Source organism: Podarcis cretensis (genome assembly GCF_951804945.1).
Source record: "Podarcis cretensis genome assembly, chromosome: 5".
NCBI classification, from domain to species: domain Eukaryota; kingdom Metazoa; phylum Chordata; class Lepidosauria; order Squamata; family Lacertidae; genus Podarcis; species Podarcis cretensis.
In genome coordinates this window covers 6,891,778-7,015,346 of record NC_137174.1, presented here as the reverse complement: position 1 = coordinate 7,015,346, position 123,569 = coordinate 6,891,778, and the positions used below count along the sequence as shown (strand labels likewise).

General features: G+C 45.9%; 2 protein-coding genes across 3 annotated transcripts; both read right to left on the bottom strand.

The window, feature by feature from the left end:
• Nucleotides 1-3,197: 3,197 nt before the first annotated feature.
• NOBOX (NOBOX oogenesis homeobox) lies at nucleotides 3,198-29,064 on the bottom strand (the record flags this gene model as incomplete). The annotated part of the gene is made up of 9 exons (XM_079976565.1): nucleotides 3,198-3,484; nucleotides 5,887-6,231; nucleotides 7,483-7,826; nucleotides 11,269-11,539; nucleotides 19,816-19,952; nucleotides 21,569-21,690; nucleotides 22,667-22,773; nucleotides 24,570-25,289; nucleotides 29,007-29,064. 9 exons carry the CDS (start codon nucleotides 29,062-29,064, stop codon nucleotides 3,459-3,461), a joined length of 2,130 nt encoding a protein of 709 aa, XP_079832691.1. The 3' UTR covers nucleotides 3,198-3,458.
• A 4,946-nt stretch (nucleotides 29,065-34,010) lies between these two features.
• On the bottom strand, nucleotides 34,011-110,636 carry LOC307215643 (uncharacterized protein). 2 transcript variants are annotated; one of them, XM_079975079.1, is made up of 15 exons: nucleotides 110,452-110,636; nucleotides 60,897-64,686; nucleotides 58,601-58,685; nucleotides 56,282-56,346; nucleotides 52,484-52,746; nucleotides 51,072-51,232; nucleotides 49,367-49,519; nucleotides 47,699-47,828; nucleotides 46,363-46,437; nucleotides 44,331-44,420; nucleotides 41,933-42,084; nucleotides 41,143-41,304; nucleotides 38,283-38,353; nucleotides 36,253-36,366; nucleotides 34,011-34,673 (listed from the first exon to the last, which is right to left on the bottom strand). In XM_079975079.1, exons 2-15 carry the CDS (start codon nucleotides 64,672-64,674, stop codon nucleotides 34,519-34,521), a joined length of 5,454 nt encoding a protein of 1,817 aa, XP_079831205.1. In that variant the 5' UTR covers nucleotides 64,675-64,686; nucleotides 110,452-110,636; the 3' UTR covers nucleotides 34,011-34,518. The 2 variants fall into 2 exon arrangements, with proteins under 2 accessions (XP_079831205.1, XP_079831204.1); XM_079975078.1 differs by lacking the exon at nucleotides 110,452-110,636 and adding an exon at nucleotides 79,781-80,309.
• Nucleotides 110,637-123,569: the final 12,933 nt, after the last annotated feature.

Here is a 123,569-nt window from a genome sequence, read left to right as displayed (position 1 = left end):
CACTGGATAACCCTGATGCTCCCTAGGTCCCCGGCTGGGGACTGGGGAGGGATAATACCCAGTGCCTGAGCCAAGGTCTACCCACACTTGAAATATAATAAAGTTGTGGCCAATTTAATCCCATAGCACGTTGTCTTGAGTCGTTATTCCACATGACGGGGGGGGGGGGCGTCCGGGATCTGGGGGACTCCGCCTGTCCACGCAATATATACTCCCCTGGGATTACAAGTGGGCACATCTGCCCTTTCCAGTTTCTCATTTTCCCACTCACAATTTCATTTTCCACATTTCCAAATGAGTTTATAATTTAAAACAAACAAAAAAAAAAGACACAAGGTATTCCTGAAAATTCCTCAGTATCTTAGTGCAAATTTCTCCTAATTTTGCCTAATATAGACATTTTGACAAAGCAACTGCTTTACTCATTTTAATGAAGATTTTTAAAGATATAATTAGGATCAGCTAAGGAGCAAGATAGAGGGATGCGGGTGGTGCTGTGGGTTAAACCACAGAGCCTAGGATTTGCCGATCAGAAAATCGGCGGTTTGAATCCCCGTGACGGGGTGAGCTCCCGTTGCTCGGTCCCTGCTCCTGCCAACCTAGCAGTTCGAAAGCACGTCAAAGTGCAAGTAGAGAAATAGGTACCGCTCCGGCAGGAAGGTAAATGGTGTTTCCATGCGCTGCTCTGGTTCACCAGAAGCGGCTTAATCATGCTGGCCGCATGACCCAGAAGCTGTACACCGGCTCCCTCGGCCAATAAAGGGAGATGAGTGCCACAACCCCAGAGTCGGCCACGACTGGACCTAATGGTCAGGGGTCCCTTTACCTTTACCTTAAGGAGCAAGATGGAAGATTTATCCCAATGGTCTGTCCTAAATCTATCATTTGTAGCATAACCCTTCTGCAGTTTCAGAAAAGACACAAAGGGTTGGCAGACAAAAATGAATCATTTTGTTTGAGAGAATAAACTCTGGAGACATGAGAAAGAAGGCAGAGTGGCAGTGCCAGATTTTCAATTATATCTGCATGCTGATTGGTTGATTTTTTTTTGAAAAGCCCTTGGCAACATAGCATGGACCAATAATTTATGTAATTTGAGAGAAATGGAAGTGGAGGGATTTCTAGGGGTTCGGCAAGCTGTGTTGATGCCCAATCGCAACAGGGCAAACAAGGGATGTAAATAGTTACAGGTAGGTGTTGGTCTGCCATAGTTGAAATAAAATAAAAATAAAAAATAAATATAAAAATTCCTTCCATTAGCACCTTAGAGACCAAGTAAGTTAGTTATTGGTATGAGCTTTCGTGTGCATGCACACTTTGTAAATGACATGGAGGTTTGGCAAAATGAAGGTCGGGGCAGAGAGAACAGAACCAGGGAAATTAGGTATAGAAAAAGTTTGAAATACAGATATTTAACTTTTCCCGAGAGGAGGAAATGCAACAGAGCTCATTCTCAGTGACTCGCAGTGAGCCAGAATTCCATCATGTAGACCAAATAACAGAGTAAGAGGGCTTTTCTCTCAAAATTTACAGGGATTTTACCATGCCTCTGTTAAAAAATGAAATAAAACCCTGCAGCTTGTTTTTATTCCAGTGCAGTTGATGATAGTTTCCATGGCTGGCTCAGGCATGGTAGCTCGGTCATGCTGTGTAACAGATAAGGTTACATGTGTGATTTGATGTTATGCACAGAAATATTTGTGTCTTAACATTTAGCACACCTGTGTCAGCAGGATGTGGAACTGGCAGGTCCTAGTCTGGACAGAGTCATACAAACACACCCTATATATTTTTAAGGATGAAATGCGACCCCTGTTGCTACTGTTCAAAACATCCGAGACTTACACCCCATGGAGGCCAGCTTTTGTAGTCATTTCATCCAATGGGGAATAAATCCTATCTAAATTGAAATTGAAAAAGAACAAGTAATTAAACATGTTCATTTAACTTTAGTTCACTGGCATATGACTCATTTGTAATAATAATGTTGCCACAGGATATATTAATCAACAGCAATATCCAACGGTCTCTGTCTGATAACATTTGACTGAGGAAATGTCCTTCCAGGAGATAACACCAAATCTGCTCTGTCTCTGCTTTTTAAACAGGAAGTTAACACAAGCAGCAAGCAAGCTGTTTCTGGTGCCATGAGCTGAAGTGAAAAATGGAACAATTGACGGTTAAGCCAAAAATATTGGCAAAGCTACTGCCCAGGAATTAAGGGCCCATCAGTCCAGAGCAGTACCTAATCCATTCTTCCTTATCCTCTTCTGGCCCCCAGGAATCCACCATGGAGGCTGGATTTAGGATTTCAGGAATGAGCAAGGTGCTAGCAGAGGATAGCAAAAGAGTACCAATGAAGTACTGAAGCCCTGGATTTTCTTAGAGGGCTGCCTGAAACATATTGACATTTATTAAGGACTGGAAACTTCTCATGGACTTTTTGCATGAAAAAGAAAACGAACTTGCAATATCTGGATCTGAAGATTGAAAAAACGTTAGCTTGTAGAAAACAGAATAGTTGGGTGTCGATTTGAGTGAATACTCTGAACAAGTTGCTGTGTTTGGCTGACAGAGAGTCAGAAGTCTTCGTTTTTCCCTTTACTTTTTCTTCTGTTTTTCTTCTTCATCTCCCTTTCCTTTCCTTTCCTCCTGTTTCTGTTTAGATGAGATTTTCTTTTCTTTTCTTCTGGCATATTGTCAAAAGATACTTTGTTTAGGGTATAAACTTTTGTATATCTTTAGCTGTATATCAATGAAAATAAAATGTTGAAGAAAAGAAAGCAAGGAGGTCAATTCCCCCTTCCTTGTGCTCTGTTTGGAACATAGGGGGGAGCAAGACTCAGAGCTGTCAGCAGTGGCATAGCGTGGGGGGTGCAGGGGGGGCCGGCCGCACCGGGCGCAACATCTGGGGGTTAGGGTTAGGGGGCGCAAATCCACGGGTTGGGGTGCGCAAATTACTTGCCTTGCCCCGGGTGCTGACAACCCACGCTACACCACTGGCTGTCAGAATGGGCAGTAAGCCATGAGCTCCAATGACTTAGTGGGGCAAAATTCCTGGTAGCAAAACTAATGAAGATGAACACACCAATCTCAGGGCTCCCTATAGCAGACTGACAATTGCAGGAATCCTACTCATCAGGGACGAAGACAAATTTGGATGTATCAAGAACAAAAAGTCACCTTCCATGCAAAACAAAGGGCTGAATTTGTTTTATTGAAAGATGTTTCACTGCTTCCTTCCTCAGCAGAGCAATAATAATAAATTAAATAATAACAATCGAGCCAATTGAGCCAATCCTGTTATTTCCTCTTTTTACTCTTTTGAGGTACTGAATTTCACAAAGTACATTCTTTTCTGTTTATCTCCAAGACAAGGTTTAAAAACAACAAAGTCATAATATTTTTTCTCTCGCAACCCCCTTGTTTTCCACGAGGAAGCCTGAGTCAGTTCTGAGTCAGTTCTTGCTGTCTTCGGGGAAATCTGGAAAGATAAAGATCAGAATAATCTTGTGGAGTCATTGTCTAGGAAAGGAGGTAGAGGTTAAAGAAAAAAATACCTTGCAAAAACCACTTTTGCTAGCCACCAGAGAGTTGTGTTTCTTATTTCCAAAATGTTGCCAGACATCAGAGTCTTCTTGTGGCATATACTAGCCTTCTTGAGTCTAGAGCCCTCCACCCGCGTTATTACCACCAGGCCAGAATGGTAAGGGGGTCGTCTGGAGCAGGAACTGGGTATCTAGAACAGCAGTTCCAGAAGGGGTAACAGTGACTCATTTCATCTCAGGTCATGGGAACCTTGTGGGGTCACCAGCATACAATAGAGTGACCCACAATGAGAAGATGGCTGTTTGGGAACTGGCCGCCAAAGGAAGCATTTGCTTATCAGCTCATTTCAGAGCTTCAGCTCTACTGTTTTCCCCCATGAGAAGAAGGGAAGTAGTTAAAGTAGAAAAGGTTCTCTTACAGCTACTAGGAGCATCATTTTTGTAGCCCTTTAAAAAGCCCTTTAGCACCATCCCTGGCTATATTTGATCATGTTTTAAAAAAGCACATAGCTTCAACCTAAATTATGCAATGACATTATCTGTAGTTGTAACTCCAACCGCAGAGAAAATGTTGCTGTGCCTCACCCATACTACAAAGGAAAATCCAAAAAAAGGCAACATTTACTTTTGGGAACTTTCAGTTAAACTTGGTCTATTACCTTGGTATTATCACTGACCCTAATATTAGTACAGTGGACGCTCGGGTTGCGAACATGATCCGTGTGGGATGCAGGTTCACAACCTGCAGCGTTCGCAACCCACAGCGGCATATCTGTGCATGCGCGGGTTGCAATTTGGCGCTTCTGCAAAGCGTGATCTAGTGCTTCTGTGCATGTGTGACTGCCAAAACCCAGAAGCAACCCGTTCCGGTACTTCTGGGTTTCAGCGGGTCTGTAACCCAAAAAAAACCACAACCTGAAGCACCTGTAACATGAGGTATGACTGTATTCCTCAGCTGACCATGGCTGCTTGCTGTCGCCAGTACACTTTTTCCATATAACTCACATTTTCAGAGCACATAAAGCAAGAACTGACAGAAGATTTTGGAGTGGGGTGGGTTGGAGCATCAACACAATCCCATTTGTGGATCGGAGGTGGTGGGAGCTCCGAGCAAGAATGCCCTATCAGCATGGATTTGAGGAATCACACTTAAAGGATTTCAGAGGGATGGCAGAGGGAGGAATATCTAGCTGACCAGGAGGTGAAACTTTCCGCCCAGAGCCTCAAGCCAACAAGAACATTTCAGCTCCTTCCTAGAAGGCCTTCTGTATGGGCAGCACAACCCTGGATGCCCAAGAAAATTGAGGACTAAATGCCATAAACCAGTGTTTCCCAACCTTGTGCCTCCAGCTCTTTTTGAACTACAACTCCCATCATCCCTGACTAGCAAGACCAGTGGCAAGGGATGATGGGAATTGTAGTCCAAAAACAGCTGGAGGCACAAGGTTGGGAAACACTGCCATAAACGAACAAATGCCTTCAATCCTTATGCATCTAAAATAGGATGGTCCACAGAGTGACAATTTGGGATTTCATTTGATGGAACTGTGGAGGATAAGGATCCTGGTCTTCCACTCCCAGTCCTCAACTTCTCCTTTGTGGGGCAGAAGGATAGCCCTCCTTGCCACTCAAAAGCTTTCCACCTGGGACTCCTTTTGCTTCCAGAAACCAACTTTGCTACTGTGGATGAGTAGGAACCCTCATGTTTTGTCTCAAAAACAGCTTGCAAAAAAGAGCTTGGGCTCTTCCCGGCACCCAAGAAAAATGCTAAAAACATTCTCACCTGCCCTTACAAGCTCATGCGAGGGAGGATCAAGGGGGACTGCAAGCCCCTGACCCTTGGTTGCAAGGTGGAAGGGAGTGACAGGCAGCAGAAGGTTCTCCCCTGAGGGTCCAGGAAAGGGGCTGCTGGGGGTTCAATACTCCAGCCTTTGAGGGAGGTATGGGGTCGCCCAAAGAGGGCGGCCTTTGGCCCCAACAGCAGTTAACCTTGCTACCTTCTAGTTTTCCTTTCACCTCCCATTTCCACAAGATGGGTTTTTATTTCACTCTTGGGACAACCGTGCAGCGGAGGTTGTGAGCATCATCAAGAACTCCTTGGGGTGTGCTATGTGCACCTCAGTTCTGCTCCCAACAACTCAAAAAACAAGTTCAAAACCATTTCCTATCCACCCTCCTCTTCTCCGACTACAGCCTAATTCTGAATGGCTCCACCACCCTTTTGCTTTTTAAATAAACCAACCAACCACAGCTCTCACACCATCACACCTAGTGTGGTGCATTCATTTTAATTCTTCATTCCAGACTACCTCGTGATGACCACATGACTAGGACTCACCAGAAATATTGTCTTCCTCTTTGGGGATTTTGTCCGTATCAGAGTCCTCCTCAAGTAGCGCCATGTGTTGCGTCTGTGACTGGTGATCCAGGTTTGAATTGAGATCTGCCATTTGCTCGGCAGGGAGCAAGAGAGCAGCATATTCTGGCCCTTCTGCTTTGGGCAGCTGCAGCAGGCAAGAACTGGGAGGCCCACTCTGGTTCTGAAGGTGCTGTGCCTGTTCAGCTGAAAAACATCCCCCTCCTGAGCCGGAAAACTGCATTTGTGAGCCAAGTTGATTGGAAAATGGAACTCCTTGCATATACAATTCATTCCAGGGCACAGTCTGAAATGCAGGGATATAGCCTGGGTGAAGGCAGAAGCGAAGAAAGGAGCAGAGAAAGGCAGAGGGGGAAGAAAAGAAAGAATTCCTTTATGCTGTTTCAGCCACTGTGGGATTTTTAAGTGTTTTTACCACGAGCAACAGGGACGCAGGTGGCGCTGTGGGTTAAACCACAGAGCCTAGGACTTGCTGATCAGAAGGTCGGCGGTTCAAATCCCCGTGATGGGGTGAGCTCCCATTGCTCGGTCCCTGCTCCTGCCAACCTAGCAGTTTGAATGCACATCAAAGTGCAAGTAGATAAATAGGTACCGCTCTGGTGGGAAGGTAAACGGCGTTTCCGTGCGCTGCTCCGGTTCGCCAGAAGTGGCTTAGTCATGCTGACCACATGACCCGGAAGCTGTACGCTGGCTCCCTCGGCCTATAGAGCGAGATGAGCGCTGCAACCCCAGAGTCGGTCACGACTGGACCTAATGGTCAGGGGTCTCTTTACCTTTACTACGAGCAACAGTTTAAGTCATGCTAATCCTTTCAATAAAAATTTGGGTGTGCTAGAAGAATGCCTGCACCGCTGCTGCAGTTTGCCACAGAAAGACCCTTTTTAAAAAGTTCTACATTTAAAATATATATCCACAAGAGTGACTGGATAAATAAACTAATTGAATTTATAGAATTGGCAGGATTAACTGCAGTAATAATCAAACCAAAAAATAAAGATACAATGGAAATGGTCTGAAGATTAGATGTCCAAGCACTGCTCAAAAACTAAGATGTTGATATGTTTGGATTAATGTTGGTAAAGCTGGTTAAAAACAAAATAAAATAAACAGTAAGTTAAAAGAGTTAAGAAATATAAATTTAGATAAAAATTGCAATGTGAAATATTATATTATAATATATAGGAGGGTGAGGGGCAGTGGAGGGAAGTCACAAGGATGTTTTAATGTCTGTAATTTAGGGTGGTAGGGTAATATGAATTTTGTTTTGTGTCTATGTGTTTGTTTGCTTGTTTGTAAATAAAATTTTCTAATAATAAATAAAATAAAATAAAATAAAATAAAATAAAGTTCCACGTTTAAAAAGCCTTTTGTAACTGCTGTGGGAAATGCTGGCAGTGGTGTAGCCACCTCACCCAGAATGCTGGCGAGGGCCCCTTCTGAGCCTTAGGACCTTCCGACAGTGTTCATTCTGGCCAACTGCTGACAGCGCCTCCAATGGCATCTCTCCCTTAATAAGGAATCAACTACGTTGGGCGGAATTCCATTCGAGGTACTCACCCGAGTTCCCGGCTGGTGGCTGTATTAGGAGCTGTCCTCCTGCGTGGTTCTGCAAGTACCCCTGGGAAGCTTCTGTTGTTCCATAGGTTACAAGTCCCCCATTGTTAGGCATGGGGAGAAAACCTGTGGTGGATTTACCAGGAATAGCTGGCGTGAGGCCGACACTGGAATATGCAGTGCCAGCAAGGTGAACTGGGCCATGGTGCAACTGGGGCACCTGGTGCTGAGGATACTGGCTGAACTGGTAAACCCCAGGCTGGCTATTTGGGTGGTAGTATGGGGTCTCTAGGTTAGCAGTAGGTTCCAGCTGTTCAGGATAACTGCAATGCACAGGAGTGTCGATGCTGAAGGGAAGAAACAGTTCACAAGTCATTGTTAAGAATTATAACCCACTCCACAAGATATGAGGACAAATAACTGGGGTTTGTTTGTGGGGGGGAAGCAACATGTTCTAATATACAGTCATAACTTGGAAGCCAAACACCTTGGCACTCGCACGTTTTGGCTCCCAAACGCTGCAAACCCAGAAATGAGTGTTCCGGTTTGCGAACGTTCTTAGTAAGCCGAACATCCGGCACAGCTTCCGATTGGGTGCAGGAGCTTCCTACAGCCAACTGGAAGCCCCACCTTGGTTTCCAAACATTTTGGAAGTTGAATGGACTTCCAGAAAGGATTCTGTTCAGCTCCCAAGGTACGACTGTATCGAAAATGCAAATACTCACAAAGCATCCATTTTTAAAACGTTTCTGGGGGAGGCGAACCCCCTCACACGCCCAAATACAAATATTTTACATTGCCTCCAAACGAAGTTCAAGATACAGTGGTACCTTGATTTATGAACTTAATCCGTCCCAGAAGTCCGTTCTTAAACTGAAACCATTCTTAAACCGAGGCACGCTTTCCCTAATGACGCCTCCCGCTACCGGTGCCCTTCCACCTTCAGATTCCGTTCTTAGACCGAGGTAAAGTTCACAAACTGGGACACTACTTCCAGTTTTGCAGAGTTCGTAAACCGAATCGTTCGTAAACAGAGTTGTCCGAGAATCCTCCGGAAAAATAATCTCTCAAAGGACCTGTTGATGGCATTTTACCATTGTACTGTTGAGAGTGTATGGTCTGTGTGTGTGGTTTGGGAGCTGCACAGTCAGGGAAAAAACAATGCTGTCCAGGGTTGTAAAGACTGCAGAGAGAATAATTGGGTGCACTATTCCCACCTTGGATCAAATCTACGCTTTCAGGTGTCATAAGAAAGCTGCAGAGATAGTGCAGGATAGTGTGAAATGATCTCTTTCAGCTTCTGCCTTCTGGAAGAAGGTACAGGGTTATAAAGACTAGGACTAGCCGCCTGAGAAACAGTTTCTATCCAAATGCGATTTTGGTTTTAAATGCAGTGTAAGGTAGTCTCTAAGGGATGCGGGTGGTGCTGTGGGTTATACCACAGAGCCTAGGGTTTGCCGATCAGAGGGTCGGCGGGTCCCTTTACCTTTTAAGGCAGTCTCTATGGGAGTATATTCTATTTAATTATGGGGTATCAGAGTTTTTAGGGGGCTAACCAGACTGGGATAGCAAGGATAGCAGGCTTGTTGATTTTTGAATGTCTGATGTAGATATTTTCAATTTCGTTGTTCTGGATGGGTCAATGACAATAAAGATTATCGTATCATATCTTAAACTGAAGTACCGCTGTATGGCAAAGCCCAAGTGAAGCGGAGTTCCAAAGCTGAAAAACAGCCAGTGAGAACACTCACATTCATGCCTTTGTCTGAATTTTGTCTGCCATGAAACAAGGGGCCACTTAGGGGTTTGACTAGAGCACCCTTGAGGTCCCTTGTGCCACACTTGACTTCAGAACACATGCAAAGTTTGCAGTGCACGCCTGGTGGATCTGCAGCTTCTTAAACCTTGTTGTTTAGTCGTTTAGTCGTGTCCGACTCTTCGTGACCCCATGGACCAGAGCACGCCAGACACCCCTGTCTTCCACTGCCTCCCACAGCTTGGTCAGACTCATGTTTGTTGCTTCAAGAACACCGTCCAACCATCTCGTCCTCTGTCATCCCCTTCTCCTTGTGCCCTCCATCTTTCCTGACATCAGGGTCTTTTCCAGGGAGTCTTCTCTTCTTATGAGGTGGCCAAAGTACTGGAGCCTCAGCTTCAGTGAGCACTCAGGGCTGATTTCCTTGAGAATGGAGAGGTTTGATCTTCTTGCAGTCCATGGGACTCTCAAGAGTCTCCTCCAGCACCATAATTAAAAAGCATCAATTCTTCGGCGATCAGCCTTCTTTATGGTCCAGCTCTCACTTCCATACATTACTACTGGGAAAACCATGGCTTTAACTTAAACCTTGCTCCCTTAGAACCATTCCAAACTAAGTTCTATCGCTGTCTGCTAGGGATCCCTTCTTGTGTGTCTAACATAGCTGTCTGCCTGGAGGTCAGGCAAATCCCTGTTAGAGCCCAGATATGTATTCTGAAGATCCATTATCGGTTAAAACTTATCTTTTTCCCTGTTGGGTTGGCACCCTTAACCCTACTGGATTCCTACCAATCCAAATGGAAAGCTATAGTGCATGAAAAGGTAAGAGGCTTGGGGTTTCCCCCACAGGTCCTGATAGCTGTAGGTTATGAGAAAGCTAGAGCAATAATTCGCTGACGAATTTGGGATGTGGAACTGCAATGCCACGTGAGCGCGATGAATAAACACCCAGCAATAAAAGATAATGGGAGAGGATTTACCCCAGCAAATTAGTTGTCAAAATTACAAATACCTAAATAACGACAGTCATTTACCCTCGCTAGATTCAACGTGCTGCCATCTGCCTTATTGCAAGGCAGATTCGAGGGTAAACCATACGCGGAACGAGTCTACCCGTGCGGCTTGATGGAGGTAGAAACTGTCTCTCATGCCTTGTTACACTGCTGTTTCTACGGGGATATACACTAGGTATTTATTACCCCTGCTATGCAAAAATCTCCAAATGAATCCAAACTTCAGTGTCTAAAAGCCCTGGTAGAGGACAAGGATCCTGAGATCACGTTAAGGGTAGCCAAATTCTGTGTGATTGCCATAAAACCTAGGGAACAAGCTGTGCTATCATAATTATTAAGGCCTTAAATGATCATTTTAGGTTATATGTTAGTGACTAAGTTTTAATTTATATATTTTTAAACTGTTGCTATATCTGTATTGTCCCTGTTATACCTAATTGCAAATTCAAATGTATCCCTATCGTGTTTGATGACTTCCTTGATATTGTATGTGGGCTGGAACTGGTCTGTGACCAAAATGATAAATTCAGATTCAATTGCCTGGTGGGTGGGGGTAAGAAAGTCCTGCAAAGTTAATCCGCTCATAGATGATGCACTCACAGCGGATGGTAAATATGGAATGCAAATACAGTGGTACCTCGGGTTAAGTACTTAATTCGTTCCGGAAGTCTGTTCTTAACCTGAAACTGTTCTTAACCTGAAGCACCACTTTAGCTAATGGGGCCTCCTGCTGCTGCTGCTGCACCGCCGCAGCACAATTTCTGTTCTCATCCTGAAGCAAAGTTCTTAACCCGAGGTACTATTTCTGGGTTAGCGGAGTCTGTAACCTGAAGCGTATGTAACCTAAAGCGTATGTAACCTGAGGTACCACTGTAAAGACAACCAATTTTGTGGGACAGGAAGAAAGCCAACAGCTATGGGAATACAACTTAGCCTTTTTATCTTGGGTGGCAAATTAATCTAGATGAACTCTGAGGCGAGGTGCCTTCATCTCGCTCCCACAAGGCTCACTTCTCCTACCTTTGCTTCTGGATGCTGTAGGCAAAGACCTCGCTGCTGCTACTTTCCTGGCTAGATGGACTATATTCACTGCTGGGGGTATCCAGCATCAGTGGAACAATGTGATTGTTTGGGTTAAACACCATGCTGAATGGGAGGCTGGCTCTACGAATGGGTGGAGGACTGGGAACGGCAGGAAAGATTTCTTTCTTGAAGGAACTGAACATGCCCTGGGAGATGTCTTTCGTCTGGACGGAGTCATATGTGGTTGTTCTGCCAGCAGCAGAGTCGACTGCAAAGGAAAAAGGAAGAACACGTTATATAAGAGAGGTTGACAGCAGGGCTGAGGGCCCCAAGTGGAAAGCAAACAGAAGATTCAGGGGTGAAAGGAAAGGAAAGGAAATTCAGGGGTGCAAGGAAAGAGAGTCAAAAGATGATGGAATCCGGAAAAAGGGTTTGCAGGTATGATACAATGCAGTTGCCGGCTTCCTGGGACAGTTGTTCTCAAGTTCACATTACATTTTCCAGGTTTGCACCCAAGCTCTTTAAAGCCTACTCCTCAATGTATGGATGTGACAAACAGGTCTTTTTGAGCATGTGTATCATGCAGGAATGACACACTTGTATCATGGTCTCTGCCATGGGAGCATATTCACCCAGTGCTTTTCCAGCTGCACTGGCTCCCGGTGGGGTACAGGGTCAGATTTAAGGTGCTGGTTTTTACCTTAAAAGCCCTTCACGGCGTAGGACCCTCGTACCTACGGGACCGCCTCTCCCGGTATGCCCCACGGAGGACCTTAAGGTCCATATATAGCAACACCCTAGAAGTCCCGGGCCCTAAGGAAGTTAGATTAGCCTCAACCAGAGCCAGGGCCTTCTCAACACTGGCTCCGGTCTGGTGGAACGCTCTGCCTCATGAGACCAGGGCCCTGCGGGATCTGATTTCTTTCCGCAGGGCCTGTAAGACAGATTTGTTCCACCTGGCCTTTGGCTTAGAATCAGTTTGATTCCCTCCCCCTCTTTCTTTTTCCTTTCTCCTCCTGTGAAAATGCTGCATCCTAATCTTTTAAATTGTATTTTAATCAACTTGTTTTTATTATTGGTTGTTAGCCGCCCTGAGCCCAGTCTTGGCTGGGGAGGGCGGGGTATAAATAAAAAATTATTATTATTATTATTAATTATTATTATTATTATTATCAACATCATCTGGGAGCCACTGTTGAATTCAGCTCCCTGTGGTGTGAACCCTCAGCAACAAATCTACATTTGCCTCTGCATAATGTGTGGTGTGACCCTCAGGCATCCTGGCTTGTTTCGCCTTCAGTTTAAGAACCACCTTTCCAGTTTGTTAATTGCATATGCTGATGCACAGCCTAGGAGATCGTGTCAAAACAAGTCAAAGGGAACATGAGTCACATCACACCCTTCTCCAAAAGAGCAAACGGAATTGTGGGAGAGTCCGGATTCCTCTCGAGTTGCTTATGTGGTTCCGCAATTACATCTGCCTGACGTCAGTGACACTTCACGTGTCACAGCACAGAAGAGGTTTCCCCGATACTGCGTGCAAGTTTCATCACGACAGGAAAGGGGAACAATGAGCCTGACAGAGACAGGGCATGGAGTAAATTCATAGTTGACACCTATGGGGATCCAGTTATCTTTCCTTCAACAGGTGCCATCCTGACAGCACCAACAAAAACACAAAACTTATGTGTCAGCCGTCTACAACACCACAGTCCAGGTGCTCCCTAACAATGATGAGGTGTAAATTACTGCATAGCTTTTCAAGGGCTCCCTCCTAAATCTCGTAAAAAAACAACAACCAGCTCTTACTGGTTTGGGTGTCAATACTGTCTCCATGGAAGTGAATGAGAAAACTGAAAAACTAAGAACATAAGGTAGCTCCTATAATAGTTCCTATCATACTGACAGACGCATAAACCACCTTTTCTCTTAAAAGAGCAGAGAGGGGAAAGGACCAATATTTTTACTATTACAATAATAGGCAAACTACTCATTTTTCTTAATATCATTACAAATAGTATTAGGGGGTCAAAAGTACTCCACAAGCACATGAAACTGCTTTACAAAAATTGTTAAACTCCCCCCCCCCCCGCCACCATTAGAACTTTCCTTATTCCCCTGCAAAACTGGTGTTCATCTATTTCAGCTTTTGGGAACCATTTCAGTTCCTATTGTGAGACTCTTTAATAGCCTTACAATTGATTAAAATGAGTTTCATTCAGTGGAAGGTGACAATGTTGTTCAAACCCACAGAATACAACATAATATTTTGTCCATATTGCAGTTCCAAGACACCATATTTTTAGGATGATGACGCGTATAAAAGAGTCCCACCCCTCAAAACCTAGGCTAGACAGTATTTGATAATCTAACAACACATTTAGAAGGTTCTAGATTAACTATGCAATTGATCGCTTTGTTCATCAGTGCACCGCTACCCAGATAATAAACTAAGAAAAACCTTGCTGTGGTTGCCACACTGAAACCAACAAACCATAAATTATCCCACTGTATCTTTTCCACATGTGTGTGATGTGTGAACAATAGAGTTTTGGGTTTTCAAAAAGATTTGGCACTTGCTGGTTATATGTACCAAAGGCAAGGATGATAATTCATCTCAGACAGTAAATCCAAGTCTGAAATACTTAATTGAAATAAGACTAAAGGTGCCCTGTCACCAGGTGGTTTTTCCCATACACTTCCAAACACATCCATTCATGAACATTTGTATTCCACCCCAAAACAGAAAGCTGTCTCAACAGCTTCCAATAAATACACAGTATATGCATTAAACGAGGGACGCAGGTGGCGCTGTGGGTTAAAGCCTCAGCGCATAGGGCTTGCCGATCGAAAGGTCGGCGGTTCGAATCCCTGCGGCGGGGTGCGCTCCCGCTGCTCGGTCCCAGTGCCTGCCAACCTAGCAGTTCGAAAGCACCTCCGGGTGCAAGTAGATAAATAGGGACCGCTTACCAGCGGGAAGGTAAACGGCGTTTCCGTGTGCGGCTCTGGCTCGCCAGAGCAGCGATGTCACGCTGGCCACGTGACCCGGAAGTGTCTCCGGACAGCGCTGGCCCCCGGCCTCTTAAGTGAGATGGGCGCACAACCCCAGAGTCTGTCAAGACTGGCCCGTACGGGCAGGGGTACCTTTACCTTTTACCTTTTAAGTATCATTATTGCTGGGACAGTCCCCAATGACATGAATATCTCAAAAGAAGTTTCTTGACCCAGCTCAAGAGTCAAGTGTTCCCTGGGATGAATCTAGGTACTGTATTTTTCGCTCTATAAGACACACTTTTTCCCTCCTAAAAAATAAGAGGAAATGTGTGTGTGTCTTATGGAGCAAATGCAGGCTGCGCAGCTATCCCTGAAGCCAGGAGAGCGAGAGGGATCGGTGCGCACTGATCCCTCTCGCTCTTCTGGCTTCAGGAATAGCCACGCAAAGCCTCTGGAGTGCAGCGGGACTGCTCCTCCTGCTGTGTTCTGTAGGCTTTCCATTGCTTTTGCTGAAGCCAGGAGAGCGAGAGGGATCGGTGCGCACCGATCCCTCTTGCTGTTCTGACTTCGCTTCGCTGGAGAGGCGCTGCACAGAGAGGGAGAGATTTTTTTTTCTTGTTCTCCTCCTCTAAAACTAGGTGCGTCTTATGGTTGGGTGTGTCTTATAGAGCGAAAAACACGGTACATAAAGAGCTTTGCTGGAGATGGAGAGAGGCAGCCTTAGAAGTGGTTGAGGCTGCTGCTACTGATACCAAGAAAATGCGGGGGGTGGGGGGGTCAGCTCTATGCATGGGTATTCAGTCTGGTGCCTCCCGTTCTCTTGGCCAGATGGCTACCTTGCACAAAGACAGTAGACCTGGGCCACAGAGGCCAGGTTTTGCTCTCCATCCCTTTATTTTTGAGGCAGAGCAGTGGCGTGTTTGGTCTGATGCTCATTTTATGTGTGCGTTGGGGTAGGGCTGTTTTCACTTTCTTGGCTGATTGACTTTTCCCTGGCCCTGAAATAACACCCTGCTTGGTCCTGAATGGGGTAACTGTGCCCCTGAAGGACCAGGTGCGCAGCCTGGGAGTCATTTTGGACTCGCAGCTGTCCATGGAGGCGCAGGTCAATTCTGTGTCCAGGGCAACTGTCTACCAGCTCCATCTGGTACACAGGCTGAGACCCTATCTGCCCGCGGACTGTCTCGCCAGTGGTGCATGCTCTGGTTATCTTTCACTTGGACTACTGCAATGCGCTCTATGTGGTGCAACCTTTGAAGGTGACCCGGAAAATACAACTAATCCAAAATGCAGCAGCTAGACTGGTGACTGGGAGTGGCCACCAAGACCATATAACACCAGTCTTGAAAGACCTACACTGGCTCCCAGTACGTTTCCGAGCACAATTCAAAGTGTTGGTGCTGACTTTTAAATCCCTAAACAGCCTCGGCCCAGTACACCTGAAGGAGCGTCTCCACCCCCATCACTGAGGTCCATCTCCAAGGGCCTTCTGGTGGTTCCCTCACTGCGAGAAGTGAGGTTACAGGGAACCAGGCAGAGGGCCTTCTCTGTGGTGGCGCCCGCCCTGTGGAACGCCCTCCCATCAGATGTCAAGGAAATAAACAACTGACTTTTAGAAGACACCTGAAGGCAGCCCTGTATAGGGACGTTTTTAATGTTTGATGTTTTATTGTGCTTTTAATATTCTGTTGGGAGCCACCCAGAGTGGGTGGGGAAACCCAGCTAAATGGGCGTGGTATTATTATTATTATTATTATTATTATTATTATTATTATTATTATTTTCTGCACACCGCAGAAAATGCTCAGCCTCAATCACCATGCTAGTCTGGGGCAGTGTTTTCCAATCACTATTCTGGTGAACTCTCTCTAGGGAGCTGTTCTTTTCTATTCTGCGTTTCATATTTTTCTAAGTAGGAACTTAAGTGCATGCATGTGCTTATCTCCTCTACCCTCCCAATCTATTTTCCTCCCATGTCTTTTCATATTCAAAGTCTGGGGACCTGGTCTTTCTTTCTTTTCTGAAATAATCTGTATGGCATCACTTGAAGCCTTTTTTTGGCTCAAGAGTAAGATAGCAAATATTTAAATATTTGAAGCAATCCAAACTAAGATCAACTGTAAGCCACTTTATGGAGCAAACAACCTCCCAACCTGCACCTTCTCTGAATTTAACCTCAGCTCATTCACAAATAACCCAGAGATGCATTTTAAATAAAAGGACACATCCTACTCATGTAAAAACATGCTGATTCCCAGACGGTCTGTGGGCTGGATTAAGAAGGCGATTGGGCCCCCTTGGGCCTTAGGTTCCCTACTCTGCCTTAAGCTAATGGCCATGGGGTGGGAACAGTGTCCCACAGCAGTACCTTCTGAAGATACTCATCCAGCTGCTGGAGTCACTGAAAATCTGTCTTGTAAGCCCAACGTACGCAACGGATCCAGAAGAATACTGTGGTCAAAAACCCAGAGTAGCATTCCCCCTTCCCTGATGTAAATCAACTACCAGGAAAGAAAACCTGTTGCTTTCTCAAAATTATTTGGAACGGTTCCAAATAATCAGCACCATCCAAGACCACATGACTTGGAGAGGTTGCTACCTGTCCACCACTTGTTTTTCCCAGATCACTAGGAAAGCCTCATCCTTAAAAGCCTGTGTAAGATCGCCATCTTCTGGTTGTTACTGACACTGCAACTTAGAGTTCTGAGACTTGCTTCGCAAAAGGCGTTTTCTCCCAGCCCTGTTTGCTACCCAAAGACAAGGAGCAGAGGAGCTTCTCTCTGCCCCAGCTGCTGAACTGGGAATTGGCAGAGACCAGTTTGAAGGAAGGAGCTGCTAAGTTTTCCGTTCTCTGGGTCAGATTTGCACAACTTGTGATCTATCGAGCCCAATGCAGTTCACCAGCCTGAAAGGTGGCTAGCCTAGGGACTAAGAGAAAAGGAAACAATCCCTAGGGAAAATTTATCAAACAAAACTGCAAGGGGGGGGGGGGTGATGTCACTGCGCCAAAGGACATTCTACGGAAGCACACTATTAGCTAGCACTATACTGAACAGAGGAACGCGGGTGGCACTGTGGTCTAAACCACGGAGCCACAGAGCCTAGGGCTTGCCGATCAGAAGGTCGGCAGTTCGAATCCCCACAACGGGGTGAGCTCCCGTTGCTTGGTCCCAGCTCCTGCCAACCTAGCAGCTCGAAAGCACATTAAAGTGCAAGTAGATAAATAGGTACCACTCCGGCAGGAAGGTAAACGGCTTAGTCATGCTGGCCACGTGACCCGGAAGCTGTACGCCGGCTCCCTCGGCCAGTAAAGCGAGATGAGTGCCGCAACCCCCGAGTCGGTCACGACTGGACCTAATGGGGTCTCTTTACCTTTATACTGAACAGAAGCCACAATTTTCTCTGGTGTGGCAGGCTGTCCTCCCAGCTCTCACCTGGACAGGTAAAGACAGCCAGTGCTTCCAAGTCCCACATACCCTCAGAGGTTTTTTGCTTTGGCTCTCTCTCTTCCCACCCCTCTCTGAACATCCCTTTCAACGCTGTCCTCAAGACACTTGGAAACCCAGAGCCAATTTCCCTCCTGAAGTGCTGCTAGTTGGCCGGCTCCTGTTTCTCAGTCAGCATTTCCCACTCCAGCTGCTGATCCTCGGCTGAGAGGATGAAGAGGAGAGCGCTTTCACTCACACCTTCAGTTTGCTCCAAGGACTCTTCCCTCTTGCCAGGCATGAGCCTCAGGTAAAAAGGTAAAGGGACCCCTGACCATTAGGTCCAGTCGTGGCTGACTCTGGGGTTGCGGCGCTCATCTTGCTTTACTGGCCGAGGGAGCCGGCATACAGCTTCCGGGTCATGTGGCCAGCATGACAAAGCTGCTTCTGGTGAACCAGAGCAGTGCATGGAAACGCCGTTTACCTTCCCGCTGGAGCGGTACCTATTTATCTACTTGCACTTCATGCTTTCGAACTGCTGGGTTGGCAGGAGCCGGGACCGAGCAACAGGAGCTCACCCCGTCGTGGGGATTTGAACCGCCGACCTTCTGATCAGCAAGTCCACGCTCTGAGGTTTAACCCACAGCGCCACCCGCGTCCCTGAGCCTCAGTTAAATTCCCCCTAAAAATGCTTTACATGAAGGGGGGCAGTGAAAGCCTCTTTCCTTTAGGAGTCTGGAGGGAGCAGCTACCTGGCGTTTGACCACCCTGGAACTTTCGAGTTGGAAGGGACCGTGTGGGTCATCTAGTCCAGTGTTTCCCAACCTTTGGTCTCCAGCTGTTTTTGGACTACAACTCCCATCATCCCTAGCTAGCAAGACCAGTGGTCAGGGATGATGGGAATTGTAGTCCAAAAACAGCTGGAGGCCCAAGGTTGGGGAACACTGATCTAGTCCAACCCCCTTGCAATGCAGGAATCTTTTGTGGGGCTCAAACTCACAACTCTGAGATTATCTACTGATCTATCTTCAAAGGAATATGAAAGAAAGCCAGCAACTCATTTTTGCCTTCACCAGTGAAGAAAATCTCATTGAGTTGCTTTGTAGATGCAGCTGGTTAACTTTCATCTCAGAGTCAAGAAGGGTTTTCGCCGCCTCTCTCAAGTAGCCTTTTCATTCTAAGTCTTTTACCCACTGTCTGATTGTCTAATTGGAACCAGATTGGATCCAGATGAAATTGAGGAGTATTTTTGTTTGCTCTTACACAGTGAAAGCAAAATTTTACAGTCCTGGCTGCAAGATTTGAAAAATCAAGGGAAGCATTCTGGAATCAGTCTTTGTCTCAGTGAGGCACAATGGAATACGCCACAAGCAAGGAATCACGGGAGGTTTTAACCTGGGGGGGGGGCACCTGTGGCCCTCCTGATGATGCTCCCACCACCCCCAACCACAGGACCTGCTGGGAGACAGTGGCATAGCGTGGGTTGTCAGCACCCGGGGCAAGGCAAGTAATTTGCGCCCCCTAACCCATGGATTTGCACCCCCTAACCCGTGGATTTGCGCCCCCTAACCCTACCCCTACCCCTAACCCCCAGATGTTGCGCCCGGGGCGGCCGGCCCCCCCTGCACCCCCCCACGCTACGCCACTGCTGGGAGATGAAGTCCAACAACTCAAGAAGGGTCACAGGTTTCCCTATATTAAATGAAAGCCATGCTTTCTTTCCAGTGAGCAGAATTGCATAACAGGTCAAACACAAAGACTAGATATTTCCTTTCTAAAAGCATTACATTTGTGGAAAGTAGATGGGGAAAAACAGAGTCACAGGTTGTTGCCCTGGTGTGCTCCAACATCAGCCTTTCTCTGCTGTATTCCAGGGAACGAAAGATGCGAAGAACCCTCCGTTTACAAGTTGTCTTACGGCCTTTTTCAAAAATGCCAAAGCTGTTTTACGTGCGCACCTTAAAATGTGAACGGAAGAATCTTGTGTTTATCCCATGAAGATAAAGGCTGAACCGTGTGAGAAATAGACTTTCCGCTGAGAGAGGAAGTAAAGTAGGGAAACAGGAAGTGAGGCAAGGGCCAACCCTACCCAAGTCACCAGTGCCACAAGCTGAACAGATCTCACCTGAGGAGGTGGCCGGTGGCACGGTCGATCCACTGAGAATGTTAGAATAGTTGGCATCAGGTGCGGCATCCATCATGAGTGCAGCAGGCTGATCGTGCACCATGTCAGATACGGGGGGTGCAGGCAGCAGAGCTATACTGAAAGCAAAGTTTAACACCATGATCAGGAGGAAGAAGAAGAGGAGCTTGGATTTGATATCCCACTTTATCACTACCCAAAGGAGTCTCAAAGCGGCTAGCATTCTCCTTTCCCTTCCTCCCCCACAACAAACACTCTGTGAGGTGAGTGGGGCTGAGAGACTTCAAAGAAGTGTGACTGGCCCAAGGTCACCCTGCAGCTGCATGTGGAGGAGCAGGGAATCGAACCCGGTTCACCGGATTACAAGTCCACTGCTCTTAACCACTGCACCACACTGGAGGAATGGGCAGTAGGCAAAATGCAAACCTTCCCCTCGATGCTGCTTCACTTTCTGTTTCTTTGTCTTCTGAGGAAAAGAGATCCTGTCGCCTTCTTTACTAAGATAATGTCTTTGCAGCTCTATTACAGCACAAGAATATTCGTTTTCCCTCTTTAGCTTGATTGGCTGATCTGTCAAATGCCCCCCCCCATTCAAACCCAAATATCACAGCCGTTGAGGCAAAATTTATCATATTTCAGGTCTGCTCTGCTGAGAGGATGTTTGGAACCAGGCAGAGGGCCTTCTCGGTAGTGGCGCCCACCCTGTGGAACACCTTCCCATCAGATGTCAAGGAAATAAACAACTATTCGACTTTTAGAAGACATCTGAAGGCAGCCCTCTTTAGGGAAGTTTTTCATATTTGAAGATTTATTCTGTTTTTAATCTTCTGTTGAAAGCTGCCCAGAGTGGCTGGGGAAACCCAGCCAGATGGGTGGGGTAGAAATAATAAATTTATTATTATTATTATTAGGCATTGGGGAAGGGGGAAGGACACAGGAAACAGGGAACATGGGAATTGATTAAAAGCTGTACAGGAATCCAAAGCCACACCCCTATAATACTGGCAGGAGTTGGGGGCAATAAATTTGGGAGGGGAGGAGGCAGTATAAAAGCAAGGTTTTGTTGTGTTCTATAAGAGTTACTTTAAGAAAGCTTATTTTAAAAATCACTTAGCATAACTCATAAGGCAGTTCTATTTTGAAGGGGGTGCATCATAAATTTGGAAAGGAACTGAGGGGGAAAAGCATTTTTATTAACTTCCTCTCATCACACATTTTGTCTGTTGTTTAAACACCTATACCTCTTTAGTTATATTCGCTGTAATTCACAAAAACCTGTATTTTAAAACATATTTGCAATTAATGAAAACCGAATACTCTTTAGAAACTGAATTGTATCTGGGTACCTAGAATGTAGACTTCTGGCTACAGATACTTTGTATTCCAGCACCATTAACAGAAAATATGAAATTAAGAAAAAGGCTGTGAGATAAAACAAACACCCATCATTCTTATAAGCTTCATCCTGGAGACTGGCATGTATTTTTGCCAAACTGCTAAAAGTGATCTGAGAGATTCCTCCTAGATCATAGTGTGATGTCACTCATGTCAATTTTGCTCCCAAAGAAACAGGCTCTGCAAGTTTCTGTAGTTCCAAAACCTTGGAAAACCCACGTGACATAAGAAGATTTTGGGATGTAAGGAAACAGAGCAGCTATGCTGCCATTTGTATCACTTTCTGTTCTCTTTAAAAAACTACCATCCATCTTCAACCTGAGTTGTGGAGGCTTCTCACCCTTGAGAACTTTGTTGACGGCCTATTGACAAAGCCAATGTTGCTACTGAACATTTCTTGCTGCTTTTCACCGTCAATTTTTCTGTTTTTCTCCACTTGGCTCTGCGATTCTGGAACCAGATCTAATAAAGGGGAGAGGAATCCTCAGTGAAACAACACAAAGTCCACATTTCCAACTTCTTTGTAAGCCATGTGAACACCAAATTCACCATAAAATGAGAGGTCTTGTGGCAAGTTAATGCTCTTCACCAGATCACGGAACCCCCTTTCACAACACAGAGAAATCAAAAAGCACTGCAAAAATATCCACCACCAACCATCCCATTTTAAAAGCCAAGCCAAGCTGCAGTCTTGAACAAGAGCTGCTTGACGCTTTTCATCTCTCCTTCCTCAAGCTACATGCCCCACTCTCCTGGTAAGAAGAAGCTGGAGAAGAGCAAATTGAGTGGGGAATTGCTAGAGATGGCTCAGTCCTTTCCCCCACTGCTACAGGTCCACGCTAGACTGCAGCTGGCTTTGGCATTCTACATATAAAAAGCTGTCATCAAAGATATGGCAGAGGGGTGGCAGTATATGTGATGGAGCATCAATTGCAATTTGGATGTTGGCCCAAGCTGAATGAAACACAGTTGTGATCCAGCTGCTATTCGCCCCCTGCTACAGAAAGGCCAACAGCAGGGGTAGGCAAACTAAGGCCCGGAGGCCGGATCCGGCCCAATCGCCTTCTCAATCCAGTCCAGGAATCAGCGTGCGTTTACATGAGTAGAATGTGTCCTTTTATTTCAAATGCATCTCTGGGTTATTTGCGGGGCCTGACTGGTGTTTTTACACGAGTAGAATGTGTGCTTTTATTTAATAATGTATGTCTGGGTTATTTGTGGGGCATAGGAATTTGTTCATTCCCCCCACCAAAAAAAATATAAGTCCAGCCCCACACATGGTCTGAGGGACGGTGGACCGGGGTTGCTGACCCCTGGCCAACAGGGGTGGAGGGAGGAATTGTAAATGCAAACGCAACAGCAGAATAATTCTTTCCCAGTGGGCTATTTTTACTATCAACCCCCCCCCCCTGTTTGTTGTTCAGCAGGGAAGACTCGCCATAACACGCTGTGGGGTCACGCTGATAGCAGCAGCAATTTCGCGACGCTTCTCGCTGTCCGGATAATGGTCCTCGTGGAACGTTCTCTCCAGCTCCTCTAGCTGTTCTGGGAAGGAGGGTATCATTAAATGAAGAAGAAGAAAAAAGAGAAAATGCGAAAGGGAGAAGAGGATAAGTTCAGAGTGGGGAGGAATAGTAGAAAACCCTTAAAATATTTGTATCAACACTCCTATCCTTCAAAATCAAAATACATCAAAATGTTGCAGCACACCCATGGTCTCTAACAGGAGGGCTTCTGTTCAGGGCTAGAGCCAGTCTTCCTATATAATGCTAAAGGGCTGAGGCTGGGGCTAACTACGAGCTCTGAGCCTAATCACCGTATTGCCATATAGCTATGGAAGTGACATTACAGGACGAGTTTTTAAAATCTCATACCCAGTGCACATCTCACTTCAACATCCCCTGGATGTCAACCACAGATAACGGGCTACATTCAATGCTGGTCATACTCAGAGTAAGCCCATTACAATTAATAACAATTGCTAATTTAGATTTGTTAATTTCAAGGAGTCTACTCTGAGTAAACCATAGTAGGATACCAGCCGTCATTACAAGATCTACATAGCCTGCTTGACTTGCAGTTCCTTTAGATCTTTTTGCCCCCATCCTGGTGGCACTTATGAGAGTTGCTCACAGGAAACACAGCAGAGAAATTTTAGTACAGTGGTGCCTCTGGTTAAGTACTTAATTCGTTCTGGAGGTCTGTTCTTAACCTGAAACTGTTCTTAACCTGAAGCACCACTTTAGCAATAGGGCCTCCCACTGCTGCCGTGCCGCTGCAACACGATTTCTGTTCTCATCCTGAAGCAAAGTTCTTAACCCGAGGTAATATTTCTGGGTTAGCGGAGTCTATAACCTGAAGCGTATGTAACCTGAAGTGTATGTAACCTGAGGTACGACTGTATAGCTATGAATGGGCAGAAGCGTGCCACCCCGCAAGCATACCAACCTATTTAGGCAATTAAATTTATCTACAATTTTCTTATCGTTGTTCCCTCAACATTTCAAAGGTCCTGGAAGCTTTCATGTCTGGGTTTTTTAAATGAATTTTCTTTTAACTCATCAACTACTATATTTCTGTATACCAAGCAGGTATGTAGAGATCTCTAACTGATTTTTGAGTGGCCCAGCTTCAGTTCCAAACTGATGGGCTCTCAGCTACCTGAAATGAAGGAATATTCTGGAATGAAGAAATCTGAAGGAGGAGCTATAATGGAATTGCAGAACGGCATTGCAAGGAGTTAAGAGATGTTGTAACACTTATCTTATGACAGGGCACCAGCTGGCCAGGGAGCCAGTTTCTTATCTATTGTTTAGTCCTGGGCTGCTGTTAGCTGGGCTTCAAGCTCAGCGACCTGTCCAAGGAGCTCTGGTGTCTGGTCATGGGGGCCATGAGAATGTTTACGAGAGAAAGGTATAAAAGTGGCTTGGAAACTCTCCTCCACCAACCTCAGCAAAGACAGAGACTGGTGAAGGTGCTACTGAACGTACTAGCCATCGTGCTGTACTGAGCAAGGCTAAGCTTTGCTTACACTGCCTGTAGTCGAGCTGTAATAAACACTTGGTACAATTCACTTTTTGGTTGGGTCATTGCATTCAGACCCAGCAAAATAAGAAGCTGCTGCTGTTGGTAACACAGGAGCCTTGAGGGACTTCAAATGGGTGCTGGTGGTTTAGGAGGCAACCTTTACCAACTCATAATCCTTCCTTGCTCCCCAGCAAAGTGTGCGAGTGAGTAAGTAACTGTAACAGGATCCAGGAGCAGTTAATTCTAAGAACACTATAGCACTGAGGACTGAGAAAGGACCATGAAGAGGGATGAATCAGCTCTTAATCGCTTACCAGCACTGTAGAATGTGCGTGTCTTCTTCTGGGCAGGTGGAGCAGGCTCCACTGGAGCTTTTGGTGGTTCTTTCTTCTCATTGGCTCCCTCCTGCTTGCCCTTGGCTGTCTGGAATGAAGAGGCTCTGGAGGACTGCTGACCCACACAGCTGGCTGCAGCGCATCTGGCCGATCTGCGCATAGCATTGCCCAGGTTTTCGCTCACACCCTGACTCTGTTGCTCCAAAGCAGCCGAAGATGCTTTCAGAGAACCAGCAGTGAAAACAGCATCGCTTCTTCTTTTCACATTCCCCTTTTCTGAAACTTTAAGGCAGGATACTTCTGCTGGGATTTGTGGCTTTGGCTGATTAATGAATTCTTGGTTCAGTTCAGCTTCCGGAATAGGGGGATCAGGGTTTATATTGCTGGCATAGTTTGGCAGGTGCCTGTATATAGTGACAAAATTGAGCTGGTGACTATCCAAAGCTGACGACTGTGGAGCCGATGACCCTGCGCCTTGTCCTATGTAACAGTCCCCTGCCTGCTCTTGCTTTGCAACATCATTCTCCCTTTCTTTCGCCAGGATCTGCCCCGTCTTTTCTTCCATAATGACGGTGTGGAGAACGGACACCACACTACTTCTGGCTCCAACCTCACTCTCAAGGTTCCCATTTTCGTCTGTGCACAACAGCGGCTCTCTAAGTCCCTCTCCCTCTTGGCTCGCAAACTCCTCCATGCACACTGCAAAGCAAATGAACTGAAATGGTTATTCAAGAAAGCGAGATACAAAAGTAAGACAGGTCCCTGCTCAAGAAGTTTACAGTCAAAGTTTTAACTGTGGAAAGACAGCAATGCAAGACATAAAGTGAAGGGTAAAAATAATGCAGGCTGAATGGGAGCAGAAATGGCTGTTTCACTTGGGAATGAAGGGTTAAACCAACAGCTTCCCAGGGGGAAATATGAACTAATGCATTTCCAATGTGCAAAAGTCAAAACAGCTTCCTGTGACATAAAAAGCCATGTCCTGGTTTTGTGTAATTTGTTCTAATATACATCACAAGTAGCTTACACATTCTCCATCTATTATTATGACCTGTGGAGACCTCTGTCCTTATTTCTTAAGTGTTTAGTACTGAAAAAGCAGCTTCCTTACAAAAGATGTACAACCTCCATGAAAAGACATGTCATGGGACACCTTCCTGTTCAGCCCCTGACCCACTCCCTCTTCCACCTATATCAGTGTTGAGGTTTGTTTCCTTTCTGCTTTAATTTTGCAAATGGCTACCTTTTCCACAACCTCTTAATGACCTCTTAATAACTGTCACAACCTCTTAATGACCTGGAGTACTGTGTCCAGTTCTGGGCACCACAGTTCAAGAAGGACACTGACAAACTGGAACGTGTCCAGAGGAGGGCAACCCAAATGGTCAAAGGCCTGGAAACGATGCCTTATGAGGAACGGCTAAGGGAGCTGGGCATGTTTAGCCTGGAGAAGAGGAGGTTAAGGGGTGATATGATAGCCATGTTCAAATATATAAAAGGATGTCACATAGAGGAGGGAGAAAGGTTGTTTTCTGCTGCTCCAGAGAAGCGGACACGGAGCAATGGCTCCAAACTACAAGAAAAAAGATTCCACCTAAACATTAGGGAGAACTTCCTGACAGTAAGAGCTGTTCGACAGTGGAATTTGCTGCCAAGGAGTGTGGTGGAGTCTCCTTCTTTGGAGGTCTTTAAGCAGAGGCTTGACAACCATATGTCAGGAGTGCTCTGATGGTGTTTCCTGCTTGGCAGGGGGTTGGACTCGATGGCCCTTGTGGTCTCTTCCAACTCTATGATTCTATGACTGTCTTAGAAATCTATTAAACCTAGATGGCTTAAAACCAACCAACCAACCAACCAACCACAAGACAAGTCCACGGAGGAATGCTCTGTCAACGGCTATCCATCACAATAACTAAATGGAACCTCAATGTATGTCTCCAAGCACCAGATACTTGGGTCAAACAAATGATGGCCATCATTTTCATGTACTGCTTGTATCTGGGTTACCACAGCTGGAAACAGAACACTGACCTTTGGTTTGAACTTGCAAGGCAAGTCATTTAATACACCCTGCATACACCCAGTTTTTTCTCTTGAAGAACTCATAAAAGTAGGGAAGAGAGTATTTTATAGCGCACTGTACCTTAGATTACATTGACAGCATATGAGCCTCTATTTCCCAAGGGCTTACATCTGATTCCCAGGTAGCATTCAAGGCCAGATCTGCTTATCTGAAACCAGTATTGTGTATTTTCAGGCCATTTTGGGGACCGATTAAGCTAATGCTATACCTCTTAACGGGACGCAGGTGGCGCTGTGGGTTAAAGCCTCAGCGCCTAGGGCTTGCTGATCGAAAGGTCGGCGGTTCGAATCCCTGCGGCGGGGTGCGCTCCCGCTGCTCGGTCCCAGCGCCTGCCAACCTAGCAGTTCGAAAGCACCTCCGGGTGCAAGTAGATAAATAGGGACCGCTTACCAGCGGGAAGGTAAACGGCGTTTCCGTGTGCGGCTCTGGCTCACCAGAGCAGCGATGTCACATTGGCCACGTGACCCGGAAGTGTCTCCGGACAGCGCTGGCCCCTGGCCTCTTAAGTGAGATGGGCGCACAACCCCAGAGTCTGTCAAGACTGGCCCGTACGGGCAGGGGTACCTTTACCTTTACCTTTATACCTCTTAACATGGGGGAAAGGGAAGACCTATCCCTGAACTTTGGGACGCCACAACTCAGACCATCCATGAGGGTGCAGTTGACACTTTAAACTGCCTGTGGTGTTGGACTCAGCATGCGCAGGCATCACCACATGCCAGGACCATGACAGTGAATAAAAGATTTGTTCCTGTAAATTGGTGGTACATACATAAGGCCAATTCATCACAGGGCCACATGCCACATGCACAACATGTTAAGGATTCAGTGTCAGCATGAGCATCAGTCTGGAATTTGGGGCCAAACTAGGCTTGATAGGCAGCCATGTACAGCCAAGTGAGATGTGCGCCCATCTCACTCTATAGGCCGGGGGCCAGCGCTGTCCACAGACACTTCTGGGTCACGTGGCCAGCATGACGAAGCTGCTCTGGCGAGCCAGCGCAGCACACGGAAATGCCGTTTACCTTCCCGCTATAAAGCGGTACCTATTTATCTACTTGCACTTAGGGGTGCTTTCGAACTGCTAGGTGGGCAGGAGCTGGGACCGAAAGACAGGAGCTCACCCTGCCGCGGGGATTCGAACCGCCGACCATGCGATTGGCAAGCCCTAGGCACTGAGGTTTTACCCACAGCGCCACCCGCGTCCCTATGTGAAACAGTTCACATGTGAAACAGAAAATAAAAAATAAGTGCTGCCTGTTGAGTGAGGACGCTCTTTTTTCCTCTCTTTTAAAGGTGCGCCACCAGCAAACCAATGTAAGAGAAGTGGGGAACACTGAACAGGCAGAGCATCTTTCTTTTCTTTCATTTTCAGGCCAGGTACCAAAAGAACATGAATTAGAACCACCCCACCCCTTATTTTTCCTGATCCCACAAGCCTTAGATCCACAAGCATAGCTTTTGTGCTGTGCCTAAGACCTAGCAAAATAAAACTATAGGTTGCATTCACCCAAGTCTTACTCAGAGGAGACGCACTGAAATGAATAACCAAGTGAGGCCCATTGATTTCAATAGGTCTACTCCAGGTAAAACTGAATGGGATACCACCCTGTGGGGCTTCTGCCCCTTACCATGAAACCCCATCCAGCAAGGCACCAGACTTTTCATTACAGTAATTTCCAAAGCTGTGCAAGCCAGTTTCCGTGTAGGTTTGCTCAGAATCAAGATCCACTGCGTTCAGTGAGATTTACTCCCATGCAAGTTTTAATACAGAAAACAGCGATAGAAACAAAATTCCGCGGCAGCTGAAGGGCACCCAGTGAATGAACCGCCTTGCCGGAGCTACCTAAGGGGGGAATTGTTTGTTTCGCTCCTTTGCAAAGCTAGGAACCGGCTCTTTGGGACGAGAAATGGAACGTCCTTCCAAGACGCCGGAGTCTGAAGCTACAACGCGCAAAGTAGAGCTTGCTCCAGAATTGGGCTTTCTGGAGGGCTGCCTTGGGGTGGGGGAGAAGTGATTTACCACGTCCTTAACTAGAGCGTGTCTAAGAAGGACTTGGAGCGGGTCCCCCTTTGTGCAGAGGGGGTCCCCAAACGCAGCAACGGGCGGGGACAGGTGCGCTCCCCTCGGGGCTAATATTAACGCGGGCATAATTGGACCATTACATTCTTCTATTGGCAATTAAAGATGGCAAATAAGAGCCAAGTGCGCGGGAGCTTCTAGCGCGCAGGTGAGTCCTCTCCTCCCCAGGGAAGCCGAAAGGGCGGCGGGAGAAGGTCCCGGAGGGCTGCCGCCCCCCTGCCCACCCCGGCTTCCATGGCCCCCACTTTACCCGCGTCCTGGGGCGGCGGAGCGGCCGCCGCTGCCTCCAGCTTGGCGCGCACTTCCATCTTCTGCCTCGGGCGCGGCCGCCGCCGCTGCAGCGCAGGGAGCTTTGTAAACCGCCGCGTGCGCCGACGCCAGGCAAGCTCATCAAGGGCACCTGCGCGGCGGGAGGAAGCGGCGGGTCACCCCGAGGCTCCCTTGGCCACCCCACACGTGTCGATTCCGAAGCCGGCTCGCTAGAGTCTGTGCCGGATTGACCTATAGCTATATAGGGCCCCACTCTCTTGGGGGCCCCCAAAAAACTAAAGGGAAAAAAACCCCTGGATGTACATTTCCAAAATAGAAGATAAATAACAAATAAAATAAAACACACATACAGCAACAGTGTTTTGTGTTGTGTAGGCTCCTGTGGTGTGAGTAATGTGTGAGTAATTAGCCTGCTCCCTAAAATATCACTGGTTTGCTCATTTCTATATACAGGGGACGGGACGCAGGTGGCGCTGTGGGTTAAAGCCTCAGCGCCTAGGGCTTGCCGATCGAAAGGTCGGCGGTTCGAATCCCTGCGGTGGGGTGCGCTCCCGCTGCTCGGTCCCAGCGCCTGCCAACCTAGCAGTTCGAAAGCACCTCCGGGTGCAAGTAGATAAATAGGGACCGCTTACCAGCGGGAAGGTAAACGGCGTTTCCGTGTGCGGCTCTGGCTCTGGCTCTGGCTCTGGCCAGAGCAGCGATGTCACGCTGGCCACGTGACCCGGAAGTGTCTCCGGACAGCGCTGGCCCCTGGCCTCTTAAGTGAGATGGGCGCACAACCCCAGAGTCTGTCAAGACTGGCCCGTACGGGCAGGGGTACCTTTACCTTTACCTTTATATACACGGGACACTCGGGTTGTGAACATGATCCATGTGGGATGCACATTCGCAACCCGCAGCTGCACGTCTGCGCATACACGGGTTGTGACTCGGCGCTTCTGCGCATGCACAACTGCCAAAACCCGGAAGTAACCCATTCTTCTGGGTTTCGGAGGTCCGTAACCCCCCAAAAAACGCAACCTGAAGTGTCCGAGGTATGACTGTATAGGGTGCCTACATTCTGCATGGACTAGTTGCATGGCAACATGTAGGTCCATAAATTACCATACATCATATATTCAACACAAGAAACAGTGACAATTTGTTGTTGACAAAGGACACCTGGACATATAAAGGGCCCCATGACCTCCAGCAGCTTAGGACCTCACCAAACCTAAATCTGGCCCTGCTTGGACTGCAACGCCCATCCCTCCCTGACCATTGGTCCTGCTGGTGAGGGAGGATGGGAGTTGTAGCCCAGCAAACATCTGGGGTGGGATGCAGGTGGCGCTGTGGGTAAAACCTCAATGCCTAGGACTTGCCGATCGTATGTCGGCGGTTCGAATCCCCGTGGCAGGGTGAATTCCCATCTTTCGGTCCCAGCTCCTGCCCACCTAGCAGTTCGAAAGCACCCTTAAGTGCAAGTAGATAAATAGGTACCGCTTTCTAGCGGGAAGGTAAACGGCGTTTCCGTGTGCTGCGCTGGCTCGCCAGAGCAGCTTTGTCACGCTGGCCACGTGACCCGGAAGTGTCTTCGGACAGCGCTGGCTCCCGGCCTCTTAAGTGAGATGAGCACACAACCCTAGAGTCGGACACGACTGGCCCGTACGGACAGGGGTACCTTTACCTTTTAAACATCTGGGGCCCTCAAAGTTGAGAAAGGCTGCGTTTGAGTGTCGGGCCAGAGAGACCAAAGTTCAAATAACTTGGGCACTGCGTCTCTCAGCCCAGCCTACCTCACAGGGTTGTTGTGGAGAGGAAATTGGGGGGGGGGAGGGAGCCAAGCACAGGCCACCTTGACTTCCATGGAGGGAAAATATGAGTATAAGTGTGATCCATGAAATTAGCCCCGCTGTGAGGATTTCTCCCAAGGAGACCACAAAACCATTTTTTGTTTCCAGAAGGGAGAAGTTTGTGAGGTTAGGAGACTTTTCTTCACCAGTTTTTTCTCTGATAAGGAGAATGTTCAGCATTAAAAAGGCAATTAAAAGATTTAGTATTGGAGCATGTGGAACTGATGCCATCCTGCCTAGATTGGCTCCAATTCTGCCCAGGGTGTGGTGGTGGGGAGGGGGGCAGAATCTCAAATACTCGGGGGGCAGCTTCCAACAGAGTGTGTTTTGGAAAGCAACATGAAAAACATAGCAACCTCAAAGCTGGCAGAAGCAGGCTGGACACCATTTTTCTCCATGTATGTTCTTTCCTAAGCAGCCTCCCTCCTTTTAAAGTAAATTCCACCTTCTTCTTTCAACGAAACTTCTCTGTAGTGAGAATTTGCCCCCAGTTCAGAGTTTGCTAACTCCCCTGACCAGATACCAACTTTGATAGGGCTTGGCACTGTTAATAGTTTAAGAAGCCACCACTTATCATTTAACACAACTGCTGAAAGTGCTGCATCTGACAGGGGTGAAACTAGACCAGGGGTAGGCAACCTAAGGCCCGGGGGCATGATGCGGCCCAATCACCTTCTCAACCTGGCCAGCGGATGGTCTGGGAATCAGCATGTTTTTACATGAGTAAAATGTGTCCTTTTATTTAAAATGCATCTCTGGGTTATTTGTGGGGCCTAGGAATTCATTCTCTCCCCCCCCCCCAAAAAAAAGTAGTCCAGCCCCACACAAAGTCTGAGGGACGGTGGACTGGCCCATGGCTGGAAAAGGTTGCCAACCCCTGAATTAGACTTTACCTGGGTCAAACACCCAGTTTTGCATCCCCCATGCATGTTTGCGTACACACATGCACAGGCCGGGAGCCTCAATGGTGCCCCTCTGGAGGCTTCACTTGGGGCAAAAAACCTGGCTAGCCCCCCCCCCCGCCCCCTGTAGCTCCAGCTCTGCATCAGGTCACCCCATTTCTCGTTCTGGGGTCAAGAGGTAGTGCGTATCACTAATCCACTGACTCCCATTGTTTGAGGAAAGAGGCTTCCTGACACTAAGGTCATGTTTGCAAAATGCAATATAGGGTTGTATTGGTTTGTTCCACTATAACTATCATTGTCCCCCCCCCCCCCAAAAAAAAACAACAAAAAACAAAAAACTGTCATTGCTTTTCCCCATGGGGGAAAGCTATGGGGTCCTGTTGCTTTTCCCCAGCAGATGAAAAAGTAGGTTGGGCAGGGCCATTCTGAGCTGAAAAATAACCAGAGGCAAAATAATAAAGCAATTTCCTCTGTGTTCCCTTCTTGTACTCAGACTTATTGGCTGCTTTGGCTTAAGAAAAGCAACATGGGAGGAAGAATCACAGAACTCCAAGTAATTTGCAATTTGAGCTTCAGTTCCACCAACCTTTGTAGAATGAAGAGATCTTCTTTAAAATGTTTGCAAAAGCCAATTGTGCAAAAACCTGTTTAAATTTGTTGGTACCACCATCCTTTTTAAGCCGCCTCTGAGGAAAGCAACTGCACATTTGCAATATTTATAGTTCGGGCATAATGTGTTTTTGGATTGTAAGTCTTGCCCCTGTGTATCTGACTGTCAAATATTTATACTAGGAAGAATCTGGGTTTTTCTGAAGGCAGATTAAGCAGCCTCAGGTGACAACCCTATGTGGATTTAACCAGGCCTATGCCCTTTGATTTCAGTGGTCTAAGGTGTGCTTGATCAGGCCATTACAAAAACAGAATATACAGTTACACACACCAAGCCTGTCTCAGTCTTTTTCTACCTTGTTTCTTATACTGCAATATCTTGAATGGCTGCTGATAAAGAACATTGCTTTACATCCTGAGTTATGTCTTGCCTGGTCTCCACAGCTGATGGCACTTCCATAGGAGCTTCCTATTTGCGTATCCAGTGCATCTATCATGACTGTTAACAAGTGGCATAGCGTAGGTTGCTGGTGCTTGGGGCAGGCATGCGCGTCAGGGGGGTGCAGGATGCAGAGGGGGTAAACGGAGTCTGCTGCAACAGCTCAACCCTCATCGCTGAAGTTGCCAGAGCAGATCCCCCCTCCACTGGAGCCAAGTGGGGCCGTGCTGCACCACCTGCACCCACATGGGGGGGAACCCGACTGGACGAAATGCCCCTTGGTGGGTGAATCCTCCCAATGCCCGCAGAGAGGAGTGCAGGGCTGTGCCGCACTGGGGCGATGGTACAGGAAAAATCCCTCTGCGAGTTAATTTAGCTCATCCTGGGCTTCCAAGTTAAGATGTGGAAAGGCGCTGTGGCTCATCTCCAGAGTTTAAAAAGTGGGCTGGAGAGGCACGCCCCTCAAAATTGTGCGCCCAGGGCCACAGGCCCTCTGCCCCCACCCCCTTGCTGTCAATGGGTCTCAGGTGTGCACCTTTCCCATCGTATGCTACTTGTAAATAGCAGGGATTGAATCTGGGACCATCTGCACAGAAAGCTTGTACCCTCTGCCCTTAAAAGACACAGTACCTACTGCCAGGCACCAAGCAGTCATTTCTCAGATGTTCCTGCTGCGGGCCCCCAGCAATCTGACCCATTGCCTTCTCTTTGTAATGAGTTTGTGCATTCCTAAGGCTCTTGGGCTGGCCACAAACACTTTCTGAGCACAAACCTCAAGCTGAGAATAAGGGGGGGGGGAATGTTATCCAACTAAAGAAGTGTCTCCAGAAGAAAGGGATGTGTTAATGGCAAATATGTCTTCCTTCTCCCTGCATTCTTAGTCCATTTCCCTGTATAGATTTTCTCTGGATTTCTTCTCCTGTTCCTTTAATTACACACTGACTTGCAGAAATTAGTAGCAGGTGAAGCTTTTCTGAAGTGGAGACAAAAGGTGTGAAATGCTTTCACCTGCCGAATTTGTGTGTGTCAATTTACTGTTAAAAGCAGAGGAGCAGACCAGGAAAAGCTGGCAAACATTTTTGTAAAGCAGAGTTCAGGGGAACCTGGCTCCCTTTCATTCATATATATGTATCATATCTTCTTTGGTAAGAAGTACGTAGCAATTAAAATAAATGAAGCATTTCAAACAGAAAAGCCAATTTCCATGACAATACATATAAAATATATTTTTGCTTTTCTCTAGCATCTTCTTTTTGGGAAGACTTCAAAGCATTTGGGAACATTATTAGCTTCACACCTTTCTGTGAGGTAAGTCATAGCCTCATTTGGCAGAGCAGAAACTGAAGCAAAGGCCCCAAGCGAGGAGTTCATGCATTGGAACAACGGCAGTGTCAATAATTGGTTCCCAGAAGTCCTAATATCCAGTTTCCAACTGTATTTCTTATTTGAAACCATCAAGCCAAAGCTAATGCAGGTTTTTTCTTCTCTTTTTTTCCCCTCCTCTAGTGATGCACAGGAAGAGAATCTTTCCACCAAGTCAGTTTTCATTTCTTCGGTTCGTACTGTGTCCTGTATTGGTTAAACATTTGTTGATGGCGTCAAAGGAGGTTTCTCTTCCAGAAAACCAAATACAGCAATGTACTGTTGGGTTAAGGAGCCACAATGGAGACAAGCTTTAAAGTGTTTGTCTTTGGGGAAAACAGGGCCCTATCTCTTATGAAAGACTTGTTGTTTTGCATATTTGACACGCTGTTCCTCCTTCAGATTCATCTGGCGAGCTTGCTTGCTGGAGATTATTTCCACGTGATCGGAAGGGAACCAGCCTCTTTCCCCATCGGAGAGTTTCACTCCTTCAAACCACCCTGCAGACACGAAGGGTGAAACATTCAGAGAACCATTTAGTGAGTTGTTACAGTCTACAACAGGCTTCCTCAACCTTGGCCCTCCAGATGTTTTGAGACTACAATTCCCATCACCCCTGACCACTGGTCCTGCTAGCTAGGGATCATGGGAGTTGTAGGCCAAAGACTTCTGGAGGGCCGAGGTTGAGGAAGCCTGGTCTACAAGTTACCCTGGTAGGCTAGCCATCTGGGTGATACAACCACATTTGTACCTAAGGTGCAGCAAGTCCTTAACTCTTGTAAGATGAGATCGCCCTAGAGTGGGAGAGCTTATTCTGGTGTAGCTTAGGTCTCAGAACTGACTGACTGCACCATCCTCCGAAGTGCCAATGTGAAATTTTAAGAATTTCCTGCCTTAGTCCGATTTCTGATGAGTGCGGACCTCTGAATCCTCATCTCCAACTCTAACCAATCGAAGGCTATTACACTAAGTGGAGCTTAGTTCCAAAACAAACAGGGTTGTGTATATGTTATTGGAATTTGTTCGCATTTAATCATTTGCCACCCTTGATTCTTTGTCCTCTCCTGCTTTCTCTGTGGTCTTTCTCACCATCAAAAAGGCACATTGTTAAGCTCCGCAGGGACAAGAATAAAAATCTATAATACATGATATACCCTGAACAGTTAAGTGTGTTTTAGCTGGTTATCTTTACCATCCTAACAAGTGCTGAGTGGAATTGAATACAGTGGTACCTCCAGTTACGAATAGGATCCGTTCCGGAGGCCCGGCCGTATCCCAAAAATTCCGTAACTGGAGGATCGCTTCTGCGCATGTGCGCGGTGCCACAAAACGCTTCTGCGCATGCGCGAGCAGCAAACCCACTTCTGGGTTTGCTGCAGCCGTAACCCGAAGATTCAATAGCTTAGAGGTTACGCAACACGAGGCACAACTGTACTCCTTTGCTTCTTGGTTTTCTGACAAAGTGTGGTCAAATTCATGGCAGGACCAAACAGAAGGCTGGCAAGTGCTTATGTGCGAACAGTGATAAGTTACCACTCTCTGTCTTCATGCAGTGTGTGTGGACCAGGGCAATTCAGAAGAAAGCTCCCATTCTCTGTCTCTTACCTATTCTCGTCTGAAAAAGGAGCAAAACACCATCTATTGGGAGATTTCACGTGCTATCAAATGAAGTAATACCTGGATATGTTACTCAACAGATGGGTGACACTTCTCCTGTGTCCAGTATTACTTTTAATACATGGAAGGCTCTCATTTGATTGCAGCAGTGACAGGAAGGGTGTTTAACCCTTTCCCCACAGGCTGTTTCCCTGATGCCAAATTTTATCCCTGCTTTCCCACTTGAATTGGACCCGGGGTGCGGGGGGAGCTGCCATGTCAGCAGAGGCTTTTGCACTGCTGGGTGAAAAACAGCTTAGACCCAAGGAAAGCAGTATTTTCCATTTTTAATTTTTCAACGATGTAAGCAATTTCCTAGTTCCAAAGGAAACCACCTTCCAGGTCATAGTCACCCCATGACATTTTCAGCTCTCTTTCCTGCCCCTCACAGCACTTTGCCACAACTTTGCCAAATCCACTTACCGTCGCTGCTTTGCTGAAGGACCATAATTATATCTGCTTTCTCCAGGGCCAGCTCATCATTCTCTCGGGCTTTGTATGACCTCACACACTGAACTTGAAGTTTATCTAAGAGAGCTTGGAAAGAAAGAATATAGTGATTATCAGTTACCAGGTGTGTTGTTGTTGTTGTTAACCATTCAAATGTGTTGGGTTGTTCTTTTTCAAAACAAGCAAGCGAAGAAACCTAAAATGTACTTGAAAAAAATAAAATACTGTGTCAGGGAACTGCCATCAGAGCCAGAGGGAGAGGGAGGGCTCCAGAGGGATTCCGGAGAGCGTGCCGGGAGGGAGAGAAGCAGCCCATCTTCTGGGGAAGGAAATCAGCGTAACACTAGTGGAGAAGAGGGGCAGATGGGGGAATCGGCGAGGTGGCTCCATGACTCCTCGCCGGAGACCAGCGGGGAGAGCACGGGTCCTCCGCTGCTCACACCCTCCCTGCGGAGAAGGCTTCCGCGCAGGGAGAGTAGGCGGAGACTAGGCGTCAAAGAGCTTCTTTGCTGGAAGAAGTTCAAGAAACGCCCACTGACGGATTCTGCCAGCGATTGAGACAGCCACGGGTGAGTGGCTGTCCAGACAGAAAGGGTTCACCCAGGGAACTCAGCCAAGCGTGGCGCCGATTTATGCACGAGCAACCCCTAGAACCATCACATACTGAATTCGTCAGTATAGCTTGGGCATCTCTTTTTTATTTTGAATAAAACTTTCTGTACCATTCCTGGTTCTTCAATTTTGAGATTTGTGTGTTCAATGTAAACTGAGTCTCAGCTTAGTTTAACTGCATATCCAGTAAGAATTCTCGTCCTTGATTGAAGGAACGCACACATTTCTGGTTTTAGTTCTTCATATGTAAAGTAATGTGATGGGCATAATGAAAAAGAATCACCCATCTCTTACTACCCTCCTGAAAAAACCCCACCCCACCCTCCCACAATATAGAAGGGTCTGGTGACTTCTGTTTCAGTGTACAGTGGTACCTCTGGTTAAGTACTTAATTCGTTCCGGAGGTCTGTTCTTAACCTGAAACTTCTCTTAACCTGAAGCACCACTTTAGCTAATGGGGCCTCCTGCTGCTGCTGCGCCGCCGGAGCACAATTTCTATTCTCATCCTAAACCAAGTTCTTAACCTGAAGCACTATTTCTGGGTTAGCGGAGTCTGTAACCTGAAGTGCATTTAACCTGAAATGTATGTTACCTGAGGTACCATTGTATCTGAAGAAGTGTGCACGCACATGGAAGCTTATACCAAGAACAAACTTAGCTGGTCTTTAAGGTGCTACTGGACATTTATATATATTTCATGCTGCTGCATTGTTAATAAAGAACCTGCAACAGTAATAAGTGCCCAGGATCAGTGTGTACTGTATTTTACTTAACAAATTTATATACCATTTGACATGGTATATCCAAGTGGCAGGCAGTACAAAAAGCACAATAAAATATTAAACAATGAAAACACAGTGTAAAATTAACCATGAATAAATATAAGAGTTGGAGTCACATTTCTGGAAACACCCAAGAAAACAGAAATGCTTTGAGCAAGCATCTCATTGTTGCTGCTGTCGATATTTGCTTGCTATTGTATATACGTAATACAGTGGTGCCCCGCAAGGCGAATGCCTCGCAAGACGGAAAACCCGCTAGACGAAAGAGTTTTCCGTTTTGGAGGCTCTTCGCAAAATGAATTTCCCTATGGGCTTGCTTCGCAAGACGAAAATGTCTTGCGAGTTCCTGCGGGGTTTTTCCCCCTCCCCCCCTTTTTCTAAGCTGCTAAGCCGCTTATCCGCTTATCCGATAAGCCGCTAAAAGCCGCTAAAAGCCGCTAAACCGCTAATAGCGCTAATCCGCTAATCCGTCAATGGGCTTGCTTCGCAAGATGAAAAAACCGCTAGATGAAGAGAATCGCGGAATGGATTCTTTTCATCTTGCGAGGCACCACTGTACCCGTATTATGTGAGCTTGCCCTTTGCATTCTATGTCTTGAGCAATCTTACCAGGGTCGTCCAAAAGGTCAGGTTCAGCTTGCTGGGGCATAAGCGCAGAAATCCACCTCAGCTTCTCACTCCTGGGGCAGGGGGGAGAAAAGTGAAAAGCACTGAGGAGAGAGGCATTCCAGGTTTTAAGCGGCAGTTGCTGGTGAAATGTCAAGATGTGTAGTGGTATATTTTGCTTCCTTTACTTGTGGCACACCATGAGTCATGCTCATAGCTCACTAACAAACTACCGTATTTTTCGCCCTATAGGAGGCACTTTTTCCCCTCCAAAAATGAAGGGGAAATGTGTGTGCGTCCTATGGGGCGAATGCAGGCTTTCGCTGAAGCCTGGAGAGCCAGAGGGGTCGGTGAGCCGCCACCCCGCTATTCCCCGACCTGATCTGGAAGCTGGCGGGGGGGGGGGGAGAAGCAAGCTTGCTACTCTCCCCCCGTCAGCCCCACAAGCTCGGGGGATAGCGGGGAGGCGGAGCGCCACCACCCCGCTATTCCCGGAGCTGATCTGGAGGCTGGCGGGGGGGAGAAGCAAGCTTGGGGATGGCTGCGCAAACCTGGGGGGGGGGAATAAAAAATTTTCCTTTGATTTCCCTCCCAAAAAACTAGGTGCGTCCTATGGGGCGGTGCGTCCTATAGGGCGAAAAATACGGTAACTAACGGCTTTAAAGGAAGCCACTGTTCTTGGCAGAGCCAGCTCAATATGCTTTGTCACCTGAAGTGAACCACAAAATAGTGCCCCCTGCTAGGTAAGAAGGGGTGAGTCTGCAAGACAGAGCTGTTCATCAGGCCTTTGGCCAAGGCACAGTCTGACCCCCTCTCTCCTTTTGTAATCCTCATAGAGCTCTAGCCCAATGGTTGCCATTAATTTGACTCTGAATTGATTTTAGAATGAATTGATTTTAGAATGCATTTCAATTAATTGATTGTGATTTTATGTAAACTGTGTTACTTTTACTGTTGTTAGCCGCTCTGAGCCCGGCTTCGGCTGGGGAGGGTGGGATATAAATAAATTATTATTATTATTATTATTATTATTATTATTATTATTATTATTATTTACATGTCAGGGACTAGCTGGATTCTGATGAGTGGGCAGCACCGGAAGAAGGGTTGGAGAATGACTTGGAAGAAGGGATCAGTAGTGGGGCAGAAGAGCTGAAAATAATGCCACATATTTCACATCTGGTAACCAATGAGCCCCTCAGGTTTCAGATAGTATGTGGGTAAAAAAGGTAAAGGTAAAGGGACCCCTGACCATTAGGTCCAGTCGTGGCTGACTCTGGGGTTGCGGCGCTCATCTCGCTTTATTGGCTGAGGGAGCTGGCGTACAGCTTCTGGGTCATGTGGCCAGCATAACTAAGCCACTTCTGGTGAACCAGAGCAGCACACGGAAACGCCGTTTACCTTCCCGCCAGAGCGGGAACTATTTATCTACTTGCACTTTGTGCTTTTGAACTGCTAGGCTGGCAGGAGCAGGGACCGAGCAATGGGAGCTCACCCCGTCGCAGGGATTCGAACCGCCGATTTTCTGATCGTCAAGTCCTAGGCTCTGTGGTTTAACCCACAGCGCCACCCGTGTCCCTTCTACGAGTCTGAAAAGTCTGGGACACAAATTTTCACAGCCCTTTAGCAGCCACTGAACTTATCAATCAAAATGTTTATTCGGCTTTACACCCATCATGAAACACAACACAACAAAACAAAACAAATCAAATAAAACAGCGGACTCGTACAAGCCACAAGCAATACAACACAGTTCACAACTCACAAGGACAGACATTAGCCATTCACAAGAAAAGCTCAAGATTAAGACTAAGATTCTGGCACCACACCAAAATCAACATCTGCTGTCACCACAGAAAACCCTTACAACTATCAATAATCAGCCAACATTCCATTCCGTCTCTTGTACGAGAGGACGGCTGTTAGGAATTTAGCAACCTGTAGGGTAATATAAGGATCCACATCTTGAAGAACCCAGGCAAGCTGTAGGTCTACTGGTTTGTCAGCCATAGGCTGGATTATGGAGTTTAGTATACTAGCACGGGCTGAACTGTACAAAGGGCAGATAAACATAACATGATGTAGAGATTCCGATGTTTTCATTTCACAAGCACACATTGAAGGGACTTGGCCCTTAGTGAATCTATGTCTCAGCACATTTGTTGGAAAGACATTGAACCTAGCTCTAATGAAGGCATATCGGTGAGACGCGGCCATAAGCGATGTTAAGTAGGACGGAGCGCGGTAGATAGGGGTTATGCCAAAATTTAACGGCGAGCAGGCTCCACCACCAGCTGCGAAATTTTGGTATAGCTCTGCATCACCCAGCCTTTGACTGAACTTAATGGACCTAACCTTCATTAATTTCAGTGTGTCAGCTCTGGGTGATATTCAACTATCGGCTGGAGTGTCTAAACTATGCCTCTGCCTATGCTAAATCTGTAAATGGATGCAGATATTACATAATGCTGGATCATACCCTTTTTACCATTCTTTTGAGCTTCTTTTGAGGAGAGGGAGAATATAAATGCAACAATAAGTAAGTTGCGCAAAAGGCAAAAAGAAGCTGGTAATTCCAGCAGGAGGTAGCAAACAAAGTCAACCCTCAGCTGGATGCAGAGCTGAGCTTGCAAGCCCTCCCCTTCAGACTTTGCAGGTTTCTCACCTTGCTACAATCCTGCTGTTAATACATGGAATAAAACTGATATACTTCATGTAATAAAAGAAAGATAGTTCTGTGTTGCTTTTAGTAAATACGTGGTTGCACAAGGCATCATCTCATTCTTATCACTCTGAAAGTTGAACTAAGGGATGTTGTGGTGCTGGGAGTTCTCCAATGCAAAAACATTTGGCTTTTGCTTACTGTGTTTCTGTACGGAAGAGGAACTCCACTTTTTTCCCTTGATTGTTCTGAAGCAGGAAGAGACGGAAGAGATTTTTGCTTGAGCCGTGCAGTTTCATTTCACACTTCTCTCCACGCACATTCGAGGAAGCAGCAAAATCAAATACAATAAAGCGCCCATTCCTGCAGGGGACAGAGAAAGAAAAGAAAAAGGGGGCATTTTAAAAGCTTGGTTTTAATGAGTAAGAAAGAAGACTCCTTGCCATTGCTGGCATAAAGGTATTTTGCGCCCTAGCAAATTATGAGTGTTTGCCCCCTCCTCTTCACACATAACACAACAATACATTTTAGTGATGGAAGATGGAAAAATGCATACCTTCCCTAAATTAACATAAAGTCCCATTTTGAAAAATTGTGCCACCTGAATGCAAAACCATCTAAAATTATGCCAAGCTACTATAACATAACCTCTTTCATCCATTTCTCCTGCTGCAATCATGTGGTTTTTTAAAATTAATCTGAAATTGTATAAATAAAAAGAAGACTGAGTGTCAAGTAAGTATTTTTGTGGGGGGAGAATTTAACAAAAACTTTCTTATACTGAATATTTATACATATTTGGACTTGTAAAAGTGGGGATGGGGACTAAGAATATGATAATGTTTATTTACTGGTATGTGTTACTAAAAGGAAAGGGAATTGAAAGGAAAGGAACTGACCCACCTCATTTGCATAACTAGGATGTTAGGATTGCTGAGGGATAAATGTTGAGTGAAAGATGGAGTAATGGAACCCTTCCCCCAACACTTACTCTCTGGGCCGAGACAGGAGCAGGTAGTCATTAAAGAGGTGCAGGTAGATTGGCCGGGTGGTCAGTTTCCACTTCAAGCTCAGGTTGTACTCCAACGCTGTGAGTTCCCCACGTTTTACCAGCCGCCGTGACTGTGAGATGAGTGGGAAAATCTGCAAGTGCAAGAATAATTGCTCTAAGTGAGGCCCAAAGGTCTCATTATAACTCCAGTGCTTCAAGACACAAGTTTTGAGAGCTGTTCTCCTCTCCCTGCACAGAGGTAGAGAAGATTTCTTATCCCATCTCCAGTGCTAGAGGGCAATGGCTAGTGGAAGGAAAGGCGAGTAGTGTCAAAATGCCATTTTCCGGATTGTTCTGTGAGCCTGTAGAATACTCCACTGAAAAGGAGTTGCATATGGGATGGTTGATGAAAGAATACCACTCTAGGGATGAAACAAAAAAAAAAAAAAATTCCTACCAGAGACCAACTAAGTTTGTTATTCATATGAGCTTTCATGTGCATGCACACTTAGAATCATAGAATCATAGAATCCTAGAGTTGGAAGAGACCACAAGGGCCATCGAGTCCAACCCCCTGCCAAGCAGGAAACACCATCAGAGCACTCCTGACATATGGTTGTCAAGCCTCTGCTTAAAGACCTCCAAAGAAGGAGACTCCACCACACTCCTTGGCAGCAAATTCCACTGTCAAACAGCTCTTACTGTCAGGAAGTTCTTCCTAATGTTTAGGTGGAATCTTCTTTCTTGTAGTTTGGAACCATTGCTCCGTGTCCACTTCTCTGGAGCAGCAGAAAACAACCTTTCTCCCTCCTCTATGTGACATCCTTTTATATATTTGAACATGGCTATCATATCACCCCTTAACCTCCTCTTCTCCAGGCTAAACATGCCCAGCTCCCTTAGCCGTTCCTCATAAGGCATCGTTTCCAGGCCTTTGACCATTTTGGTTGCCCTCCTCTGCACACGTTCCAGTTTGTCAGTGTCCTTCTTGAACTGTTGTGCCCAGAACTGGACACAGTACTCCAGGTGAGGTCTGACCAGAGCAGAATACAGTGGCACTATTACTTCCCTTGATCTAGATGCTATACTCCTATTGATGCAGCCCAGAATTGCATTGGCTTTTTTAGCTGCCGCGTCACACTTCTTCAGATACACTGAAACAGAAGTCACCAGTGAGAGGGTGGGGAGGGGTATTACTCAGAAGGGTGGTGGGAATGGGTGATCAGCTGATAGGTGTGGTAAACCAGTTGACGACTGTTAATGACTGCAATTGGTCTTACAGGGAAAAGCAAAGGGTGAGATGGCCAAAAATTAGCTTTATCATGTATAATCCAATGTCTCTATTCAGACCAGGTCTCTCCATGGTTTAAAGTTTGGTAATAAGTTGTAATTCAGCAACTTCTCTTTCCAGTCTATTTCTGAAATTCTTTTGTAATAAGACAGCTACTTTGAGAACTTGTATAGTGGGAGAACTTGTCCTGGGAGATGGGAAGGACAGCTTTGGAAAGGCAGAAGCCAGACTTGGTCGTAATGAACTGTGAAGTGCACTCTCCTGTCCTCTGAATGTGGTTTTCAGTTTGTCTTGTGAGGAAGCAAGATTGCTTGAAAGCTATTGGGGGGGGGGGATTCTCAACAGGCAGCCAAGCTCTCCTGAAAGACGTTCCCACCCACAACTGCTTTCCCCTGCAATTGGCAGGTGTGGGCGAGTTCTGGGTGTGCTCCTTTCTCCAAGAAGTAGCAATGAGGCTCAAGGGGCATTGGCACCCCGCATTAACGGAGTTGCGTGTGTGGCCTAGAATACTTTCCAGGGGGTGGGGTGGCAGAGAAGCAAGGGCTTCCTGGTAGACAGATCCATGTGGGGAGGTTTCTCTGAAGCTAGAAAGTTGATAAAATTACTATTCTAGCCTACACATTGGAAGGTGGATGTGAGCAGTAGATGGGCCACACATCGCTCTGCACACAGACCGCCCAGCTGTTGCCTGATGGCATGAAGGATACTGTACTTAGCCCAATACCATCCCAGTGAGGGCAACCTTGCCTATAAGACTGCATTGGGGAACCTGTGGTCCCTCAGCTCCAGCCAGCATAGCCAATGGTTAGGGGGCTGTATGCCCAACATCAGAAAGGACACAGGTTCTCCTGTCCCTTCTGCAAGATAGGGATAAGCTGAAGGCCTCTTGGTGACCAGGGCTCTGGTCATAGAATCACAGAGTTGGAAGGGACCCTGAGCATCATCTAGCCCAACCCCCTTCAAAGCAGAAATTGCACCCATAGGGGGATCAAACCTGTGACCTTGGCATCATCAGCACTATGCAGGGCTATCTATGCATGAATAAAGCAAGTGGTTGCAGTACAGTGTCAGACGGGAGAAGCTGTAACCCCCTGAATGAATGTTTACCTTGCATTCAAACTCCATATTTTTACTCAAGTAGATTAGCTCCTCGGTGCTCCTCATACGCTGGACATTTTCATTGCAATCTTTGATGAGCTGTGGAAAGGAAAATGCTATTAGGGTGGGGAAGTGTTGGAAAAAATGGGAGGTGGGGTGGGTGTCCCCTTCTCAAAGTGGAAAGGGTGACAGGGAGGCAGAGAATGGAATCAGGCCACCTGGTTTTGGCAGGAGCAACATTTTAGAAAAATGCAAGAATCTTCAATTGGCTAGACCAATTCTCTGGCTGAGTTAAGCTAATTTCAGATCCACTGTTTATATGTGTAAATTACCCACGGCCCTCTTTTTTCTCTAAATGATAAACCTCAATCACTTAGAAACCACTGGGGTACCTCATAGCTGTAGGGCAGGATGCATGGGACTTGGGATGACCCAGTTCCACAAGAGGACACAGATGACTTGGTCCGTCTGTGTGTGGCCTCAGTAATGACAAAAAGCAACAGTGCAGACAGAGACCGATCTTAAGGGAGAGGTTACATAGACAGCACGGTTCCTTTTGTGGTTAGGGCTTGGTGTTGAGGGAACTGGTTACAGTCGTATCTCCTTTTACATCCAGGATCCGTTCTGGAGCCCCAGATGCACCATGAAAGAGACGCTCGACAAAGCGCCGCTATGCGCTTGCGCTTAGCACAATTTAGCACTTCTGCGAGTGCGCAAGCGGCAAACCTGGAAGTAACCCGTTCCGGTACTTCCGGGTTTGCCGTGGACGTTCAACAAAATTGACCCTAAATGGGGCAGGCGCAAAAGGACTGTACTTTGGATCAACCGCTTCTTCAGGAAAAGGGTCACCAGCTAGATTTCTTTAGCGTTCAAGATATGCATCTGGGTCTTATTACCCATGCTGGAAGTTACATCCCTTTGTGTCTAAACTTTCCCAGGCACCCTCTATTTAGAGGGGAATACTCAAACATTTGTGGTTAATTATAGAACATATAGGGACGTGGGTGGCGCTGTGGTCTAAACCACTGAGCCTAGGACTTGCCGATCAGAAGGTCAGCAGTTCGAATCCCCGCGATGGGGTGAGCTCCCGTTGTTTGGTCCCTGCCCACCTAGCAGTTCGAAAGCACGTCAAGTGCAAGCAGATAAATAGGTACCGCTCTGGCGGGAAGGTAAACGGCGTATCTGTGCGCTGCTCTGGTTTGCCAGAAGTGGCTTAGTCATGCTGGCCACATGACCCAGAAGCTGTGCGCCGGCTCCCTCGGCCAATAAAGCGAGATGAGCACTGCAACCTCAGAGTCGGTCACGACTGGACCTAATGGTCAGGGGTCCCTTTACCTTTATAGAACATATAACTTCAGAATATTCTCCTGCTAGCTGTGTATTGGCCAGAGTGCTGGACTTAAACTGAGGAGACCCAGGTTCAAATCACCCCTCACCCCAGAATCTCACTAGATGGCATTGGCTCAGTAAAAACACAGTTGATTCACACAGTGAATGGATACATTGTGCATCCAAACCACAGTGTTGGGTTACATGCATGCATTACTGCACATCATTGTAACTAACTTGGAGCCGCTTCCAAACCATTATTTGTTGCATGTTTTTAATTAATAGGGGAAGAGAAGTCGCTTGGGTATCTAAGGAATTCATATCTCATGTGTCTCAGAAAACAACAGCTTCTATCTACTGGGAATTTGAGGCCCGGAAGAGTTGAGAAAACTTTTGAACCATTTGTGTGAGGCAGCCAGAAGTGGTGAGAAGAAGAAGAAGAAGAAGAAGAGTTTGGATTTGATATCCCGCCTTTCACTCCCTTTAAGGAGTCTCAAAGCGGCTAACATTCTCCTTTCCCTTCCTCCCCCACAACAAACACTCTGTGAGGTGAGTGGGGCTGAGAGACTTCAAAGAAGTGTGACTGGCCCAAGGTCACCCAGCAGCTGCAGGTGGAGGAGCGGGGAAGCGAACCCGGTTCCCCAGATTATGAGACTACCGCTCTTAACCACTACACCACACTGGCTGAAGAATGGGTTTCAACACCCTTTACCTTCTCAAGTGCATCATATGCTTGAGTGGCCTGCACCTCTTCATCGGCCCCGGGCCGAGTTCTCTTCAATATGTTCTGCAGGAGGGAAGCAAAGGGTTTTTGGTAAGAGATTAAATACTTGGCTAAGGGATGTGGGTGGCACTGTGGGTTAAACCACAGAGCCTAGGACTTGCCGATCAGAAGGTCGGCGGTTCGAATCCCCACGACAGGGTGAGCTCCCGTTGCTCGGTCCCTGCTCCTGCCAACCTAGCAGTTCGAAAGCACGTCAAAGTGCAAGTAGATAAATAGGTACTGCTCTGGCGGGAAGGTAAACGCTGTTTCCGTGTGCTGCTCTGGTTCGCCAGAAGCGGCTTAGTCATGCTGGCCACATGACTCGGAAGCTGTACGCCGGCTCCCTCGGCTCATAAAGCGAGATGAGTGCCGCAACCCCAGAGTTGGCCACGACTGGACCTAATGGTCAGGGGTTCCTTTACCTTTACCTTTACCTAAATACTTGGCTAATTTATGGATTTTTTTTCAGGCAGTGTTAAATTAAAGGTGATCCCTCTGGTCAGCAGCTAGTTTTTATAGGGGACAGTTTTGAGAGAAGGTGCTGGTCAGTCCCTCAACTTCCATCCTTTAGAGAGATTTGCCAGAAAGTTCTGTTGCCACAGATGCTATGTGCTACACACCATGTTTAATTCTAGGCTGATAAGAGAGAACTAAGGGAAGGCGGCAGGACCTTTCAGGGGTTCCAGTTTTTAAACTTATTTGAGAAACAAGTTTTTCAAATTCCCTTTGAAGTTGTGCTTCCATGGACCAAGTTTCAGCACTCCTCCTAAAACTTCCCAGAGTCCAAAAGAAATGGGTATAAATCAGGCACAGGCAAACTTGGCCCTCCATATGTTTTGGGACTACAACTCCCATGATCCCTAGCTAGCAGGACCAGTGGTCAGGAATGGTGGGAATTGTAGTCCCAAAACATCTGGAAGGCCGAGATTGCCTATGCCTTGTATAAATATTGGAATTAAACCATGCTCCTGGGGAAGAGGTGAGTGCGTAATGGCTGAGCACAGGTTTTGAAAATATAGGAGGTTAAATTCCTGCCACCTTCACCAAAACAATTTCAAACAGAAGCTCCTGGAAAACACCTTCTGGACTGAGGCACACTTCTACATGGCAAAGCTCCGGTTTGCTGCCATTGCATGCATGTAAATGTCAAATATCTTTGCAATAAAGAAGTAGCCACCAATTCTTTTCCTGCTGCTTACATTCTTACTGCCAGGAAAACTGTCGGTTTAATTATGAGGCTGGCCAGCCCAAGGAAAGGCGAGTCCTGTGTCCCCAACACTTTTACCTGGAGAAGGAGTTTAAGTCTTGTGATGCGCTGGAACGGGAGGATGAGGAAGGATTTGAGAGAGAGGCGCTGGCAAACAGGATCGCTTTCTAGTCTCTCCAAAACCTGTTGGAAGGCAGGGACATCATTCCTGCCAGAGAGAAGACACGGCAGATTAGATTGACTCCCAACTAGAGAAGCTGAGGCTGCTGAAAAGGCCAGAGAAGCTGAGGCTGCTGAAAAGACCATCTTGGCAAGTGAGTTCTGGAAGACTTGCTCACTGCCTTGTGGGCCTTTTCCACCTGGCCTGGGAGGCTGAACAGAATCTTGGGCTGGGGTGGTGTTGGGAGGGATATTAATCTTTTTTTATCTTTATTTTTAGATCTTATGTGTGTGAGGCCTTTTTAGATCTCTTATTTATTTATTTATTCATTTATTTATTTATTTATTTACATACCACCCTCCATCACAAGATCTCAGGGTGGTTCAAAAGAAAGACCTTGGTTTCATTGCTGATTATTTGTTCTTATTTGCTTTTATTGTTTTACTGCTTCCTGCTGTTTTTATCCACTTTATGTAAGCCTCTCTGACTGGCTGGCTGAAGAACAGTGTGAAAATGTCCCAAATAAAGTCAGAAAAAGAAAACAAAATGCTGACTATTATGCACCAACCTCTTTGGGGCTTTCATTCTATTTAACTTGCGCTAGAGCTCTTATCTAGGATATGTTACCATGGACTTGAATTCTGGGAGATGCATCTTAGTTGATTGCCATTCCTCTGACAATACCGTGGAATCTCCTTGGAAGGGCCAGGATCCAGAATGCAGCAAACATCATTTCCCCTGGAATTTGCTTCTTTATAGATGAATTTATCTATAAAATCTATGAGATTGGAATGGTACAGAGCTTCCTCTAACCTGGAACCTGAACTATATCATGTATCAACATCTGTTTTGGGTACCTTAAACACTTATGAACTGAATCAGGTGTGGCCTGTTGAAATAGGGTTCTTCTGCATGCTGTTAACTACTGTTGTGATGCTTTTTATACCTCCACAAAAAGCACTATTGTTATATAAAAGGCAGTTTACTTGACAACCTGACAACAGTTTGTTAAGTGTCCTGGGAACTGTAGCTCTGTGAAGGGGACAGCTACAGTTCCCAGGATTCTTTGGGGACGCGGGTGGTGCTGTGGGTTAAACCACAAAGCCAAGGACTTGCTGATTAGAAGGTCGATGGTTCGAATCCCCGCGACGGGGTGAACTCCCGTTGCTCGGTCCCAGCTCCTGCTCACCTAGCAGTTTGAAAGCACATCAAAGTGCAAGTAGATAAACAAGTACCACTCCGGCGGGAAGGTAAACGACTGGACCTAATGGTCAGGGGTCCCTTTACCCTTTACCTTTATGTGCTTTGAATGTGTGTTAGATGTGCTTTAAATGTGTGGTGTGGATCTCTCCTAACTGTCCACCTCTAGATGAGGTTTTTTTTCCAGTTTGACTTACCTGGGTTCCCCTACAGAACCTTGAGCATTGTCTGCTATTGAGCCTTATCACCCCAACCCTTTTCAGAGCGATAGTTCCCAAGACAGGAGACGACTTGTCTGTGGTGTAGATATGCCACAAAGGACATTTTGTGGAGTGTTACGAAGAGGATAAAAATATAGGAAAGGGGGGCATCTTTAGGTTTCTTACAGTAGTCGCCGAAAGGTCTGTTCCTGGTACGTCTGGTTTGTCACATACGGCAGGTAAACCCTCCGGAATTCCGGCGCATGCCTCAGAGCCACATCGCACACATTGAAGGTGAACATGTTCTCCTCAAGCTTCTCCTCCAGGTCAAATAGGAAGCTGCAGGAACCACCCCCCCCCAGAAGAAAATAATGAGACATGGTGACCAGAATTACAGCACTTCCCCCAACTTTTTAACCTTTCTCTTTCTCTAGAAAAATAACTATCCCTATGTCCAAGCTGTAGGGAAATTCTCACTCATTGTGTGGCAGGAGTGAGCCTGCAGTAAATCACCCGAGCAAGTTGGAGTTAACTCTTTATTAGCAGCAACAGGATCAGCACAGGAGTGTGAGGCCTAATGAGCACAGCAGCTCATTTCTGACAGGTCTTTCCCCCATGAAGCAGTTGCTGAGGCTGAAAGCCTCCCCACAGCTGCCTAAGTTCCCTCATCACCAGGGTTTCCCCCAAGCAATCTGAGACTGTGCCTACATGACTGTCTTTGCTCCTCTCACTTCATACCTCTTCTGGTTCTAGGAGACCAGGGAGAAGGAGTGCTTGTTGCAGCTTGCTTGGGTGATTATATAAAGATTTAGGGCTTATCCACACTTTGACTTATCTTGATGTTTTGCCCCAGGGAAAACTACTTTTTAGTGTTCAGTTGGATTGATGTTTGCTCTGATTTAGCACCAAAAAGCAGGCTTTCCCTGGAAAAGGAGCAGGGCAAGGGGAAAACTGCTCAGATCCATGCTTTCTAGACAGGGGACAAGTAGAAGCATGGACAAACCCTTCAGTCATTTCTATTCTATTCATCTGCTGAACAGCATTCTAGGCAAATGTGCAACTAGATAAAAAAAATTAAAACACAATGTTAAACAATGATGCAACATTAAATACTAGCAAAACTTTTAGTTGTGTTGTGTTTTTTTACAGGAAGTATTTCCTAAGCCACGGCTAATTATTTGTATGTGATAATAGAAATAGCAGCCTGAATGTGTGCATAGTAGGCAGGCTTGAGGAATTCATGGACTAATGTGTGGATTGCAGTATAGCTATCCTGGGCATTTTGTACTTCTCTAGCTTTACTGTTATCAGCTCAGAAGGTATTAAACACGTGCATTTTATGATAAAATGAGCATCAAAATATTTTTAGAAATGCATATTTCATGACAAAATATACACCAGTAATTTGGAATGCTGGTTCTGTTGAAAGCAGACAGACAGGCACCTCCAATTCTAGTATTTTGCTGCCTGCTGAAAATGTTTGTTTCAACAAGCATTTTAAAATAATTAATTCGATTCAGTATTAGTCTGCATTTTAAATGCTTTAATTATCTTATTATACACTGCCACAATATTTTTACGAGTTGGCAGTTTATAAATGGCCATATAAATAAATAAATATAAAATAAAATATGCATTCAAATATGAATTTTCATTTGGCTTTTTTTTTTTAAAGTTGCAGATTAATTTGGAAACAGGACAGAATATATATATGAAAGAGCGCATGGAAAACCGATGCTGACAGTGGTCTGTCCACCCACAGTGTATAGTCTAGCGCAAAGTACTATGCTGTTATGAGGCACAGGCAAGTATCTATTGATTGCATTGGCTCGAGACGTCCAGGGTTTCGGTGTGATAGCTGTACAAGCAGAACAGGAAGACCACAACTCACTTGGCACTAACGTCACGTACATCCTGAAGGCGGGAGAAAAGCCACTGTTTATCTTGATTCGTTAAGACAGCTTGGAGTTCGTGGCAGTGCTGGAAGTGGTCCACAGCCACATTTAAGCTCCGCAGGTATGAAGCTTCTGATACAATCAGTTCAAACTTGGCCTGTTAATAATATGGAGAACATAAGCTTTAGAGCACAGGATACTCCGTGAAGCAATGAATCATATTTGAGATGGAATTAAACGGAAAAGGAAAACCCTCAAGGGGAGTAGATCATATCTGCATGTTCTTGATGGAGACAGAGCTAACAACTGCATCTCTCGCTTCATCGTCCGTCAGAAGAGAGGCCTGGAACTGGTCTATCCAAACCAGCAGATCAAGAATTGCATTCAACACCACACAACCAAACATCCTATGAATGCCTCTTTGGAAACCTCCATCCTTCCACCTGCTTAGATTTGGGATATTGAACATTTGCTGCTCTCTTGCTCCCTCTCACCGTCACTCTCTCCTTTCCTTTTTGTCCTATAACCTATTTATCTACTTGCACTTTGAGGTGCTTTCGAACTGCTAGGTGGGCAGGAGCTGGGACTGAGCAACGGGAGCTCACCCCGTCGCAGGGATTTGAACCTCCGACCTTCTGATCAGCAAGTCCTAGGCTCTCTGGTTTAACCCACAGTGCCACCTGCGTCCCTATAGCTTGTTTAGCTTATACGTAAATACGGCACTGGTTGTGGGCATCCATCTATCTCGAGAGTAATCCCCACAGAACTCAGATAAAGTAAATTAACAGCAGAGCTGTTGGCTGCTAGCTGCTTACAGTGGTGCCCCGCAAGACGAATGCCTCGCAAGACGAAAAACCCGCTAGACGAAAGGGTTTTCCGCTTTTGAGGCACTTCGCAAGACGAATTTCCCTATGGGCTTGCTTCGCAAGACGAAAACATCTTGCTACTGGAAGGAATTTTTTTCTTTTATTTTGTTTTGACTATGGCAGACCAACACGGCTACCTATCTGTAACTGAAAACGTCTTGCGAATCTTGCGATTTTTTTCACTTTTTTCTCCCTTTTTCTAAGCCGCTAAGCCGCTAATAGCCGCTAATAGCGCTAATCCGCTAAGCCGCTAATAGGGTTGCTTCGCAAGACGAAAAAACCGCTAGACGAAGAGACTCGCGGAACGGATTCTTTTCATCCTGCGAGGCACCACTGTATTTCAAACCAGTATGCCAACTTCCCTGATTCTGATTCTGCAGCTCTCTCTCCAGTTCAGTTTTCCATTTGGACTCTTACCCCATTCATCTGCTTCGCTCCATCTTCCAGCTCGCCTCCTCTAGGCCTGCTGGTTCTACCACTAGCCATATTAAGTTAGCCTCCTCTCTAGTCAAATATGCCTGGCTGTGCTCCTCCTCCATTACCTCCTGCAACTTCTGCTCCTCCCGGGTCATGCTCAGCAGCACAGTGCTCTCTCGGACCATGGGGATGTCCTGCCACAGGGACGTTGAGGATGAGACGGACAGGCGTTGCAGGTAGGAATCCTGAGGGGAGATGTTTTTTCTTCGTAACCTTGGGGAGTCTGTGGATTTATACTCCAAATCTTCGGTCAAGGAATCTGCTCTCTTTTGACTTTGAATGGCTTTGTTCAGTGCAACATCGCTGTATTCCTGGTAGAGCAACTTCGCTGTGAAGAAAAACCACCAAGTCTTAACAATTCTGACTCAACCCACCAGGCCTGCAACCAGAGCTATTATGCGGGTGGTGGGGTGGTTGTGGTGGGGTTAGGGCACACTGAGGAGAGGAAGGGACAAGGTTTAATTTGTCAGTGTGAAGCAGTAAACACACTGCATTTTAAATTCCAAACAGCCTGAATTCAAATGTTGTTGTATAAGCATAGAAAAAATAAACATTGAAATGAAATGACCGGTTAGAAACTGACATATACAGTCGTACCTTGGTTCTCAAACAGAATGCATTCCAGGAGTCCGTTTGACTTCCGGAACTGTTCGAAAACCAACACGCACCTTCTGATTGGCTGCAGGAGCGTCCTGCAGCCAAGCAGAAGCCACGGAAGCCGCAGAGGATGTTCGGCTTCTGAAATTCATTCAGAATCATTCACTTCCGGTTTTCGATCATTCAGAAGCCGAAATGTACAAGTTCCAAAGCGTTCAGCAACCAAGATACGACTGTAGTAGGAAGGTTCTGAAAAGGATAAGGCTATTTCTGCTGTTATTGGCCTTGGACCAGCAAGAATATACTTCCATTTACACATGTAAAATGATGGTGTTTAATTTTTATAACATTGGAAATGTTAAAGGTAAATGTTAAAGGAAAGGTAAATGTTAAAGGAAATGTTAAAGGTGACCCCTGACCACTAGGTCCAGTCGTGACCGACTCTGGGGTTGCGGCGCTCATCTCGCTTTATTGGCCTAGGGAGCCGGTGTACAGCTTCCGGGTCATGTGGCCAACATGACTAAGCCACTTCTGGCGAATCAGAGCAGCGCACGGAAACGCCGTTTACGTTCCCGCCAGAGCGGTACCTATTTATCTACTTGCACTTTGAGGTGCTTTCGAACTGCTAGGTTGGCAGGAGCTGGGACCGAGCAACGGGAGCTCACCCCGTCACGGGGATTCGAACCGCCGACCTTCCGATTAGCAAGTCCTAGGCTCTGTGGTTTAACCCACAGCGCCACCCACGTCCCCATTGGAAATGTTACCTGATACTTAAAAATAATTACCAACAGCTTGTCAATAGAACATGTGTATTTGCAGCTTTACTATATTTCTGAGCAAATGGGAAGAATTCTTTCCTGCATCTTTCCCCCACTCCTCACAACTCTGTTAATTTTAGAGCTACAGACTAGGGATGCAAGGAGGCAGCAATTTCTGTCCTATCTCTGTTTGTCGCAAACAGCACGGTTTCCATTCATTTGCAGGCTGGCTTCTGCCAAAACGTAAGTTATTTGCGTCTCCATCCTTGTGGAGTAAAAATACAACAACAGCTCAGACCACTTATATTTCTTTGTGTGGTTTCCATTCCTGACCTTGTACACACATGCAAATTGTGTCCATTTCTTCTCCTATTTCTGTTTCTGATAGAATTCTCTGGCATTCCTATGTAAGACTTTTTTTAAAACCTGAAAGCTAAAATTCTGGGAAGGGGCCTGAAATTTCCATTCGCTGGTCATATGGACCCATATGGACCCTTTCACCACGGCTGACAAAACAGATAATTTCTAGTACACCTGGGGCTTTTCTATAAGCAACAGATTTATTATTAACATTTCACTGGATGACACTGGGGCAAAGTAGGCATAATGAGGGCAGCCACATTTGTTGTTTACACGACTTCCCAATTCATGTATAAAGTGGGATCTGGTGACTAGACTTTAGCAACGAAAGGGGCAGTTGGATAAGGGAATAAAGTGTGCCCCAGCCCCAGCCCCACCTTTTCCCCCTGAAGACTGCTGCAGTGATGTGGTTTTTCTGAAATATTTTTTCCTGTGCAGAATAGGCTGATATTTAGTTTGTGTTTGAATATTTTTTGATGCCCTAGGTAAAGGTAAAGGGTAAAGGGACCCCTGACCATTAGGTCCAGTCGTGGCCGACTCTGAGGTTGCAGCGCTCACCTCGCTTTATTGGCCGAGGGAGCCAGCGTACATCTTCCAGGTCATGTGGCCAGCATGACTAAGCTGCTTCTGGCGAACCAGAGCAGTGCACAGAAATGCCATTTACCTTCCCGCTGGAGTGGTACCTATTTATCTACTTGCACTCCGACATGCTTTCGAACTGCTAGGTTGGCAGGAGCAGGGACCGAACAATGGGAGCTCATCCCGTTGCGGGGATTTGAACCGCTGACCTTCTGATTGGCAAGTCTTAGGCTCTGTGGTTTAACCCACAGCGCCACCCACGTCCCTAGATGCCCTAGAGAGAGGTCTAATTTAGCATTTTTATTTTACTTGTATTTAGTAAGCAAAGCTAAAACTTTTGAACTTGCCAGGCTTGCTGAATCTGCAGATAGCATCCAATTCATTGTTACTAATGAGTTTATGGATTTATTTTATTTTTAAATAAACCCATTCCGCATCAGCACTTTTCTTTCAGGCCAACCCAGCTCTGGGAAGAAAAATAAGGAGATAAATTAAGTAAGATGCTAGGGTTGTTTCTATATCTACTCCCATTTTCTGCAAAAAGAAGAAAAAGCAGGGAGAATAACACTCTTCTTTAGGCTTACGTTTGATATCCCCTTTCAGGCTACGCTGCTGCCGCTGAGATCCTTTAGGATCTCTTTACCATCTCTCTTTCGTTGAAAATAACATTGAAGGATCCAGAAACCTGAACGAGGGCTCCATTCTAGAATAGGAAGACATTCCAGAACAGGGACCTATGACTGCTCTTCCTCCAAAATATAAATGGCTGGTCTAAGCACACTTTTGTAAAAGCATATATCATTTAATGTGTACATAATCACATCCAAACCATGTTTGGAGGGGGTAGAATGAAATAGTGGGGAAGAGGAACTGAAGGGAGCATGGAATCACAGCAGGGAGTTTTGTCAGTTTAGAGTGGGGGGTAGATGGGATTAGCTGGATGGTAATGGGTTTAGGATGGAGATTACTAGTTCTAATCACATTCACGTCAGACACAGCTTTTATGTTTTTATTGTTCCTCAATTAAACACTCTGTCTGTTGTTAACCCTGGGGAAATTTAAATGAACCCCACATTTAGAGGCTTGAACCAGGCAGAGGGCCTTCTTGGTGGTGGTGCCCACCCTGTGGAATGCCCTCCCATCAGATGTCAAGGAAATAAACAACTATCTGACTTTTAGAAGACATCTGAAGGCAGCCCTGTTTAGGGAAGTTCTTAATGTATGACATTTTAATGTATTTTTAATCTTTGTTAGAAGCCGCCCAGAGTGACTGAATGAATGAAACCTAGCCAGATGGCCGGGGTACAAATAAATTATTATTATTATTATTAGTAGTAGTAGTAGTAGTAGTAGTATTTTATTTTCTGTTTTTAATCTGTTGGGAGCTGCCCAGAGTGGCTGTGGAAACCCAGCCAGATGAGGCGGGGTATAAATACTTCTTCTTCTTCTTCTTCTTCTTCTTCTTCTTCTTCTTCTTATTATTATTATTATTATTATTATTGCTATTATTCTGCACCTGCAGAGTGTTTTTTAGCACAGAGAGAACTTCGTTAGGCAGGAAGTACTTACACGAGTTGATTAATTTGGAGCGCCGCCGTTTGATGGTTTCTGCTGTCTCTAGTAGTTTCTTCTCTCTTTCAGGGAATGGAAAACATCAAGATGTGAATAGTATACAAATATGAGGAAAATCGATAAGGTCTACAAAGAGGGTAGCATAACCTGAGCATTCGATCTCATCAGTTACAGCTAGCATTTTAAACGCTCGGTTCATAGCCTACATTGCCTACTCTCGCTGAGGAAAATGGCAAGGCAGAAACCAGGATAAAGCTTCTTCTTGGAAGTTTGTTCTTCCAAGGAGCATTTGGCAGATTTCTTCAGGTTAATTCATTCATCTTTACAACAACTCTGTGAGGCATGTTAGACACCTCCCTTTACACATATTTTATCAACACAATTGTTGATACTGCCATAGTTCTCGCCATCTTGGTCTGCGTCTGTCCAAAGGCTTCCATACAATTGTATGGAATATAATACCCTATACCAGGCATGTCCAAAGTGTGTTCCGGGGGCCTAATCCAGCCTGCCAGCTGGTTTAATCTAACCTCTGTGGCAGTTTATCTCCTGGGGTAAAATCCTCAAAAAAGCTGAACAACTTTGGTCGGCCCTCACACATGTTAATTTCATCAAATCTGGCCCTCTTTGGAAAAAGTTTGGGCACCCCTGCCCTATACAGAAGGGGGAGCTTTCCACAGCTCACATTGGATAAGCTGAGCTTTTAAAATTGGGTAATTGGCTGGGAAATAGGTCAGGCTATCTGAATTCAACCACTTAACGCCCTGCCCCACTCAGCCCCAAAGCTGTCATTTGCAGCCGCAGTGAATTCATGGAGGCTAACAAAACAGGGTTTGAATCCCTGCGGCGGGGTGCGTTCCCGCTGCTCGGTCCCAGCGCCTGCCAACCTAGCAGTTCGAAAGCACCTCCGGGTGCAAGTAGATAAATAGGGACCGCTTACCAGCGGGAAGGTAAACGGCGTTTCCGTGTGCGGCTCTGGCTCTGGCCAGAGCAGCGATGTCACGCTGGCCACGTGACCCGGAAGTGTCTCCGGACAGCGCTGGCCCCTGGCCTCTTAAGTGAGATGGGCGCACAACCCCAGAGTCTGTCAAGACTGGCCCGTACGGGCAGGGGTACCTTTACCTTTACCTTTAACAAAACTGCAATATCCTCACTGCAAATTATGGTTCCACATCTGCAGCCCAAGGGGGATAAAGAGCCTGCAGAACCTCAAAAGACTTCCTGAAGCCCCCCACAAACAGTGAGGTTCAGACATGCTGTCTCTTCCCCTGAGCAGTTCAATAGGTTGGCAGCCTGCTGGAGCTTCTCTAAGTTGCTCTCATTTCAGGTCCTTTGCACAGGTTTTGTAGGGTCTCCTCAAACTGTGCAAAGCTATTGTTCTTGAGGGTGGATTTTAATTTGAGCTGGAGAACTTGGGGTTCTTGGGAGGTTCCCCTCTTCTTTGAGGTGAGCATCAATGAGCTCCTGAATCCCATATCCAAGCTCAGTAAGCTTTTCCAACATGTCTAATGTTTTATTTACAGATCTCTTGAGGGGTTGAGCATAAACATTGGGCTGGAATGAACTGTGTGGGCAGAAGCTTTTTTTGCATACCTGAACTGGGGGTGAGGGCAATTAAGTATTTCAGGGGGGCTTAATTTATTTGTCCAAGGCAGGTCATCCCATCAGCTTCATAGCCGAGTGTCAGGGAACTGCCATCGGGGCCAGAGGGAGAGGGAGGGCTCCAGAGGGATTCCGGAGAGCGTACAGGGAGGGAGAGAAGCAGCCCGTCTTCTAGGGAAGGAAATCAGCGTAACACTAGTGGAGAAGGGGGGCAGATGGGGGAATCGGCGAGGTGGCTCCATGACTCCTCACCGGAGACCAGCAGGGAGAACACGGGTCCTCCGCTGCCCACACCCTCCCTGCGCAGAAGGCTTCCGCACAGGGAGAGTAGGCAGAGACTAGGCGTCAAAGAGCTTCTTTGCTGGAAGAAGTTCAAGAAACGCCCACTGACGGATTCTGCCAGCGATTGAGACAGCCACGGATGGGTGGCTGTCCGGACAGAAAGGGTTCACCCAGGTAACTCAGCCAAGCATGGCGCCGATTTTCGCACGAGCAACCCCTAGAACCATTACACCGAGGAAGGATTGAACCTGCATTTCACTAATTGGAATCCCAACATTGTAACTGCTGATATACCATGTTGGTTCTCAGTTCCTGTGACATAGCATTAGAAGTACATTAAACATTCAGAAAGCACTAGAAGGAATTTAATTCCACTGCCACAAGAGGCTGTCCAGTGGCTCAGTACAAAAAATGCTTAGTGAAGAGACTCACCCAAACCTCACTCTGTCGAAATGGTCTGATTTTTCTTTTTGTGCAGGGGCTTCCTCCTTCGACGAGATAAGAGATGCTATAAACTCTGAAAATGGAAGAGATAGTGGAAGTGATAGTCTTATTCCAAAAAGATTAAGTGCTGAAGTGCTTGCAATTCAGTCACAACTTCTCAGCTGCAAAAATGGAAATGTAGCTCATTGCAGCAGGTGGAGAGAAGGACTATACAGTGGTACCTTGGTTTACGAACTGAATCCGTTCCAGAAGTCCGTTCTTAAACCAAAGCGTTCTTAAACCAAGGCGTGCTTTCCCATAGCAGCGGGGGACTCAATTTACAAATGGAACACACTCAAGAGGAAGCGAAACATGTTCTGCTTCCAAGGCAAAGTTCACAAACCAAAACGCCTACTTCCGGGTTTGCAGTGTTCATAATCCAAGTTGTTCATAAACTAAGCTGTTCTTAAACCAATGTACCACTGTATACTGCAGGAAAGAGCCAATGGGAGGGCAACATGTCTCTGTGCACAGAGATACATGGTGTGTCTGTTCCCTTTCAGTCCCCCACAGGGGGGAAGGCAACATGTTTTGCTCTCAATACAACTGTCTCCAAGAGCAGTGTTTTGCATCTCTTCTCTTAGGTGTGATCCTGCACTGCAGAGGGTTGGACTAGATGAACCTTGGGTGTCCCTCCCAACCCTACATTTCTGATTCCAGCCCAGCCCCTAAATTGAGAAACTAGCATTCACTCATTGGGGAGGTGTCTGCTCAATGACACCACAGGTGTGGTAGCCTTCCTCCTGTTCCATTTGCCTCTAATTTCACGGGAGGCACAAATTTTGCCAAGAGTCTTGCAGTCCATAATGGCCCACTGTAAATAGCACCGTAGTGGCACTGGGACCTATAGTTATTCCCACATCACTAAGATGGTGCACAAAATATCTCCCCATGTGCTTTCAGGTGGCTTTCGTGGTTCCAAACCACTCACAAGGGCTTCCCAGTTCATTATCACAAACGCTATCTGCTATCTGCACACCATCATTTTAGTTTCTGACCATACTTGCATTTCTTTTCATGCTTTCCTTGATATAGCAGTACCTTGGTTTTCGAACGCCTCTGTAGATGAACATTTCGGAACTTGAACGCCGAAAACCCAGAAGTAAGTGCCTTGGTTTTCGAATGCACCCCAGAACTCGAACAGGAAACGCGGCTTCTGTTTTGAGTTTTCAATTTTGAGTCTTGCAATTTTCGAATATTTTGGAACTTGAACGGACTTCTGGAACGGATTATGTTTGAAAACCGAGGTACCAATATATTTATCTGAAGTCCAGTTCCCAGCATTAAGCACACAAGATGACCCTGCTGGATTATATCAGGTCCATCTCCTTTTCCAACTATGCCTAGCCAGATCCTTGCCGGAAGCCCAAAAGCAGAGCATGCGGACAACAGAGCCTCTCTCTGTTCCAGTTTTATGATATTGATCACTCTATCCTCTGTGAATCTGCCAAAGGCAGTGACCATCAGCACTGCTATACAGTGCACTAAAGGCCTGTCCATGGTTTCAAAAGGGAAATCTAAAGACAGATATATCAATGGTCAGTAGCCATGGAAACTAAATGGAACCTCCATGTTCAAAGACCGTATACCTCAGATTTTCAGGTGCTTGGGACATAGTGAGAAAGTCTGTTGCTTACATGCTCTGCAGAAATCTAGCTGGCAACTGTTGTAAACGGGATGCTTGATTAGACGGATATTTGGTCTAGTCCAGCAGGACTCATTTTATGTTCTTTTAAAGTTGGGAGCTGGCTTTCAGATACAGTGGTACCTCGGGTTAAGTACTTAATTCGTTCTGGAGGTCCGTTCTTAACCTGAAACGGTTCTTAACCTGAAGCACCACTTTAGCTAATGGGGCCTCCTGCTGCCACCGCACTGCCGGAGCACAATTTCTGTTCTTATCCTGAAGCAAAGTTCTTAACGTGAAGCATTATTTCTGGGTTAGCGGAGTCTGTAACCTGAAGTGTATGTAACCTGAAGTGTATGTAACCTGAGGTACCACTGTAGACTGATGTTAGTCTATAACAGGTCTGCTCTCCTTCCCTGGGGGGCTGTGTTGCGGACCAGCATCTGGGACCCCCCAGTGACCTGGCTGGAGGGCGGAGGCATGCCACCCACGTCATGGGTACTCCCAGCCATGTCACACCCCCAGCTGTCCAATCGGCACAGCTGGGGGAGTGGCCGGGGGGCAACCTCCTTTCACTTTTCTTGTCATTTTGATAAGGAACAGGGATTAAAAGTCACTCACCTAATTCATTGTCCGTTGGTATTGAGATCTTCCTCAAACCCTGCCGGTGCCAGTCTTTGCTTTTAGCCCGGTGTTTGCTTAGCACTTCTTGTTTCTTTGAACTGGATGTTGGTTCTTTTGCGTCTACCCTAAGGACACTTTTATTTGGACAACTAGTACATTTCTCTAAGGGTAGGTGCCTGGCTCCGCCTTCCTTTCTGGGAACCACAGGTGGGACTGTGTCCTCTGCATCTCTCTTAGCATCTTCTCTCTGGGACTGCTGCCACCACTGCGGCCCTTGACAGGCAGCCTGTTCTCTGCATGGGTGTCTGATAGTTGGTGGAGATGGAGGACCTCGCTGGAAAAAGTGTATTGGGTTAGTGAAAGCTATAAGTGAAGGCTGCATTGGACTTTTGGCCTCTGCAGCTTCAGACATTTTCTGACTCCTTACTGAGGGATGGAGGCTGTATTTATTTGATGATTTCCCATCACACATATCCATAGTATCAGGAATGCTGCAGGAGGAGTCTTCCACTGGCTCATTGTTTCCTGAAATGCCGACATCTGGGTGTATCTCCAATAGACTGGATGCTTCATGTATATTCCTGCCCTTCTGGCCTTGTAAAGTACCTGCCCCTTCTGAATTGGCCAACTGTACAACAGGGAATTCTTCAACTCTGCTGTCTATGTTTGGAGCCTGGGCAAGCTTTTCGGCTTCAGCAGCATAGGATATGGTCTGAGAGATGCAGTCGGCAACAAACACACAACCACCCCCATCTATATAGTTAATAGGGAGAGTAAACTCTGGTGCTTCAACTGGTTGTTGGGCAAACTGATCACTATCAGGAGCTGGAGGCATGTTGGAGCTGGAAGCTGGATGTGGAAGCTGAAGGTCCCTGTTAACAGTAAAGGCTGTGGGGTTGGAGTTAAACTCAAGAGCTACAGATTCCCTGGTTTGGCTAGAGTTTGCTAGTTGAATGTGCTGATCGGCACTGAGGGCAGGAAACACCGAATCAGAATGGAGCAGACGTGGCATATGTTGGTTGGAATTGCATTCCGTCACTGGGGGCTGATTAAATAGTTCATTGTCAGGTGTCGGGACTGAAGACTGTGGCGCCTTAATGGCAGTGGACTTTGGGGCTAAAAACTGGCAAGCTTGACTGGGAGAGGGCAGTTGTTCTAGGAGCTGACTGGGTTGACTGGGTGCAAGAGCAGGAGTGAGGGGCTGAGCAAGGGTGTCTGCATTAGGTGCAGGGCTTAAAAACTGAGCAGACTCAGTTGGCATGAACTGATTTAAGTGGCCAGAAGCAGGCTCTGGAGGAATGGCCTGATCCGAGGCAGGTGTTGGGGTCAAAGGCTTTGTTGGCTGAGCCACATCTAGGGTCTCCGTGTTGCCACATTCTGTTCTATCCTCTTCAAGAACTAATGAACATAGTGATTCACTGATTAAAGTTTGTTGTTCCCTGCAAAGTGTATCTGCTCCTGCTTCTTTTTCTGGAATCTCAAGGCTGCTCATTGGGATTTCCAGATAACTTATGGTAGTGTCTTGTGCCTGGAATGATTCTGGATCAGGGCTGAATTCTGCATGTTGTCTGTCTGCGTTGGACAGACCCTCCCCTGATGGTATACTTTGAAGGATCTCAGAAGCAGTACCCTGAGCAACTTCATATAAGTCTTTACCAGATATGTCATTTTTGCTGGAAGCCCAGATGTCTGCATCACTGCTCAGTACTTCTCCACAATCCACTCTGTTCAGCTGACATGGCTTAAGCAGATTCTGGTTTTCTGGCTCTTGTGTAGATTCTGATTCTTTACATGGCACAACAGTACCATCTCTGGCTCTCTTGCCAGCACCTTCCTCCAGAGAATCTGCCTCTGTTGAGGTCCCCAGTGATGAGGCAGTGATATGGATTTCACCATCAACAGGGTGATCCACAGGCTGAGAATCATAAAGATAAATCTGTGAATCAGGGGTTATTATTAAATCTCTACAGGATGGTGGTCTTCCTTCACCATCAAGACTCACAACACTTGTCTCTTCACCACCATATTCGCTGTCCTCTCTTTCAATAGCACTTCTGTCTTCCTGAGGGGGTTGCTCACTGCCTTGGCTATTATGGCCAACTTGGTCAAAGACGCCAGAGGATTCCAGTTGTCTAGAATCATGGCATGTTGGAGCCTGTGTCCTTGGGCTCTCACACACAGGGATACCTTTAGATATCGAAGTAGCTTTTGCCTTTGCTATTTGTGGATTACCAGAGTCCTGTGTCCAGACTGACTTTGGACCGTGATTTGGAGATAAGAGCTCCTTGAAAGTGAAATTAGATGCTTCGCCCTCAACCAAAGAACAGTTCTTGTTTAAATCAGGAAGATCCAGGTTCATTTGCAGTGCGTTTAAACCCAGTGGGGCGGTTATCTCTCTCTCCCCCCCTTGCTTTGATGCTTGCCTTGTTTCCACACAACAGTCTTGTTGTTCCTGACCTTTGTGTCCCAATTCTAGATTATTCTGCTCTGTTTCCACTTTTTTCTCTATCCCCTTCCATTCCAGGCATTCCTCATTTAGTTCAGTGTCTACCAACTCTGGTGGATCCAATTCTGCAGGTCCTGACTCCAATGATTTTGATACCTGAGATGATTCTGCTTCATCACAATCAGTAGCATGCTTTGTTTTAACCGCCTCCGTTAGTGAACGAGTCTTGCTTCCCCCTATGCCATCCTCCTCCTCAAGATGGAGGACAGTGCAAATAAATGACTTTTGTCCCGATTCTTCCACTTCCTCTCCTATATCTGAATTATTGTCTTCTCTATTGGAGTCTGGCAGAGACAAAATTTCATTAGGCTTAGGTTGTTGCACATCGAAATGTATTTCCCCACCCTTAGAAAATTCAAAACTTGACTGGAAAAGTGCAGAAGATTTCACACCCTCTCTTTGTCCCTTTAATTCTCTTACTTTCCCCTCTTCATTCACTATGGAGGTATCTGGGTGCATCTGACCAGCTCCTTCGGTCTTAGAGGACATCTTTTCATCAATCTCCGATGTGACTTCCATATTTGGCATATGGCTCTTGTCTAGTTCATATTGAGACTCTAGTTCCGATGAGTGATTTTCATCTGATCTGCCTTTGGAAGGCTCAGCGTTTTGGTGATGCTCTGAAACATCATGACTCACCGGGGGATAGTCATACGCTGATTCCTCACTAGCAGAAAAAGTGCCTGTTGAATGTGTTTCCTCACACAGTGTCTGAGAAAATGCATCACGAGGGTTCAGAGCTTGGGGAAATCCAAGAGGAAGGGCTTCACCTTTGATCTCTCCCACCGCGACCTCACTGGGAATACTTGAGATCTGTTCAAGAGTTGCTGTACTGAAAAGGGAAGATTCATGATCACTTAAGGAATGAGCAGCTTCAAGTTCTCTCTGATGGGGATCCAAAGGGGCCTCCTTGTTATCCTCCAAAGTGACTTCTTGTATATTGAGAAGATTTTCTTGCTGGGAAAATCCTCCCCAGTCCTCTGGATCTCTCTGGCCTCTTTCCAGTCCCATGGATGTCTCTCTTTCCACAGGACTAGGGAATCTGCCCCATATCTGTTCTTCCATGACAAAGAGAAGTGGCAGGGCTTGAGAAAAAGAGTTCTTTTTATCCTCTGCTGTCACTGCCACCCTCTCTTCAGAAACATCGCTCCTGGTGAAAAATTCTGTGACATCATGGTGCCTTCTGGCTGGAGCAGGATTAGAAGATTCGTTGAATTTGTGGGTTGCTGAGGGGAAAGGATCTTCCCCTTTGATTTTTTCAGACTCCATCAGTGGCACATCCTGAAAATCAGAAGAAGAAGAAGAAGAATTACTGTAAGGCTGTGGCTGACCAGGAAATGTTACATATAAAAGCATTCAGCCGCACACCTAATCAACAGGAAGAAGAAGAAGAAGAAGAAGAAGAAGAAGAAGAAGAAGAAGAAGAAGAAGAGCAGTCAGAGGGGAAAGGTGGGCAGACAACTTGCATTCAGGTGTGTAAAAAGAAAATAAAAGAAAGAGAGCAAAGAATGTGGACTCCAACTACCTGAGGCTCAAACTACCTATTATGCAGAGTTCAATGATTTTTTCCTTGACATATTTTTCTCCCCAGCAAAAACAAGCTGCAAGTCTGAACAGAAGAAGTTTGAGCTCCTTTCTCTCTGGTAACTTCCCAGCTCAGAATCATCATTCCAAACTTAAAAAAAACACATTGGGACTAATGATTCTAGCTTCATTTTACACCCATGGAAGGAAAGATACAGAGAGGCTAAGGAGGAGATTGCCTATCTCAACCCCTTCAATGACAATCTTGAGTTGCAGACAGCTGGAGAGGAAGGTCTGTCTCTGCACATCTTTTCTCCAGTCAGGATGCTCTGGCTTAAAAGTAATAAGGATGAAAGAATCATGGAAATCTTTCAGGATCAGGTTCTGGCTCTGCAGTCTCAGGTTTCTTGTTTGAAAAAAATCTTAAACATACATGAGCATTTATTGAAATCTCAGAAGCCAGAAGGATGGCTGAATTACGGTTTCTAGTAGTTGGGGTGGTGCTTCCACGAGCCTTGCATAGCTCTCTGTCCTTCCCCCAAACCAGATAAATTATGTAAATTCACACAACTTGCATTATTCAGAAGGGTCATTCCACATCAAATCAACGCAAAAAACAAGGGATTCGCCACCCACTGTCTCACATTTTGATGAAACTTGGTGTACACCCTTCCCTTATGGTTGAAAGAAACCTCCTTAATTCCCCCCCCCCCCATCTCAAACAGTTTTAATTTTATAGCACTTCAAAGTTTTGTGAAATCTGTGTTTCTGTCCCTCTCGAGATCCTCAGCCTTGTGTGCATTTTATTTTCCCCCTCCATAACCAATGATCAGATCTCTTTGAAATTTTACACAGAGATCAATAACATGATGAGTATTTCAGGGAAAAAATACACCAGCACACAAAAGATTTTATAAATGCCTTAAAAAATGTAGAAATGTAGCTTTTTTGGTGGAAAAACTAGGTTTAGAAAACCTAAATTTTCAGCGTTAGGGCACAATGCAATCAGAAGTTTTTGATGGTGAAAATTTTGCAAAGACATGCTCTTTCTCAACAAAGAATAAAATGTATGGGTCTCTTATGGGACGCAGGTGGTGCTGTGGGTTAAACTACAGAGCCTAGGACTTGCTGATTAGAAGGTTGGCGGTTTGAATCCCCGCGACAGGGTGAGCTCCCGTTGCTCGGTCCCAGCTCCTGCCCACCTAGCAGTTCAAAAGCACGTCAAAGTGCAAGTAGCTAAATAGGTACCACTCTGGTGGGAAGGTAAACGGCGTTTCCGTGCGCTGCTCTGGTTCGCCAGAAGTGGCTTAGTCATGCTGGCCACATGACCCGGAAGCTGTCTGCGGACAAACGCCGGCTCCCTCGGCCAATAAAGCGAGATGAGTGCCGCAACCCCAGAGTCGGTCATGACTGGACCTAATGGTCAGGAGTCCCTTTACCTTTACCTATAACAACACCAACAACAAGGTAACAAGAAACAGCCACAACTTGGATGACTCTAAAAGAGGACTAGACAAACTAATGCAGAAGAAGGCTACATCCTGTCAGATGCCAGTTGCTGGAAACCAGGTCCTGGTTGCTGGCTTCCAGTGGGCATCTGGTTGGCTAGTGTAGAAAGAGGATGCTAGACTAGCACGGCTCTTATGATTTTAGGAAATGACCAGACATTGAAAACCCCCAAGAGGCATTCCTAAGGAAAGGAGAGACCTGCGACACTAATTACTGATTCTCAGGAATTCAGTACTACTCCAGAAATGGAGGCCAGATCCACATTCCTCATGCAAAACCAACTTCATTTGAAAAGACCGACAGACACACGAGGAGGCAAAACTTGTAAAATGTCCAAGTTTGCCTTAGCTTCTCTGTTGAATATACTGTTATGTGACTCTCCCAACTACTCCAAGGAGTGACAGGTTCCAGGAAGCACAGTGCTTCGCCATGTTTGGTTTCCTTCAGAAAGAGGTCAGTTGAGGTTTATGATGCTTAGTAACATTTGTCTACAAATAAAGAGGTTGAGCATAGGTGGAAGCAGAGTTTAAGCACTCCAAGACACCAGATTCTACTGCTTCACATCAGATCTCTAGGCAGAAGCAACCAGCAACTCAAAAATGCTGTTAGCTTACAAAATGCAAACTTAGCTCTCTGTGGGCTCATCCGCACTTCCGCATGCCTAGAAAGCTTGGGTCTTGCCTCTCGACCCACTGCTTTCACAGAGAAAACCCATTCTAAATCACAGCAAACGTCAGTTCAGATAAAATCTAGCAGGACCAGATAAGCCTTGTCTCTCATTCAAAAACTGTATGGTTCATTTCACACAGATTATATCATCCTTATGGCAAGGTGGGTTGGGGAACAAAGGCACACCCCTCCTGTCAGATATTTCCTAACCATTCAGAAGATTTAAGGAGAATTGTCTAGCACGTCCCATGGAAACACACAACAGGAAAACTCTGACATCAGTTTGAGATACTTTATGGGAAATGATTCATAAATGGAGTAAAACAAATAAATATCACCGGATGTTAATACTCCATCAAGTCCAAAACACTGGCCCAATATTGCCTCACAATGGCCCACCAGGATCGTTGTTTTCATAGAAAACGGATAGTAAACGTAACCATTTTTGCACTGGCAAACCCAGCTTTGCTCTGGGTGAAGTTGTTGCTGCTGCTGCTGAGTCAAGCTAGAGTTCTGCAGAAAGGAAGTGTAAGCCTTTGATTTAATACTGGAGTATTAGGTCATAGCTGAGATTAAATCAAAACAGCATAGATGCCAGTCAGTATGACCTCCTAAGGCAGGGGTCAGCAAACTTTTACAAAGTCCACTGTCCCTCAGACTTTGTGGGGGGCCAGACTATATTTTGAAAAAAAAATATGAACGAATTCCTATGCCCCACAAATAAACCAGAGATGCATTTTAAATAAAAGGACACATTCTACTCATGTAAAAATATGCTGATTCCCAGATCGTCCGCGGGCCGGATTTAGAAGGCGATTGGGCCAGATCCGGCCCCCAAGCCTCAGTTTGCCTACCCATGTCCTAAGGGTTGGGAGCTGCACTTTACTAACACCCATTAAAGGTGTTAAAGTCTCACTGGTAGTAAGAAAACGGGGGTGGTTCTAAAGCCTTAGGAAATTCTGCACTCAATGTTTCTGTTTATTTCATTTCTTTAAAAAATACTCTTCATTTCGCACACCCTTTAGAACACAATAAAAGACAATAGGGAACCAATGGGAAATTACAATGTTATAGCTCACACTTTTCCCTTTAAGCTGTGGCTGGCTCCCTCGCTCCCCCACTTTCCTGTCAAGTGTAATTCAGAAGGGGGAAAATGAGGTTAATCAGCTGGAGGAAGATGATGCGTGAGAATGACCCTGCAAGGATTACTCCTGCAGCCTCTTGCAACACAGGCAGCTGAAAGGACATGGTGATGTGGTTCAAGAGGGGAGATAAATGGGGCTGATGGCGGAGCTCAGGCTTATTTTCACTGGAAGGGGGAAGCACAAGGGTGAATCAAACCCCACCACCACCACTCTGAGATTTTTCTACTCTTCCTTTTTGTTTGCTTGTGTACTCAACTTCATCTGAGGCATTATAAAAATGCTTCACTGTGACTGGAAATTATGGCAGAGTAAATGATATTTTCAAAGCTGAACTGCTAGTTTAAAGCAGAGTTCTTTTTGCGAGACCTCCCCTCCGACCCCAGGCGACCCCTGGGAGGAATAATGACTCATGACAACGTGTTATGGGATTAAAATTGGCCACAACTTTATTAAAATTTCAGATCATAGAATAGAATCATAGAATCATAAAGTTGGAAGAGACCACAAGGGCCATCGAGTCCACGAGGGCCATCGAGTTATTGTGATGGATAGCCGTTGACAGAGCATTCCTCCGTGGACTTGTCTTGTGGTTGGTTGGTTGGTTGGTTTTAAGCCATCTAGGTTTAATAGATTTCTAAGACAGTCATAGAATCATAGAATCATAGAGTTGGAAGAGACCACAAGGGCCATCGAGTCCAACCCCCTGCCAAGCAGGAAACACCATCAGAGCACTCCTGACATATGGTTGTCAAGCCTCTGCTTAAAGACCTCCAAAGAAGGAGACTCCACCACACTCCTTGGCAGCAAATTCCACTGTCAAACAGCTCTTACTGTCAGGAAGTTTTTCCTAATGTTTAGGTGGAATCTTTTTTCTTGTAGTTTGGAGCCATTGCTCCGTGTCCGCTTCTCTGGAGCAGCAGAAAACAACCTTTCTCCCTCCTCTATGTGACATCCTTTTATATATTTGAACATGGCTATCATATCACCCCTTAACCTCCTCTTCTCCAGGCTAAACATGCCCAGCTCCTTTAGCCGTTCCTCATAAGGCATCGTTTCCAGGCCTTTGACCATTTTGGTTGCCCTCCTCTGGACACGTTCCAGTTTGTCAGTGTCCTTCTTGAACTGTGGTGCCCAGAACTGGACACAGTACTCCAGGTGAGGTCTGCCCAGAGCAGAATACAGTGGCACTATTACTTCCCTTGATCTAGATGCTATACAGATATAGGGAGACCTTGGCTTAGGCATTGGGCGTTTATCCCTCCCAGCCCCTGTCCGGGGATCTGGGGGACAACAGGGAAGAGCAATGACAACCTAATGGCATATGGCCAGTGACTCCCTTCCACACAACCCCTTTAATGGGAAACCCTGGTATCACCACTGCGGGGGGGGGCATGGGTCACCGCTTCATGCCTGACCCACCCCCATTTAGGGAAGATAGACTAAAGGATTCTGTCCAAGGCCTGAAACCACCAAAGTTGTGACATTTTTGCTACGGGGAAGGCAAAACCTGCCAATGCAGGGAAATTCCTTTCCGGTCCCTCAACAGCAACCATCAATGACCACAGTAGCGCCCGCATATCTGTAAAGAAGAGATTAACCTGCAAAAGGAAGGCGTAAACTGAGGGAGGACAGGGTGGGAGAAGCTCTGAAGCCGACTGAGGACTCCCAGGTAAGTTCTACCCTCTCTTGTGAGTGCAGGGCGGTCCTAACCCTACCTGGTCAACTCTCCTGGCAACACCTCCTCAGCTGGGATTGGCTAACTGTCTGAGGTTAGGTGGGAACCTCCAGGTATCTAGCTCAGGAAGGTGAAGCCAGTCTGAACTGCAGGGGATCATGTAGGATCAGGGGGCTGTGCATGACCCCGCAAAAAGCACCCCCCCATTTGAGGTGGGGAGCGGTCATTACAAACAACAGCTTCTTTGCTGCTTAATTAACAAAAACCAGAGGTGCTTTACAAACTTGTAAACAAAACCTCTAGCCTGTAAAACTTACCAAGATGAATTTTCTGAGGATTTTTATAGGCGATTCATAAATGAGTGTTTATTTTTCATTAAATACTTTTATTAATGTAAAGGTACAAGCAGGAAGGAACATAACCCAACATTTTTATGCTGTTTAATTTCTTATATGTCAAATTCAGATATACAAAACTCTCTTCCCCCACCAAATTGTGAAATTTGACTTTAATTTTTAAAATATTACTGTATCTTCTCTCTGTTTGGAAAAGACAACCTCTATCCTGCTCCTATGTTTTGTAACTTTGATTATGTACTTTCCTCTTTGCTTGTACTTTTGATTTAACATTAGGTGGGCATTTATGAATTCCTTTTTGAGTTATTGTACACGACACCCTCACAAGCCCCAGTCCAGCACCAGTAGCACAATATTCTGCCCCATGGAATGACTTTTTAAAAAAAAAAAAAAAAATGGAGTTGTTTCCATAAAGTACCTTCTGTTTGCTGGGCACTGTGGAAACAGGAAGAAGTTTTAGACTTACAGGCACTACTATGCAATTTCAAGTCATGGACTCAGAATAAACCTCTTGGCCCCTTCTCCTGTCACATTAGCCTTGAGGTTTCCCCCCAAGGATGCCTAGAATATGTAAAAGTTTCAGAAAAGGGAAAACCGCTGAGTCTGGCTTAGCCCACCGGTTCCCCAGTGACTGGGGTGGGGATTTCTGTGTGTGGCTATATCCCTGCTCCATCATCTCAGTCTCTCTCATTGTACAGTGGTGCCCCGCAAGACGAACGCCTCGCAAGACGGAAAACCCGCTAGACGAAAGGGTTTTCCGTTTTGGAGGCGCTTCGCAAAACGAATTTCCCTATGGGCTTGCTTCGCAAGACGAAAATGTCTTGCGAGTTCCTGCGGTTTTTTTCCCCTTTCCCCCCTTTTTCCTAAGCCCTAAGCCGCTTATCAGCTGATCCGCTAAAAGCCGCTAAACTGCTAATAGCGCTAATCCGCTAAGCTGTCAATGGGCTTGCTTCGCAAGACGAAAAAACCCCTATACGAAGAGCCTCACGGAACGGATTAATTTCATCTTGCGAGGCACCACTGTACTCTTCTTGTGGAGCCTTGTGCAAAGCTAAAGGACTGAGACCATAGTCCTCTTCTGTCCCATGCATGACACAGAAAAGGGCAAGTGAAGCAATGCTTTCACTTCACCCTAGACTTCCTGGAAAGGAAGAAATGGCATCCCCACCTCCTTTCTCAGGCGCCCTGTGCAAAGTGGTCTTTTCTGGCTTGCTGTGCGCCTCCTCTTTCTCACAGGGAAAGAGGAAGAGTGGGCAGCAAATTGAAACGGAATGACGAGCCCTCGGAATGGTGTTTATTGTGGGTGCATTCTACCACGTGTGTTAGTGGTGGGTTTATTCTTCTTTATTAGGACTCATCCACACTGGAGTTGAATGTCTTAGTGTGGACACAGTCTTAGTTGTTCTGTCATGGTTTCCTAATGCCACCACATCACTGCTGTCCAGGGAGACTATAGCACAACCACAGTCGGACCAAAATCAACTCCAAATATTCATGGTATGAAAAGTTACAGAATTTCAGCAGGCTGTTGGAGGATTTGCAGCGCTTTGTATCACTGCCTGGCTATTCCAGCAATTGAATCTGTCTTGGATCCCGGAATTAGAAAGGGGGCTCAGGAATAGAGCCTACCCTCTCAAACCCCTAACAATGTACTGCACAAATTAACAGTTAGGGTAATGTCAGGAAAACAGAATAATCTTAGTCCCAAGAAGGGGAGATCGTGTGCATACACACCCGACACTAGAATTACTGGGAGAAGGATTCTGGCCTAGGAGTCAGCCCAGGATGCTTGCTTTTCAATTGCAAGAAATTCTTCTTAACGAGTCAGTAAAGGTAAAGGGATCCCTGACCATTAGCTCCAGTCATGGACGACTCTGGGGTTGCGGTGCTCATCTCGCTTTATTGGCCGAGGGAGCCAGTGTACAGCTTCCGGCTCATGTGGCCAGCATGACTAAGCCACTTCTGGCAAACCAGAGCAGTGCACGGAAACGCCGTTTACCTTCCCGCCGGAGCGGTACCTATTTATCTACTTGCACTTTGACATGCTTTCGAACTGCTAGGTTGACAGGAGCAGGGACCGAGCTACGGGAGCTCACCCCATCGCGGGGATTCGAACCGCGACCTTCTGATCGGCATGTCCTAGGCTCTGTGGTTTAACCCACAATGCCACCTGCGTCCCACAAGTCAGTACTCTACCATGAATTCTCACCCCACTCCACCCCTCCCTAACACAGACACAGACACACACGATCTGAGGTAGGAGGTATAGAGCAGTTTTGCTATAAAGCTCAAATGCTATTTGTGTGAACGTGAGTGTGTGGCTGTGTACACCCTGCTTGAATATGGGTGAATGAGAGCAGAACCAGTTCAAACCTGAAACTCTGAAGATGGTTCTAGCTGTTTGACTTCAGGGAGAGATGATGGAAGCAGAGGACGCAGTCGTTTGCCAGGAAGGAACTGTGAAACGTCACTTGCTCCTTCCCTCTCTCGACTCGTCTTTTGGTTTAAGCCAAACCCTGTCCTTGGAGTTCATTAACCAAAGGGTGTGGTTTCATATGTTGTATTTGTAACTTCACATTCCACACCGCTACCTAAGCTCCACCCTTGCAATTCCCCTTATGATTTTTTTTGGAGAAAGGTAACCTGCATTCAAATGTTTTCAAAGCAGGCTGGTTGCCGTGTAGCTTCATTTCTGAATCAGACAACATTTTACCCTGTTCAAAAATCTCACACTCATGCAAGTGAAATATGGTGAACACGTCATGGACTAAAAATGAACCTGACAGCCAGAAGGCCAGTAAAACCAGGGCTTTTTTTCCAGCTGGAACTGCCCAGAACTCAGTTCCGGCATCTCTCAGGTGGGCACCATTGCCATTATAAGAGAACAAGGGAGGTGTTCAAGGTGAGTTCGGTGCACCTCTTTTTCTAGAAAAATAGCACTGAGTAAAACCAAACTTAAAGGGATGCAGGTGGCACTGTGGGTTAAACCACAGAGCCTAGGACTTGCCTATCAGAAGGTCAGCAGTTTGAATCCCTGTGACGGGGTGAGCTCCAGTTGCTCCGTCCCAGCTCCTGCCAACCTAGCAGTTCGAAAGCACGTCAAAGTGCAAGTAGATAAATAGGAACCGCTCCGGCGGGAAGGTAAACGGCGTTTCCGTGCACTGCTCTGGTTTGCCAGAAGTGGTTTAGTCATGCTGGCCACATGACCCGGAAGCTGTCTGTGGACAAATGCCGGCTCCCTTGGCCCATAGAGCGAGATGAGCGCCGCAACCCCAAAGTTGGTCACGACTGGACCTAATGGTCAGGGGTCCCTTTAAAACCAAACTTAGTACAGCTCAGCTGTCATCCATTCCACTCACACTGTGTTGCCTAGGAAGATGAAGGGCTTAATAGGGAATAAAGAGGATATACAGTGGTACCTCAGGTTAAGTACTTAATTCGTTCCGGAGGTCCATACTTAACCTGAAACTGTTCTTAACCTGAAGCACCACTTTAGCTAATGGGGCCTCCTGCTGCTGCCACACTGCCAGACCACAATTTCTGTTCTCATCCTGAAGCAAAGTTCTTAACCTGAAGCACTATTTCTGGTTTAGTGGAGTCTGTAACCTGAAGCTTATGTAACCTGAACCGCGTGTGTAACCCGAGGTACCACTGTACATTGTGCAGAATAATACTTTGTGCATTTGTGCAACATTTTAGAGCATTCAAAACACTTCACATGCACAATCGCAGTAATAGTACAGAATATCTAAGCCTTGCCTTGCACTGCCAAAAGAAAATTTACAGTCCAATCCTAGCAATGTTTACAGAGAAGCAAGTTCCACTGAGTTCAGTAGGATTCACTTCCTTCCTAATATGTATGCTTACAATGTCAACGGGGGATGTGTGAGGCAGCCCGGCCTTGCCGCCCCAGGCTCCTTTGGGAAGGGCAAGATATAAATGCAATGAATAATAATAGCAGCCTCATGGTCAGAGCTCTGGGTCGGGCCCTACCTTGCCTCGAAGTGTCCCTGCCTCAGATCCCGCATAGGAGCAACATTTGGAAATCCAAATATTCAGTCCTCCCATTGACTTTCATTGGGAAAATCAAGACAACAATGAACTGCTGGTTTTTGCAATTGGTACATGATATTTGGGGAAACTGTAGCTCCTCAAGGGGAGATTAATCCTGCAGATTTTCAGACAGGTAGGCTCAGCGGTGTGTCCCCTGCCCCCCGATAGACCTCATGCTTCCTGAACTCCATGGTTGGCCACCTTAGCCTCTTGGGAATGGGAATCTGAGAGCTAGCTGGGGGGGGGGGGGGAATCTGCTGCATTACCACTGTTTTGCCCTTGCTGCCTGATAGCTGGGACATGGCTGCCCTCTGGCCTGAGTGAGATTGACCAGTGAAGCCACTTCAAGTGCTGGCGCAAATTGTTGGTGGTGTGATGCCCTGCTACTTCCCCCCCCATTCAAAGTCTGCTTGCAGTGATGGGAGATATCAATGGTGGGATCCATTCCCACCTCGCAGGGGACCCACATCATGCTCTGCAACTTGTGTGGAGAATCAGGCTGGTGGCTACTCTCAGTCTGGAGGCTCAGAAGAGGACCAGTGTAGAGCTAAGTTGCGGGTGTGGGTGTGTGTCATCACAAGACCATTGGGGTATCTCCTGATGGCACTGGAGAGGGTCCCAGCTGCTCCACTGTGCTCTTAACAGAAGCACTGTTGCCTGCTGTCCATCAGTGGGTCAGGGTGAGGACCCCTCTCCTCTCCCACCAATGGTCCTGTCAGCTTGCTGTTGCTATTGCTTCCTGCCTCCTGAAACAATCTCCTGGCAGCTGGACCACTGGCCTTTCAGCCTGACTGGGCGACAAGAGTAAGTCTGGCCACTGGTGACGATGTAACTGGCAGCAATTCTGCCCACTCTGGCCATGGTGGCAACAATGACATGGAAGCTTCATAGAAGAATCCCTAGGCTGTATTCATAGAATCGTAGAATTGTAGAGTTGGAAGGGAACCAGAGGGTCATCTAGATCAGGCATAGGCAAACTCGGCCCTCCAGATGTTTTGAGACTACACTGGTCCTGTTAGCTAGGGATGATGGGAGTTGTAGTCCCAAAACATCTGGAGGGTTGAGTTTGCCTATGCCTGATCTAGGTCAACTCCCAGCCATGTAACTAAAGCATCCATGACAGATGGTCATCAAACTGCTTTAAAAAGTTCTAATGAAGGAGAGTGCACCACCTTCCGAGGGTTTCCAAGGTGGGCACAGCACTCTGCCAACATTGGGATGCTGGCTGCCATTTTGAATCAAGATGACATACCAAAACGTGACTTTGGCCCAACTTTGTCCATTTCCTGACACAGATTTGGCCAAACTTGACTTGAGTTTTCTTTCTCCCCTGGCAACAGGCTGGTTCACACACTTGATGATTATCTGTAGCATCAAGTGAATACATTCCCTTTCTTTATTTCATAAAAATTATACATGGCTTGATTTTTTAATTTGTTTTAAAAATCCTTTCAAGATAAAGATAAAAAAGAATATCAAGAAAAAAATTACAACCCTACTTTAAAACATACAAAAGTGAAAATACAAATGCATTAATATTACCTCAACTTTCTACGCATCTGGGTAGGCTACTTTAAGGAAGAATGTTTATGGCAGGCACCAAAAAAGAGCACAAGGAAGGCGTCTGCTCAATAAGGAGGGAGTTCCAAAGTTTTTACAAATGCAGAACGGCTATTTATGTTGCACTTGTAGGAGTGCCAATCAAAGAGGTCAAGTGGGCACATGTGGGACAATGTGATGTCGTAGGTAAACTAGTCCCAAGTTGTTATGATTACATATGCAAATACAGTCATACCTCGGGTTGAATATGCTTCATGCTGAGCGCATTCGAGTTGCGCTCTGCGGCAACCCAGAAGTAACGGAGCATGTTACTTCCGGGTTTCGCCGCTCACGCATGCACAGACGCTCAAAATGATGTCACGCGCATGCGCAGAAGTGGCAAAAAGTGATGCGTGCATGCGCAGACATGCCATCGCTAGTTACGTTTGCTTCTGGATGCGAACGGGGCTCCGGAACGGATCCTGTTCACATCCCAAGGTACCACTGTAATAACACCTTGAAATTGGCCGGGCAGCAAATCAGCAACCAATGCTGAGCACAGGTGTTATATGTGACAGGGCCTCACTCCTGTCAGCAATGGTGCTGCAGCATTCTTCACTAACTGAAGCCGCCTGATTAAGCGCATGGGAAGCCCCACATAAAGCACATCGCAATAATCCATTCTTTCAGTAAGCGACACGTGAATTACTGTGGCTAGGCATTTGTGACTCAGCCGTCACAAATCACCTCACGTCACCTCAAATGCCGTGTTTTGCATTTCACACATTCAGCTGCTAGTCATCAAGTAGTGATAAACTGTGTTTGTGAAATCTCAATAGATCAGGAGCCTTGTGGACAATCGTGGGCAATCCTTTTGTGTGTGTAATTCAGCAATAAACATGTTCTGCTTGTCATGGCTGCAGTTGGAATCTGCTGAAATGGATAAAGATCACTAGCAAAATATGTGCCATTATGATTTGAGGGGGAGAAATGGAAAAGAGGCATATCATCCTGCGCCCTGGAAGAAAGGAAAGGAGGAAAGACAGAGACACAGAGTCTATGGAAATGACAGATCACGATCCATCAGTGTTTTTAGCCAGTGAGTGAAGTGAAGAGCTGCAAGGGATAAATGAGTTGTTTGGACACCAGGTAATATCAATCCCTACCAGGGTCCTGCATGGCATAGTTCATAGCTTCTCTGAGTTATTCAAGCCCCTTCGCCACAGCAAGGCAGTGATCCATGAAGGGATCCGTATAGTTCAAGCTATGGTTTTCCCAGTAGTGATGTATGGAAGTGAGAGCTGGACCATAAAAAAGGCTGATCGCCGAAGAATTGATGCTTTTGAATTATGGTGCTGGAGGAGACTCTTGAGAGTCCCATGGACTGCAAGAAGAACAAACCTCTCCATTCTTAAGGAAATGAGCCCTGAGTGCTCACTGGAAGGACAGATCCTGAAGCTGAGGCTCCAATACTTTGGCCACCTCATGAGAAGAGAAGACTCCCTGGAGAAGACCCTGATGTTGGGAAAGATGGAGGGCACAAGGAGAAGGGGACGACAGAGGACGAGATGGTTGGACAGTGTTCTCGAAGGTACCAACATGAGTTTGACCAAACTGCGGGAGGCAGTGGAAGACAGGAGTGCCTGGCGTGCTCTGGACCATGGAGTCATGAAGAGTCGGACACGACTAAACGACTAAACAACAACAACAAAAAAATAAACATTAAAAGCTTCCCTAAACAGGGCTGCCTTCAGATGTCTTCTAAAAGTCAGATCGTTGTTTATTTCCTTGACATCTGCTGGGAGGGCGTTCCACAGGGCGGGTACCACTACCGAGAAGGCCCTCTGCCTGGTTCCCTGTAACTTGGCTTCTCGGCGCTGGACCTCAGTCCTTATGCCTGCAGTACATATTACCAACTGAAGGGATACAGACCCCACAAGCTGCAGCACCATTGCTAGGAAGCCTCAAGAGATCCAGCACCAGTTACACTTTCTGGTGACCTGAGCTGCTCCTCCAAAGCCATCCTGTTTATGGAGTGGTCTTTGGTAGCTGCTAATTCAGACAGCCAATCAATGCTCAAGGCCTCTCGTTGGCATGAAAATGCTTCTGGAAGGAAGCATGAAGTAGGTTGCTAGGCCTCTTGCCCAATACACACTCTCACACCGTGTCTTGTCTGCCTCAGGAACCTGGCATGAGATCCAGACTTGGTGGACCAAAGAGCAGCAAAACTTCTTCCAGCTGTGATACTTAGCATGTAGAGAGCACCTTCAGGTGTTCAAAGGCTTCAAGTGTATGATTACCTTGCTGTAATCATTACAACACTCCTACAAAGCAGGTCACTATCAATCCCATATTGCACGAAGGGGGCCAAGGCAGATAGTAAAGCTACCCTAACAACTCATGCACACTTAGCCTTGCTCCACATTTCTAGGTACAGATCTGTGCTTTAAAGCTCCCTGTCTGAGTGCTTTTTTTGTGGGAGGCACTGCTTTCCTCAAAAAAGCTTACTCATTGCAACTGAATCAGTGCAAATGACAATCTGCGGAAAACCTGAATGGCCACTTGTTCCAATTCAGCAGTAAAGAGCAGCTTTTCCTTGAGGAAAGTGGCAGGGGTGGGGGAAAGCACTCAGACATGGACCAGGAAATGACAGGCTTGTGCATGTGACACATGGGGCAAAAAGTGAGTGTGTAAAGTGAGTTTATAGAAGAAGTGAGCTTTGAAGTATGGACCTCCTCCAATTGACATAGCTCAGTGTCTTAGCCACAATCGTATACAAGCCAAGTACCATACGTGTCTGCTTTGTTCACTAGCCTCTAGCACTGTGGGCAGCTGGATTTTGCTCACTAAATTCTTAACCCCTGCTCAGCAATGATGGAGAATGTTTATTTTCCATCTCAAAGTAACCTCTCTTACTAAAATGCAGGTTAAAAAGCACCAAGTGGATGGATACATGCTGTGTCCGTTCAAAATGTTTCACATACATTATTTCAGCAACACTTAACAGCACCCTGTAAGGCTTGCCAGTATTATTTCCTCCATAAACACTGAAACAGAGACAAGGACGGCTTACCTGAGCCTATCTGGTAACTTTTATGCTAGAAGTAGGATGTGCATGATGGGTTTTCTGGTTCATAGCTGGACCAGAAAGCACCAGGACTTGTTCTGAGTACTATGATGCTAGTGATAAATTATACTTATCATGTATATAGCACATTCAGGGGTTCAAAATGTTTCATTGAAGTAGCAACGAGCACCAGGGCTTCTTCTGAGTATTATGAAGCATAGCTTAGCTATTGTGCTACAGTAGTTGTCCTAATGCAAGAAGAACAAACCTCTCCATTCTGAAGGAAATCAGCCCTGAGTGCTCACTGGAAGGACAGATTGTGAAGCTGAGGCTCCAGTACTTTGGCCACCTCATGAGAAGAGAAGACTCCCTGGAAAAGACCCTGATGTTGGGAAAGATGGAGGGCACAAGGAGAAGGGGACGACAGAGGACGAGATGGTTGGACAGCGTTCTCGAAGCTACAAACATGAGTTTGACCAAACTGCGGGAGGCAGTGGAAGACAGGAGTGCCTGGCGTGCTCTGGTCCATGGGGTCACGAAGAGTTGGACATGACTAAACGACTAAACAACAAGTTGTCCTAATGCCTTGCCGGATCAGACCAAAAGTCCATCCAACTCAACAGTTTGTCTGCAACAATCACCAGGCTCAGGCAAGACATAAAGATATGCCTTCTTTTCTTATGTATTTCCATCAGTGGGCAATACTTATAGGCTTGCTGCTCCTGAACATGTGCTCCTATAAGAAGCACAGAGTTTTTCAGCATGCAACTCGCACCCTGTACAAAGCAATTAACTCAAAATCTGAGACCCCAGCCGAGTAATTCAAAATACATGTTACCTTCTTTGGCTGCCTCCGATAGCAATGCATCCTGTTCTTTGTTCCTTTGTATCCCATTTGCTCTAATCCAGTAATGCACACAAGCCACACACACAATGAGGTCTATGAGAATTCCAGAGGACTTCCCCTTGCCCCTAAGCAAGGGTTTAGTGGCCAGGCCTGCATCAGCGAGACAGTCTTACTCCACTGCTTGGCAGAGGAAGGAGGGTTTGGTAGTTGATGCAAGCACACGGAGTTTTGTAAGCAAGGTATCCGTGAGTGCGGCTCCTGGGGATCCTGCAGGATAAACCGAGAGGGAGCCTGGGAAAGGGCTCGTAGCCAGCAGAATGTTCAGAAGCCACCGTTGTGGAGTTGTTCTCTCCCCCGTCTTCCTGCATCACATCCGAACAGGGAAATAAAGGAATCCAGCTCTGTTTGCTTACAGCTCCTTTCTTGAGCCACTCCTTCATTGTGCCTGAGCGGAAGCCAGGACATTGGGCAACGCCGAAGGTCGAGTCTAAACACCAGCAAGCTATGAGTAAGTTGCATTAAAAGTATATGCCATTTCTGTTCTTGGAGGGTTTTTTCCTCCTCCTGTGACATCATGATCAGCATCAGGAAATTTCACCACACTGAGCTGCACTCCACATTTGTGGCTGCAGCAGACAGTGGGGGAGGGGGGAGCACAGGAAAAAGAACAATCGGTTGGTAAATAGGAAACTTTCCACACTGAATAGGGAATGAGCAGAAAGTCACCCAGTTCGCATTTGAATATAATCTGTGTTTCTGATCAAAATACACAAACTGAAATGAACCTTTGAAAGTTGAACATCTTCCAGTTTTGCAGTGCAGTGTGGAAAAAGTATACATTGAGGGAAAGTCTGTACAAAAATACATACATTACTGCAAATAATGTACACCATTGCATTATATGCTGGGAAATTGCTTGCAAAAAAATGCACAAGAAGTGTGTGAATTTTCATGTGAACTTTTTTTTTTTAGGAACAAATTGCCAGCTGATGCAGAAATGGAAAAATGGGAAACTGAAATTGACAGATTCGTCAGTTTCTGCTGCTGAAGCCAGCCATGAGCGGCCTGACATTGACTTGCAAGTCTTGTTCACCATCACTGCCTGTTGCATTGTGCAGAGGCGACACACACTGAAACTCCAGGCAGCCAACACCAAGATGTCACCAAGATGCTTTGGAACACAAGCATCACTTAGAGCAGAGGTTTCGACCTTCTTGGGTCCACGGCTCCCTTGACCAAGTACGTTCTATCTGTGGCACTCTTGTGGGGCTCAGAAGCATGGTTATGTCACCCTTTGCCTGCAGAGCTGGTAGCCTCTCACCCTTTTTCGAACCCCTCCCCCCTCAGCCTCCTCTCCTCTCCTCTCCTCTCCCCTCTCCTTGAGAGTCCTTTGGGCAGCTGCTTCTGTCCCTGAGTCTCTGAGCTGCCCCTGCCCCAAAGAGAACATAGGGCACAACCATTCGCCTGCAGAGCTTATAGCCAGGGCTGCTGCAATAAACAGCTGTGCAAGCCTTTGAGAGGCAGAGACATGAGAGGGCATCAGAGGAGGGAGGGAAGGAAAGAGGGACGGAGGCCAGTGTTGCCCATGGCACCCCTGACCATCATTCAAGGCACCCCAGGGTGCCACGGCACACTGGTCGATAACCACTGACTTCAAGGTGGACAAATGCTGGCTCCCTCGGCCTACAGAGCGAGATGAGCATCCAACCCCAGAGTAAAGGTACCCTGACCGTTCGGTCTAGTCACGGACGACTCTGGGGTTGCGTGCTCATCTCGCTCTATAGATCAAGGGAGCCAGCGTTTGTCCACAGACAGCTTCCGGGTCATGTGGCGAGCATGACTTAGCCGCTTCTGGCGAAACCAGAGCAGCGCACGAAAACCCCGTTTACCTTCCCACCGGAGTGGTACCTATTTATCTACTTGCACTTTGATGTGCTTTTGAACTGCTAGGTTGGTAGGAGCAACGGGAGCTCGCCCTGTCACAGGGATTCGAACCGCCAAACTTCTGACCGGCAAGCCCTAGGCCCTGTGGTTTAGACCACAGTGCCACCTGCGTTCCTCAACCACTGACTTAGGGAGAAGCATTCAAGCAGTAATCATCTTCATGACAACCAATCAGTCTTCTTAGCAAAATGATTGTGCACCATCATGCACTCTCCCTGCTCCACCAATGGGACCCCCTAGATCAGGGGTGATGAACCGCCTGTCTAATGGGTGAGCACAGCCCTTCAAGAATCTCTAGCCAGCCTTGGCGACTCTCTCCAAGCCACACTCCTCAGGCCATGCCCCTCTCTGCCCCTGCTCAAGTGCTTTTGCTTGTGCAGAATGCATGCTTGGAATGTGGCGATGCTTTTTCCTTGGCGGAAAGGCACGTGGCGGTGTGTGTGTTTGTATGTGTTTACATGCATGCACAGCTCTATTGCATGGCTGGAATGCAGCCCATGGTACGAAGGCAAAAGACGTTTCCCTTGCTCTGCCCACCTTTGCCTCTCGCCTCACCCACCAGCGGCATGCAGGGCATGATGGAATGTAGCCCTGTGGCTGAAACACCCCTGCCAGAGACCAGGGTGTTCTCTGTTCCCCCACCATCCCTCAGCTGGGCTCTGGTCAGGGCATGCTTCATCATGACAGCTGGAAGGATAGTGATTTATTAAATGTATTTGGCTGATCATCAAAAAACAATCTAGGTGGCTTAGAAAGCAAAAACAAACACCATACGTATAAAACAAAACACAAAGTATAATGATTAAGACAGTAAAAAGCAACGGCATAAAGCTTTCCTTCCAATGGAGACGGAATAAAACCATGCGCAACTCAGCATAAAACCACACAAAGAGTTATTTAAAACCACATTTTTAAAAGGGACAGTGCAGGGTTGATTTTAAAAATGCAAACTTGAAAGGCCTGAGTAAATGAAGTGCTCTTCATCTGGAACGAATAAGACGATGAAGAATGTCTCAGGTGGCGCTCCCCTGGGGAGGATGTTCCTAGTGATGTTAAATTCCTGAGAATAATCTCGAGAATTTAACATCACTAATTGTTCCAAAAGGAAGGTGCCACCACCGAGAAGTCCCTCATTTTCCTAGCTATCCACCTCACACCGCTTGTCAGAGGACTTCAGGGATGGGAAATGCATTTGGCCTGTATTTTAGTCCAAACCAACCTAATCTGCACATCCTTTCCCAGTAAGCATATTTGCCATCATATTTTATAACTCAGCTCTACAGCCAACCAATATGCATAAGAATGCATTGTTTTAGCGATCCCCCCTCCCAAATGCATATATTAGACACAATGGTGTATAAAATGTCAATATGAGGAGACAGGCACCGAAAAATGAATACAATTTTTGTGCAGACTTAAAAATAAATAAATAAAGGTTTACAAATAGATTTGGAAGTATGCTGTACTTAAGAGTGGAAAAATGAGAAATGTAGAGAAACAGTAAGTGACAGATTTATATCTCTCCAGTGGATATGGATCAGGGTTTCCCGCAACTGACAGGTAATAGCCAGTAAATCACTTCTCCCTGGGACACAACATTCTCCTGCAAGAAGCGTTACTTGTTGGCACAAACTGGCCTCCCATTATGGGCAACCACCTGTGTGGCAATGCATATGGCTGAGGGCTCCTAGGATTGGCTTTGTGGTATATCTTTCAGCATATCTCTCCCTATGTGCAGAGCAACTCATGTACAGTGGTACCTCGGGTTACATACGCTTCAGGTTACATACACTTCAGGTTACAAACTCTGCTAACCCAGAAATAGTACCTCGGGTTAAGAACTTTGCTTCAGGATGAGAACAGAAATCGTGCTCCGGTGGCGCAGCAGCAGCAGGAGGCCCCATTAGCTAAAGTTGTGCTTCAGGTTAAGAACAGTTTCAGGTTAAGTACGGACCTCCAGAACGAATTAAGTTCTTAACCCGAGGTACCACTGTATGTGAATGCAGGAGAGAAAAGATAGCATACATTAAGAATGGGTGAACTTTCAAGCTTATCAATACTGTCAGAATTCGAGGTGGCATCCAGGGCTCTGGGTTGGAAAAATGTTGTGCAAACTTCTATTTACCCATCTTTTTATATACAGTGGTACCTCAGGTTACATACGCTTCAGGTTACAGACTCCTCCAACCCAGAAATAGTGCTTCAGGTTAAGAACTTTGCTTCAGGATGAGAACAGAAATCGTGCAGAAGCGGCACAGCAGCAGCAGGAGGCCCCATTAGCTAAAGTGGTGCTTCAGGCTAAGAACAGTTTCAGGTTAAGTACGGACCTCCAGAACGAATTAAGTACTTAACCCAAGGTAAAGGTAAAGGTAAAGGTACCCCTGCCCGTACGGGCCAGTCTTGACAGACTCTGGGGTTGTGCGCCCATCTCACTCAAGAGGCCAGGGGCCAGCGCTGTCCGGAGACACTTCCGGGTCACGTGGCCAGCGTGACATCGCTGCTCTGGCGAGCCAGAGCCGCACACGGAAACGCCGTTTACCTTCCCGCTGGTAAGCGGTCCCTATTTATCTACTTGCACCCGGAGGTGCTTTCGAACTGCTAGGTTGGCAGGCGCTGGGACCGAGCAGCGGGAGCGCACCCCGCCGCAGGGATTCGAACCGCCGACCTTTCGATCGGCAAGTCCTAGGCGCTGAGGCTTTAACCCACAGCGCCACCTGCGTCCCCGAGGTACCACTGTACTAAAAAGTGCTCCAGTCAACCCTTCGTAGCTATGCTCATTTCAACAGGTGGCAGTTAAGCTTCACACCTTTCCCCACTGCAATCAATGGGACTAATCAATGGGCTTAATTTATTATTATACTGTGGTTGAATATTGTGTTTCCAACAATACATCTGCAGTTCTTAAGGTATAGGTTTGGTTGTGCTTTAAGAACCCCAAGCCACCCCAGGAGAATAAAGACATAAGGACACAGAATTTAGGTTAATGTTATTGGGCAAATTTAGGCCACCACTTTATTGGTTAAAGAATGTGAGCAGTATTGGCTTAGGCATTGGTATCAACAGGCTATATCTGACTCCTGCCCGCCTTGTAAACCACCAGCAGGAGAAGCCCCGCCGATGTGGATCGACTTGAGCATCCCCTGGGTTCCCGCTGGGGTTGTGGCATGGCCCTAGCTCCTCCCCGAGCTTCGGATGAGATCCATACTCCTGGATTCCTTTAATGGAATATCCTTCCGCATGGAGGGGCAGGTGATCGCTATTCCAATGCCTAACCTCCAAACCTTTGCAAAGTTGTGACGTTTGCTACGTGGTAGATGAAAACCAAGTGGCTGGTGCCAATTTGCCAAGTGGAAAAAGTCCTACCAGGCCCCTCAACGGCGACCAACTGAAGTCCATAGCAAGGCCAGTGCCCCTACCTAAAAGAGGGTGGGAGGGCAGGAGATCTGCGGCGTGAGGCTGAAAGAGAAGCTGCCAGAATCGCACCACGGTTTAAATGGGCCCGGCCATGCCCCCTCAGCGCCCTGATTGGCCGCCTGGCAAATGGCATGGCCGGGTCACCCTCAGCGGGACGCTATCCCGCACCATGCTGAGGTGGGGGTGGGGCCTGGCGGCATGAGCGTAACCTGGTCCCACTCGGAAGCGGAACTGATCTCTCAAAAGTGCATCCACTCTCTTTCAAACATAAAATAGTTCCTTGTGCAGTATACTGCCCTGTGATCCTTAGATGAAGGGTGGTAAAAGGTAAAGATAAAGGGACCCCTGACCATTAGGTCAAGTCGTGACCGACTCTGGGGTTGCGGTGCTCATCTTGCTTTATTGGCCGAGGGAGCCAGCATACAATCATGTGGCCAGCATGACTAAGCCGTTTCTGGCAAATCAGAGCAGCGCACGGAAATGGCGTTTACCTTCCCGCTGGAGTGGTACCTATTTATCTACTTGCACTTTGATGTGCTTTCGAACTGCTAGGTTGGCAGGAGCAGGGACCGAGCAACGGGAGCTCACCCCGTCGTGGGGATTCGAACCGCCAACCTTTTGATCGGCAAGCCCTAGGCTCTGTGGTTTAACCCACAGTGCCACCCGCATCCCTATGACGGGTGGTACATAAATCTAATTAAAAATAAAAATAAATACCATAAATACCCTTTCTTTAAAAGGCCACACACATGCTTTGGTGTGTCAGATTCAAATTCCCCCAGCACCTCCATGTACAAGGGACTCAAGTTGCAGCACGACAGGGAAGGACCCAAGAGACTCAAGAGTTGCTGCCAGTCAATTCATTCATTCCACACAACTAGTTTTTTATGGCACAAATGTTCCTCCGTTTCCTATTTGTGGTGCACAGTTTGCTCAAACTTACCTTGAGTTTGCACTTTGGTTTTGGGAAGTGGCATCTCCTTGGTGGATACAGGAACATACGACTGTTTATGTTTTTTAATCCAGGAAAATGTTATAATTCACCTAGACAGAGCATATGATCTAGAGCCTGCTGGATCAGGACCGTGGCCCATCTAGTGCAGGCTCTTGATCTCGCAGTGGCCATGCAGCTGCCTGTTGCAACAGGTATTTGAAGACAACGCTGCCTCTAGCTGTGAAGGTAGCTCTTTCTCCTCCATGAATTTGTCTAATCCTCTTTTAAAGCCATTGATTGGTGGTGGCTTGGTGGAACGCTTTTACTTGAGTTTTACAGGCAACATACAGTGGTGCCTCGCAAGACAAAATTAATCCATTCCGTGAGGCTCTTCGTATAGCGGTTTTTTCGTCTTGCGAAGCAAGCCCATTGACAGCTTAGCGGATTAGCGCTATTAGCGATTTAGAGGCTTTTAGCAATCAGCTGTTATGCGGCTTATCAGCGGATCAGCTGATAAGCGGCTTAGCGGCTTAGGAAAAGGGGGGGGGGGGAAAACCCGCAGGAACTCACAAGACATTTTCGTCTTGTGAAGCAAGCCCATAGGGAAATTCATTTTGCGAAGCGCCTCCAAAACGGAAAACCCTTTCGTCTAGCGGGTTTTCCATCTTGCAAGGCGTTCGTCTTGCGGGGCACCACTGTATTGAATATATTTTGGAAATTGGTTTGTACATTTGTTCTCTATAGGTTTGACTGCCTTTCAAGATATGAATTGGCAGGAAGGTTCCCAAGGTAGGGGTGGTGATCTTTGTTGATATTTGGAAGCCTGCCACCATTTTGATTCAAGATGGAAACATCCCTCTTGTGTGACTTCACCCATTTTTTGACATGGGGTGGTGGTGGTCATTGAGTTGTTCTTGTTTTTTTTTTTTTTTTTTGATTATATACCTTGTGGTTTAAATTCTGATTTTATCATGTGAACTGCCCTGAAACCTGTGGGCATGGGGCAGTATATATCACCACCAAACTTGGCATGAAGGTTTCTGAGCTGGGGATGGGGGACGTCATTGATGTTGAGGTACTGGGAGCGATTTTGAATCCAGGAGGCAGATTGAAATGTGATTTTGCATTGACTTCACCTGATTTTTGGCAGGACTGATCCCAGCTCACAAACGGCACTATTGCAGGGGGTGGGGGTGGGGGGGTCAAAGAAGAATGGTTCTCTAAAGGCTGTCCAGTGTGCTCACAGTAGAGTCAAGGTTTTAACCACTGAGCTTTGAACCATCTCTTAGCCACATTTGCAAAAAGCACCCCGCCATATTCCATGTCTGTGTATGTGTGCATGTGCTTGAGATCATGGGCACCTGCCTGGCTGAAAAGAGATGTCTATCACCGGGCATTGATACTTGACTGGAGATGAAAGAGCCTCTGCAAAGTAGCTGAAGCTCATCAGGCAATATGGGGAAGTTATCAGACTAAACATCGCTCTACTCTTAGTGCTGAGCGTGCATGACATGGAGTATGTGCTCAGTGGGAATCTTTTGCAATCGTGGGAAAAGCAAATTGATGTTTAATGTTGCTTAATAGGTTCAGGCAACAAGTGGAGAAGAGACTTCAGCAGTATGTAATGGTGGAAGGGCAAGTAGAAAGAGCGGGCTCAGGCAATGAAGCCTAGTGTGAGGGGGGAGATGCAACAGAAGTATGTTAAAGAGTCCCCTTTATTTTATCATTTGGCTGGGGGAGGTATGAAAAGGTCAGCTCATTTACCACTTCACTAATGGGGAGAGGGACATCTGCTGTTCATGCAAAGTTGCAAGAATGTGCTCATATAAAATGAAATGAAGTGTAATTGCTGAGATTTAATTATTGCCTTATTCCTTTGCAATTCTGCAAGTGAATGCAGTGGTTTCATTTTTAGTGACCATCAGTGTCGTGTTTCTATAGCTGAGGTGCTTACACCATGCCTGCTGATTAAGTCAAGACCTCATAAATTTTCATTGGCCTTTGTAAACAAGTTGGACAGCTCTTGGTGGTAGGCTAAGATTGTCTAAAGAAAAAAAAAGTAGGCCTACAGTTTATTCAGACACTGAAGCAAGTCGATTTCACTTGTGCTCACTTAGCCACAAAAGTGATTTTAAGAGCATGTGTCTTTCCAGACACAACTACTATTGCTAACTCAAGAAGTTTCCAGCTTAGAATCATTTGGCCCTCCAATGCAAGATGTAAAACTTTATAAACAATGCTTGTGAGAGACTTCCCACAGACTCAGACCACTGCCGTGCCTGACATTCCACCAACTCCACTTGCGGATGTTCCACCCACAGCAGCGGATCCAGGGGACTTGGTTTCAACGCCACCTAGGGTCGCGCCACAGCCTCAGCAAGAATTGGGCGGCCCCCCAGACTTGGCTACCAGTCCCCGGCGGTCTGGCAGAGTTTCCAAACGCCCAACTTATTTAAAGGACTATGTTGTTGGACATGTAACACTGTTGGTCTAATGGAAGTATGTGAAATGTAACCGATATGCTTTTGTGCCTAATTGAACCATTACGTGTAGTGCTGTATATAAGGAAACCATTACGATTGTAACTAATGCCTTATCTCGGTGGGGAGGGGTGTTATGTACTGAAGTTCTCACCCTGGGCCAGCAGGGGGATACTGTAGATAGTTATGCAAATAAGGGATCGAAAGTGACGTTCAGTGATTGGATAGTTTTAGAAAATTGTTACAGTTACATTGTACTGGAGCTCTCTATAAGCAGGCTGACTGAACCCTTCCGTTCAGTTCTGTTCTGGCCTGTGAATAAACAAGAGCTGTTTGAAGAATTGCTGTGTCGTCTGATATGTTCACCCACAACTTAACATTAACATTTTAAAATTCATGCGTCCATCTGAGCACACAGCAGAACTGTGTGTGTCCTGCATGGCTATAAAGTGCTCAGAGGTATTTTGTCCTAGTAAGTGTTATTTATATTTTGTTAAGTAAAAAGGAAAATAATAAATAAAACAAAAATGCACCAAGATTACTCAGGTTCTGTGCTAAGAAAAGATGGAGTTTGCATCTTGTATCAATTATACAGATACTTGCATATTTTCACCTTATTTTGCATAATGTATGAAATTGTATTTGCTAGTCAAAAGTAGGAGTGTGTTTTTGGCCTTTCCCCTCATTTGTTACTTCCCTGCTCTCCAGAGGTTCCCTGAAGTATTTTGAGGGCATCTCTCCCCTCAAACTACTGAAACTTTATTCAGCTATTAAGTTGTCCCAAAACAGTATTCAGCAGAATGACTTGGGGTGGACTTTTAAGTAATGATCAATGAGATGTTTATCCCATTCAAGCTGAAATATCATTCAGATTTTTGGGTATATAGTTACCATCTGCTTACTGTTTTGCTTACTGGCTAGATTTTATTAATTTGCACCAGGTTACTTTTTTATTTATTTGCCTTTTAAAAATTCAAATTATCAAAAAGATAATTACTGCAGAGTGAGTCTACAATAACAGTAACAGTAACAGTAACAGTAACAGTAACAGTAACAGTAACAGTAACAATAATTTATTATTTGTACGCCGCCCATCTGCCTGGGTCTCCCCAGCCACTCTGGGCAGCTTCCAACAAAGATTAAAAATACATTAAAATGTCACACATTAGCAAGAGGCCTTCAGGATTGCAGGTCCATGGATATGTTTTACAGTGGTGCCTCGCAAGACGAAATTAATTCGTTCCGCGAGTTTTTTCGTCTTGCGATTTTTTCGTCTTGCGAAGCATGGACTTTGGAAAAGCTTCAAAAATCACCAAAGTCTTCAAAAACCTCAAAAAAGGCTACCACACCACGTGCTATGAGTTGCTCCTCGAAGTGAATGCATGGTTTTAAGAAAAAGGAAACAAACTTGCAAGACAAAGGAAACAAACTTTTCGTTTTCGTCTTGCAAAGCAAGCCCATAGGGAAATCCGTCTTGCGAAGCAACTCAAAAAACGAAAAACTCTTTCGTTTTGCGAGTTTTTCGTCTTACGAAGCATTCGTCTTGCGAGGTACCACTGTATTCTCATTTCATTATTAGATGCAGCTTTAATGTTCCATGACATAAGATATTCAAAAACTTAAGTATTTATTGGCATAGTGTTCTTTGCCACAACAAAATTATGCATCCACGGTTCATATTTACTCTGCCATCCTGTGGCAACTATGGACAATTTCAAGTCCCTTGAGGGGAAGGGAGGCAAAGGCCCAGAGCTAGGACTGTGGAAGGAGCGCAGAGAGAATACCATGGTGCACCTGTAGCAGCACAACCGAACACCTTCATCTGCCCCAGCAGCAACAGAACTTGTCTCTCTCACAGGCATAGGCAAACTTGGCCGTCCAGATGTTTTGGGACTACAACTCCCATCATCCCTAGGTAACAGGACCAGTGGTCAGGGATGATGGGAGTTGTGGTCCCAAAACATCTGGAGGGCCGAGTTTGCCTATGCCTGCTCTCCCATATCGGACTCTACAGCTATAGCAGGCGCTGTAACTCTCCAACGGCTTGACTTCACCCCTGAAGATGCACTCTCCCACTGCCCACACTGAGCTTTCGATACATTGGTTGCACACATCTCTCTCTTCACACACATATCCTGACAGCCAAACTGGTGTATCTTCCATAGAGAGGAGTACCAGAGCAGAGGAGGAAAGGGTGGGTGGAACTCTCAGCAAATGGTACACCTGTCAGCTGTAGGATCTACCTTCTCAAGCAAGGTAGGCATCCTGGGAGGGCAGAATCTCTTAAAGGCACCCAGAAAGGAAGATTCAAGAGAGACAAAGAGAGGCAGGTGTATAAAAGGTTTGGAGTCAAGAAATAAAGTAGAGAGGCTGTTGCCTAGAAGGGGTACCCTTGGAACTGTGGTTAGTGAGAAATCTGGGGAGGCTCTATGGAGAGGTGGAAGCTGTTATGTACTGAAGTTCTCACCCTGGGCCAGCAGGGGGATACTGTAGGTAGTTATGCAAATAAGGGATCAAAAGTGACGTTCACTGATTGGATAGTTTTAGAAAATTGTTACAGTTACATTGTACTGGAGCTCTCTATAAGCAGGCTGACTGAACCCTTCCGTTCAGTTCTGTCCTGGCCTGTGAATAAACAAGAGCTGTTTGAAGAATCGCTGTGTCATCTGATATGTTCACCCACAATTTAACAGAAGCATTCTTCCATAATATGAAACAAATATAACATCAGTTGCAAATGCAGGTATCTAATATTAAGTTAAAGCTATGGTTTTCCCAGTAGTGATGTATGGAAGTGAGAGTTGGACCATAAAGAAGGCTGATCGCCGAAGAATTGATGCTTTTGAATTCTGGTGCTGGAGGAGACTCTTGAGAGTCCCATGGACTGCAAGAAGATCAAACCTCTCCATTCTGAAGGAAATCAGCCCTGAGTGATCACTGGAAGGACAGAAGCTGAGGCTCCAATACTTTGGCCACCTCATGAGAAGAGAAGACTCCCTGGAAAAGACCCTGATGTTGGGAAAGATGGAGGGCACAAGGATTAGGGGACGACAGAGGACGAGATGGTTGGACAGTGTTCTCGAAGCTACAAACATGAGTTTGACCAAACTGCGGGAGGCAGTGGAAGACAGGAGTGCCTGGCGTGCTCTGGTCCATGGTGTCACGAAGAGTCGGACATGACTAAACGACTAAACAACAACAAATATTAATGAAATATTCAGAGAAAATCCAGTTGATATTTCACACTGGAATCTGCAAGTGAGAATTCTGACAGCAAACCCCTTTCAACTCTAGCTGGTAGAAACCCTTAGCTTTCCCACTGGAAAATTAGAGAAGGTGGTTCTATATTTATAATGTAATTCTCTTCTACAGGACCACCAGTGCAACCGCAAGAAGGTGTTAACTTATGAATTATGATTTTGCAATGCCACTGACAAGTGGAGGAGGAGATCATGTCCAGAAAACGCATGACTTCTTCATTTTGCCACAATATTTTATACATCTGAATATGCACCTCTACAACCTTGTGAGTGCCAGCCATAGAGATGAGTCCTCCAGAACTGTCCCCAAGTTCTATGCACTATGACATTGTATAACGTGACCTTACATAGTTGAATTGGAAGAGATTAATCTGTCTGTCTAAAGAACATTCGGGTGCATGTATGACTACACCCTTATTCCATGTACTTACCCCAGGTTGTTAGACTAGTTTTAAACTGGCTTTGCTGGTTGGAATCACCCCTTTATTAACTATTTTAAGCATCACCTTTTTCACTGAGAAATGGCCTACTTACAACTCCATTCATTTGTTCCATTTTTATTTTTTAAACTCGCTTTTCCGGGAATCTTCTCTCACAAGGTGGTTCACTACATCATCATATAAAAATAATATACCAATAATATACCAATACAATCATTAGCATTAGAACATAGTTAGCCAACCTTAAAATAACAGGAGGTTCATATGGGTGCAAGTGATCATTCAGATAACCCAGTTCCAAATTGTTTAAAGCATAAAACCATGACCTTAAACTGGGCCAGAATCAAACAGGCAGCCACGCACAGACTGGGTGAAATATACAGTAATCCAAATGTCTAGTTTCTACAAGCATTATAGTGACCACATTCTGCACCAACTGACGTTCCCAAATCATTTAAAAAGGGAGTCCCATGCTTAACCCAATGCAGTAATGTATCCTTGGTTGAATCACTGAGGTAAGATTTGCCTTCTCAAAATAAGGCTGCAGCTAGCAAAACAACTAGTGTTGATAAAAGTGCTCCTGGCCTTTGATACCACCTGACACCCCAGAGATAATGCAGAGATCTCCCAAACCCCATCCTTGGATCTTTACTGGCCGGCAACCACATCCAGATGGACAGATTTCCTGGTCTACAGTACACACATCTTGCCTAGATTAAGATTTCCACCATGGTGAAAAAGAGAGGTAGATAGTCATCTGCATATTTATGATATCTCAGGTCATACTTCCTGGTGACTTTGCCCCCTGGTTTCATGTAGGTGTTGAAATGTTTGGAGGGTAAATTGAGCCTTGAGGCACTCCAAAGGCCAGTAGCCAAGAAAGGAAAGAGAGGTCCTTGAGAACCATCATCCACACTGAATTAGATCTACTACAGCACGGTGCCCTCAAGAAGAAGAAGAAGAGTTTGAATTTGATATCCCGTTTTATCACTACTTGAAGGAGTCTCAAAGCGGCTAACATTCTCCTTTCCCTTCCTCCCCCACAACAAATACTCTGTGAGGTGAGTGGCGCTGAGAGACTTCAGAGAAGTGTGACTGGCCCAAGGTCACCCAGCAGCTGCATGGGAGGAGCGGAGCCGCGAACCCGGTTCCCCAGATTATGAGTCCACCACTCTTAACCATTACACCACACTGGCTCTCAAGCCTCATCCCAGAGAGATATTCTGGAAGGAGAACACAATGGTACTGAAAACCATTGAGAAGTCAAGGAGAACATTCCTCCCATCCATTCCCCAGTGTAAATCATCTGCCAAGGCAGTTTCTGTCTCAAAGCCATGATGGAAGCCAGATTCAAAGTTAACTCAAGAGTTAACAAACCACCACCCACTCCAGCGCCTTCCTTAATAATGGCAAATTACAGACTGAGTGATAGTTTCTCAAAGACATATATTTACATAAATGAACACGTAAAATTTAGGTCAGGTTAGTTTTTCCCAGGCAGATGGCAGACTTAAGTAGAATGGCAAGAAAGAAGAAAGGCTGAGGCTATGACAGGCTTCCTCAACCTCGGCCCTCCAGATCTTTTGAGACTACAATTCCCACCATCCCTGACCACTGTCCTGCTGGCTAGGGATCATGGGAATTGTAGGCCAAAAACATCTGGAGGGCCGAGGCTGAGGAAGCCTGGGCTATGACAATCCACTGAGGCAAGCATTGAACCTGGCCTCAAGAGCCTTTGAGGGTCATACTTGCTGAACCAAACATTTTGGACTTGGGTTATAATATAATTATAATAACAAAACAATAACAATAATAATTTATTATTTATAACCAGTCCGTCCAGCTGGGTTGTGTTTTGAATGGTAATTATATTTAATTTTTAAACTTTCAAGTATTGGAGGTTGGCTCCAGTGGCGTAGCGTGGGGGGTGCAGGGGGGGGGCAGCCGCATCAGGCGCAACATTTTTTGGGGGGGCGCTCACACTCGCAGCTCTCTGCCCCTACCTGGCTCACTCACTCTCTCTCACTGCAGTGCTGGCTGTGCGAATCCGATCCGAGCTGCCGGGTCGCCGCCCACTGTGGAGGGGGAGGGTGCCAGGCGTGCGTTGCGGTGTGGAGCGGAGAGAGAGTGAGGGAGGGACTATCTGGGGGAGGGACAGTGCAGCGGCCGCCCAGCGCAGCGCTAAGCGTGGGAGAGAACCACACCCGACCAGCCCAGGCAGCAGCAAGAAGAAGCTGGCAGCGGCGGCAGATTAGGGGTGCAAATTACTTGCCTTGCCCCAGGTTAGGGGGCGCAAATTACTTGCCTTGCCCCAGGTTAGGGAGCGCAAATTACTTGCCTTGCCCCGGGTGCTGACAACCCACGCTACGCCGCTGGTTGGCTCTGTAGTCACGAAAAACACTAGCAACTAATGAGAAACATCCATATCCAGCTTTTTGCCATGGAGCCAAACCGAAAGCTGCACAGCGGAGTTTTTCAAACCATGCGCCAGAGGAGAAAACATTACGTTTTCACTGAACCAAGTGAGGGTGCTTCCCAGCTATACCCACTGCTTTAGCAGTCTGCCTTCACTTTTGGGCAATGCAGTAAGGGCTATTCATTAGCAACCATGGGCTCCCCCTAACAATATATTTATTGAGCACTCATTCTGATTTGTTTGTGAGGAGGTTATACAAACTATGAGGATTCATCCTGTATTAATCGTAATTTGCTTGCAAGGTGTTTATATGTCCTCCTATTAATCATTCCTTTATCCCACACTTTTCAATGCATTTCCTGATCACTTTCCAAACTTCGAAAAGTCGGGTTCTTTTTTTAAAGTGGGTGTTGTACTTGGATGACAGAGCCCTTGAGTCAGATGTGCTGACCCAAACTTACAGTATGTGTTTAACTCCCTCCTGCAAAATAGTGACAATCTGGAGACACCCTGTTTCATTCCTATCCTGTCCATGCATTCAGGGGCTCCTAAAGGATTAAAAAAAAAAGAAAATGAAGCAGTTTCTCTGCAAAGATAAATATCTACCAGGATTTATTCCTTGCTCTAATTTTCCTAAGCAGTGAATGGAAGCAAAGTGAAGTAAGGTTTTTCTACTTGGAAAGAAGAGTCTCCAACTTCAATAGGACTTACTCTCAAATTAAGAGTGCAGAGGACTGAAATCACTGAGGACTTCAGCTCTCTGATTAAGTAGACTAGCCAAGAAATCAGGGGCAACCCATGGGTAACACAATTTTCAGTGAAATGCAAAAATATTCATACAGTGGTACCTCGCAAGACGAATGCCTCGTAAGACGAAAAACTCGCAAGACGAAAGAGTTTTTCGTTTTTTGAGTTGCTTCGCAAGGCGAATTTCCCTATGGGCTTGCTTCGCAAGACGAAAACGTCTTGCAAGTTTCTTTCCTTTGTCTTGCAAGTTTGTTTCCTTTTTCTTAAAACCGTGCATTCAGGGGGTGCAGTTGCAACTTGACTTCGAGGAGCAACTCATAGCACACGGTGTGGTAGCCTTTTTTGAGGTTTTTGAAGGCTTTGGTGATTTTTGAAGCTTTTCCAAAATCCGTGCTTCGCAAGACGAAAAAACTCACGGAACGAATTAATTTCGTCTTGCGAGGTACCACTGTATTTGCAATTTTGTTGCAAAGTTAAAAATATACTACTTTTGCGGTTTAAGACTTTATGTTAACTGTATTCTTGCTTATATACCTCAATTTATCCACAACAATATCTTCAACCCAAGACAGGCATCCCTTTTGGAGCAAAGGGATTCAAGTCTTGTGTATGAGTGTCTGGTAAGTTTGGCTCATTCAGTTTGGAGGACAAGAGACACCAACTAAAGAGTTACTACTGCAGACATTGCAGTTTAGGCTTACACCTAGGATGTTGTACATGAACACTTAAAATGTAATGTGTGAATGAGACAAATGGATTGGCCGCAGCTTTAGATCTTTTACCCCAACAGCCCGTGAATTAGAAATGTGCCTTGGGATTAGAGAGACTGCAGTACTGGTTGTGAAGCCAACCAAAAGTGATAGGAGCATTAAGCAGCCTGTTTATTTAGAGAAACCTTCCTGGAATACAAAAGAGAATTTGCAAGTTGCAAAACATCACTGGAGAGGAGCATGGGTCACCATCCTTCTTAGACTAGCAAGTGCATTTTGATTTTTGATACAACATGTATTTTGTGTTTTTATCTTGTATTTTTATGCTATGAACTGCCCTGAGATCTTCGAATGAAGACCGGTATACAAATTTAACAACAACAACAATGCTGTAGTAGCTCTCACAATGCCTATGTAACAAGAAAGAGAGAGAGAAAATACATTAGAAATTTCATGTGATGGAAAAGAACTGCAGTCTAGCCTTTTCCCTGATATGCTAGGGAGGTTGGGGGAAAATGAGGGGTTGATACTGAAGAGCACTCAATCATACAATATCCCAGCTGCAGTATGAAGTAATTAGTATAGAAGTAGTTCTATACTCTTGGTGCAGGTCAAGTTTCAGACCTTAAATGCCTGAAAAGCAGCTCTGAGGACCAAAGTAGATGCTATGCTAAAAACCTGGCTTGTGACGCACCAAGCCCACTGCAAGGCATTAGGAATCGATGAGTTCAGAAATCTCCCGGGACAGTACTGTATTTAAAAAGGTCAATGTCAAATAGCCAGCAAGCCACAGCACACTGCTAACGAACCGCATTCAGGCCGGCCAGTCACAGACTGTGCAGATCTGCACTGAACAAAAATGGCAGCCCCCACTTCCGGAGGCGGCGCGAACGGCAATGGCGGTCCTCTTCCTTCTGTGAAGAGGAAGCTCCGTGGGAAACGGGTCGTCCGCTATGGCGAAGCGGAGACCCACGTCGGAAACCCACAGGCAGCAAAAGCCTGTGGTCTCGGGACCCGGCGGGCGCCAGAAGCAACCCCTGAAACGTTGAAGGAACCCCGTAAGGGGCTCCGGAGTGGGGAGGGGGTAGCGGCGCTGTGGGTCGTTTCGCAAGCTACGGAGTGAAGCCGCGCTGCTGCTGCCGGTGAGCGCTGACCTCTTTTCCTGAAACTTCTGATTTGGAAAAGCAACAATCCGTGAGTAAAGAGGACTTTACAAAATTTGAGACTAAAAATTATTGAATTTGGCTGAAAGCGGAGCGACATAAAACAGGAAGTCCGTCTTCCACTGTCACTGAACTTCAAAGCAAAGAGCTGGAGGAGTGGAGGCAAAGAAAGAATTTTTAACCTAATCGATCTGAGCAACCGCTGAACTTTCTTGTAAGCAAAATAAGTACTTGATTTTATGCTCTTTACTTGCATCGTGATACCTTTCTTCTATTGGAAATATAATTTGAGTAAGAAACCCAGGTTCTGGAGCTGCCTGAGTGACTGAGCTGTCAGTCTGCAGATTTGGTTACTTTGAATTAAAAATTGCAACATTCTGAGGGAGTTTGGACTTGCTACTTTGAAGCATCACTTGAAATACCAGTTTGCACTGTTTGAAACAATATGGCTGTTAATACTAACTCTGCTTAAAACCTGCTATTGAAGGTTCCTGGACTTTAAACTTGATTTTAGCAATTTTACCAGAATTGATCTTTTCCCTAAAGACATTTTAAGCTCCCCCTAGAGGATTCGGGATTTACAGCAGTGACATTATTTTACTTTCCTTTCCTGGCCTCCTGTTTGACTGTTACCATCTGGGCTGTTGTTTTCTCATGGGAACAACTCAGCTTGACCTTGACTTTTAGATAACTCTGGAATGAGTGGCGCAAGAAAAAAGGGACCAAAAACTAGACAAACAACTTTAACAACTTTAACCGCAGCCTCTCAGGCACGCAGATCATCTGTACCTACTCTGCCTTCAGAAGAAGAAGCTGCTTCTCGGCCACAAGCAGGGGAGGGAGAAACTGAGCAATTACAACTGGAAGATATGGCCTCAGGAGCAACTGCTTCTATTTTAGAGAAAATCTACGAAAAACTGGAATATTTGGACAAGAGAGTAGAATCTCTGGATAAGAAAGCTGATGAGCAAACAGCTAAAATTGATCAAAACACAGAATGTTTAAATAGATTAACTGGACAAGTATCACAGAACGTACAAGCAATTGGAGAACTGACGGAGGCCACGGCAGAAAATCGGAAATTGGCTGAGGATACTAGCCAAAGACTGGGAAATTTGGAACAAGAGGTAAGACCACTCAGCAAACAAGTAGGTGAACACCAGACCTACCTCTCCATGATAGAACTGCGGAACCGGGAGAGCAACCTTAGGATAAGGTCAATACCAGAAGCGGAAGAAGGCAACTTAGCTGAGTTCCTGACTAAAGAGTTTTCCAAGTTTTGGAATTTAGAGGAAAAGGACTTTAAAATCGTATCAGCCTTCAGGCTTGGAAGACTTGTAAAGAAAGAGAAGCCCAGAGACTGTTTGATAACATTGAGATCAAAGGAGGAAAGGGATAAGATTTTGGGCCTACACTACGGAAAGTCACTGGACATTTCGGACAGAAGAATTGAAATTTACAAGGACATCCCTAAATAACTGTTGGATCTTAGATCTGACTATCTTGAACTGGTCAAATTGTTGAGGAGCAACTCAATTATCTTCAGGTGGGAATTTCCCCAAGGAGTATCTTTCACTTTTAGAGGGAAGAAGGTTAAAATCAGAACATTGGAAGACAGAGATAAATTTTTGACTGCATACGGAGAGGACCTTCAAAAGGGAATTGAATTACCCTCTGGGCCTGGAGCACCAGCGGTACCTGCACCCTCGGAACCTGAAGATCCAGTGAACAAGACACCACCCCCAGGAAAATAATCAGATTAATTCAGGATGTCTCTGCAACTCTTGAGTTGGAATATAAATGGCTGTAACATCCCAGAAAAAAGGAGGAAAATTTTTCACATATTAAAAAAGGAACAATTGGATATCATTTGCCTACAAGAAACACATGTGACTAGGCTCCACAGAAAAGTGTTAATAAACAAAAGACTTGGCCAGGAATTTATATCTTCGGACAGAGTAAAGAAGAGAGGCGTGGTGATATATGCAAAAGAGAGCCTGTCACCCAAATTCTTATTTAAAGATGAACATGGAAGAATTTTAGCAATTGAGATACAACATCAAGGAGAGAAGATTTTGTTATTAGGAATTTATGCACCAAATGAAGGGAAATCGGAATTTTACAAGAAGTTGCATGAGACAATGCTGGATTGTCTGGACTATGACAACATCATTATGATGGGAGATATGAACGGGGTCGTATCAACTAACATGGATAAGTCACAAAGCCAAAATGTTACAAAGGACGGCAGACTACCAAAGACTTTTTTTGAAATGACAGACAATATGGACTTAATTGACATTTGGAGAACGAAGAACCCCTTGGGAAGAGAGGGAACATTTTTCTCTGAAGCCCAGCTGACTTGGACAAGAATCGACCAAATATGGATAACTAGAGGTCTGGCACCCAAGGTCAGAAAGGTGGAAATCTGCCCAAAGACCTGCTCCGACCATAATGCAACGAAGATGGACATGACACTACTACCAACCGGCTCCTTTAGATGGAAGATGAATGACAATTTGTTTAGAGATCAGGAGATTGTTGAGAAGGCCCAAAAAGCCTTGAAGGACTATTTTGAGATAAACATGAACACTACGGTGGAAAAAAGAACTATCTGGGACGCAAGTAAGGCTGTAATGAGGGGGTTCTTGATACAACAGAATGCTGTAAAGAAAAGGAGACAAAATGAGAGGAAAGACAAGATATTGGAGAAAATCAAAGAATTGGAGAAGAAGTTAAGATCAAATCCGAAGTCACAGCCGACCCTGAGAGAAATCAAACTTCATCAAGCACAATATTCTAAATTGATAAACCAGGAAATAGAGTGGAAGATTAAATTAATGAAACAAAAAACTTTTGAATCGGCAAATAAATGTGGGAAACTGCTAGCTTGGCAGTTGAAGAGGAGACAAAAACTAAATACAGTTACAAATTTAGAAATTGAAGGAAGAAATATTCAGAACCCTGTGGAGATCAGAAAGTGCTTCCAGAGATATTTCAAAAGATTATATACTCAAGGGCCGCAAGATGAGGTTGAGATTAAACAATTTTTGGAAAAAAATGGACTAACAAAATTGTCACAAGAAAATAGATCAATCCTGAATTGCAAAATAACACAACAAGAGATTGAACAAGCCATTCAGAACATGCAATTGGGCAAATCCCCAGGGCCAGATGGGCTGACCTCCAAGTACTACAAGACATTAAAAGACTATCTGATACAACCACTGATGGAGGTCAGCAATGAAATTATGGAGGGGAAGAAGGCGCCGGAATTGTGGAAAGAAGCTTTTATCACATTGATACCAAAATCGGAAGCTGAAAAGACACAACTTAAGAACTATCGTCCCATCTCCCTTTTAAATGTGGATTACAAAATATTTGCAGACGTTTTGGCAAGTAGACTCAAAAAAGTATTAAATGAAGTAATTCATAAAGACTAGGCAGGCTTTCTCCCAGGTAGACACTTGTTTGCTAACACAAGGAATATCATTGACATTTTGGAACTTTTGCAAACAGACATAAATACAAAAGCAGTTTAATTTTTATAGATGCGGAGAAGGCCTTTGACAATATCTCTTGGAAATTTATGAAGGGAAATTTAAAAGAAATGGGAGTGGGACGGGGTTTTGAGAATGGGATTGATGCAATATATTCAGAACAAAAAGCTAAATTGATAGTTAACAATGTGGTTACAGAAGAGTTTAAAATTGAAAAAGGAACACGACAAGGCTGCCCCATTTCCCCTCTGCTATTTATTTCGGTTCTGGAGGTGCTCTTGAACATGATCAGAGGGGACCGGTTGGTGGAAGGAATCCAGGTCGGAGCGAAACAATACAAACTTAAAGCTTTTGCAGATGACCTAGTTTTGACCCTGCAGGAGCCAGAATCTAGTACAAAAAGAGTGTTACAATTGATTCAAGACTTTGGTCGGGTGGCGGGATTCAAATTAAACAAACAGAAAACTAAGGTGCTGGGAAAAAATTTGACAGATACAGAGTCAGAACGGTTTCAGAGAGAGACAGAACTAACTGTGGTTAAAAAAGTAAAGTACCTAGGGGTAAACATAACAGCAAAAAATCTGAGTCTTTTTAAGGATAACTATGAAAAATGTTGGTCTGAAATTAAAAGAGACTTAGACAGTTGGACAAAATTGAAACTTTCTTTGTTAGGCCGAATTGCTGCTATTAAGATGAATGTATTGCCAAAAATGTTGTTTTTGTTTCAAACACTACAGATTGTGGACAAGACGGAGTGCTTCCGGAAGTGGCAGAGAGACATCTCTAAGTTTGTCTGGCAGGGCAAAAAGCCCAGAATTAAGTTTAAGATATTAACTGACGCGAAAGAAAGAGGGGGCTTTGCCCTGCCAGACCTAAAGTTGTACTATGAGGCCGCAGCTTTCTGCTGGCTAAAAGACTGGCTACTTCTCGAGGACACTGACGTTCTGGATCTGGAAGGTTTTAACAATGCTTTTGGTTGGCATGCATACTTATGGTATGACAAGGTTAAGATCAATAAGGCCTTTAAGAATCATATTGTCAGAAAAGCAGTGTTTAATGTCTGGACAAAATATAAAGAAAATAAAACTCCAAGGTGGCTTTCACCGCTGGAAGCTAAGGCCTGAAAAAGATCCAATATGGAGGCCAAATGACCAAAATATTGGGAAATACTAGAAAAAGATGGAGACAATTGGAAATTGCAGAGTTTGGAGAAAATGAAGGATAAAGTGCGAGACTGGCTACACTACGCTCAAATTAAAGAAGTCTTTAAACATGACAAAAAGTTAGGGTTCCAGGTGGAGAAATCGAAGCTGGAAACAGAACTGTTAGAGCCTAAGACTAAGGTAGGGACGCAGGTGGCGCTGTGGGTTAAAGCCTCAGCGCCTAGGGCTTGCCGATCGAAAGGTCGGCGGTTCGAATCCCTGCGGCGGGGTGCGCTCCCGCTGGTCGGTCCCAGCGCCTGCCAACCTAGCAGTTCGAAAGCACCTCCGGGTGCAAGTAGATAAATAGGGACCGCTTACCAGCGGGAAGGTAAACGGCGTTTCCGTGTGCGGCTCTGGCTCGCCAGAGCAGCGATGTCACGCTGGCCACGTGACCCGGAAGTGTCTCCGGACAGCGCTGGCCCCTGGCCTCTTAAGTGAGATGGGCGCACAACCCCAGAGTCTGTCAAGACTGGCCCGTACGGGCAGGGGTACCTTTACCTTTACCTTAAGACTAAGGTACTTTCAAGAATGTATAACTTGCTGTTAAAATGGAATACACAAGATGAAATGGTTAAATAGGCTATGATAAAGTGGGCACAGGACATTGGGCACAACATTATGTTTGAGGACTGGGAAAGGTTGTGGACCATTGGGTTGAACTTCACTGCATGTAATGCTTTGAAGGAAAATGTAATGAAGATGATATATAGATGGTACATGTCAGGGAACTGCCATCGGAAGGACAGGTGGTGAGAAGGCTTCAGGAGAATAGGAGAGACACTTCTTCAGCAGAAGAGGGAACCAGTAGGGGGAGTGCGGGAGCTCCAAAGGAAAGGGAGTCGGAGGGGAGGCTCTGGGATACTTCCAGTGAGAACAGTGAGGAGGTATCAGGACACCCTTTAAGGACCCCCACCCCTCGCCGGAAACTGTCACGCAGGGAATCCAGGAGGCGCATGTCCGTGAAACAGCTTTTATGTTGGAAACGTTTCCGCAAACGCCCACTGTCAGATTCTACCAGCGACTGACGGAGCCACCCCGAAGGGCTCCGCTCAAGGCAGGGCTTCACTACACTGAGTGAGCTCTGAGGGATCAAGCTTTAACGCACAAGCAGCTCATTATCCCACCACAGCAATCTGACAGTCCCTGAAAGCAGCTTGTGCAAAGAGAGGCATCATGAGCAACCCAGCCGGAGCCGGAGATGGGGGAGCAGCTGCAGCCGGTCCTAGCCTGGAAGAAAGGTACAGGATGTTGGAGGTACAGTTAGCTCTGCAAACGGCGAGGCTTGAGGAGAGGAGGGCTCATGATGCAGAAAAGGGGAAAGCCGCCCAGCTCTCGAGGAAAGTGCCTGGACTGGTGCAGAAGTTTGGGGGTGATCCCAGGAATTATCAAGCCTTCAGGACAGAGATGCAATATGCCCTCAATCTGCAGTTTGATGATTTTCCTGATGAGGATTCGAGGGTTGCTTATGTGATTGGGCATCTCGAAGGCGGGGCCAAAGATTGGGTGAGGCCACTAATGGCAGCCAATAATGAAGCCCTAAGGGACACAAGGAAGTTTTTTCGCGCCATGGATCTGATGTTTTCCAGCGAGATTGAGCAGGGAGTGGCGCGCAGGCAGTTAATGGCGTGTAAACAAGGGAACCGATCTGTCCGTGAGTACTGGACTGAGTTCACCATGTTGATCCATAAATTAGGTTGGGATTTGTCAGCGGAACCGATACAAATGCTGTTCGAAGAAGGACTATCTTCGGCAGTGAAAGACGAACTTTCCCGGGGGCCCAGGGCGGAGTCTATGGACCATCTGACTAAATCAGCGCTGGCCATAGGATCACGCCAGGAGGCCAGAGCCTTGGAGAAGCGGGAAGGGAAAGGGGAGCGTTGGAGGGATTTCCGCATTCCAGAGATTCCAGAGCAGCCTTCTCTGCCAGCAGAGCCGATGGAAATCGGAACAGCGCGCGCGCGCGCGCAATTTCAAACCCCAGTGAAGGGCGGAAGAAGGAGGGAAAAGGCGCCAAGAAATGTTTTCTCTGCCAACAGCCAGGTCACTTTGCCAGAGTTTGTCCGCAAAGAAAGGAATGGCAAGGAATGGCGGGAGCTGTTGGGGAGGAGGGAGAAGGAGCTAAGGAGCAAGTAAAAGCCAACGCCTGGCTGCCACCGACGGGGCACAGCAGCCAGGCCAAGGAACAGTAAATGTGCCCACGCCAGAACCCCCAAGACCAGCTCTTGTAATAGAGGTATTGCTGGAGCTGGCAAACGGACACCCACTAAAGGTGAAGGCGCTATTAGACTCAGGCAGCTCCTGCAACTTTATGAGTAAGGAGTTTGCAGCCGCACATCAGATACAGACCATCCCTTTAAAAAATCCCCTGCAGGTGACCACGATTGATGGGAGGGCGCTGTTGGGGGGAGAAGTAAACCAGCAGACTGTCCCCATGACAATGAGGGTGGCAAGACACACGGAACTGATAGCGTTTAATATAGCCACTTTGGGAGGAGCGCCCATCATTTTGGGGATGAGCTGGCTAGCGCTGCATGATCCGCTTGTGGGATGGCATCAGAGAGTGGTTTCCTTTGGGTCAGCACATTGTATGGGACACTGCACAGAAAAAGGGGGCCAAGTAGGCACTCAGGCCACGTTAGCAAAGATAGAAGCAACGGATCAAGGTAGGGTACCACGAGAATATGCAGATTTTGCCGACGTCTTCAGCGAAAGGGAAGCAGATAAACTACCCCCGCACAGACCCTTTGACTGCCAAATCAACTTACTCCCAGGAGCACAATTGCCAGTGGGCAAGGTGTATGCAATGTCTGACAGGGAGATGCAGGAGCTAAGGGAGTTTATTGACAAAGACCTCAAGCGTGGGTTCATCAGAGAGTCACGAGCGGTGGGGGGTAGCCCAGTGTTCTTTGTGGACAAAAAAAATTCGGACAAACCGAGATTAATTGTGGACTTCCGGGCCCTAAACGCAGTGTCCGAACCCGTGACTTTCCCTATGCCCAGAATCGATGACATTCTGACCCGGGTGAGAAAAGGGAAGATTTTTACCAAGCTGGACCTGAGGGGGGCGTATAACCTGATACGTATGAGAAAGGGAGATGAGTGGAAAACCACTATGTTCACCCCCTTGGGAGCATTTGAGTACTGCGTTATGCCTTTCGGCCTCCAGGCGGGATCGGCAGTATTTTAATCATTCATGAATCACGTACTAGGACCATTGCTGTACAAGAACTGCGCTGCGTTCTTGGATGATGTACTGGTGTACTCAGAGGATGAAGAGCAGCATGTGCGAGATGTACGAGAGGTACTGAGGAAACTGCAAGAAAACCAGCTGTGGGTGAAACTGGAGAAGTGTCAGTTTCACACCAGGGAGGTGGAATTCCTAGGGTACCGGTTGTCGGACAAGGGGCTGGCCATGGATCCTAGCAAGGTGCAAGCGGTGCTGGAATGGAGGCCACCGAAAACTAAGAAAGATGTGCAGAGGTTTTTGGGGTTCGGAAACTTCTATCGGAAGTTCATCAAGAACTTCGCCCACTTAACAGCCCCCATCACGGATTGTCTCAGCAGTAAGAAGAAATTTGTCTGGACGGAAGAAGCGCAGCGAGCTTTCGAAAGTTTAAAGAGGGCGTTTGCTTCGGAAGAACAACTCTTACACGTGGATCTGCAGCAGCCGATGAGGGTGGAAACCGACGCGTCTGACAGAGCGGTGGGCGCCGTGCTCCTGCAGCCAGGACTGAATACGTCAGAATGGAGACCGTGTGCCTTCTTCTCGAGGAAATTGAACAAATCTGAGAGGAATTATACAGTGTACGACAGAGAATTACTCGCCGTCCACGAAGCGTTCAAGAGATGGAGACACCTGTTGATTGGGGCGCAACACAAGGTTCAAGTGCGGACAGACCACAAAAATCTAGAATACTGGAGGACAGCCCAAGTATTGAACCAGAGACAAGTAAGATGGGCGCAAGAGTTCTCCAAGTTCAATTTTGAAATTCGCTACGTGCCAGGGGCTGAGAATGTCAGGGCGGACGCTCTCTCCAGAAAACCTGAGTACTTGGAGGGGGAAGGAGGGGCGGAAGAAAGACATATCATCTCGGAGGACCACTGGGTTTGTGGGGCGGCATTGGTGGGGCAAAGAGAACTGGTAGAGGGTATTGAGAACGATGAATATGCCCAAGAAAAACTTAGGGAACTCAGGGAGACAGGTGAGAACGCAGGGGGTTTTGAGGAAAAGAACGGAAAACTATATTACAAAGGGGCACTCTACATACCAGATGGGGAACTAAGAGGGCGGGTGCTCAAACAGTTGCATGACAGCCCCACGGCGGGGCACATCGGGCAGCACAAGACCATGTGGTTGGTTACCAGGGAGTTTTGGTGGCCCAAGGTGCGGGAAGACGTGCGGGAGTATGTCAGGGGATGCGACAGGTGCCAAAGAGCAAAGGGAGAGAGGTTGGCGCCAGCAGGGTTATTAGAACCCTTACCCACCCCAGAAAGGCCATGGGAGATGGTATCCATAGACTTCATGACCGATCTACCGAGATCCAAAGGGAAAACCGCGGTCATGGTGGTGGTAGATCTACTAACTAAGATGTGCCACTTTATAGCTTGTTCACATGCAGTGACAGCGGAAGAAACCGCAAGGTTGTTTGTGAAGCACATTTTTAGGTTGCATGGCGCCCCCTTGAGGGTTTTGAGCGACAGAGGAAAACAATTTACTTCCAGGTTCTGGAGGAAACTAATGAGCATGTTGCATGTGGAGGTAAGTTTTTCCACCGCCAGGCACCCAGAAACAAATGGGCAAGCAGAAAGGGCAAACGGGGTTTTGCAACAATATCTGAGGTGTTATGTAAAGGACAGAGAAACTGATTGGGTAGACAGGTTACCTCTGGCAGAATTTGCCTACAACAACGCGGAGAACGTGTCCACAGGGATGAGTCCCTTTCTAGCCAATTATGGGTGTCATCCTCGGGCGTTTCCAGGAGAAGGAGGGGGGAGGTGGAGTGTACCTGCAGCGGAAAATTTTGTTGAAGAGATGGAAGCGATCCACCGTCAGCTCCAACTCAACTTAGAGAAAGCCAAAGAAGAATATAAGAAGCAAGCAGACAGAAATAGGAGGGAAGGCGAAACCATAAGGGTGGGTAACCGGGTGTGGCTATCCACCCAAGGACTGCCGTTCAAGGGAGGGTGTAAGAAATTGAGACCCAAACGGTTGGGACCCTTTGAGGTCATACAGCAGGTCAACCCAGTAGCATTCAAACTCCGATTGCCCAGTCACATGAAATTGCACCCAGTATTTCACAGGTCATTACTGTCGCTGTACAGAGAGGGACGTGAGTGGGGGGAACATGAGAGGGAGGTCACCCGGACACCCGTCATAGAAGAGAGAGAACGCAACATGGATGTGGCAGGGATCATTGATTCCAGGTGGAAGGGAAATCAGGTGGAATACTTGGTAGAATGGGAGGGGGAGGAAGAGTCAGAAAACACATGGGTACCGGCAGAGGAAGTCAAAGACGAGATTTTAATAGAAGCGTTTCATCGGCGTTTCCCAAGAAAACCACAACCAGTGGCAAGATTTAGGAGGGAACACTTCGGTACTACAGATGAGGAAGGGGAGTTTGAAGGGTTCCCAGAGTCGGGGGTGGAGGTGGAAACAGATTCCGACGAAGGAGAGGAAGATGGGGAAAGAGACGGAAGGCCGTGGTTAGAAGTGTTTGAATCCTCGGAGGATGAGGGGAGTTCCTTCCAGGGATTTCCGTCCTCGCCGCCAGTAAGAGAAGAGGCGGGAGGGGGTGAAGGGGGCCCTGGGGGGGAGGTGGATGTCAGGGAACTGCCATCGGAAGGACAGGTGGTGAGAAGGCTTCAGGAGAATAGGAGAGACACTTCTTCAGCGGAAGAGGGAACCAGTAGGGGGAGTGTGGGAGCTCCAAAGGAAAGGGAGTCGGAGGGGAGGCTCTGGGATACTTCCAGTGAGAACAGTGAGGAGGTATCAGGACACCCTTTAAGGACCCCCACCCCTCGCCGGAAACTGTCACGCAGGGAATCCAGGAGGCGCATGTCCGTGAAACAGCTTTTATGTTGGAAACGTTTCCGCAAACGCCCACTGTCAGATTCTACCAGCGACTGACGGAGCCACCCCGAAGGGCTCCGCTCAAGGCAGGGCTTCACTACACTGAGTGAGCTCTGAGGGATCAAGCTTTAACACACAAGCAGCTCATTATCCCACCACAGCACATGACCCTAGTTAAACTTGCCAAAATATACTATTTGTCTGATAATAAATGTTGGAAATGTAAAGAAAATGAAGGAACATTCTTTCACCTCTGGTGGACTTGCCCTAGAGTGAAGGCTTTCTGGGAAATGATATATAATGAGCTGAAAAAGGTATTTAAGTATACCTTCACTAAGAAACCAGAGGCCTTCCTTTTGGGTATTGTCGGCCAGAAGGTGTTAAGGAAGGACCGAACATTTTTTATGTATGCAACAACAGCAGCAAGGATACTTATCGCTAAGCACTGGAAAACCCAAGATCTACCCACACTGGATGAGTGGCAGATGCAGCTGATAGACTATATGGAACTAGCCGAGATGACCGGCAGAATCCGAGACCTGGGAGAAGAGAAGGTTGAAGAAGACTGGAAGAAATTTAAGATTTATTTAAAAAAGCATTGTAATTTGGTTGAATGTTAAGAAGGATGCTAGATCATAAATAATTGAGCACCACTAAACTAGATGGAATTAGGATGACAAGTGAGATTGAGGAAAAAACATAAACCTTTGGGAGGATTATTAGATTATATTTTAAATGAATGGGATATAAGAATGTAAACAAGATGATAAATTGCGGGTAAGAATTGACAATGATGCAAGTGGGAGCGGGAGACGTGAGGGAGTCCAATGAAGCTAAGAAAATATGTTATGATATATGTTTCATTGTATTTTATTTCTGCATTTATGTTTAAAAATTTTAATAAATATATATATATATATATATATATATATATATATATATATATATATATATATAAATGGCAGCCCTATGCTTGGCTCCCTCTCTCCATCCACAACCAAGCTGAGTGGGGCTGATGAGGAGCAGGAATTCAAAACATCTGATGGGTCCCAGGTTGGGGGAGGATGATCCAGGACAGTGTAATTCAACTCTGGGTCTCCACATGTTGTTGGACCACAACTCTTGTTCATTGCCTCAACTGGCTGGGCATTGTGGGAGTTGCATTCCAATCTCTGGGAACCCAAAGTTGAAGAAGACCGACATGGGATAACCTGATGCCACATGTTCTGCAACTAGCTGCAGCCACTAATAGAGCCAAGATGGGGGAACGCAGAATGGCCCTCCAGCTTCTTGGTGCAATTCAGCTGCTGAACATCCTGGGTTTCCCCCGAAGCTATTCTTTCCCATGGCCCCTTCAGATGTCACCTATCAAATGCTTGTATCTCTATATTTCAACAGCCAACAAAGGTCAAGCACACGGATCTCTCTCTTCCATGGTGGCTTTGGGATCCATTCTTTGGAACCAGAATACTCTAGAAACCCTGAACTGCATTTTATGTTCATCCCGCGGTGGTTGTGAGTATATGGGGTGGGACGAACCCCTTGCCTCTTTGTCACTGCAGCAATCACCTTTGCATACCATAAAAGTCATAAGACGTTCACAGATGAAACAAGGGAAGAAGTCCAGAGTTCAGGCAGTCCATTTGACCTGAGGCCGTTGTCCTGAGCAGTCCCTTCAGTTGGGGCCAGAAGCTGCTGCCCAGTGGGAAGAAATCCACTTTGATGTGGGGATCAGGCAGGCCTCAAATTCAGGTCCTGGCTACGGACAAGAGGCTGACAAGATATCTACTTAGCAACTACCGGACACAAACTTTTCAAACACTGCATTAGTCCCAGGAAACTTGTTTATCATTAGAGTACCACATCCGACTCCTTTCTTGTACAAATCTTTACTAACAGGAGGCTGAGCTCAAGCAGCGTAGCTACTACACGGAAAGACAAAGGTTGTGACTTATTCCAGACTACCAGTTTTCTTCAAGGTAGATGAGACGAGGACCCACCTGTTGACCCTGGCAGAGGGGAACGCTAAGAAACAAATCCAGCACTCCCATAAGACCTTTACAGGATATATCCACAACAACAAAGATCAAACCCAAGTTCAGAGTTATTAGTCACTCGATAGCATGATAAAAAAAGTAATGAACTTCACTCTACATTTTAAAATGGTGGGTACTTTTCTTTCTTCTCCCGAAATTGCCTGTCAGACCCCATTACAGTCTTGATTTAAATGTGACACAGCTCAGCTGGAATTCCTGTACAAGGCCCCACGGGAGCCTCTCTCCCTCTTTTTCTTTCTCTCCTATTCTTCTCCCAGGAATGTTGCAACAGAGCAGACTTTCCCTCCTTGTATCGTAACTTAGAGACAAGATCAAATTCCTTTACCTGACTGGTGTCACATCTTGAACTTTAAAAGGATCTTTTCCTGTAGATCTGGTGTGGATCCTCGCTGCTGCTCCTGGGGCCAGGTTAAAGTTTTTTCTCCTGGTTTCCCCGAGGCTGGAGGTATTTTTGTCTGTGTCTAACTTGTTCAGGTGAGTACAAATGAGCACACCTTCCTGAGTTGGGGAAGACAGGAAGTCAGGGAAGCCACAAGCTGATTGGTCTGCTTCAGAGTACAGAGTCTAGTGAGGAAACAGAGACTCCTAAGCTAGGTGGGGAGAGGAGGGAGGGAAACAGAGCACAAAGGAAAGCTGCGCGATAGAGGCTTGGGAGGCAAGTCAGAGATCACTGACTTCTATCTCTCAGTTGAGTGGAAACTGAAACACACCGATACTTTGCAGGGAGGAGTCCATGAGATGCCTCTTTGTAAGAGATTTCCAGATTGTTGTTATTGATCAGCACAGTGCCATCAATGTACATAGCACTTGACAAAGAAGCATCAAGCAAAAATGAAGTATGTTGCTTCTCCCTAAATAGGAACAATGAAGGAGAGATACTCATAGATGTCTGTTTAGTACAGACATGGCCAAACTTGGCCTTCCAGATGTTTTAGGACTACAACTCCCATCATCCCTAGCTAACAGGACCAGGGGTCAGGTGTGATGGGAATTGTAGTCCCAAAACAGCTGGAGGGCCAAGTTTGGCCATGCCAGGTTTACAAAGCCTGCCCCCCCTCTCTCTCTCTCACACACACAGTTACACACACATGTGCTTTCATTGGGTTTGATTTCAAAAATATTGGTGCCTGGAGAGGAAAATCCAAATAGCAGTCTCACCTTCCCATAAATCTACTGGGAAGTTTACTTGAAAATGTCAGGATCTGCTTGGGAGTGCTCCTCTAATTCATCTCAATTGGGTTGGGTTTACATAACTTCTCATGCATCGTGCCCAGTCCTTAGAGAGAATTAAAACAGGAAGGGGGTGCCTTCCTGTCCCTGCCACCCCATAATAAGGAACAAGCTAGAGTGGCATGAAACTTTCCTCCCTTATTCTACTTAGTGAAGGAGTGGGTTGTGAAGGTATCTGGGTGACCCACCCTTTGCATCACTTTAAGATCTGCTTATGGCATCCAGCAGCAGCGAGATCCTGTGGACGCTAAACTGATGCCAGCAAGGACACAGAGACACGGCGGCAGCAATTACCAAGATGCTGTTAATTAATTCCTCCGAGGGGTCTTCATTGCCAGACTCTACCTGTGTGTCTGTACTGGCAACTGGTTTTATTAACGGTGGAATTCAGTTCTTCATCACAGATAGCCAATGGAAGAGCAGGGAGTCTGGATGGCACTTGAAGAGATAGGTAAAGGTAAAGGGACCCCTGACCATTAGGTCCAGTTGTGGCCGACTCTGGGGTTGCAGCGCTCATCTTGCTTTATTGGCCGAGGGAGCCGGCGTACAGCTTCTGGGTCATGTGGCCAGCATGACTAAGCCGCTTCTGGCGAACCAGAGCAGTGCACGGAAACGCCGTTTACCTTCCCCCTGGAGTGGTACCTATTTATCTACTTGCACGTTGACGTGCTTTCGAACTGCTAGGTTGGAAGGAGCAGGGACTGAGCATCGGGAGCTCACCCCGTCGCGGGGATTCGAACCGCCGACCTTCTGATCAGCAAGTCCTAGGCTCTCTGGTTTAACCCACAGCGCCACCCGCATCCCTACTTGAGGAGATAGAGTAGTATTAATTCACTGTGCTGCATACATGTCTCTATTAACAGGAAAAGGGCAGCATATTTCTGGTGGTGTCTCTGTTTACATTAGCCGTTTGTATCCTAGACCTTCAATTTTGGGGCTTGAAATATCTCCCTTATTTGGAATGTATAGGGCTTCTACTAGGGACGCTGTGGTCTAAACCACTGAGCCTAGGGCTTGCTGATCAGAAGGTCGGCAGTTCAAATCCCCGCAATGGGGTGAGCTCCCGTTGTTCGGTCCCAGCTCCTGCCCACACAGCAGTTGGAAAGCACGTCAAAGTGCAAGTAGATAAATAGGTACCGCTCCGGCTGGAAGGTAAACAGCGTTTCTGTGCGCTGCTCTGGTTTTGCCAGAAGCGGCTTGGTCATGCTGGCCACATGACCCAGAAACTGTCTACAGACAAATGCCGGCTCCCTCGGCCTATAGAGCGCCACAACCGCAGAGTCGTCCATGACTGGACCTAACAGTCAGGGGTACCTTTACCTTTTAGGGCTTCTACTTAATTGCTGTGTTGTCTAAAAAAGATATTACCTGTGCTTAGGGAGTGTACCTTTGCTCCTTGTATGGTTCTAATGGGGGTTCATGACCATTGTGAAAGTCATAGAATCATAGAATCATAGAGTTGGAAGAGACCACAAGGGCCATCGAGTCCAACCCCCTGCCAAGCAGGAAACACCATCAGAGCACTCCTGACATATGGTTGTTTTCTGGTTCTAAGGTACCAGAGTCACCTCTGTTCTCCGACATGTAAGTGTGATGTATTAGATTGTGCTTTAACATTGTTACGTTCTGTATACTATTTATGACTTGAGGTGTTGTCCCATTAGGGACTCTGCATCTCCCTTTGAAGTGTCTTCCAAGAGTTGTAGGTGATCTTGCATTTCTGTCCCTACAAGTATTTTGTGTTTTTCCTCTCTCTTCTCTTTTGCTCTGATTCATCTTCTCATGATCTGTGACTTTTGGGGACAGAAATGTTTCCTTTACTTATTTAACAGATTTAAACTGGACAGGCCTGCTGTTATTCTGTGAGGGCTGCCAATCTGGGTGTGACTCTTGGCGAATCGGTCACAATCCCTAGGATAAGTTCCAGGTGGGTTGGCAGTGCCTTTAGTGCCCCTTTAAAAACAAACAAAAACCTACTTCTACTTTGTGTCTGGCATAGTGCTTCCAATTCTAGAATGCATAAATGTATTATCACCTGTTCCACAGAAGCTTCTATTTTATTGGCATTTGACTTAACACTGTTCTCTGTTTATCTTGATAGTGAGACTTGCTGGAGTTTATGTGTAGTAGGAAGTCAGTGATATCATCCAGTCTTTTCTAAGATTTTGTGCCCTTTTCTTTGGAAGATGCCTATGTGGAGGACAATTTTTCTGAAACACTACGTTATGAATGGTATATTTGGTGCTGTTTCCTATTAGTTTATCTGATAGAGACAAGATTCCATGTTTGTGGCTGTTCTCGGTTATTCTCTCTTATTGGCGAGTTTGCTTTTTATACAGTACCTGTCTTAAAAGTCATCGTTACTTCCTTGTGTTCTCTGTGAATTGTAACAAATATCTCCCCTTTCTGAATTCCTGCTTACGTGTTGTAAATAGGCATAGTGTTGCAGCTGAGTCACTGACGTCATCTTAGAAATGCATTACTGTATGGCATTACATGCCCTTTGCTTTACTTTCTCTTTGAAGAAGGTAAAGGTAAATAAACGGCATGCTCTTGAGCAGGTATTTTCTTTCTGACACTTCCTGCATATCAACTCTAGTGCTGGACATTCAATTTTTCTTGTATGTTGTAATGTATGCAACTTTCTTTTTGTGCTTCTGTGGCTAATACCCTGCCTTGTTTTATAGTGTGTATCACCTGATACCTTTATGTTACTCGCATTTGCTTTTTGGATTCTTTGTGGGCTCCGACTAGCTTGATAGCTTTATCCACAATTAATCTATGCATGAATTTGTCTTGTATAATTAGGAGTTACATCCCTTAAGACACACCACTTAACAGACTAGCTGTCTCATTCTGCACTAGTGATCGGGCAGAATTTGGATTCTGTTCATATTTAAAGCTGAATTCATTTAATTCACACTTTCTAAAACAATAAGATAACCAGAATACAGTCATCCTTCAATAACCACACTTGTCTGAATTTTGCAATGCAATTCTCCAACTCAGAAATGTTTACAAAAATGCATATGTCCCAATTGTTTGTAAACATGTATGCATTGGTCAAAACTACATACAAAAGTGTTTATTAGGAGAAATTAGCAGTAATAGTCACACTAAACTGTTGCTGAATTTCCATAGGGATTTTTAAAAAGAAAATTTGCAAATTGTTGCAAAAAGGTGGAGAACCAAATTTAAGATTGGAAAAATGACAGATTGTTCCATCCCTATTCTGCTCCAGCGGCATCTCCATATAGTCAGTTTTGGTTTATTTCAGTTTCTCATTTTTCTAATATTTTGTTCAGTTCTCCCCATTTCCACATCAGTTGTGAATTTAATGAAAATTATTCAGCTAATTTCTCCTTATGTACTTTTTTTGTATGTAATTTCCCCTAATAAACACATTTTTACAAATCAGTTTTCCCTAATATAATGCTACTTTCACAAATATACTCGTTTTTTTCACACTTCCCCCAAATCTTTGCATTACTGGGATGGAGAATTCTATGATTCTATGCTATGGTTTTCCCAGTAGTGATGTATGGAAGTTAGAGCTGGAACATAAAGAAGGCTGATTGCCGAAGAATTGCTGCTTTTGAATTATGGTGCTGGAGGAGACTCTTGAGAGTCCCATGGACTGCAAGAAGATCAAACCTCTCCATTCTTAAGGAAATCAGCCCTGAGTGCTCACTGGAAGGACAGATCCTGAAGCTGAGGCTCCAATACTTTGGCCACCTCATGAGAAAAGAAGACTCTCTGGAAATGACCCTGATGTTGGGAAAGATGGAGGGCACAAGGAGAAGGGGACGACAGAGGACAAGATGGTTGGACAGTGTTCTCGAAGCTACCAGCATGAGTTTGACCAAACTGCGGGAGGCAGTGGAAGGCAGGAGGGCCTGGCGTGCTCTGGTCCATGGGGTCATGAATAGTCGGACATGGCTAAATGACTAAACAACAACAACGATAATAGGACAAACTTTAAAAATACTGAGCTAACTCCTTCTTAGTGCCATTGGTTGCAAAAATAAGACATGTTAACACAGTTCACCCCAAGACCAAAGTGTACTAGATCATTACATTTTATTACTTTCTGTGTTGTCACATCTGGCTCCATTTTTCTAGATTCAAGAGATGGTGTCCATTAGGGAAATTGACAAATTTGCCCATCCCTATTCACCATGTACAGAACTTTTTAGATTTGTGCCTTGCAGAGAAGGGGAACTGAGCCAAAGCTTCTAGGGACATGTAAGCTTCCCTTTCCTGAGATATTCTGCTGTCTTAACTTTCCATTTGTTAGATGTTCTAGGGGATGTCTAGAAAAATCTCCAACTTTTCTTTGAACTATGCTTTAAGGGCAATGAAGTCATAAATGTAGGCATGTTTGTAAGACTCACTTAATCAGGGGTGGCTTCCCTCTAGATTTCTCAGGAATTTTCACTTGTGGAGAAATCCATATTCACCTTGAAGTTTTGAAGTCTGCTCTAGCTGAAAATAGGGATGTGCAGAAAGGATCGGGGCAGAGCTATGCTTCCATCTGCAGTGGATGAAGTTCACTCTGTGGGAGCTCTTAGATGTGCATTTAATCAGCTCTGTTGTGACATACTGAGTCAAACAGTAGTTCACCTGGTCTGAACCTTTGTAAAGCCAAAGCACTTGGATTTAAGCTGATTTAATACTGCTTTGGGGAACGTGGGTGGCACTGTGGTCTAAACCACTGAGCCTAGGGCTTGCTGATCAGAAGGTTGGCGGTTCGAATCCCCGTGACGGGGTGAGCTCCCATTGCTTCGTCTTGCTCCTGCCAACCTAGCAGTTCGAAAGCACATCAAAGTGCATGTAGATAAATAGGTACTGCTCTGGCGGTAAGGTAAACGGCGTTTTTGTGCGCTGCTCTGGTTTCGCCCGAAGCGGCTTAGTCATGCTGGCCACATTACCCGGAAAAACTGTCTGCGGACAAACATCAGCTCCCTCGGCCAGTAAAGCGAGATGAGCGCCACAACCCCAGAGTCATTCGCAACTGGACCTAATTGTCAGGAGTCCTTTACTTTACCTTTTTAATGCTGCTGCACATGGGCTCTCCATGCTGAAGTTGTGCACATGGAGGATGGATGCATGGTGTACTTTGCCTCCAAGTTCTCCTTTGGTGGTGTGCTTCCATGCACTTTGCATGCTGGGTGACCTGCTGTAAAGGAAGAAGGGTTTATGGGTAGTACTCCCTTCTCTCCATGGGAATCCTTCATAATAGCTTCTCCAGCTGATCTGTTCAGATGGAACATTACATTTTAATTTTTTAAGGAACCATTTATTTCCATATATCTTTTCAAAAATAAAAAAAATAGTTTTTCAGTTTAAAGTTTTACAATCAATTATCCAACAACCAACATAAAAAACAAGATTCCCAAGAATCTCCTGAACTTCCCACCTCCCATTTATGAGTCCTTTTGTTACGCATTTCTTCCTCCATCTTTTATTATAATCCAAATCTTTTACATCTCCATTATATCCAAAATTCAACCTTAAACTACAACTGTTATTCCAATCCTGCTAATGATTTTAGCTGTTTACAATGCTTTTTAAGGTAAATTATTCATTTCCTCATTCCTTATTAAAAATTTGGTCTTCCTGGTTTCTGACTCTTCTGGTTACTTTTGCCATTTTAGTATAATCCGTCAGCTTAACCTGCCATTCTTCTCTGGTGGGGACTGTATTCTTTCCATCTCTGGGCCATTAACATCCAAGCAGCTGTGGTCGCATACATAGTCTTTTCTGCTCTATTAGGATTTCGGCACCTAGAATTCCTAAAAGAAAAGCTTCAGGTTGGTTTTTCGTTTGTTTTTTAGAAAAGGTTATCTTAAACATTTTTTCCAATTCATTATATATCATTTCCCAAAATTCTTTTACTACCTTACATGTCCATCACATATGATAAAAGATGTCTTCTTTTTCCTTACATTTCCAACATATATTTGACCCTGTTTTATACATTTTTGCTAATTTACTGGGAGTTAAATATGAAGGGTACACCATTTTCATATGGTTTTCTTTCAAAGTGTAACATGCTATAACATAACTTCTCCCATGCTGTAAGTAGTACACTATACCCAAAGTCTCTTGCCCAGTGTGTCATTACTGATTTGGCCTGTTCATCTTTTGTTTGCCATTCTAGCATTAGTTTATACATTTTTGAGAGTAATTATGTTTTGTTCTTTAACAGCTCTTTTTCAAATTTAGAGGCTTCATTAAAAAACAACAACATTCTTCTTGTCCATCTTAAATATATCATTTAATTGATGATATTGTAACCAGTCAGTTAATAATTCTCTTATATCCTCAAACGTCTTCAATTTTGATTGGTGTTCTACTTCCATCAACAGTTCTTTATACGTTGCCCAGTCATTTCTCATATACAGATTAAAAAAATAAAAAATCCCCTCTAGTAGGGAGAGCCACCATGGTGTTTTTTGTTCTAGTAGATTTTTATATTTCCCCCAAACTTTGTAAAACGATTTTCTTACTACATGATTTAAGAAAGCTCTATGTACTTTAACCTTCTCATACCACAAATATGCATGCAAACCATATCTATTAGCATGATCTTCAAGGTCTAAAACATCAGTATTTTTTTAATAATATCCATTCCCTTAGCAAGCATAGACAGGATGTGTCATAATATAATCTTAGATCTGGTAGGACAATCCGCCTCTGTCCTTAGAATCTACCAGCAATTTATATTTTATTCTTGCCTTCTTCTCCTGACAAACAAATCTAGTAATATCTTTTTGCCATTCTCTGAAGTGTCCCGCATTGCTGATCAAGGGTGTTGATTGAAATAAAAATAACATTTTGGGTAGTACATTCTTTTTAATTACCGATATCCTTCCCAATGATAAGTTCACCCTTCTCCACACCTCTAAGTTTTTCTTTATTTGTCTCTGGGCTTTTGTATAAAAGGTAAAAGTAAAGGGACCCCTGACCATTAGGTCCACTCGTGACCAACTCTGGGGTTCTGGCACTCATCTCGCTTTATTATAGTTATCCTTAAAAATATTCATATTCTTAGCTGTTATCCATACTAAATATTTACTTTTCCTTTCAATTCTCAATTCTGTTAAGTCTTTTTTATATTGCTCAGTCACATTTTTCACCAATACTTTCGTTTTACTTTTATTTAATTTAAACCTATTTCTCCAAACTTGAGAATCTGATCCAAGACCCTTGGTATACTAGCCATAGGGTCTTCTAAAGTTACCACAAGGTCATCTGCAAATGCCTTAAGTGTATATGCTTTGTAACCTGCTTTTATCCCTTTTATTTCATCATCTGATCTTATACTTCTAGCCAAGGTCTCTACAACTAAAATAAACAATAATGGTGACAGGGGGCATCCCTGTCTCATCCCCTTCATTATTTTGCATTTTTCTGTTATTACAATATTTACTATTTACAATATTTACTTGGTTGAAATAAATTGCGTAAATTCCTCTAAGGAATGACCCTCTGAAATTCTTCTTCATAAAAGTCCATGAAACATCGTCAAAGGCCTTCTCTGAGTCTATAAACATCAATGCTGCTTGCTTGTCATTTCTGACCTCCAGATATTCTATTATATCAATTACATTCCTTATAGCATCCTTCATCTGGCAGCCTGGTAAAAAATTGGCCTAGTCTTATGTTTATTCACAGATGAGTAAATGAGTAAAGTAAATCTGTTCTAAAAATATCTATAAGCCTTCTCTTTTGTTATAACAGAATAATGTATTTGCTTTGTAGGATTTGCTGGCACATCTCATTAGGACAGAAAGAACTTGGCAGAAGACCCAAGGGATTCCCTCGGATCACTTGTTGGCTTCCTGAGAGCAAAGATGAGCAAAACTTTAATTAGTATGTGTGTAAAGATTGCAACAGTGTTGTTCTCCTCCAGTGACCCAGCAAATGAGTCCAACTTGTCTTTCAAGACCATGAAATGCACACCCATTGCCCAACAGTTCTTCATACAATGTTCCAAGATCTGAGAGGTGTTAAGTCATTGGCCAAGGTGTTGGAATAGCTTCTTGACATCACATCTGAGGAGAGCGTCGAGAGCTGTTGGGCAATGCTGAACAATTTGTGTCCTTTCACTTTCAGAGCATCCAGGCTGCATATTGGTGATGTTTGTTGTTTTCTCCTGCTCCAGAGGATGGGTCCCAAACAGATAGTATCAAGATATAAGAAAAGAGATTCTGACTCATTTGGGTTCTGAATGTAAGAGGAATCCCACAGGATCTGGCCAAAAGCCCTCTAGTTAGTCCAGCCTGCTGTCCTCACCAAGGCTAAGCAGGTGCCTCTTCTGGGAAGCCCACCAGTATTTCATTCAGTGAACCACCCTGTGATCTTATGATGAACAGCGGCATATAAATATAATTAATAAAATAATAAAGTAAAGATTGGTACGCAAGAGCAACGCTCTCCTTCTGCTCGCCTAACAACTCTGAAGCCTACATTGTAAAAGGCCTGGGCATTGGTAGAATTAAAACAGTGTGTGAGGGGAAACCTTCTCATGGCTGAGTACAATTTTAATTTTGTTGTTGCTGTTGTTTAGTCGTGTCTGACTCTTCGTGACCCCATGGACCAGAGCACGCCAGGCACTCCTGTCTTCCACTGCCTCCTGCAGTTTGGTCAGACTCATGCTGGTAGCTTCGAGAACACTGTTCAACCATCTCGTCCTCTGTCGTCCCCTTCTCCTTGTGCCCTTCATCTTTCCCAACATCAGGGTCTTTTCCAGGGAGTCTTCTCGTCTCATGAGGTGGCCAAAGTACTGGAGCCTCAGCTTCGGGATCTGTCCTTCCAGTGAGCACTCAGGGCTGATTTCCTTCAGAATGGATAGGTTTGATCTTCTTGCAGTCCATGGGACTCTCAAGAGTCTCCTCCAGCACCATAATTCAAAAGCATCAATCCTTCGGCGATCAGCCTTCTTTATGGTCCAGCTCTCACTTCCATACTATTTTAATTTTAGGAGGCTTCAATTAATAAGCGGATGTGAATTGCAACAGGGTACTTTTCCTTTGGCCAAGAAATCAACATCTCCCAAAACCACGGAGTGCACCCCCAGTGCCCAACAGTTCTGCCAGTCCTTCTCAATTCCTGCTTTATTTCAGTTTCGTTTACCTTTTTTGGGCACATGTAGCCAAAAAAAGCAGTCATTTATTTCACACTGAGCAAGGAGTCCCTATGGCATGCGTTCCTCAAAAAAGAGGTTTCTTTCTTTCTTTTTAATAAAACCCACATGTGGGGTAGGACTTATTTATTTCTACTTAAGAAAATGTACTTGACACTTGATGGCAATAAAACCTGTAAGCGGCTTACTAGAAATGATAAAACATTTGAATTAAACAGCAACATTTAAATTGAAACAGTGGAACCAGCAGAAACACCCAAAGGCCTAAACATGGATACAATGGCAATGTGAAAGTCCAAAAGTTATTTGGAAAATTCAAAGGTGTCCCTGCAAATGCCCCTCCCACTCCAGCTACCCTGGCAATGAAGTGTTTTGCAATGGGGTCGAAATGGTACAGCAGAAAATTTTTAGTGCCAGCCTCTGATTTTTAGTTGTATTTAGACACTGCTTTTTTTCCTCCAAGGATCTCATGATTGCAGTCATGGGTCTCACCCTCCCCATTGAATCCAACCACCCTGGAGAACACTCTTTGAAAACAGCCACTGCCTTGGCCAATTCATTTCCCGGTCCAATTCGATGTGGTCACCTGAGGGGTTCACTTAGCCCCCCAAAATATCTGGGGGGGAAACTGGCTTTCTCCCCACAACTTAAGCATTCAACCTGCCCATTTTGCGGACTCTCCTTCCTGGGAGGTTTTGAAGAGAGGCTGGATGGCCACCTGCCCCAGATCCTTTCGTTGAGACTCCTGCATTGCGAGGGTCAGACTAGATGACCGCACGGGACCCCATTCTAGGATTCTACTTCACGTCTTTCCTTTTTAGAATCATAGAATCATAGAGTTGGAAGAGACCACAAGGGCCATCGAGTCCAACCCCCTGCCAAGCAGGAAACACCATCAGAGCAGGTGGCGCTGTGGGTTAAAGCCTCAGCGCCTAGGGCTTGCCGATCGAAAGGTCGGTGGTTCGAATCCCTGCGGCGGGGTGCGCTCCCGCTGCTCAGTCCCAGCGCCTGCCAACCTAGCAGTTCGAAAGCACCTCCGGGTGCAAGTAGATAAATAGGGACCGCTTACCAGCGGGAAGGTAAACGGCGTTTCCGTGTGCGGCTCTGGCTCTGGCCAGAGCAGCGATGTCACGCTGGCCACGTGACCCGGAAGTGTCTCCGGACAGCGCTGGCCCCTGGCCTCTTAAGTGAGATGGGCGCACAACCCCAGAGTCTGTCAAGACTGGCCCGTACGGGCAGGGGTACCTTTACCTTTACCTTTTTATCATATCACCCCTTAACCCCCTCTTCTCCAGGCTAAACATGCCCAGCTCCCTTAGCCGTTCCTCATAAGGCATCTTTTCCAGGCCTCTGACCATTTTGGTTGCCCTCCTCTGGACACGTTCCAGTTTGTCAGTGTCCTTCTTGAACTGTGGTGCCCAGAACTGGACACAGTACTCCAGGTGAGGTCTGACCAGAGCAGAAGACAGTGGCACTATTACTTCCCTTGTAATACTTCCCACTATTACTCTGTTTAAATCGATGGCTCTGTTGTGAAATGGAGGAATCCTACCAAACTTGCATTTTTCACACCTGCCATTTCAACCCTGATTCTGCCTAGCAGGGAGCCAGGGATAATTTCCTCCCTGTCACCCCCAAAGGGATGTTCTTCCGGGCTCCTCCCTGAAGGGATTTTTTTTTTTGCGGGGGGGCTTCTCCCCTTCCACGAAGCTGAGGCACCCGGGACTGGCACCCTTCCCTGAGAAGAGGGAGGAGAGCTCAGAAGCGCCAGGGAGTCAGCACTTGCTGAGGAGAGAGACAGACACCGCCTCCCTCGCCTCTCCTAAGATGGCGCCTTCTGGCCCTGGCCATTTCCGCTTCCGGCTGCCGTTTGTGCCTCTCCTAAAATGGCGCCCTCGGGCCGAGCATGGCGGCAGCACCATTTCCGCTTTGGGCCGCCCTTTGTGCCTCTCCTAAGATGGCGCCTTCGGGCCCAGGCCATTTCCGCTTTCGGCCGCCCTTTTGCCTCTCCAAAGATGGCGCCCTCGGGCCCTGCATGGCGGCAGCGCCGTTTCCGCTTCCGGCCGCCCTTTGTGCCTCTCCTAAGATGGCGCCCTCGGGTCCGGCATGGCGGCCCCGCCATTTCCGCTTCCGCCTGCTCTTTCTGCCTCTCGTAACATGGCGCCGGACACCCTCTTTCGCCCATCCCAAAGCTGGAGAGTTACTAGAGTTTCCGTTCTTCCTGCATCTCATCTCCAGAAACGGACCTGGCGAATATGTTGCATGAAAAACCAGGGGAAAGAATGATAGCATGGTTGGGATGAGTCACGGGGCATCCCCAACCTTCGGCCCTCCCCATGTTTTGGACTACAATTCCCATCATCCCTGACCACTGGTCCTGCTAGCTAGGGATCATGGGAGTTGTAGGCGAAAACATCTGGAGAGCCAAAGGTTGGGGATTGCCCAAGGCGGGGTGCAGAAACTATAGATATCAGCAGTGGTTTTTTTTTTCTTAAAATAATGTTTAGGGATTACTCTCGTTTTGACTCAAGAAAATCACCATTTTATAGTTCATAACAGGAAAAATAAATACAGTAAATGGACAAAAGTACAAAGATTCACAAAATGTTTAGGCACTGAGCATTAGGCACGTTTCTTTGCCTCAAGGAACTTGGACAGCCAGAAAAGCCAGCACTGTCCTTTTATCCAGATCTGATATGCTATTTCTTTTTTTTTTTAAAAAAAAGGATGGTGATCTGTCGTGGAACAGAAGCCCCCAAAGCGGGGGCCCGCCACTCTATAGACGTACAAACATAGATGCACACGGATGTAAACACACACAGAGAGAGACAAATATACACACACACATATACTTGGTACGGAGATAGGAACACACAGAGAGACACACCTACACATATACAGACCAACAGATAGATATATAGACACTGATATGGGCTCACCCATAGATAGATAGATACTCCTCTTTCCCCTCCCTGCTTGTGCCCACAGAGAAGGGCCCGTTTCATGCCCTTGGGGCCATTGCCGCAGAATCACCTGTGCCCTTTTTGGGCGGAGGTCATCAC

Bases quoted from the DNA above. Each gene is read 5' to 3' on its own strand.
- LOC307215643 (XM_079975078.1), bottom strand. From the start codon at position 79,837: ATGGGATACAAAGGAACAAAGAACAGGATGCATTGCTATCGGAGGCAG. The intron at 46,438-47,698 runs GTAAAAGTGTTG...TCCCTCCTGCAG, and splicing joins GACTTAAACTCCTTCTCCAG to AACATATTGAAGAGAACTCG. The intron at 38,354-41,142 runs GTAAGCAAAAGC...CCCCTGCCCCAG, and splicing joins CTCTTCCGTACAGAAACACA to GAGTGAGAAGCTGAGGTGGA.